The sequence below is a fragment of the Desmodus rotundus genome, chromosome 3 (genome assembly GCF_022682495.2).
Source record: "Desmodus rotundus isolate HL8 chromosome 3, HLdesRot8A.1, whole genome shotgun sequence".
Lineage (NCBI taxonomy): Eukaryota > Metazoa > Chordata > Mammalia > Chiroptera > Phyllostomidae > Desmodus > Desmodus rotundus.
In genome coordinates this window covers 195,646,630-195,787,836 of record NC_071389.1, presented here as the reverse complement: position 1 = coordinate 195,787,836, position 141,207 = coordinate 195,646,630, and the positions used below count along the sequence as shown (strand labels likewise).

Sequence of the window (141,207 nt, the reverse complement as noted above, 5' to 3'; positions counted from 1 at the left end):
TGTTGTGATGAGGGTTGGACAGTGTCCAGGTGAGATTACCTAAGTTACCACATGCTAACAAGAAGAGCCAACACCTGCGCCAGACTTGATAATGGTGTTTTGGGAAACGGAACCATCCCCTGCAGCGTTTCCTAGAGCCCATCCGGCTTGTTTACGGCTGTGAGCATGGGGACATGCCAACAGAGAAATGAATGCTGGGATAGCAGTTCCATCTACTGCGGCCTCGGCCTGTTAGTGAGGGCCCACGCCGGTTCAGAATGAGTGGTACTACAGTCAGTTCTGCCCCAGAAGGTGACACAGTGCAGAACCAAACCAGCCTGGGTTATGTCGTCGTGCATGGCTGATGCTCCCAGGAAAGCAGTTTCCTATTAGCTCGAGCAGCTTGGGGCTGCCTTCAAAACAGTTGCTATTTGTGCCCTTGACGGTGACCTCAGCAGACGCATTTCCAGTGGCCTGGTTGCTGCGGTTCTCCTGCAGTGGCGAAGCAGCAGCATCAGGAAACGAGCTGACACTTCTCCTTTTCAGCACTGGTCTTCCTCCTTTGCTTTCCTCAGCTCCACGTGAACTTCTCCTCGCTGATGCCTCTTTTCTGCACTGCCTTTCCCCTTGTTCTTGTGCCTGTGAAGGCTCGCCACAGGCAAATCAGCATTCCCCGTGGTGGACGTGGTCACGAGACAAAGGGAGGAAGCTAAGGCGGTGGCTTGGGCTGTCACAGGCCACGGCTGCGGGTCCCCTGCTCTGGAAACGCCCACCACGGATCAGCCCAAAGATGGGGTGGCCAGGTTAGACGTTTTCAAACACGCAAGTTCGCAGAAGTTTTACTTCTCCTGCATCCTTTCTCAGTGAACTACCGGAGAATGTGCTATTCCAAAATGAGAGTAAACCAAGAAAGACACGGGATATAGAAAACAGGAGAGCCAACACAGGAGGGACATGTCAGGTGACAGAACTCTGTGACCCAGACCACACAACCCATGCAGTTGAGAGTGTAGCAGTGCGACTCCAGAGGCAGACACGCAGAGGCTTTCGTCATCAGCAGGCCCGTCACCGTCACACCCTTTCCAACCCCAGCATAGACTGTCTGCAGAAGCTGACCTAGATTCTCGAGTGTGCGTGTGGCGTCTTGACCGTGTGCTGATGACGTACCCGTTTCCTGTCATACCCTGCTGCTGCTGCATCGGCTGAGTGCTCATTTCGCCCCCAAACAGTTTTGTAATTGGAATTTTTCCTGAGAACTGGAGGGCTTTGAAGCAGAAAATAGAAGCTGCCTACCCCAGCTGTAATTTTTACAGGACGTCCAGCCTAGCTTAGAGGGACCTGGATATGTAAAGGAAATAAAAGAACACAGAAAGATAAGTCACGTGTGCTGAGTGCCGAACATTCATTTCCCTGTTCTATGACTACAGGGAATAAGGGTTTTTTTCTGTACTTTTTAAAAAATTTTTATTGTTATTCAATTACAGTTGTATGCCTTTTCTCCCCATCCCTCTGCCCTACCCCAGCCGAACCCACCTCCCTCCCTACAGGGAATAAGTTTTTTAAAAAATTTAAGTAGCAAATCTAGACTTTAGAACTGGACTTAGCCAATTTATACCACCTAGTACATGAATGAATGTATATAGATATTCCAAGGAGACGAGAAAAAGTTCCGTGTCCAAAAAGGTTTGGAAAAATACTTGAATCGATTACAGTGCTGATAGACGCTATTAACCTCCCCAATGGAAGGGACAACAGGCCACAGCCCAGTCCCACGTGACCTGGAAGCAGCACTTTCCCAGACGCCTCTTTACACCGCACCGTGGGGGGCCGGTCCCCGGAGCACCGTTTGGGAGTGGTGGGTGAGAATGCCACGGGAAGGAAGAGGCTCAATATGATACTGCCTGAAAGGAAGTTAAAATGTTATTAAACCTTTCATTGTGTGGACAATAAGTTTAGAATGCTTTTTATTTTATGTATTGTTTCTTGTGGAAAAATTAACTGTATATGCGTGCTAGTACCCTGGATCTCAAAGGGACTGGACTTCAGTCTTGGCTATCTTTGACTATTGAGAGAAAAAAATTCGTTTCCCAACTTTCGGTGGCTGCCGTCGGCGGTTCGTGCTGCCGCAGTGTCTCTAGAAATAAAAAAGGAGACAGAATCTGAGCTGCAGTTTCCTCAGACTTTCTAATTTAAGTGCTGACTTAAAATGCCACCAGTGGGGCGGGGTGTAATACTTCCCTTTTCTGCTCTCTCCGATAAGTGGGGTGTAAAAACACATTCGTCAGGATCCGAGAGTGAAGATGAATATTGACCATTTTATTTTAATTTCATGTCTGTGGTATTATTGACATGTAATACCTCTTCAGATTTTCTCTGCTTCCCACTTTGGGTTTACTTAGGTGTATTATGATTATTTAGCATATAAAATTCTAAGTAGTATATTTATATTGAGACCTTTCAGATAGGGTTTTATGTTATAAAATTATTTTAGCTATTACTCTCATTTGAATGTTGCATAATCTTTCTCTCTCATTTACACATTTTAGTCTCAACCACCTCTGAGGTGACATCATCCTTCTCTACTTTATCCGTGTCATCTCCTGACTCAGTCACTCCGGAGAAGTCTGCACCTCTCTTACCCCCGGTTTCGGCTGGACCATCCTTCGGGGCTTTGTCCCGTCAACAGTGTTCTCCAGCCTCCGACACAGAAAGAGAGGCGACAGCCGGGGTCCGCCACCCCTGGGTTCCTAGGGACCCTGTGTCTTCTGATGAAGAAACCGACAACTTCAGTCCCCTGGACATGCTTTCAGATAATTCTGAGTCTGCTAAAAAGAATCTAAGTCCTATTCCCAGCAGTAACTGGGTAGAGTTTTCCACCCAAAATGTACACCACTTCGCCTGTCCTAGTGTTCAGACGACCAAAGGCCGGCCTAGGGAGCCTGAAGCAAACAATTCCGTTCCCGTTCTTCTAGGGGAGGTAAAAAGTGCCGTAGTCACACTGCACGAAGATCTGAGTCAGGTGGTACGAGAGCTCAAGGTCATCACCAGCCACCTGGTAAGCAGGGGTGGGAGCAGCCTGCAAACAAGCACGGCTTTGCAGTTTTCCCCATCTTCTGAGGACAGCTCAGAGCAAACCTAATCACCTCGCCAGCCATTCCTGGTAGAACTCACGTGGTTCCACTTCCCAAACCCTCAGTTAACCTGTCATAGATTCTCATCACTATGGCAAGATAGGGTGACAGTTCAATTTTTCTTGGTCGGGTTTATTGACAGTTCACACCAATAAATTCATTTGGGGGATTTATTTTTAAAACAGAAAAGGTATCACCTTTGATAATATTTTCAGATTTAGATATTAGTTCATTTGAAACTGAAGAGAATTTCATTCTTCCACGCTCTGTACTTCAAATCAAAATACGTTAAGCGTTAGTGAAAGTTGTGGTAAGACCTCAAATGGGAAATGACTACAGTTTGAGAACTTTGGGGTAACATGGCAATAAGAAGCCCTTTAATTTTCATCTGTTTGGAGCATCATTGTTAACAAGCCTCTGCCTGGAATCAGGAAGATTGAGTCTGGGGTACACATTTCGCATGTTCGCGTGCTAGGCTGCTGGTTCTGCACACCAAGGGCCAGAATCTTCCCCTTCTTGTGGACGTCACATTGGTCGGGAGTTAAATTGAGACGAACAGAACACGGAATGGTGTTTTTATTGTTAATATACTCATATATTGCAAAGTGGACTCAAATGCATATTTCTTTTCTCTCGTATTTTTGAAAATAAGTTTGATATTTTCATCTTGTAGTATCTGTTTAATTCATAAAGACAGCTTTTCAAACAGAAATGTCTCAGTTACTATGTTCCTGGGCAGAACGATCTACCCTGGGATTATAGGCCAATGCCTAACAACCATTTGCACGTAAGAATCACTGCTTTTATTTTCTTTTATATTTAGTTGAGAGAACAGTGTAAGGCTCTGCATGGACCCATCACTCAGTTCCAACAATTACCTACAAAAGACTAAGACGATCCCTGATAATTTTTGAGAGATACAGGACATGTAAAAAATATTCTAATGCCTGGGCGCCACTCCCAAACCGAAACTGATTTTCACCACACAAACTGGGGCAAGACCCAGAGGGAACCATGAGTGTGAAGACTAGAGAGCCGGAGGATCCTTGACGTGTTTGAGGAAAACCGAGGAGGCCAGTGCGGCGAGTGAAGTGAGGACCAGGGAGAGTGAGAGAGACTGGGGGAGAGAGCAGGGAGTAGGGCTGGATGGTACAGCCCTACTGTTGTTAGAGTTTTGTGAAACACCAGGTTCATCCAGACTTAAATTCCTCACAAGGGATAGATCATTTTCAATTCATTCTCACTGCGCAGCCACTGGGCTTGACTTTTTGCACAGAGCATCTCTTGTTAGCCTTCCTACCTTGTGTGAGGTGATTTCTGCTATCGCCTTTCAGGGTTATCAGACTGATGGTTGGAATTTGTTGAACTCCAGGAATGCCCTTGGGGAAAAGTGGTTTCCGAGATCAATTAGTGACCAGGTCTCAGGGTTTCTCAGAGCCAATTATTTCTAAGACTCTGCACCAGGCTCTGGGGCTACAGTGATGAGGACAATCAGATATAGTTCCTGACCTCCCAGAGCTTGAGTTCTGGAGAAGTCTGATAGATTAATCAAATTGTTTTTCAAAAATGTGAAGGGCCCTGGCCTAGTGGGCCAGTTGGTTGAAGCGTCATCCCGTACACCAAGGTTGTGGGTTTGGTCCCCAGTCAGGGTGCCTACAGGAAGCAACTGATCAATGTTTCTCCTCTCTCCTTCTCTCTTTCCTCCCCCCACTGCCCCCCTTTTCTCTCTCTAAAATCAATAAGCATATCTTTGGGTGAGAATTTTTGGTTTTTTAATGTCAAGGCTAATATTTCTGGGGAAGGTTATTTAGGATTTGACCTGGCAAAGGAATTTTTAAGGAAGTACTTTTGAGCTGACATATGAATTCAAAGACTTGTTAATTAGCATAATTAGCAAGCACTTATTTGAGTTTCTATTTAGCCAACTCCATTAAATGAATAGAATAAACTTGGCTTAAATTAAAAGTGGGTATATCCTGATTGACTTTGTAATTATCTCAGATTTAAAATACTTCATTAGATGTTACTGTCTTAAGTACTTAGAACTTGAGATCTTATAAGGCAGTCATAAAAATATTTTACAGTTTACTTACTGTCAAATTACTCCTGTGTTCCTTCTTTAAATATTTAAGCAGCACCCATGGTGAGCAGGCAGTTTGCTAGACACTGGGGCCACGATGGTGAACACGATGGATGCAGTCCCGTTTCCGAGTTACAGCTTAGAGGAGATACAGAGATGAATGGGGAATCAGAGTGTAACTGTAAGTCCTATGGATTTGGGAAGCACAGGACGGTGTGGGAGGGCCTGGTAAAGAGTGACAGCCAGCTCTGATCTGGGAGTCAGGGAATGCTCGCTGGAGGGAATGATGTACAAACTGAATCTGGAAGGATAAGCAGGAGTTAGTAAGCGAGGCGGGTTAGGGCAGAGAGAACAGCATGTAGGAAAAGTAGGAGCCAGAGAGAACTGGGTGAGTTTGAGGGCAGTTCGTCCAAAACCAGCGGGCCGAAACCTGAGCCCTTAGGTCTCCCTTCAGGCAGCGACATAGTCGGTGGTGGTGACATGGCATTACAGCCTGAGTCACAGAAAAAGATGGAGTGACAAGGACATGATCATGTTGCAGATAAAGTATCATGGAAGTGTAGGAGTTAAAGGGTTCCCCCAGTCCATTCGCAGACTGATTTAAACAGGCTTTAAAGAGGGTTTTTGGACACAGTGGTGACTCATGTCCCCGCTAAATGAGGTCGTTGTGACAGTGGTTTGTTCCTGGGTGTGCCAGGGTCCCTCCTTTTGTGTGCCTTCATTGTAAAGAAAAAGGGACTAGTGGGAACAAGTCGGTGGATGGGGTACACATTCCGTGTACTGGGCACTGTTTTGCTAGGTTTCACTCTGTTTTTAATAGGGCAGATGCTGAGATGTGATAAAAGGGCTTAGAGAGGTGAAACCGAGAGGTTTTTACTTCTCGCAGAACACCAAGTAATTTGAGGAGGCCAAGCACATCATTGCTATGGAGAATGCATGTGCCACCCTTTATCCTCAGGCAGGCGTAGAGAAGGATAAATTGGCTCAGAAGAAACTAGGTTTTCAAGACGATTTTGTTTGGTGATTTTGAATTCTGTTTTCTCATTCATGGTGCAGAAAGTTCTCAAAGACATGGTAATTATTGCAGAATTATGGCCTCAGGCATCTGCAGCTATTCAAGCAGTAAAATTCCTTTATAAAATACCACACTCTGTTCGGTTGTGCTGCCGCCGAGAACGCGTCTCCTATGGCGGGCGCCACACCACCCTCCTCACAACACAGCACCCAGGGCAACGTGCGAATGCGCAAGTTCCAGGACTTGGGGATTCGTTAAAAATGTGCAGTAAGAGATGGGAACGAGGGAAGGATGAACACTAACAACGTTCTAAGCACTTTTTAATTCTCTCAACAAGCCTACCAGGCAGGTCCTAGTATTGTTACATGGCACTTGAGAAAACAGAGGCTACGAAAAGCTAAGGAACTTGTCCAGGGTCACACAGGCAGTAAGTAGTAAAGGTCAAAACTCGGTCTGTCTTGGTGTGGAGCTTGTGCTTATAACCACTTGGTCCCGGTGCCTCACCATTCAAGGTGAGGGTAGCCTGCTGGGTGGCGGTGCCATTGGTGGTGACAAAGAAAGTGGAGAAGACAGGTCAGTCTACTTTCCTGGAGAGGAGCTGGAGTTCCTGCTTTCCACCCTTGCCTTTTCCATCTGCCTCCGGCTCTCCAGCTGGTCACCCTGCCCTCCCCTCACTCCTAGGACCACTCTGCAGAAGCTGCTCCCCAGACCTTCGGGGTCTTCTTCCATTGGTTCCCCGGTTTGTGAAGAGCGTCTGCCTCCACCCACCCTCCCCAGCCCTTCCTTGCCTTCTTGCACGTCTAGAGCCAAATCGGCAGAGACAGGGGCAGAGCTAGAACAGACTAAGGGCTGGTTTGGAGATGAAGAGACCATCCCACTTTCTCTTTTCCCAGCTAATTAACCCTGGGAAATGTCGTGGAGCCACACACATGCGATTTCCACTGGGGCCTGTGTTCACGGGCTCACGCCCGCAGTGGAGAAGTTCCTATCTGTGATGGGCCTCTGCCTCTGGAGTATATAATATGCCCTTGAAAACCACAAAGAGTGGCCCAGAAACAGCTGACAGAAACTAACAAAAAAATATTAGTTTTGGATTCAGTTACCTGTAACAGTAATATGTTCATACTTCATTTTTTGAAAAAAAGTGGTGGGGAACACTTAGTCGTGTCTCTTAGCGATTCGCTTCACTATCTCCCTCGGTAATGATGGGATACTTGCTTCACTTCCATCCACATCCCGCCATCCTCCCCCCCCACCAGTAAGAGAGGTTCAGGGGGTGGCCACCAACCCCAGAGGAGCTAGTGGCTATTAACCCCAAACCTGCCCGTTCCGCCTGCGTTCCTCCAAGCCCCGAAAAGCTAAGAACAGCGGAAGGACTGAACCAGAAACAGTGACACACTAGATTAAACCAAGATGAGAATAAACACAAAGCTTGAAAAGCACATTTTCCAAAGATAAAGAGAACTAGCAAAAGGGCGGGAAACGAGCCCACCGCGCTCCAGCCCTTTCACGGGGGCGGATGGCAGGTCCGTAGAGACCCACCAGACAGAGCGGCAGCTGACAATTTGAAAGCCTTTGGGGAAGGGACAGCAGGGGACAAAATTGGGAAGCTGATTTGAGGCTGAAAGAGGCAGGAGTAGGGCGGGCGGTCGGTCTGTGATGGAGGCAGGGACGCATGGCTGCCCACCTCAGCGAGAGCACAGTGGGGGCCTGCAGGCAGAGCCTGGCGGGCTCACGGCCGCCTCACACCCCCCACCGTGCCAGGATGTGAACGAGGGCACAGTCCTCTCCCGGGAAACATGAAGCCAGAACTCCTACCTTCATGAGGCGAGGAGCCCGTACAGGATATGCATGAGCTGCGTCCACCAGGCTCCACGTATGTGCCCCCCCAGATGAACAGGAGCCTCTGGACCCGGCCAGGAGGGATGGGCTTTCCCAGCCTGCAGCCGGGGCAGAGCTGGAGGCAGCCTTCTGAGCATGGCCCTCCTTTGCGGAGCACAGCTGTCCCAGGCCGCTGGCAGGTGGCTGGGCCCATCTGCCAGCTTACTCACTTGTTTGCTGGGAAACACCACTGAGCGTGGCCTCTAAATTGTCACTGCTCTGTTGAACGGGACGGCTGCATTACCAGCCTTAGCCAGTCGCAGTCCCCATTAGGGACAATAATGGCAGCGGCCTAGGAAGAAAACGTCCGAAGGCCCTTCGTTGGGGTCGGCTGACAGGCCTCGACCCGGGGCCTGGAGATTTGCTCTTTGAAAGTATTTTTGGAAGCCGCAGGGGGGAAGCAGCACCCGCTCGCTGTGCTCACCGGTTATTTGTCTCAGCTCTCTACTGTTCACAGTTCAATCCCCTCGCAACCATTCAAATCTCCTCGGCCTTCTGCTTCCTAGTGTTCGTGGAGCACTTGAATACATTGCTGTCTTGTCCCACGGCTCTCCAGAGTTGGGCAGAGGAGGGACTAGAGAGGCTGCGTCACTAGCTCAAAGTCACGCCACCAGAGCAACAGGGCTGGGATGCCACCCCCAGGTTTGCGAGGCTGGGGGCCTGGTCTCCCGCCTGCCAGGCCGCCTCCAGCTCCTCACCTGATGCACCAGGAAGTAAGTGTCCGGATTCTAATCAGCCGCCGAAAACTCACTGTGGAGTCTCTGCCCTTAAAACTGTCTGTTATAATCTCAATCTTACAGATTACCTTTGGTTAAGCCATTAACCTATTTTATCATCTCTAATATATGGGAATTAGTGTTTTCCTGTGGCTCATTCATCTCCACTTCTTCCCCTAAAAAGCTAAGGTCACCGGAAAGAATGTTACACAAAGACCAGATACCTCACATTCTTGAGAGGAGCTGCAGGGGGGATGGGCGATTATCACTCTGATTTCCTCTCGATGCCTAAATGACAGTCATTAGCAGGGTGAGTTCCAGTGACTGATGGGCTGCAGTTGTCAGCGAGACTCCTCTGCCAGTTAGCATTGGAACGTAAGCAGTGTACGCCAGCTTCCCAACCCACCACCATTACCGCATGGAAAAATAGAGAGGCTTGAATATTAATGAGCCATTCATTCATTCATTAAACTTCCAAATTGTAAAGAATGTTGAACTAATCCTGGGGGTGGGGCAGGGTTGGCAGGAGCAGGCACCTTTCTGTGATTTCTCTCTTCTGTGTGCGTGGCTTGCCCTGTGCGCGGTCGGTGGGCCAGGCGGGTGCCCAAAGCTCCAGTCTGTGAGGAGGCTGGTCTGCCCCTTGGGCGGGCGGCACAGTCAAGCTGGCAACATGATGAGAACGTTGTCTTTCCCACAGCTCCCTGGGGTCGGAGGGCGGGGGTGACTGCCAATGGCAATACTGGTGATACCAGAGATGGCACCAAAGCCCTCCTCCAGCGGAGGGGATTTGAGCTGGTTTTGCTGAGGATGTGACCTGTTCCACCTCAACTGAGCTGAATTCTCCAACAGGAGAGGGGAAGCTGGAGAACTGTCACGGTCACTGCATTTGTGTCCTGGAGTACCAGGAACTTGGCGGCTTACAGTAACAGAAATTTCATGTCTCACGGTCCTGGGGCCAGAAGTCTGGGGTCCAGGTGTCGGCAGGGCTGGTTCCTTCTGGGGCTGGGAGGGAGAGTCTGTCCCAGGCCTCTCTCCCAGCTTCTGGTTTTCAGCGGTCTCTGGTGTCCTCAGCCCATAGGTGCCGCCCTCCCGCCTTCCGCCTCCTCGCAGCCTTCGCCCTGTGTATCTTCACATGCCCCCCTCTGTGCGTGTCTCTCTCTGTGTCCAAAGTTGCCCTTTTTGTAAGGACGCCCACCATATTGGACAAGGGCCCACCCCAGGACCTTATTTTAACTTGATCACCTCCATGAAGACCCCGTTTCCAAATAAGGTCACATCCTGAGGTCCTGGGGGGGTTAAAACTCAACATATATTTTTTAGGGGACACAGTTTAGCCTATAACAGTCCCCTTTTCCCACATGTAGCCCTTCCTCTACTCATATGCGAACAAACATTTCGATAAAAGTGGTGCCCTTCCCCAGACACCCACCTGGCTCAATTCAACCCCCATCCCAACAGAAGGCAGTGTAGCTCGAGGCCAGCCCTCCTCGTATTGTTACCTTTCAACCACCGGGGTCCCTGCAGGGCCTTGGGGAACACTCAGTCTCCGGGAACCAGACAGTGCTGACTTGAGCCCAGGCTCTGACCCCCTCGGCTCTGCAGCGACTCAGGCTTCCTCAGACCCTGCTCCTTCACCTGCATAGAAAGTTAATAGCATCCACCTTGCCTGGTTATGGCGAGAATTCAATGGAAGCATGCCCACATGATGCCTTGCGCACAATAGATGCTCAATAAATGTTAGCTCCCGCCTTCCACCTCCAGGTTTCCAACATATCTCACACAGTCCTGGGATTTTCAGTTGACCTGGCATTGTTATGCAGGCAATTCTACAACAAATATGTGCTTCCCGAGCTGAATTTGTGATTCAATTAACTGACAAGGAGAAGCATTTTTCAGTGCCTGGGTTTTCAGAATCCACCGAGGGGCACTAAGCCCGCTGCTGGGCTGCCTTCTTTGAAAAGGACACAGGTCGAACGCTGTGCCTGGCATTAATTGACTGTCGCAGTGTCCCTGCAGGTCCACGTTGCGAGGGCTTTGTGTCTGCTGGGCGGAAATCGATTGCCCTGCTCCTGGGAGCCTGTGTCCTGAGGAGCAGCTTTCAGAAGAGAAGAGCCTCACCGGAGCACGCGTTTCTCCACTCAGGGCTCCAGCTGACACTCGCTGCAAAATGACCCTCGTGGGAGGGCTGCCCCTCGCCGGGGTCTCCGCCACCTTCATTTTTATAGGTTCAGAAACGCCTGCTTTATCAGCTTCTCCAGATGTGCCAGAGCCAGAGGAGACTGATTTGTAATAACCCAAATCAACTGAGACCTTTTGATAAGCCAGATCATTCTTTGGCACCAGACTTGAAGTGTTTATTCATTTGTCCATTCATTCAGCAAGCGTCTGGGAGGGTGTGGGTACTTCCCTATGTTAACTCATTTAATCCTTGAAAATACCCGGGTGGTCTCACTGTCCTCCCTCTTACAGATGGGGAAACTGAGGTTTGGAAAGGTGAAGTGATTTTCCCCAAGGCCTGCTGTTGTGGAGGGCACAGGACAGAGATGGGAAAGAACACGGGAGGCTAGAGAGAAAAGCAGTGGGGAGACACGGCTGTGGGGCAGGGTGGGGCCCGAGTAGGGGGTGTTCACTCAGGAAAACAATACACCGCCACCTTGGGGACTATAAGCTCAGAAAGGGGAAATCACGTGGGGCCAGAACACTTGCATGGGTACCCATGGGTATCTCTAGCTGAGCATAGATGCGGCCTCCCCAGAAAGCTTACCCTTCTCAGAACTCTGAGAGCCATTGTATTAATCAGCTCTTGCTAAGTTAGGCTGAGGTCACGAGCAACGCTGATTCTCGGTGGCTTACAACAATCACGGGTCATTTGTCACTCGGATTCAATATCAGCTGTTGGTCAGCCAAGGCTCTAATTTATGTTGTCTTCTTTCTGGGGTCCAAGCTGCAAGGATGGCCCCTCCTAGGGACATGCACTCATGGCAGAGGGGACAGGACGACGGTGCCGCCACAGGATGGCTCTTAGACCTCTGGCAAGGGTAGTCCCCTCGCAAGCCACATGGCCAGGCCTGCGGTCACTGGGACGGGGAGGTGGGAACTCGTTCAAGTCAAAGTAGCAAATAATTGGCAACAATATATCATGCACTATAGCAGGTTGCACTTATGGTCTCCATTTTCCAGTTTACAATATGGAAATACGGCAACAGCGGTTCCCTCTTAAGGACGCACTCCCACAGACTGAACAAAATACACTGTGTGTGGGGACACAGCCGTCCCTTCGTTTTCCAGTGTCCGGTGCTTAGCACGGTGCCTGGTACCGAGGACGTGCTCCAGTGATAGTCTCAGAGCTGTATTCGTCAGTGACTATTAACTGAGCACCTACTATGTGCCAGGTGCTATTCTGGAACAGCTTTTAGGATCTCGTGGAGAACAAGACGAGTACAATTTCTGTTCTCATGGACTTTGCATTTCAGCTACTGGGGCACAGGTAACAAGCAACTAAAGAAGAATTCCAGAGAGTGGTAAGAGCTGTAAAGAAAATAAAACAGAATAAATAAAAACAGGACAGAGAGTGAGTGAGGCTAATTAAGAGACCCCTCCAAAGAGGTACCTATATGATGAGAAGGAGCCAGTCGTGAGAAGCTACAAGGAACCAGCATCCTGGGCAGAAAGACAGACAGCACGTCCAAAGGCCCCGAGGCAGGGATGAGCTTGACTGTGTAAGAAACTGAACAAAGGTCAGTCAGGCCAGGGGCTGCGCAGGCGCACCCACACACAAGGAAGCTGTTGGAGAGGCAGGGGCCTTTATCCTCTTTCTCATGCCTTGCTCTCAGGTTGCCAGAACCTAGCACAGTGCCTGGCGCAGGAGTCTAGGAAACTGCTATTCTAGAAGTAGTGGCCATCAGGCGGGACAATGGCTCACCAGAGGCAGAGCTCCCCCTCCCCAGGAGGTGGCTGCAGAAGCTCTGCCCCGTCTTTCTTTCCGACTCTCCTTCTTGACCCCCCGTGGGCCCCTGGAAACGTCTCTCGGAGCAGCATCACTCCATGACTTACTGCAGTTCCCAAAATCACAGCTGATTTTATGTTACATTTCCTGGTGGCCGCCTTCCGATGACCTGGGGATGTGCTTCACTCTTACCAACCTGCTCTCCCCAAGTCACAGCGCAGGACAGGCTGAAACTAATCCCATCCACCGGACACTGATTGCTGCCAGCTCTGCCTTCAAACCGCGGCAGCCGCTGACCTTGGCCTGGGTTTCAGGGTGACTTTCACTTTGGGGACCTGGATGTCACTACCCACAAACGTGGAGTCCCATGGTGTGCAGTTCAACTCCACCTGCTTGAGGAAGAGAGGAAGAGGATGTCTAAGTAACAGTGAACTCATGCCTCAGGGTGAGCTGAAGCAGGAGACGAGACTCCATGGTTTCCTCAGCGCCCTGGTGCCTCTCAGGGTGGTGAGCATCTTTCCTTCCATGGTCCACGAGACCCTAGTGTTTAAAAATCTGGGATGTCTGAAGACACCTGGCTTCTGCAAACAGACAGCACTTGGTGCCAGCATAGAGGACTCCTGGGCCCGGCCAGGCTGCCCCCAGCCTGGGTGTCAGTCTCAGTGAGAGGCCTCACCAGGGGATTCTGGGAGCTGCCACTGTGGTCAAATTCACTATTCAGGCTCACAGAGCAAACCTCGTGCAAGAACAGCGCTGGAGGAGGCCTGCGTCCTTGACTGGGAGCTGGAAGTGCAGGTCCTGGCCCTGGCTGGCTGCTGGGCTCTGTGTGTTCGGGCTCAGTCCCCAGCTGTAAAACAAGGGCCTTGGGATGGAGGGCGGATGCCGGCCCAACGCTGACTTCTCTGTGATCCCGCAGGGAGGGACTGCTATGGGATGTGGAGAACTGAAGTGAGTCCTTCTGGGGACAGATAGCAGCATCAAAGGGGCCCTGGAGAGGACACCTATTAGGCCCTCCTAAGTCAGACTGGAGGAATCAGTGCCCACCTAGAAAGGAATCGGTCTGCCTGGGGGACCCCTTCAAGAAGGGCTGGGCCATGGAGCCAGGCTGGGAAGGACACTCGGCGACCTTCTGGGCCCAGGGAGTGTCATTAGCCAGGGGCCTCTTTGGTATCAGCTGTCTGGAGGTAGCAATGATCTGAGAAGGTGAGGAGCCTGGGTGAGCAGGGCCTGGGCCCAGTCGGTCTGACTAGAAAGATTCTCAAACCTTGGTAGGGATGGGGTCCAGCCCCTCTTGCCAGAGGCCTGGAGGCCATACTGGGGGGGCACTGGAAGCAGGCTGGGAAGATGAAGGAGAGGCAGGCCCACAATGGCATAAATGGCACCCTGAGGAGGCTGCAAAGGCAGTCCAAGCACCCCAAGTCCAGATTTCCGAATGAGTCACAGGAGGCTGGGGGGAATCGGGGCTTGACTGAGCAGGGTGGGCCCAGGGGGCTGTCAGAGAAAGCTGGAAGCCCTGGGGTGAAGGTGAACCCAGGACACTCCCGAGCGATGGCCACATAGAGCTGTGTCCCGGCCATAAGAGTAACTGTAGCAGGCAGGGGTATGGGAAAGAACTAGGCCTCCCAGAGTGCCCGGCACACGCAGGGCTATGGGTGAACCCGTGGCGGGAACGGAGCTGCACACGCAGACTGAACATCACCTTGAGGGTAATTCCGTGAGTCGCAGACCCACACAGCCCAGCGTCTGAGTGGAGCAAGAGCCCAACCCATCGGCCAAAAGTAATAAGAGGGATTCCCACACTGACCTTTACATCTCCTAAAGCCAATGCCGCTTGTGTCCTGAGCTGACTTTCTGGATCCCTTCTTTCCTTCTACCCCATACCTACCGCTCCTGTGCGAGAGCCTCACCACCCCCGACTCCCCACGCTCCCCACTGAGGTACTGCCTGAGGCGCTGAGGAGTGGAGATTTGGGGAGTCAGGCCCTCCCAGTGCCAGGCCGGCCAGAGCCCTGTGTGCTGAGCTGCCAGGGCAGAGGAGGGGAGGGTGGTGTGGACCTTGGGCTGGGGGGCCAGTGGGAGAGGGAGAGGGAAGACAGGAAGGCAGGAGTTTATCACAATCACACGAAAGCTCCAAGTGCTAGGCATTGCCCTGCCCGAGCTGTGGAGGGCATTAGGCTCAGAGAGGCGCAGGAATTGCCCTGGAGCACACACCCAGTAGGAGGCAGAGACGGGTGCTGAGTGCAAGTGTGTCTGAAGCCAAAGGAGTTCTTGCAGCTGCCTTACACTACACTTCCTATCGGAGAAGAAGTGCAAAGAGAAAGCCTATGGCTAAATGGGGGCGGGGGGAGGGAGGGGGGGCGATGCTGTGGGGAGAGAATAAGAAAGATAGGCAGAGAGCATCAGCTAAAGGGAGAAGGGAAAGAAAGAGCTGCGACAGGAAGGGGCATGGGCTGAGGGAGAGAATAAAGAAACACAATCGCAAGCATAAACCTCAAGGACAGACATTTAGAAACTCACAGAGGTTGTCAAAATCTTTCTCAATGAGTGTTTTCTGAAGTCCTGCTATCCATCCTGTGGCATAACTTTGGGATAGGGCCAGGAGCAGCAAAACGGGCTCAATTAAACGGGCGCCCCACCACTGAATGTTTCCCCAGAAGCCTCTTCATCGTCCCTGCAGGGCCCCGCGGCCCCAGGGAACAGTTTAAAGGCCACAGTGTCCTTGTCACAATGCAAAGACCCAGCACTTTCCATGCTGCTATCAGGCTCTGGGGCCCAAGCCTATTACAGTTCTGATGCTTCTGTGGCTTTTGTGTTTCGATGATAGAAATTTCAGCAGAGGAAGAAAAAAGCCCCAATGACAGCCAGTGCAGCAGAAGGGAAACCAAACGAGCATGCTCAGCACGCCAGGGCCGCTCAGCGCCTCTGTCCTGAGAGGATGGAACCGCCTCCCACGACCCGGTTGACGGTCATGGCTGATTCTTGGGTGGTGTGAAATACCGGAAAGGTTATTAATATCAGTAGTAACAACAATGATAATACATCCATATTTTACATTTGCAATTTACAACCGCATTTCACATGTGTAATTTCAAATGAGAGTTCTTGATATACAAAGTGCATCGCATACAGTTCCCTCGCTCCATCCTGAAAACGACCAGGCAGAGCACGCAGGGAAAAAACATCGGTAACTGATTCTGCCTGGTTTCCCTCCTCCCCAGCACAAGGCAGAACTGCACTTCCCTCACCTTGGAGGTTACGTTGTCCGTGTGACTTAAAACACGACCAAAGCCTTTACGCGACTAGTCACATTTCCCTGCCGTGGAATGGCCTGGGGCCAAGTAGGAGAAGTGGAGCTTGCCAGCTAGCTGGCCAGACTCACGTAGCATGAGTGTGTGTGGGTTGGTGCATGCGGATGCTGTCACTGCCGCAGAACCTAGCTGTGCTGACTGATAAAGGAGTTCATTCCCTAGTGAATGCACACACGCCCTGACCTAAAGCCTCCTTAGAGGCTGGGAGAACCTAGGTCAGGTTACATGGAAAGCCCCTGGGTGTAATCAGCCTCCAGAGGGCTCTGTTTACATCCCGGGCTGTATCTCAAAGGTTCCTGTGGCTGAGGAAGTTCCCCAGGTGCTCTGGATGAATTGCTCTTCTTTGTGCCCTCAGCTAAGCAGAGCTTTTATTCCCATTGGGGCTCTGGAAGGTGTCTCCTTTGTGTCCAATTAGAACATTTTTCATTTCCAAACATACTGTTGGCCAGGACAATAGTGTGAGGCAGAGCTGAGCTGCTCCTGAGGACAGAAGCAGACAGTGAAAGAGACCCGTGAATGAGAACCGTGGCACCTCCGAGGGGCCTCTCTGGGCTCCGCACTGACTGAGATGCCGCCAGGTGTCAGCAGGAGAGACCCTGTAATTAATTTTTAAATGTGCCATTATCATGCAGTTAGGCAGTGGGCTGACATTCGCTTGGTTTTGACCTTTAAAAATGTTATAAGCAATATCAGCTTTTCTCCAATGGGTGGGACACTAACCTAGAGGATATAAAATCTTCAGCCTCCTGGACTGGCAACCTTCCTTTTAAAGTTTCTCTCATTTCCCTCTATTTTACTTGTCATCTATATAAGGGAAACACACACACACACACACACACCCTTTTTTTTTCTGTAAATGAGGTTTATGTTTTTATCCCCTTATATTCCATACCCCAAAGTAGCTTTTCAAAATTATATTTTATTGTGTATGCTATTACAGTAAAAGTAACTTTTTATAATTGTGTTAAATATACATAAAATTTACCATTTCAGCCACTTTGAAGGGTACAGTTCAGTGGCACTGAGGACATTCCGGTTGGTGTGTAGCCGTCACCACCGTCTGCCTCCACAGCTGGCTCATCCTCCCGCCTGAAACCCCCGCTCCTCATCGCCTGGCCCCTGGCGACCACCTTCCTCCCCCACTCTGGGAATCTGACTCTGCTCGGCACCTCACTGAAATGGAAGCTGAAGATGTCTGTCTTTTTGTGACCGTGTAATGTCATCCAGCAGAACATCTTCACGGTTCATCTGTGCGCCCGTGTCAGAATTCCCTCCTTGCGAGGCTGAATCATACTCCATTGTAGGGATATCTCACACAGGTTTAGGTGGTACAGGATCCTCAAGGGCCAGTAGTGTACAATGTTTTTCAGCTTAGAAAGTGGTTTCTTCACACATTATTCCATTTGATTCCCCAGCAAGGTGTGGCGAGAAATCTTTAAATTTGCTGTTATCTGACATTTAGGCAGTGGGCTTAGAGACTGCCTGCCTCGCAGGCCGGGGACCCAGACTCATAGACAAGGGACTGCCTGAGGCCGCCTCCCAAGCCAGGAAGCAGGACTGGGTCACAGGGCCTCCTCTTGTCTCCACCCCCTGGTCTCCCAAGGTAAGAGAGGAAGTTCGACTTTGTTCGGGCTGATGTTCACTGTTCCGTTTTACTACACTCCACACACAGCCGTGACGCAGAGGGCTCCAGCCTGGGCTCAGACAAGTCAGGACAGCAACACAGTCTCATTTCAAAAACGCTCTGAGAAAGACGGAAAAAAACCACCGCAGTCTCAGTTCCCTCCCCCACGTGAGGCGCCGAGTGAACCCCAGCCCTTTCATAGGAGGAGGTCGTGATGCTCATGGGGAAACGGGACAGAAGGAAGCCTCGCATTTTGTTCCAAACCGCTGTGGAGAGACCGCAGCGAGACTGGAGCAAGAACACACCAGCTGGGCCGCAGAAAGCCAGCAAGGTGACAGCCTCTGGGCCCTCGGCTGGGCCTTTCCATCCAGAGCCTCCACGGGGGTGGGGTGGGGCTACTTGCTCCCATCCTGGGAGGTCGGACAGGCAGGAAACACATGAGGGAGGAGGACTGGGAAGCTCACCACTTCTTGCCGCACCATCACCGGGCTAGAGCAGGTGGGCCGGAGGGAGAAACATGAGACCAGGTCCTGGGAAGGTGTCAAGTGAAGCTGGGACCTGTGACAAAGCTCAGGCCCGGGCTCTTCCTACTGCTGCCACCATGGGAGGGTCTGGGGACCCTCTCAGAGACAGGACTCTGAAAGTCACCCCAGCCCATGCTTTCTCCTGGATCCCCTTCAGGTAAGAAGGTGCTGATAGGAACGCCCAGAGCTGAGATCCTTCTCCACTGAATTTAAATAAACCGTGGGCATTCCCTGGGAGCCTCTGCTCCATGCCAAGCTCAAGGCCAGACTCCCAGAACACCAAGATGAAAGTGACCTTGTCTGTGACCTTCAGGGACAGACTCGAGACCGTCCCCCCCATTACCATAGAATGGGCTGTTCTAGAGGCAGCTGTGCTGGGCTGGGGTGGAGGGACTAATTCTGTCAGGGATGGGGAGGTGACGTGCAGGTCCTAGCAGATGTCACAGAAGAGGTGCTGTTTGAGCTGGGTCTTCAAGGCCAGCTCAGCAGGTGGCGTGGGGTGGCACGCTTGACAGAGGGTGCAGGTATGCATCGGTGAGCAGCACGTCTGCGGGCAGGGCCAGCCTGTGAGTGACAGCAGACACCCCAGAAAGCAGGTGCGTGCACCGCCTGCAAGGCCCTGAGAGATGAGACAGGTGAGAGCCCAGGCTTTCTCTAGAAGGGGACAGCGAGCCAGGAAATGACAATAAGGGGACAATCACGAGGCGTGTCGGTGCCTGATGGACAGACACAGGGGAGTGGGCAGGGGGTGAAATCCAGGGCAGCCGCTGAGAAGGAATGGGAACACTAGATCAAGCCCCCCCCCTCCAACCAGGGCAGAGAGCAGACCGGAGATGCAAGATTGCCTCAGAGGCTTCTTGGGAACAGATGTGTCCTCGGGGCTTCCGGCCCTCAGAGCAGCCTGTTCACAGCCTCAGCGCTGGAAAGGCTCGGTGCTCCAGCCGGTTGAGGGCTGGCGTTTTACTGCCCAGAAAATACCACCCATGGCTGCACACTGGGGCTTCGGGAGGCCTGCAAATGGAGCAGAAATGGCCGGCCCAGCCTTCCAAGAGAGCTCTCTGGGGTGTCACTTAAAGGGTATGGAGCCTTTTTCTCCCAGACCAGCCTGGGAGGAGCCTGAAATGCCATCAGTGGCTCATTCTTCTGACATTAGGTATTTCCTTCCCGAGCACCAAGCTGTGGAAGCGGCATTCAGCTCGGCCCCTCTTGTCGGCTGTGACCTCAGGCGAGTCCCGCCAGCTCTCTGAGCCCTGGTCTCTATAAGGAACTCACCACTTTTCCTTAATGATAATAAGACTTAGATCCACCAAGGGCAGCAGCAAAGGGACTCTTCTGGTGAGGAGGAGAGGTGAGCTCTCCACAGCTCCCCTGGGGGACGGCTCCCCCAGGGCCACACTGACCAAGTATGTCCCTTTAATGCTCTGGCAAGACGTGGACCCTTGCCCTTTAGCCCAAAGACTGGGCCGGGGTGACAACAGAAAGTGAGCGAACGGACCCAGGTCACACAGTGCAGCGCAGACTCTGGACTCAGGCCCTGTCCTCTGGGAACGAGCTCATGAGGAAAAGCTGCCCCGTGGTATTCTAAAGCCCACTCCTGGGGACCCCAGGGGCCCCTTTGGGGCATCTCTTTCCAGCTCTGGGTGCAGTGAGTGCTCATCGGTCACTTGACGTCGGCCACAGGGGGACTATTTATGCCACAGAACTCGCCGACACCACCAATCAGGGCTCTCCTTCTCCCCAAAGAGCTGGTGGTTAAACACATGAACCATCACCACTGGTTACTGCCCTGTGCCTGCCCATGACCCGGAAATTCCCCCTCTGGGCACGCACCTAAGAGAAGAGAGCCCAGGCATTCACCAGAAGTCAAACGCAGCAACGCCCGCAGCAGCGATGTTCAGCACGGACAAAGGAGGAAGAGGCCAATGTCCACAGACAGGAGAGCGGGTAAAGCGCATCACACCTGCGGACTGGAGCACCCGTCAGAGACAGGGAGGAGCACCGAGCCGCGGCCACGGCATTGAGTGGGAGCAGCCAGACAAGAAAGGCCACCTCGTATGATTCCATGTATGTGAAGATCAAGAACGGGCAAAACTAGTGTAGATGGTGGAGGCTGGAACAGTGGCCCCCTGAGCAGGGGGTGAGTGGGAGCTGACGGGGAAGAGCAGGAAAGGCCCCCCCCCCCTCGGTGGGGGCTGTTCTGTATCTTGCTGTAGGTGACGGTCACATGTGTGAAAATTGATCCAGCTGCACGGGTAAGGTTTGTACACTCTGCGGTCCGCGCCGTACGTATTCTGTGCCTCCGTGACAAAGGCAGTGTGTGTGCGTGTCCTGAGGCGAGTCTCCTCAGCTCTCCGAGCCTCGCTTTCCTCATCTGTCAAGTGGGGTGATGAACCTCTTGTAAGTGGCATGCATGGAACACCAGGCCGAGTTTGAGGGTACAAAAGCACGGCGGGTCCTCACGAAGTACTTGTTCAATGTGTTCAAGTCGACCACGCGCTCCCAACAAAAGTAACGAACATTCAGCCTTTCTGTGGGACCCCGTCTGGGGCTGTGGGCGGGATCGGACGCCCAGTGTGCTTGTGCGGGACACTAGGGAAAGCACTGATGTACAGAAAGCAGTTGTGCTTCTTTTGCTTTGCAATCACTTCTACTAAAAATCATAAATCCACCACATTTTTCTAACAAATTCCAGTCCTGCCAGCTCATGCTCTGACCCTATTCCATAGCCATTGCCAGCTCAGGGGTGCAGCTCCCCAGCCCACCTCTGCAGCTGTGTCTGCTGGACACGCAGTGAAGTGTCCACAGTCACCTGGTGGCTGGGCTGGGGTGGGTGTGTGTTTCACAGGCAGAGAACGGCCAGGCCTTCTCCGCAGCCCCTCTCTTGCTTCCTTTGGCCCCTCCTTTCTCAAAGGCACCTAGTGGTCAAACTCATAGTGCCCCATGCCTCTGCTTGGCGAAGGCACCTTTAGAGCAAATAGCAAACCTTTCTGCAAAGCCACCGCCTCCCAGGCCGCACTCAGGCAGGGCACTGCCTTAGGGCCCAGGCCGCCAGACTGGAGCAGGATACTCACCCCCTCGAGCAGGCCCTGTGGGAGGGAGGGTCGCAGTTGCATCCCTCACCAGAGCCAGCATGCAGGTTTGGTGTGCTCTGAACTGCTCAGCCACAGAAAGCGGGGAGAGGGGGTGCCTTGCACCCCTGGGGCCCCACTGGATAAGGCAAATACAAGTTCTCCCCCCCAGCCTCCCTCAGGCCCCGTGCTGCTGGCTCTAGGGCCCCGGACCACCCAGGGCCAGAACCAGGGCTAAACAAGTTCACAGGCAGCAGCTGACTCCAGCCCCCACGGGCAACTCAAGAAGAGATGCCACCTGCGCCTGCTGACTCTGGTGAAGGCTGTGAGTCTGGGGCCCTCCTCATCGCCGCAGGCTCGCACAGACCGGGACCAGACAATCCCGGCCCACATGCCTCTTGTCGGCTGCTGCCGGTTGTCACCTAGACAAGTTGCTCCACTTGCCTGAACCTCAGCATCCTCATCTCTCGATGGGGACTCTCGGCCCGACACACAGGCCGCTGTCTGCCGCACTCCCTCCACCCCTGCCCTGCGCCAGGTGCTGCCTCACCTGCTGGCCGCTCCCCGCTGGACCCACGTGTGGGGGCCAACCCGCCTCCCCTGCAGAGTCAGCCCGGGCCCTGATCTAGACCAAGGCCACACGCCTCTGTGCTGGACGGAGGGCGATTTGTTAAAGATGCATCACATCATTAGCAAGCAACCTGCTTCTTCCTGCCAGAAAGGTGCCCATATGTTTGGTTGTTGTTATTTTTCATTTTTGATAACTGCTTTGGAAACTGAGACAGACGTAAAAAGAGTAAAAGCAAAAGGGTTTACAGTAAGGAAGCCTTCCTCCCTGGCTCCCCAAGCTCTTCCCCACAGGTGTTCCCACACCTGCGTGCGCTCCCACCCACCCCGCTTTTTTTCTTGCACCAATGATTGTGCACCGGCTGGTTTTGGGTTCACAACCATTTCGCAGCTCTTCTCACACCAGCCGTGCAGGCTGACTTCATGCTCTCCGATGGCTCCGGCGATCCCACCCTGTGAATGCTCCACGGCAAACAGTGTTTCCGTCCGATTTTCACGGAAATTCAGGTGGCTTCCATGCTGTAGAGAATACCTCTGTGTATTGGTGCAAGTAATTCTGAGGAATAAATTCCTGGAAGCGGAATTGCGGAGTCGAAGACCACAAGGCCCCCGTGGACCACACATGCTGGCTCTCTGCTCCCCGCAGGGCCAGCCCAGAGCCCGCTGGGTGTCCTGCGCTAGTCCCACCCCACTGTCCACCTCCCCCTTCCCTCCAGTCATTCGTTCATTCACTCATTCATTTAGTATCTTCTCAGCCAGGCCTTGGTGCTGGGTGCTAGGGATTCACACACGGCCTAGCCCGGCCTTCAGAAGCTCTTCTTCTGTGAAACATCCTGTGAAATCTCCTGGGACAACCCACACCCCCTACAGGGTCCCCACCCCTTCTTGGGCTCCCATGGATGAAGAGTTTGCATAGCTCTTTGTAATAGAGATACATGTATGCACCTTCCAAAGAGATCTTGTTCTACCTAGATCTCTGGGGGCAAAAGGAGACCTCCCTCCATCCCAGCAGACCAGCCCCTGTGCACCCCCGATGGGACCAGGGCTAGTCAGGTTCTGTCCTGGGACCCCAGAGTTGCTGAGAGGCGGGGTAGGAGGAGCTGGCTCTGGGAGTCTGGAGATGGAGCAAGAGACAACAGAAGGGAAGCTCACAGCAGGGCGGGCACGGTGCTGCCTGCAGCTGGAGGATGGAGCTGGCACGCTGAGGGGCAGGTGCTGAGGGCAGACGCCCCAGAGGGAGGCGGGAGACCTGCCCTCCCTCCCCATGGTGAAGACCTGGGAGATGCCCCTGGACCCTGTCAACAAGCTCACTTTATTTAAACTGCTTGAGAGAGGGTTGCAAACAAGCAACCCCAGATCCAACCGACCTCAACTAAGCCTCTCTCCTAGGCCGTGGGCTCCTAGGGTACACAGGAGCGTCCCTTTCTGCATCCTCAGCACCCAGTGTATGCTGGCAGCTACCTCGAGGGCTCTCGCCACACAGGCTGTCCCCATGCTCTACCAGGAGCTCCACCCAAACCCTGTGAAATCAGGACACTGAGGCCCAGAGGGTCCCTTCAGTTCAGGTCTTCACTGCAAGTCCACTTGTTAATCATCAGACTGCACTGCTTCCAACACTGACGGTATCGACTCAAATCCCGTGTCCCCTTCACTCGTTTCAAGTTTCCTGGAAGCTCCTGTCTGCCCCCCTGGCCGAGGTGTGCAACCCGAGCCCTGTGTCTTATCAGTGGAGAGGTTTGGAGTTGCTGGAGTAGCATTTCTGAGACATGGAAGGAACGCCAACGTGCGTGACAAAGCAAATGCACTCGCCCTAAAGGATCACGCCGTACAACACACATCGTAGCCCGATGGTCCGCGGGCCCTGGGGGCTGTGAGCACAGCGGCTGCCCCCGCAGCCCTGTGCTGGGTGCTTGAGGCCGTGGGGCAATGAGGAAGTGGCCGGGAGACCAGCCGCGCTCCAGAATGTGCACGGGCTGCCGTCTTCTGAGGCTCTGCGGTGTGGGAACAGGGAACACGGTGTGTCTCGGGGGCATGTTGTGACTAAGGTTTATATAAATTAAAAAAAAAGAGTTGTCACCCAGTGTGACCTTTCACAACCCCACAAAGTCCAGGAAGTTGGGGGTGGGGTGGGGAGGGCACACAGGCTGAGGCAAGGGACCAGCATCAGTGGGCAGGGGGCACCATGAGAAGTGTGGGGTGTGGTAGGTAGCAGGTGTGGGTTTGTGAGGCAGGAAACACAGAGAAGCCTGGGGGAGTGGGCAGAGGGTGGCTGACTGAGGGAGAGGGAGGGACAGGGAGCCTTCTTCTGAAAGCACCGGAAAGCACCGGGGCGCTGAATGCACTTAAAATAGATTTCACGGGGAGGAGGGCCAGCAGCAGGGAGGCCACAGGGTCCAGCATGATGAGGCGCATCACCACAGTGGCCTTGGAGGCAGAGGAGGCCATGTTCTCGGGCGTGAAGGTCACTTTCCTTCAGCTCAGGGCCTGATCACAGAGAACTGGAGGCCTGAGCAGGTAGGTCCCAGGGCCTAGGTGGGCTCCCTCCCGCAGGCAGTCATGGGGAAGCGACAAAATGGGGGAGGGCCAGAGGCCTGGGGGGCATCCAGGGCAGGCCACTGCACTCAGAGCCCAAAGGAGGGACAGGCCCCCAGGGCTGTTAAACCTGGTCACTGATTTAAAAGCCCATCGAAACTTCTCTAAGATCATCACAGGTTGTCCCCAGAGGCCTTGCTCTGGAAGGCGGAGTACTGCTTGTCAGCTCCAGGTAACACCAATCCCTCCGTCATGTAGCCACAGTCCCAGGAATCTGCTCTCCTGTTCCAAAGACAGAAGACAAACGGCCCTCACCATTTTCAGGCAGCGGGTGGCACCGCGAGGCTGCACTGGAGCCACCTGAGCTGCTTTTGTAGCTTGTTTATTAGGTACTTGAAGACGTTTCTCCAGGAAAAGGAGGCATCTGGGCTGAGAAATGACTCTTTGTTGAACATGGTCCAACTCCACAGGACCATGTGCAGACACGCACGCCTCCAGTTAAAACCGGAGGGCAAGTCGGAGCGCAGGGACACCCAGGTGGGGGCGGCCACACCCCTGCAGGAGAAGCTGGCAGCCTGGAGCCAGTCAGCTGCTCACAGGGTAGGGGTCCCCAGCAGCCAGCCCCTCTCACCAGATGACCAGGAGGGTGTTGCAAGGGCAGGAGGGGAAGGGCCACTGAGTGAGAGTGGATTGGGGCTACTCTGCAGGCGGGACGATGCTCACTACCCAACATTGAGGACGCTGAGGCCGGGAGAGCAGCCGTGGGCCTGACACTGGCTACAGCCCGGAGGCTGGCAGGGCGCCTCCACCGGCACCCTCCTCTCCTTTCCAGAAGCTGCAAGGGCCAGGGGCCTGGCCTTTTCCAGGTGATGCTGATGGGGGATCTTAAAGCCACCCCACATGGGGCGGACCCTCTCTGGGCTTGAGCCTGGTATATTCGGGGACCTCTGTGAAGATCAGGACCGAAGCTTCAGTGCCATTTCCAAGTTCAGGACCACGTAATCGGCATAATCCACACTTTTCACTACAGACATAGGTCCTGGTCCATCTTTCAAACTAAGGAGAACTCCTGTTTGGACAAGTGGGGCTTGCATGAGGAGTCAGCAGATTCCAGGCACATGGCCTCTGCTGGCCCACAGAAGGCAGAGCTCCTACCAAGGGCCAGGCTGGACATTTAGCTGCCTGGACCCTTGTGGGTATCAAGCCTCGCTTCCTTTTTCTGGGAGAGGCTGGGAGCGATGGAGCAATAATAGAACAAGACGTGCGACCTCGGGCAGGACGGAAATTGGGGTTCGCACCAGTGTTGGCACTTAGCAGCCACAGACCTCAGTGGGGCAGGGCGCTTCCCTCCCCTGCTTCCGCCTCTCATTTGCAAAATGGGGAGAACCAGCTTTGGCCTCCCCAAGGCTCTGGGAAAGCCATGCTCGGGGTGGGCAGTAGGAGTCCCCCCACCTCACGTTCACCGCCTGTGCCCACCTCTTCTGGGCCCTGAGTCAGAGCCTGAGTCACGGCTGCTTCCTCCAGCGAGGAAGCCACCTGGGCAGGCGCCATCCAATTACTCAGCACGCGGCCCTGCGTGGGGGCGGCACTGCCACCTGGGGACTTAAGTTACTGAGGGGCTTGGTCATAAGTTGAGGAAAGTTCAAACTCCCCACTCAGAACAGCTGAGTGAGTTCCGGGGTGCAGGGGCTTCCCCCGCTCTTGAATGCGTCTCAGAGGTCAGCCTTCCTGAGCTTCCCCATAGGCCCATCTCCAGTCATAATTTGCTTCAGGGACCTGAAACCAAAAGACGGGCTCTGAAATCTGCCTGCTTGGTGTTTGAATCCCTGCTCCGCTATGTACCCACCATGTAACCTGGGCCCCCACAGTGGGTGCTGCGTCTGCCTGGACTCCCCCCCACACACAGGCAAAGGACAGTCACCAAGAACACCCGCCCGAGGGTAGCAGAGGGCCCCAGTCACTGCGGCTCTCCTCCGTCAAACGCCTGTCCCTCTTTGAGACGCCTGCCCCCTCCTGGGTGCTCCTGGCCCCCGGTGGCCCAAAGACACCTGAGCTGTAGTTTGCCCCTGGTCTGAGGGGGATGCAGGGGCACCCACCCAGAGACTGAGTGGCCCAGGGATTGGATGGCCCAGGAGAGGAGGGCAGTGGCAATTGCAGCTTCAGAGAAGTGGCCTCCAGCTGATCCAATAGATGGGCCTGCCAGGCCCGAGGCTTCTCCCAAGGGTGCCCCCACGCCTGGTCCCTTCAGGGGCCCATGATGGACTGCAGGCCCTTCTCTCCCTGCCAGAGCCAGCTCCCAGCCCTGACAGATTTCCCAGCCACGGTATCTCCCCTGGTATTCGGCTCAGCTTCAACCCATTACTCCTCATTACTCTCCTGAACTGCTCTTGATAAAGCTTCTCCTCCTCCCTGTCCGGGCCCTCAGAGGTTTGCCACGAGACTCATTTCTTGGCTGAGGGACAGGCCATCAGTCTTCTTAATCTGGCCTCATAAATCAGCCTCCTGGGCACTCCTCGGCACCCTCCACAACCCCTGAGTGCTCTGGGAACCTCTCCGGGGCAGCACAGAACCCCCAGCCCCTCCAGGAGGGGGCCGTGTGTCCCACCTCACGTAGTATCGCCCTTCCTCCTCCTTGGAGGGCTGGGAGGGCACACAGCTGCTCCCGCAGGAGCCTCCCCAGCAGCCTGGCAGCTGCCGCTCCTGTCAGCGGGGCCTTCTCCCGGAACAGGACGTCTTAAGCTTGCTGGGACCCATTGCCCATGGTGCCCCCCTGCCTGGAGACTGACAGCTTTAGGGGAGAGGAGGAACGAGGACATTTTTAGGACCCTAAACCAATCTTTAAGGGACATGGCCTTCAGTGTGGGGGTATGGAGGAGGGAGGAGAGTTAGAAGAAGCACCCTGGGGCCAGTGACCCCATTTTTTAGAAAAAGCCCCAGGATATAGCTCCTGGGGAGGCCTACTTGTCAGCAAAGTGGCAGTAGGACCAACCAGAGTCCAGGGCCAGGCGTGGCACACAGTGGGCACCCCAGAAGGCTTGCTAGGAGGTAGAGGAGATATGCTGACTCTGGTGAAGAGAAAAGGAGGGTGTGTGTGTGGGTGTGTGCGCAAGACTTCCTGGTTGGGGGGGTGGGGGTCAGACTCCCACCCACCCCGCCCGAAGACCCATGGGCCAGATTACACCCATTCAGGCTCAGTCATTCAGCTAAAATTGATTTAGCATCTGCTGTGTCCTGAGCAGGTGATGGTGATGGTGAAGATGCAAAGATAATGATGCAAAACACAGCTCCTGCCTGATGAGGCGTGCAAGCTGGAAGGCTTGCTGGCAGGGGATGTTAACCCTGCCCCAGACTGGAGAGACTCGGGGATCGTTCGGCTAAAGCAGTGGTTCTCTCACTGTGCTTGGGGACCAGCAGAGCCTGGGAACCTGCTGGAATGCAGACTCTCAGGCTTCGTGGGACTCTGGAGGAGGGGCTTAGCCCCCCTCGCTCCCCATCTAACAAGCCCTCCAGGCAATCTGGGGGAGAACCAAGGGGCTGAGGCACTAGGGATCCCGCCACCTGGAATTCTCTCCTTTGGCCCCGGGTTTGGGAACTGAAAGCACTTTCCAGGCTCCGGGCCAGGTGTCCGGTCATGCTTCAGGTTGATAATATGCACCTGGGATATAGGTCGAGCAGAAAGCATTTCTCAAAAAATGTCGTACTTAGTAATTTTCCAAAAAGCATTAAAATAGTCATCGTGGGAAATACCAGAACCTTGCCGAGCATTTTATCGTCTCAGCCCCCCAAGTCAGACACTCCGAGAACCACTCTCTCGGGTCCACGTGTGTTCGGATTTCCCTGCACCTCCTTCCTCCGGGAGCAGCTCCCAGGGGCTGCTGACGCCTCCGTGGTGTCGGCTTGGGCTTCAGATGTCTCCATCTTGCTCGCTAAAGACACTTTTACTTGATAACGATTCTGGGTGGACAATTCATTTATTTGTGTTGTAGTATTTGATGGCCCTGCATCCAGGCTCCTGGTCTGTACCATTCGGTCCAGGAGTTTGCCTTCCATCAAATTGCTGTTCCCTGGGGGTCCTCTTGCCTCTTCCCTCTGGCTTCCCATAAAGTCTGCTCTTCACTGTTCTGTGTCACTGCAGCAGGTCCACGTGTGGGGTTTTTCTTTTTAATCCCTCACTAGGGATTGATTATGTGCCCTGAACTGAAATCCAAGTCCTCTACCAATTCTGGAAAAGCCTCGGTCGTTGCCTCTCTGAGTAGCGCTTCCCCCCACGCTCTGTTCTCCCCCCGAAACTCCAAGTCCACGTGTCTTTTCCTTCGCACTCTTACCTGCTCATCATTTAACCTCTCTTCCATATGTTCTGAGCCTTTTGCCTCGGTCCCGCATGATGCGGTGGGCTGCCTGCTTCAGCTCCACCTCCTAGTTCAGGGGCTCCCTCCCGACCTGCGGCTCGTGCTGTCGCTCATGTCCTGCCCAGCGCGCCGTTCTGAGGGCAGCCCGCAGAAACCTCCCACATGATCCCAGAGTGAAGACCAAGGAGCCTCTAACCACTGCCTCCATTTAAAGCCCCACATATAATCGTTCCACTTAGTATTTACACGTGTCATCTTCGCAGAGCTTAGAGGCTTCACCAGCATTCCATCTGGCCTGGCTCGCAGGAGGCGGGACCACTGGCCATAGAGCCAGAGGGGCTCACTGGCATTGCCGATAGGGTGGCGGTCCGAGAAAGAACCCCCTTCCCTTCCCTGCCTTGTCAGCACCCTGGGCCAGGCCCTGTGCTGGCCGCTGAGTCCCCAGGCCACTACGACGTGGTCCTGCTCTCGAGCTGCCCCTGGGTATCAAGGACACAGATACAGACACAGGTGACCCTGGGACAAGAAGATGACGGCTGCAGTGGGCTGAGGACAGGGCTGTGGTGACTCGGGCGAAGGCCCCTGTGGGCTGAGGTTCACGACCCAGCCGCACTGGAGGGAGAGAAGCAGGGAGGCCTGGCCCTGGGCCTGAGCAGGAGGGACTCCAGGGCCCTCCCTCTGTCCTTGCCTGGAGAAGCCTGTGGGGACACAGGACATGTAACAGCTAACATTATTCCAGGGGTGTGAGGGCAGTTAGGGGGCGGTCGGAGAGGGGGCTCAAGTGGTGGGCGGCATTTCAGGTCGGGGAGCAGCATGGCCTCCCTCCCTTCTCCTAACCAGGCTGCAGGTGCGCGTTCACGGGGCCGGGACCCAGGGAGGCCTCGCGGGTGTCCCACACTCACTGTCAGGGGCTCGGAGGCAGGACCGAGTGGCCTTTCTCCTCGTGGCGAGAAGGACTTGGGGGAGGCCCTGTGGAGCCTGGGGGTCTATGGGACATAGTCCCCTCTTTGCCAAGTCACTGTAGACGTGGGACCTGACTGCATGAAAGTGAGGTTGCCAGAAACCCCCGGCCGCGCATCTGCACAGCAGACCTGGAAGAGAGGAGGCCAGCCTCTGAGGAAGGTCAGGTCAAGAGGCAGTGCCTCCTGGTGGCGGGGTCGCTGCACCCACAGTGCGCCTGCCCTGGTGGGGGAGGCAGGGCCGCAGAGGGGCAGTGTGTGCACCTGAGGCTCCCCAGGCTCCTCCCTGTGACAATACAGAGCCTGTGCAGACACAGCCCTGGAGAAGCATAGCTCCTGTCACCTGATTTCACCCAGAGGACACACTGCGTCTCCGCTTCAGAGACTTGGAAGCCTAGGCACAAAAGGAAACGACCCCCCGGGGATGACACCGCTCCACCCTTCTCAGCACTCACACGTGGGAAATCCCAGCTTCGTGGCTCTCTTGCTGCCTGAGGTCGATGGACGGACTCATGCATGCCTCAGTTTCCCTGCCTGTAAATCAGGAGCCATCAGCGCTCCCTTGTGTGCTGGCACACGGACGAGTGTGGGGCCCCACGTGGGCAAGGGCCTCATCAGATGCTTCCCACGTAACAACCCCTGATGGCAATTACTGCCAATTACTGTCAGAATAATAATGCTATTATTCTAATTTTCTCCCATTAAGCACTCTGAGTATTTGCTAAATAAGTGATTTTTCCAATATTTCATTATGAAAATTTCAAACACACAGCAGAGTTGAAAGAATGTGTAGCAAACACCCGTATGCCATAACGGCAGGCGTCTGCCGCTGACATTTCATGACCCTTGTTTTACCCACATCCACCCATCGGTCCATCTTACATTTTGACATCAGTCCAATCCCCCAAAACAATTTAGCGTTTGCTGTTTTGGACATGAAATTTACATACGAAGAAAGGCACACATCCTGAAAGTCAGTTGTTGAATTTTGACAAATGCATATGCCCATGTAACACAAGCCCCTCTCAGAATAAAAGGCACTACGCTCCTTCCAGAACATTTCCTCCTGCCTCTGTCACTCAGTCCTGCCCCTACTCCCAGGAGGCAAGCACTCTTCCGATTGTTCTCCATTCTCCACTGAGGATGAATCTCACCTGTTGTAGAATTTTACATAATACAGCATGCGATTTCCTGACGCAACATAGTTTCTACTTGTATCAGTTATCTATGACTGTGTAACAAATTACTCCAAGTGTAGGCCGCTTAAAACAACAGCTCTTATGATTTCACAGTTGCTGTGGGTCAGGAACCCAGACTTGGCTTAACTGGATCCTCGGGCTTGAGGGGTCCCGAGGCTGCAGTCAGCATGTTGGCTGGGGCTGCATCTCATCTCCAGGCTCGGCCGAGGGAGACCTGCTCCCAAGCTCACTCCAGTGGTGTTGGCAGGATCAGTGCCTCGGGGGTTGCTGCACGAAGGGCCTCCCCCCACCTCACCCCCACCCCGATGTTGGAGGGAGACAGTGTTCAACCCCTGTCATGTGGGCCTGTCCATGAGGCAGCTCACAATGCGGCCGGTTTCCAGCAGAGCAGGTGAGTGGGGGGGAAGGAGAGGCCTGCACAGTGGGAGTGTCTCCGTCACCTGCTCTCAGAAGTGATATCCCATCTCGTCTGCTGTATTCTGTCCAGGAGAAGGAAGTCACTAGGTCCAGGGCACATGCAGGGGAGGGGACTCTGCAGGGGCAAGGGGACCCGGAAGCAGGACCGGCAGGAACCATCTGAGAAGCTGCAGACCAAAGCTCACAGTGAGAAACCCGTGGTCTGACCGCCCTCTCTCTACATGTGCTTCTGGCTCCAGGAGAGGACTGCAGTGACAGACCTGGGTCTGTGTCCCTCAGTGTGGCCTTGATGTGGCCTTGGTGTGGCCTCCTAGGTGGTTGTAGGTGGCCTGGGCTTGGGCCCTGGCCCGAAGCTGCCTGGGGCTCTGAGGTCATGCTGACCTTTGCTCCTCCCACCCTTCCAGGAAGAAGTGTCTTATGGGGAACTCCCCATCGGTGGGCATAAGAGTGGGGTGCCCTGGGCTTCCGGTGAGGGACTCACCCAGATCTGCTTCCGGCTGACGGGCCCCAATGGCGCTTCTCCCCCAGGGAGGCAGCTCCGCACTGTCAGTGCAGCACACGGGTTGTCATCCCCTGACTTGCCCAGAGAGGGTGACCTGGGCCATGGTCCCTCAGTGGGCTGATGGCAGGATGGGCACCCTGTCCTGAGTGGAGACACAGGAGGTGAGTGCACTGCTCCGTGTGAGGAGCATAGAATCAGGCCCCCCACCCACGTGGGGGCGACCTGCCCTCCCTCCCGGGGGCTGTGAGCACAAGACCTGGACGTGGGGCTTGGCCTGGGGGGTGCTCTCTGTGATTGTAAATATGAGGGGGCAGTAGCCAGGGAAATCAGCAGAGAAGCAGAGATGGGAGGAGACGGGGCCAGACAGAGACAGAGACAGACAGGGAGACAGACAGACAGATGCAGAAAGGGAGGGAGGGGTGGCAGGGAAGGCTGAGGTTCAAGGGCAGGAAGCTGAGAGGCTACTGTGAATGGGCTGGAGTGCGTGGACCTTCCTGCCCAGCACTGGCATCTCCTAGGGGAGCCCAGAGGTCGTCCTTGAGGTGCTTACATCTGGCCCCGATGTTAAGGGGACCCTGGAAGCTGCCAGCCTGTCCCTGTGCCCTGCTGAGGGTGGCAAATACTGGCGCGCATCCCCAGACAGCTGCGCAGAGGAGGACAGACCTGCACCTCCCGCCCCATCCCCACAGAAGAGGGCACAGCCTGTGAGCACCACACACCTACCTTCACCAAGAAGAAGCCAATGCAACAGGTGTGCAGGGGGCCTCCCCGCCCCAGAGCTCAGAGCGGCACAAGATACGCTGCTCTGTTCTCTGTGGGGCTGTCCCCACCCAGGGCTTCGCCTCAGGCGCTGTCTGGGCCTTAGAGATGGGTCCCCTGCCCGCTGAGCCTGCGGGCCCAGGCCTGGGGCCCTTCTAAACTGCTGGCCCTTGGCTTCTTCCAGGCCATGCATGGCCCTGGCAAGCTTTGGCGAGGGGCACGCACCCACCCTGGGCAGGAACCCCCACCATTCCCCCTCTCTCCTCCTACCTTCCACAAACTCTCCCAGGGAAGTTTGGGCTTCTGGAAATAAAATCACTCCGAAAAAACCACGCACCTCCCCTGAGGCTAGGAGGCAAATGTGCGCTAAAAAGAGAAGACGGGGAATGGAAAAGGGAAAAATAAGGGAGGCCAAAAAAATCTGTAATAATGTATCCAAGTTTAATCTGGCATCGTGGGAAGTGTGGAGCTGAGGTGGAAGTGGAAATGGTGCAGCCGCTCTGGAAACCGGGAAGCCAGAGGCCCTCGAAGAATGTAACAGAGAATGACCCGGTGACCCAGCAATTCCACTTCTGGGAATATCAGCCCAAAGAAAGGAAAGCCGGGGTTTGGACAGAGGCACGGCAGCATCAGTCACAGCGGCCAAAGGTGGAGACGACCAGGCACCATGAACGACTCCGAGATGTGGCCAATCCACGGATGACCTTGGAAGACATTCTGCTGGTGAAATAAGCCACTCACAAAGGGACAAACGCGGTGTGATTCCGCTCGGATGTAGCCTCTGGAGGAGTCATGGTCAAGGAGAGGGAGAACAGAAGGGCGCTGTTGGAGACGGGGTGGGGGCAGGGAGCTGGGCGGAGTGAGTGCTCCCTGGGCACAGGGTTTCCGCTTGGGAAGGTGGATGGAGGGGCTGGCAGCACAACCATGTGAACGAACTCGATGCCCCTGAACTGCACGCTTCAAAATGGTTAAAATGGTAAATTTTAGGTTATGTGTATTTTACCACATTAAAAAAATACAAGGATAATAATGTGAGAGGCTGGAGTCAGCAGAGGGCAGGGACACCCTAGAGTTGCAGGAAGCTCCTACGAGGCTCAAAGCCAAGTTGGGGCCTGAGGGACAAGCGACCACTGGAAGAAGGGCTGGAACGAGGAGAGGAGGGTGGTAGGGAACTCGCGCTTGTCAGCGGGTGGCGCCCAGAGCACCCAGGGCCTTTCAGGCTTCCATGCAGGTGCTGGGGGCCCCAGGGAGCCTCGGAGCAGGGTGGGTGGGGCAGGCAGGGCCAGGATCAGATGGTGCTTCACACCGAGGTCTCCCCGCCCAGGCGGGGTGAGAATGGATTCCAGGGGCAGGCTGGCAGGCAGACGATGAGCAGCCTTCCCGAAGGACCAGGGCAGGGTGGCCGGGCTAACGGGCAGAGTGCGTGCCCGCCTTTGCTGCCGGCGGCCAGAGCAAGTCACTGTCCTGCATAGGCTTGCCAGATTTAGCAAATAAAAATTTGAATTTCAAATGAACCAAGGGTAACTTTATAGTTTATGTCCCAAACATTGCATGAGACATACTTACACTAAAAAGTTTGTTCGTGGTTTATCTGAAATTCAAATTTAACTGTGTGTCCTATTTTCTCTGGCAGCTCTACTCTGCAGAGTCACTGGTGCCTTTGCATGGCTATCTCCCTCTTGTCCTTTAGGCCCCAGCTAAATGACTCCCCAGTGAGGCCTCCCCCACCACCCGGTGGAAGGACCTCCTCCTCCTCCCCACCCCCACCACCACTATGTCACATCCCCTGCTCCATTGCCTTCCTGGGGCTCCCTGGCCCTGATGCATCTGCTTGCTGTGTATTATTAGCTGTCTCCTGCTCTGAGATAAAGGTTGGTGGGCTCAGGGGCCTGTCGCTGCTGTGTCCTCAGCACCTGACATGAGCTAGCACATAGCAGGTGCTCAACAAATATTTACTAGAAGATGAAAGGGATGCCTCCCTGGCAACCAAGAAGGGAGGGAGAGGCTGTGGGGTCACTGCACACTTGCTGGGTGTGCCGGCCCACCTCCTCCCACCAATGACTGGCCCATCTCCAGTGAGGCTCAGGGACAGAGCTGAGCCCAGCCTGGCCCTGCTGGCCGCAGCCCCCTCCCCCAGGACCAACCAGCCTCTTGTCCACAGATTCCCTTGACAGCTTGTTACCATGGCAACAGCAATCCGAGTTCCCAGCGCTGGAAACAGGAGGACGCCTCTCTCCTGGAACGCTACCACTGAGTCAGAGTCTCATTTTCATTGCAGCCATGCTAGTGGCTTCGCACAGCCGCATGTATATTAGCGCCGAACGTCCCGCGTTCATCTGGTTAAAATTCATGAATTCAGGTCTAAATAAAAAGTGCTGATGGCTAAAGCTCTTCATTTTCTTCAAATGTTCCTGGGGGTATCTTTTTGTTGTTGTAGTTTTTTGTTTTTTTGTCTTTTTTAACTCAATCGCTCTCCTTGGCAGCAACTTGCTTTTAATCCCATTATTAAGGAGTAAGGGAGATGAAGACAAAGCAGGTCTGTCCCCCAGGGGCAGGTGACTGCAGCCTGAGAGCTGGGTGCTGGCTCCCCAGCCATGGAGGGGCCGCTGTGGGCACCGGTCACCCCAGCACCACTTCCCTGTGCGACCTGGAGCAGCCTGTCGATGTCCAGGGGACTGTCTCTGGACCTCTCTGGGCCTCTGGCCTCCCCCTGAAGGGCAGGAAGAGAGCCGCTTTTCCCAAGAACAAAGCCACAGGGAACTTAGCCCAAGGCGAGAAACGCCCGGTTTTGCAGTATGCCCTGCGCTCCTTCCCTCCTTCCAGCAGGCACACAGCAGTTTTCCTTGGCCATGTGCGGGTGGGCCACCCCCATCCCTGGACCCCAAAGTTCAAGTCTGGCCCATAAGAGTATGGCGGGTCCTGTGAACTTTGCCAGACTGTCAGGGAGAGAAGCTTTCGTTCACCTGGGGACAGGGCACAGCCCCAAAGCCTGGACTGCTGGTGGCCACTAGGAGAGGAGGAAAGCTCACATAGAAGGAAGCAGAGCCAAGAGATGAGGGGAGACAGTGTCCTGACAGCTGGAGCCCTTGATCCAGCTGCACCTGAAGCCAACCACTCCTCAGAGGTCTTTAGCTACTTAATTCCTTCTTCTTTCTTTCTTCCCTCCCTCCCTTCCTTTTCTCTCTCTGGCTTTTTTTTTTTTTTCTTTTATTCATAAGCTCCTTTGAGTTGAGTTTTTGTCCTTTGCAGCCAAGAGAGTCCTGATAAGATACATAATATGAATTCCGGAAAGAGCGCCAAAGATGAGAAGGTTATTCTTCCCATGTGACCCTTTTACCTAGGTCTAGCATCTCAGCTACAGAACCAGAGTGTATGAGCCAGGCCCTGCCTCCTCCCCAGCCCAGCACTCCCTGGCCCATATCCCGGCCAGGAGAGGACCCTTCCATGGGGTGCTGCTCCAGGTACCAGACACCCCACACCCCCAGCCTGGGCATGATGGAGAACCCCACCCCTAGGAGACCCCCCGTCCCAGCTCAACACCCACCTGCAGAAAAACCAGCACAGTCACACAGAGAAATTCCGAAATAGGCTTCTGGGTTTTTATTCAAAACAACACTGGTGGCGGCTGCCACTTGGTTTCTCTATGCCCGGGCCGTCTGGGCCAGCAGGGACCAGTGCCGTCAGCAGCTAGGAGGGAGGTTCGTTCACACCATAGAAACTGTACAGCGACTGGGAGTGCGGTAGTCACAGCGGCAGAGCCAAGCCAAGGGCTTCCCAGAGAAGGCAGCCTCTGCCTCCCCCTCAGGCCCCAGCTCACCCCGGCTCCACCAGGAACACGGATTATTGCACAAAGACGAAAAGAGTATGTGTATCTGGGCTAAACAGAAGCTTCTAAGACCCCAAGCCCTTACACAGCGCAGCGAAGGGGGCCGCAGACAACCCTGGAAACAGAAGGCTCCCCAGGGAGGGTCTGGGGGGAAAGACAGGCAGACGGGCTGGCACTGTGCACACATCATCTTTTGGGGCACCACCTGGTGCAGGAGAAGGATGGGCAGGCGACGGGAAGAGGGTTTGGCTGGGGTAGGCCACAGCCCCAGCTGGTCCTAGGTCCATCTGTGCAGATGCCATGGTGCCTGCCAACTGCCACTCTGCAGAGCCCTACAGAGAGCTTGGGGTGTTCTACACCAGGGTCCCCACTTGCCCCAGGGCCAGGCCCGTGAGGGTTAGGGCAAGGTTGTGCTTTTGTGATGGACAGGCTATAGAATCAGGAAGGGCAGAGGGGCCATTCACCCCACCTCATCCATTTCAGAGGTCCGGGCCAGCCAATCACAGCCTCGGTGTCCCCAGGGCCTTGGACCAGCACTGAGGCCCTCAGGGAACCAGACCTGCCTCTCATGACTCCCCGGGCAAAGCTTCTCTCCTCTGGGCTCAGCTGGTCCCACCCTGCTCTGTCCTGCCCTCTCCCCTTCGTGCCTTCGCACCTTCGCTCTGGTCAGCCCCTTTGCCTGGATGGCCCTGCCACGTGCCTGCTTGTTTTGGGACCACAAGGTTCAGGGTAAAGGGCTGGCTTCCTGTCAGGCACACCAGATGTTTCTACCCAGCCATATATAACCCGGTGACGGCAAGGAAATCGCCTCCCTGGTCCATGCATGCCGCTCTGGGCCACCGTGCATATTAAACAGGGTGCACCTGGGCCCAGGAAGCGGGAGCTGCTGACGGGTGCCAGACATAGTCCCCCTGAACCCAGCCAGGTGAGCCCAGTTAACTTCCTCCACATGGGCTTCCCAGGCCCCACTGCCCTCCCCCTTCCAGGCTGCTGCATACGAGGCCCTCTCTCGAGGGACATGCTGACTAATCATGCTGACTAACGTGTGTGCTGCCCCCTCTAACTCAACTGCTTGGAGCCCCCACGGTGCTGGTGGGGAGGGTGAGCCAGACAGGCCTCCCTGTGCCCGCTCCTCCCCCAGATGAGCATCCCATAGCCAACCAATTGGTAGAGCAAGGAAGGCTGGCTCAGCAGCTTCAGACCCGTGCACAGCCTCCCACCAGGTGCGGGGACTCCCGGGGCAGAAGGTGATAAGACCCCAGGTCCACCTGCTCCCTGACAGAAAGGGTCAGGCGGAGCCCTCACCCCGGAGGCTGCTGTCCTGGGAGGAAGCCCAGCGCTGGGGCCGTGCATCTGTATCCTCACTGAGGCCCACCATCCACCCTTCGGGGTGAGACAGAGGCTCTTGGGGTGCGGGGGCAAATCCAGGTCTGACTGCCACGCCAGCCCAACTCCATGGTAAGACCAGAGGCCTTTGGCGGGGCTCTGCCTCCTGAACCCACCCTCTTTGAACGCAGGCTGATTCTCACATTCCAAGTACTCAGGTGTTGGCCCCCAGGGTTGGGGGAACGGGCAGCCTCTTTGCTGCCAGGGCCCTGAGGGATCTTGGGTGGCCACTCTGCCTCTTCCCCACCTCCACCCCCAGCTATTGAGAGAAGGGCTTTCCAGGCCACTGAGCTTAAGTCACTCATTACCTCCTTCCTTTGCTACAGTGTCCAGGCCCCAAGGGTGGCTATGCCAGCCTGCGAGACACCCAGAGCCTGTCCAAGCAGCTACCCCCACTTCACACCACTTGTCAGCCTGGCCAGAAACCAAGTTCTTTTAAGGTCAGGGTTTGGGACAAGGACAGGCCCACCTAAGACTGTCTGAGATCTCAAAGGCCAAGGGCCTGGTTATTGGTGAAGTACAGTGCGCCCCCAACTCGCTGCGGTTCCCACCCCACGGCTCTGCCACCACATTCCCAGTCTACTTGACACTGACCTACTCGCTTTTAAAAACTCAGCCTTGACTTAAGCAATATGTTTGTGAAATTGTGGGTTGAATGCACTGCTTTTTTCCTAATAAATACTGAAATAAATGCATAACTCTTCAGAGAAAAAATTCCTGTTTGCAAATCTGTTTGAGTAGCATTTCTATAGGGAACCTGACCTCCAGCTCTGGGAAGGTGGGGAAAATGAGACGGGGCGGGGGTGGGGCAGCGTCTCCAGGTGACAGGGTATGAAGCAGCTGAGGAGGGGGGCTGGTCCCAAGCAGCTGCCCCACCCCTGCTCTCACTTGGAGGGTGAAAGGCCGTGGCCAGCATAGACCAGGAGGTACCCTTGACCTATGCAGGGCCTGCTCACCCTCTTCACTGTCCTCCATCTCCTGCTGCCTCAGTCCTGCCCACAACTTCCTGGGGACAAGGCCACAGCAGACCCCACCCTGGGAAGTGCCCACTGGGGCAGGGACCCGCCCCCTGCCCAGCCTTGGAGCTGCTCTCCACCCCATCCCAGCCCTAAGAAAATACAACTATCGCCCCTGATTTTTCTAAAGAAACAACTGGGTGACTAAAAGTTTGTGGACTCTGGGAGCCTACAAAAGACCGTTCACGCAGCTTGACGGTCAGGAACAAGACAGACACCCCAATACGTGGGGGGAGGGGGTGGGATCTTAGCAGCATCTCTTCTTTAAAGGAAAAAATGCACCCTGAATGACACCTCTTTTTCTGGGCCAGTCTCCTGGGCCATGGGACCCTCGGCAAACAGAAAGCCCTCTCCAAGCTACTCCAAACCCAGGGGAGATGCCAAAAAGTAGGGGTGCCCACGCCCCAGCAGGACCATCTGCCCCAGGGCAGGTCTAGCCTGGGTCCCAAGCATCAGGCAAAAAACTCTGTCTGGGCCCCGACCCGCACTCCCCAACTTTAGCACTTTCTGGAAGTCGTAAACTCTCAGTAAAAAAAATAAATATATATATATATGTCTGTCTCTCTCTATGTATATGCATACATATATATACACATGTATCTGCATGGGAAGGACCGTGGCCGGGCCACGGCTGGGCCTCAGCCCACCAGACACGGCTCCACCGCGCTCTCGGCAGCCCGGCGCTGGCTGGCCCTGCGCAGTGCCCAGGTTGTGGACCAAGTATTGCTGTCTTCCCCCTGGCTCCTGAGGTAAAGAAGGTGAGACGGGGCGGGTGGCGGTGGCGCTGGGCCCCTGCAGCCCTCATCTCTTCCTCTTGCTTGCAGCGTCTGCGGGCTGCAGCTCTCCCGGGGGCTCGGTGGGCCCGGGCGGGTCCTTGCTGCGGTCTGCAGCCCAGGAGGGGCTCCGGGCCAGGCCGTGGGGCCCGACGGTGTGGGGATGACCGGGGCCGGTGGCCAGGCTGCTGGTGCTGCTGAACCTCCTGGCTGGCGGCAGCCCAGGCGGTGCGGGTGGCGCGCAGAAGAGAGAGGTGAGGGAGAGGCTGCTGAGGGTCTCCGAGTGCTCGCTGCCTCCTCCCCCGCCGCCCGCACCGCTCCGGCCCGCGCCCTCTTCGTCCGAGGGGTCCATGGAGTCGTGGTGGGTGCATCCCGGGCTGGTGGAGCCCCCGCTGCTGTGGCTGCGCTGATGCGCGCCCAGCCCACGACGGCTGAACAGGCCTCGGCCCCGAAGGCTGAGGCGGCGGCGGGCAGTGGGAGACAGGCCAGCCCGGGGGCCAGGGGCGGGCGCTGGCGGCCCCAGGGCGCACCGGGGACTGTCGCTCAGCGTCAGGCTGTCCTCCAGCGTGGTCTGCAGGCTGCCCGCTGAGCTGCTGCGGCTGGCCTCCAGAGACGTGTCGCTCCCAGTGACCTGTGGGGAGACACAGGGGATGGGGGCCGCCTGGTGTCCCCCAACCCGCTCCTGCAGCAGCCTGCCCATCTCAGGGACATGCAGCACTCTGGCTCCTCAGGAACCACCTTCACAACACACCCAGCGCCCCACCGCTTCTCCCTGCTCCGCGCCACTGCCCACTGAGCTCTGCGTGGCTCTCACGGCCATCACTGACGTGGCCTCCACCGGGGCTCTCCCCCCACCAGCACCCCTTCTCTGGTCCTCAGGGGGGAGCCAGGGTCATCTTACTCAAAGCCAGTCAGAACCTGGCCTGAGGGCGCTGCCCCACCCCTCTGGGACCTCATTTCCTACCACAGTCCCCCCACCCCACCCCCACCCCCGCTCTGCTAGCTGCCTGGAAAGCTCTGCCCCAGAAACCCACGGTGCCCCCTCAGGCCTTCCCAGCCCCTCCACCTGAACCACCGGCTCACCCCATAGGCCCCCTTCCTATGCAGTGTTCCTCCCCACCCCCAAGTGTGTCCCCCTCAAGCAGACGATACCCCTTGTGGATTGGTTTCAGCTTTTCCTCTCTCCTCTCGCACCTCTGAAACACACACACTACTCACCACCCGGAAGCCCCAGGGGCAGGGATTCTGCATTCGTAGATGCTGCAGCCCCCAGGCCTGGCACACAGCCTGGCACATAGCTGGGGTGCACAGCTACCGAATGAACAAATGCCTGGAAGAGCCCTGGGCCCAGCCCTGCCTCCACCACACTGTGGGATCTGGGGCTCCTGCCTCTCCCGGAACCCCGAGGGTCTGCCACACACAGAATGGGGCTCTCAGCTCTGCAGGTTCCTCTGCATGCCCAGGTGGTGGCCCTAGCCGATCCAATACAGGTGGCCCTGCAGGCCGAAACCTCCCATCCCCTAGACCTGCTCTTTCACCTGGAACTCCAAGGTCCCCTCAGATGCCCCCCAGGGAGGAAGCTCTCGGAGTCAGGGAGGTGCCATACCTGCCGGAGGAGGGCGCAGTTGACACTCGGTGACCGCAGGGACGCCCAGGAGCCCTGCAGGGCGATCTTGGGGAGAGTCCTGGCACCGGCGCCCTTCTCCTGCCCCTTCTGGCTGGCGGACACAGCGGGGTGGAAGAACTCCGTGGGCATGGGCAGGAGTGGGCTCGAAGGTGCTGCTGGGGAGGGAGGAGAAGGAGCTGGGGAGCAGGCCCAGGCTGGCAGGGAGGGGGACCTAACAAGCCGGCTGTGGGACTATGGGCAAGTCTCCCTCTCTGAGCCTCGATGTCCCCACTATGAAAGCAAGAGAAATGGTGAGTCTGCCCGTGTCATTCCTGGGAGGACAGGCGCTAGACAAAGGCACAGCTTTTGGAGCCAAGCAGACCCAGCTCCAGGACCCCTGGGTTCCTGCCTCTATGAAACAGGGACCAGATGCCTCCCTTGAGAGGTGGCGAGGACGAGCAAAGCAGAAGTCATGAGTGCCACCTGCCAGGGTCCGACGCCCCATGGGGTCCAACCGGGCCCACTCAGTCTGTGCCTTCCTGGGTGAGCATGGGATGAAGGAATTGGGGAATATGTACCCAAGGTGGCCGGACAGCTTGACTATCTCCAGGTGCAAGGACTTCTATTCTATGTCATCTTATGATTTAAGGGGAAAAAAAAAAAGGTCAACTAAGGGGATGAAGTTTCATTCAATCAGAATGGCTCTTGGCCCTGGCTGGGGTGGCTCAGTGGACTGAGTACTGACCTGGGAACCAAAGGGTCGCCGGTTCGATTCCCAGTCAGAGCACATGCCTGGGTTTCAAGCCAGGTCCCCAGTTAGGGGCACACAAGAGGCGACCACACAATGATATTTCTCTCCCTCTCTTTCTCCCTCCCTTCCCCTCTAAAAAATAAATAAAATCTTAAAAATAAAAGAACGGCTTGTGGATCAGTCCTGTGCCCCTGACTTTGGGTTTGGGAAGTCTGGGGTCCTAGCACCTCGGCCACTGTGTCCAGTCCAGAGGCCACTGGTTTTAGGGGGGTCCTTGGGACAGTCACTGCACCCCCAGCTCCTGGAAGGGGCTCAACGCCAAGCCTCCCGTGAGAGTACGGAGGTGAGCTCAGCGGCCTCTCATCTGCTGAGTTCATCTCTGTTCCCTTCCTCAGCCGGTGCTGTGAAGCCAGATTCCTGTCACCCTCCAAGAGGACCCGAGGTGAAGGTGAGCCCTAGTGAGAAACAGGCCAGCTCCATCCTCTCTCCTGGTGCCACAGCTGAGCTGTGGGCCCAAGGCACAAGCACAGGATGCCAAAGGAATAGACAAAGGATAAACGTCAGGACGTTTTACTAAAGGGACGGAGCGAGCAGTGGGCATTCTGTTGTCCAGCATCACCTCGTGTGAGGATCCATGGGTGCGTGCCTCTCAAATCCAGCTCCAGAAAAACCCCTCAGTAACCTGGCAGCTTTCTCTCTGCTCAGAGCTGTGTGCACCAATCTGTTCCCCTTTTCTCCACTGCTCCCAGGAAGCTCGGCAGGAAGCCTCCCTTAGCCCAGGCTTCTGGTATAATTTTTATCTCATCTCTCTATATTGTTTGGCTCTTGATCTTTTATCATTATTACATAGAGCCTGAGATTCCTCTCTTTTATTGTCAGTTATTTATCTGTTTCTTTCCCGACTCAATATAATAGCCCGGGAAAAAATTGCTGAGGACAAAACTCAACCAGTCGCCTCTGAAGCGGCCGCCCAAGAACAGGGCTGTGGGGAGCATGTGGGGAGAGGGTGGGGGGCCGACCCCTCACCTTGGCTGCTCTCGTGTTTCAGCCAGGACCGTACTGGGCTGAACGAGATGGCCTCCATCTCGCACAGGAAGTTCTCTGGACCTGAGGACATGGCCGTGTTGGACAAGGGGAAGAAGCATTCACCCAGGTCACCCCCATGCCCGGGCTCTGGCGGGTCTGGCTCCTCCTGCAGGAAGAGGGAGGTAGATGGGTTAGGAGGGTGCAGAAGGCATAGGGGCCAAGCCCACCATAGCTGCCTGCAGGGCCCTGACCCACAGTCCTTTACTTGGGCCGTCCTCAGTGCCTGGGATGGCCTTCCCCTTACCCTCTCCACCTGGCCAACAATGGTCATCTTCTGAAACCCAGGTGACAGGGCCCCACCTCCAGGAAGCCTCCCCGACGTCCCAGGCAGGTCACCGTTTCCCACTCACTCCCTTCTTGACTCTGAGATCCTTGAGGGCGGTGAAGGGTCTTCTTATTTGGATAAAAAATATCCAAAGCGACAAGGTGTGGCCAAGGCCACTGGATGCCGTGCTTGGGGTCCTGGCTGAACGTGTTGCTGTGTGACCTCAGGTAAATCACTGCACCTCTCTAAGCCCCACTGCCCCCATTTGACCCACAGGAGATGAGGGTCTGGCACAGAGCAGATGCCGCTCACATGGTGTGCTGGGGGGATGCAGTGTCCTGGCTGGGCAGGTGGAAGCAGGCTGCAAGCGTGGGCCCGCTCGCCCCAGAACCCACTGCAGCCACTCACCTTGCTGTCCTTAGGGCGAAGTGGGCAGGCCGTGGGGTCCTCAAGACTCAGGTCGTCGCCCAGCAGGATGGATGAGGACCTGTCTGAGTTCAGGGAGAAGGCTTCCGTCTCAGCCAGCTGCACCTGTGGGGAGAGGGGGCAGCCTCGGGTCACCCGTGGAGCAGGGACTGGGCCGGCCTGGTCCTCCAGAAAGGCGCAGGGTGGTGGCCAGAGAAGTCCAGAGACCTGCAGAGCGTGGATGGTATGCCCACCCTGGGCAGGCAGCCCAGCCTAGGCAGGGGCTGGGGGCGTGAGGGAGACACAATGGCATCACGGCCACCGGAGCACCAGGCCGGAGCTGGGACAAGGGCAGCGGAATTGCATAAGCTGTGACCTCCAAAGCAGGTCCGCCTGCCCACAGGCCAAGTGTCCCTGGAGGTTGGCCAGTGTGAGCAAGTCTATGGGCAGCTCTCTGCCCAGAGTGAGGCTTTTCCCACAGGCCAGCCCACTGCCAGGCGCGGCCTTACCTCCTGCTTGTCGTGATGGCACCTCCTGCAGCCGGCCGGTGAGGAGTAGTGGTGGAAGATGGAGCCAGACAGGTTGTCGATGATGGTCAGTTCCCCCTCCAAGGAGTCCTTGATGATTAAAGAGACGCTGTCCAGCCACAGATTCTCCTAGGCGGACAGGATGGGTGGGGACAGGTGGGATTATCACTGGGTGGGGACTGCAGGGTGGGCGGGGCACAGCTCTGCACCTGTGGCCTGGGCCCGACCCATTCCTCACAGGGTCACACAGAGCTGAACGGCAGGAGTGGGGCCCAAAAGACAGAAGTCTCTGCCCAGGCCACCCGGGCCAGCTTCGCTGGCAGCCCCCAGATCCTGCCCTCAGTGACCCGGCCCCTGCCCACCTGGGCTGGAGAGTAGCAGTGCCGGCACAGGCGGCCTTCGGGGTCACCCCCGCTGCCTGGCCCTCCTGGCACCCGGCCGAGTGCACCCGGGGAGCCCACAGGCGGCCGCTGGCTGGGACCGAGGCCCTGGGCCATCTCTAGCTCGAGCTCCGCGTCCATCTCGGCGTCCTCCTGGGCCTCCTTGTTGCTGTCATCCAGGTGCTTCATGAGCACGGCCACCACCACGTTGATGAGCACGAACTGGGCCGTGAGCACAAAGCTGACGAAGTACAGCGGCGACACGAACTGCAGGCTGCTCAGGCAGCTGCGCTCGTCGTGGGTGCAGTCCCGCAGCGTGTCCTGCGCCGGGCGCCCAGGGCAGTGAGGACCGAGGGCCTCACGGCACAGACCTCACCTCCGTGAGCCCTGCTCCCACCCCTGCCGCCCCAGGTGGGAGCCAGAGGGCCTCTGCTGTGTGGCAGGCAGGGCAGGCAGTGCCAGGGCCCTGGCCCCAGGAGGAGCAGTGACTTCAGTCCCCTCTGGTCCTAGGTGGAGTCATGGCCCCTAGCACCTGAGCACCGGTGTGAGCACCGGCCAGCAATTAGGGGTGGAAGGGAGCCCATCTGGCCTCCTCTGCACCTCACTGTGATGCCTGGTCCCAGGCAGGGTCCTCTGCTCCTGGGCCCTGCCCTCCCGTCCCATGTGCGATAGGGCACCCTGACCATGGGGACTGTCACCAGCACCCTCACTGTCAGCACCCAGCCTGAGCTCTCCCTCCACAGCCTGCCCACAAGCACCTTCATGATCCCATTCCAGTTGTCGCCGGTGGAGACCTGGAAGAGCGTGAGGAAGGCCATGCCAAAGTTCTCAAAGGTGGCGTGCCGGCTCATGCCCTCACATGGGTTCTCGTCATTGCAGACTGAAAGGGAAGGAGGTCAGCTGTCCCGCAGCAGAGCCCACCATCCCCCCGCCTCCTCTCAGAATCCTCCTACAACCCTCCGAGGCGCATGTGGACTGAGCCCAGCCCACAGATGGAGAAGCTGAGGCTCAGGGAGGTGGTACCCAAGCTGGGGCTCAGGCAAGGGTGAGCCCGGCTCCTCCTCCAACCCAGGGATCAGTTCCAAAGGGAGAGGACGGGATGGGTGAGGGCCAGCCCCCAAGGGAGCCCTGCTTTCTGAAGCCAACCCTGTATTGCCCTGGCTGTTCTGCTTGTAGGGGTGGCCCTGGCACAGGATGGACACTGGCTTGTGGGGCCGAAGGGGGCATGCCCAGGGGTCAGACAGCTGAGAGGCTCCAAGTGAGGGCCCATGCATAGGCCTAGGGCAGGCACATGGGCCCAGGCTAGCATCTCTCATAAGCTCCCAGCCACACAGGAGGCGGTGGGGTATGGAAGGCAGAGGGCCCCCATCTATCCCCCCGTGGCCTGCTGTGAGGGCATGTCCCAAAGACCCTGATGGGACAGTCTGGGGCGTCCTCAGGCCTCCCCCCCAGGGCCCTCCTCCAGACCCAGCCCCCACCCCTGCCCCCAGGCCTGCTTCACTCACCCAGCTTCCCAAAGAGCTCTACCCCCAGGGCGGCATAGATGAAGAAGAGCAGCATGAAAAGGAGGCCCAGGTTGCCCACCTGTGGAGACAGCAGGTGGGGCTGGGCAGGGCAGGGGGAGGGCTGGGGCAGGGCAGGCCGCAAGCTCCTGGTGAAGGGCCAGCCTGAGGGTCAGGGCAGCTGCCACATTTCACCAGACTCTGGGTCCATGTCTGCCACTCCCCACATGGCCCCCCGGGGGGGGCAGGCTGCGCCCAGCACGTGTGCAGGATAATGATAAACCCACTTGGGACGCCTTTACTGTCAGTGGCCTGGGTCGAAGCCCATCACGCTAATGGTTCACTTACTCCACACAATGACCCAGAACTCTGTTTCACCCCCATTCTTCAGATGAAGAAAGAAACACACTGAGAGGAAAGTACCTTGCCCAGGGTCACACCACTAGCACACAGCAGGACTGAGATTCACACCCACCCACTGGCCCCTGGGTCCATGCACACAATTGCTAGTCTTGTACACTTGTGCACAGTTAGTGCCATCCCATGGGTGAATACAGAGAGGAAGGAGAGGAAGAGAGGAGCACCTCAGCTATAATGCCACCTCTTCCATGAAGTCTGCCCGGATTCCTCCAGGCAGACTGAGATGCAGTCGGACAGTGAGTATAACTGGTATGTCCCAGCCACTGTCTCTGCTGGTCTGGGAAGTCCTGGAGAGCAGGAACATGGCTAGATTAAGTCAGATCTGCTTCCTCAGACTAGCACGGAGCCTGGCCATGGAGAGGAGTGGGCACCGGAATCATGCAGGGCTGCAGGCGCCAGAGCCTCCCACAAACCTGGCCACCCCGGTCCACAGCTCCTGTGGAAGGAAAATGTCCCAGATTCCCAACCTATTTCCAATCTATCCGTATGCCAGAGACCGCCTTTAACTTGTGTTGTGGATAAGATAAGGCTCCAACACACTCGGGCCCTAGAAGTAACGGCCGTCTCCCAGACCCCACAAAAGGCCTGCAGGAACGAGTCAGGAGACACGCAATGAGTTGCTGAGAAGTAAACCACGTTTGTCACAGCCTCCTGATGTCTTCCTGCTCCAGAGGAGGGCTACCCTCCAAGCTGTTCCACAATCACACCAACAGTGTCTGGCTAATTAAATGATGCTCGTTCACTAATAAAACACACTTACCCAACACCTATGAGGCGGTGTGAGGCCCGGCAGCCGAAGGGAGCGTGCGTGAGCGGGGGACCCTCAGCCCCGCCCCGCCCTCAGCAGGCCCCAGTTGGCATTTGTTAATCAGCATCCACCTCCCCTTACTTTTTTTTTTAATTTAATTTATTTATTTTTAGAAAGAGGGGAAGGGAGGGAGACAGAGAGGGAGAGAAACATCGATGTGAGAGAAACATTGATCTGTTGCCTCCCGAATGCACTCTGACTGGGGACCGAACCCCCAATCCCGGCCTGTGCCCTGACTGTGAATCAAACCTTCAACCATTCAATCTGCAGGACAATGCCCAACCAACTGAGCCACATCGGTCGGCACATCCTATGACCCAGGTCCCGTTCAGTGCTTTATAACTTTAACTATTTTAAACCTCACAACACCCTTTTGAGATGAACACTATCATCTCCCATTTCATAGGCAAGGACACCAAGGCACAAGGCTCACAGGGAACTTGGCTTTCACCCCAGGTAGGGTGGGTTGACTCTGGGCTCCAGCCACTTCCTGTCTGCACCCCCACCCCCAAGCCCAGCACTCACCTCCATCTTCCATGTAGCAAATTCTTTTGAAAGGATTTAGTGCCAAGAAAACCCACATCTCTTTGAATGAATGCCCCTGCTTTCCATCCAGACCTGGTGAGAGTTATGCTGCTTTCCCTTTGCAACTGGGCTGCTAGGAAGCTCACACCAAACTTGAGAATGGAACTAGCATTCTAAGCCCAGATCACTGCGAGAATTAGCTTTGCTTTCACCTTCCCTGAGCTGGTAATCTTTTATCCCCGTTTTCAGTGTCTGTGCCTTTTTATTTTAAGATGCATAATGTTCCTTAACACTAGATGAGTCGTGGTGAATAAATGAATGTGCATGAGGCTGCCACACAGCAGAGGCCACCCTGAGGACAGGGAGAGGTGGAGCTGTAGCCAGGAGAGCAGGGAGGGAGACACTGGGATACAGCATTCTCAGGAGGATGAACGATGACCCCTCTGGCACCCTGGGCCTATCTCCCTTCCACTACCAATGGGATGCGGGGTGAGGGGGCTGCTTTCCTAACTTCCCAGATCTGCGCCCAGGTCAGGGTCTTGTGCTGTCCCCCCTAGAATGTCAGAACCTGTCTGTCCACACCACCACCTCCTTCTGCCAAACCACCCAACGAGGTCAAGCTCAAAGTCCCCTGACACCTTCCCTGGTTCCTCGAGTTGTGTCAGGGCCACCCCTCTCCCCTGCACAGTGCAGGTCCCTTGCCACCTTGCTCTGATGCATCTGTCTTCTCTACCAGCCTGGTGACTCCTGAGGGCAGAATGTGGGTCCCCAAGGGCCAGCTCAGGGCCCGGTACAGAGCAGGGTCGGAGAGCAGTTGGTGACATCAGGAAGGAAGAGGCAGAGGGGACCTGTTCCATCTCTCACAGCCCCAGCTCAAACTGCTTCCTGGAGACCAGACGGTGTGCTGGCTCTGGGCTGGCTTAGGGAGAAGGGAAGTCAGGGCTCGCACCCCTAGGGCCCACCCCCAGGGCCCAGTGCGACACCAGCAACAGGCCGGAGGGGCGGCCGCAGGGGCAGCTCTTACCTGGGGCAGAGCTTGCACCACTGTGTCCAGCAGGGCCCGCATTCCTGTGGCCATCTTCAACAACTTCAGCACTGCAGGGGACATGGAGCCGGCCCACTCAGCCCAGGCCCAAGGGGCAGGAATGCGTGTGTGCACAGTGTGCAAATGGCACAAGAATGGGGTGCAGCTACAAGGTGAGTGGGGTATGCATGAAAACGTGTCACACAACACGCGGACATTGGTGTAAAAAAGTCCTAGAGAGGGAGTGGGAACCGAGGGGCAGAAAGAGTGTGAATGAGCACCTAATCCACTGCGATGAGGCAAAAGTGGCCTCTCGGGGTGTGCCCACGTCCCTCCCTGTGGCTAAGGAGGGCTCCAGTGTCCTGCTGAGTTTCTGCACACCCATCCCCACCTTGGGACCTGGGGGCGACAGGCAGGTGCGGGTGGAAGAGCTACAGGCACACGGGTGAGCACTGGGACAGCAGGGTTTTGAAAGAAGTTTGGGGGGGCGGTGGCCTTGGGGGGAGAGGGTGGTCTGGGAGAAGAAAAGCGACTTTAAGAAGCGCTGAGGCCCGTGCATCCCAGCCTGTGTTGGAACCCCGTCTGCACTGGCTGCCTTTGTCCCCATAAGACTGGACTGTGTGCGGAGTGACAAGAGGCGGGGCAGTGTGCTGTTTGTCCGATGTGAGCTCCTAGGGTATCAATGCTCCTCCTGGAGGCCCAGCCCGCGGAGGCCCCGACCCGCATCCTGCGTGCTCCCCCCACTGCTGGCCGCCCTCCTGCCCTCACCCCGGGCAATGCGCAGCACCCGCATGATGCGGATGATGGTGGGGTTGATGGGCAGGGCCGCATTGATCTCGATCTCCTCCAGCGTGATGCCCATGACCGACAGCAGCACGATGGCCAGGTCCAGCTGGTTCCACCTGCTCGGGGGGCGGAGCAGTGGGAAGCAAAGTGAGTCAGTCCCTCTAGTACAGACTTGCCTCAGGCGGGGGCGGGGGGGGGGGGGGTGGGGGGGTGGGGTGGAGCTTCCCAGCTCTCCACCCTCCAGCTGTGGCTGGAGGGGACGTGTGGCCACCCTCCCTACTAGCCTGCTCCAGGCCCCTCTAGGTCCAGCTCCCTCTCTGCCCCCAGACAGCCTCCAGTTCCTCAAGCAAGGGGCTGACCAGGCTAAATAAGTATCTGTGGCCTCCTGCAGGCGAGAAGAAATGGCTCTCTCTGACTTCAAGCTCTGAATCTTGACCCTGCTATTCCTTCTGTGTGGCCTAGGGCTAGTCTGTTGGCCTCTCTGAACCTTACTTGCTCCCTGTGAAGAGGAGTGGGGCGTGCCCTGCCCTGCCTGTGGGGTCTGGAGGACCCACGGGAGGCATGCTCAGGGGACTTGGTGGAATGCCCCAAGCCCACCGGGCAGGATCGTGACCACCTCCCACTCAGGCCTGTAGGGAGTACCCAGGGGCCCCGGCCATCAGCACGTAGGCACTCTAGTCCCTGCCTCTGGCTGCCCCAGACTTCCCCAGGGGTCAGGACGGCTGCTCCATCCCACAGTGCCCTCTCTACTGCCGTGAGCCGGCCCAGCCACTCACCGGTCCTTGAAGAAGCGCCTCAGGCCAAACGCCACCAGCTTCAGCACAGCCTCCAGCACGAAGACAGTGGTGAACATGTAGTTGCAGTATTTGAGGGCGGTCTCCAGGGACTGTGGGGGGGGGTGCAAAGAGAAGCATGATCCAGGCCCCATGACCTGCCCCCCTCCTTCCTCTGGTCAGCAAGCCTCTGCCTCTGAAGAGGAGACTTTAATCCATTCCCCTTTGGTAGAGTGACTGAGTTATCTGTTTTTATTCCTTCCCTCTTACACGACGTGCACTATTTCTTTCTCAGGGCCATCCCCTTCCCCTCATTTCTGCAGGTCTGGTCCAGGGAGCCCGCTTTGGCAGCAGCGCTGGGTAACCATGAAGGGCCATGGCTAAGAACCAGACGGCCTAGACTTAAACGCTGGCTCAGCACTTAACTCCTTGTTCACCGTGACTTTGGGCGAGTCCCTTGACCTCTGTGGGACTTAGTTTTCCTACCTGTAACAGGGGTGGTACCAGGACCTTACCTCGGAAAGTGGCTCTGAGAATTAAGGGAGCTAATAGCCCCAATGAACCAGGCTGAACTATCTACGTAAACACGTGGTAGATGTGAGCTCTTATCATCCCATTTCTTCACGTTGGTTTGCAAGTTCTGCAACCACTGTTCGCTTCTGCTAAAGGTTGCCTTCCTTTCCCTGCATGTGTCACGGTCCCCTCCTATCATTAAAATGAGATTCTACCCCCTCACCTGGGGCTCTGCTCCCCTCTTCTTCCCCCAACTCCGATGAGTAGAAGCTTTTGGGGTGCACTAGCCCCTACACACCCCTCGCGTGCCCCTCATGCACCCTCCCTGCCACCAGCTGGAAGCTGGCCGCCCTCCCCCACCTCCATGTTTGCCCCACACAGTCCTGCCACCTGGGCTGCCCCTCCCCTGGCCCCACCCACCCGGGGAGCAGTGGAGGCCGGGTGGTGGTCCTTGAATGCAAATCAAAGGTCCAGCCCTGGCTCCTCTACACACGGACTGACCAGTTGGGGCAGCCCTTTTACATTTCCAAGCCTCAGTTTCTTCATCTGCAAAATCTGGAGCAAGTCCCCTCTCCCGCCTTAAGGCTGCTGCAAGGATGGGAGTTAGAGCCTGCAGGTGCCTTGCAAAAAGTCACATTAAACACACCACAGCGACTGTTACCTGTGTTCAAGGTGGGGCCCAAATGTCACCTCCCTACTCACCAGAAATGAGGGACCTTTCTCTCTGGCCTTTCTCTTTCGTTCATGTCCTGCCAGGCCGTGAGCTTCCTGGGCATAGGGCCCAGCATGGGGGAACTGCTCAGGGCCTGCTCCTGGGGCCGGGGGCCCGATGAGGCCCTGCTCCACTTGGGACCCAGGCTGGGATCAGGGCTCGGGCTCACCGTTGGCTGGTTGTAGTGCTCCAGGGACATGGTGACCACATTGAGGCAGATGATGAAAGTGATGAAGATGTCCAGGTAGTGGCTGGTGCACATGGAGTGGATGAGCAGCCGGGTGGGACAGTAGGTGGCATAGTAAGGCAGCCGCTGGGCCTCTGCCGGGGGTACACGGGGGAGTGGCACAGGCCACAGAGGGAGGCCGAGGCAGGAACAGGACACGTGGAGGGAGAAGCCGAGGGGAGGGAGGAAGCAACAGGGAGAGGTGTCAGTCCACACAGGCCCTGGGAGTCAGTTAGGTCCCCTCCACCCAGCCAGGGGCTGAAGGGGACACGGGAAAGATGTGGAGGTAGGTGGCAAAGAAGGCAGGACACGGATTCTCCCCCTCCATCCCAAAGCGCCCATGGCAGGGGCTCCAGGCCTGCTGGGGGCAGGGGACAGGGGTCCCACAGCTCAGGGTCGGCATCCAGGCTCTGCCTCTGCCTTCTGCCTGGACTGAGACACCTGGTTGGCAGTGGCGTCACCATCAGACTCCAGGTGGACATGCATTGGGCTCAGGTCACCCAGTCAGGCAGACACTGGGGAAGGAGCAGGGCCAGGGGCACAGGGGCCATACCCTTTGTCCCTTCCAACTCCAAAGGCCCAGAGGCTGGTGCCAGGCCCAGGCCCAGGCCCCGCCCCTGCACCCAGGAACATCAGCAGCAGTGGACAGAGGAGGCCCAGGGCTGCAGTGGCCCCTGCCCCCCAAGTCGCCTACTCACTCCGGCGCTTCTTTTCCAAGCGCCGCAGCCGCTTCTCCTCACGCCGCCGCGCCTCCTCGGCCTCCTGGTGCTGCCGGCACTTGTGGAAGTTCTCCACCACGACGCCCACAAACATGTTGAGCACAAAGAAGCTGACGATGAGCAGGAAGGAGATGAAGTAGAGCAGCATCCAGGGGTTGTGGTTGGGCACGGGCTGCAGGGAGCCAGATGGGGCTGAGGCAGGCTGACCGGGCCCTGCCGTGGGGTGGGGTGGGGTGGGGTGGACAGGGGCGGGGCTACCATGCTGAGCCTCAGAGCAGTGGGGATACTGAGAGATCCTGCTTCCTAGGTGGCTGAGGGGTTTGGTTTGAAGGAGGAAGCAGGTAGGAAATGCCCACCCTGGCCTGGCAGAAGTAAGGTGCTCAGCAAAGAGAGCCCCTTCCCTTCCCTTCCCTGCTGCAACCCCTGGACGCATCTCCACTTGTCTTCTTCCTCCTCACACCCACCCACCCACCCACCCACTCATTCCCCATCCATCCTCCACCTACTTATTCGTCTGCCTGCCCATCACCCATCCATTTACCCATCCGATCAACCAATTGTCCATCCATCCATCTACCCAACCACCCACTTATTCATCTGTCCATCCATCCATCCACCCACTCATCACTTACTGACCCACATCCACCCATCCACTTTCCATCCACCCAGAAATGTGGCGGCCAGCAGAGGGAAAGCACATCACCGGTGGAGTCTGGGGGGGCAGGTTGGGGGTACAGGTGGGATGGTAGGCAGGAGTGGGTAGACAGACTAAGAAGTGGAGGGAGATGCCACCGAGCATTCTCATTCCCGGCCTAGCCCCGAAGGGGCCTCTGCTCTCAGGGGAATCTTGGGAACAAGAGCTCAGGCCTCCTATTGGGCCCAACCTCCTCCCTGACCCCTCCATCCACCCCACCCTCAAATCCACGTCACTTTCCTGCCTCAGGCCTGCTCCTGTTGTCCCCCTGCCCGCTGGCTCAGCCCCTGTCCACCCACAAGGCTTTGCACCCCTCTAGGCAGGAAGCAGCTTGGAGGGCTGTCCCTACAGAGCAGGGACTTTGTTGAAGCCAACGGAACAATGACTTCGGCTACCCAAGAGGTGGCCCTGCTGGTGGAGGATTCAGGCCAGGGTGGTGAGGGGTGGGCCACGGCCACAGTGGGAGACACTGGAGCCGTGGGTATTGCTGACACCTGTTCCAGACCACTGGCCCCCAAACCACTGTGCCCCTTCCCTGCTGTCCTGCTGACCTGGCCCCAGCCACGCCCACCTGCTGGTCCACAGCGACAGCATCCAGTCCATTGTACATGATGTTCACCCAGCCATCCTTGGAGGCCAGGACAAAGAGTGACATCAGGGCCTGGAAGACATGGGGAGGGGGGACACTGAGGTGAGGGACTCAGGCAGCTCCGTCTACATATGCCCCCCCCCCCCACCGCCAATCTCTCCATTTTTCTGTGTCTGGAAGGCAGAGGGACAAGAGGCCTTCACCATGTTGAGGACAGAGTTGTGCCCTCAACTAACAAAGCTTTTCTGAGGACCTACTATGTGCCTGCCATGTACCCTGCAGGCACTGCTACGGGAGAACAAGCCCTGGACGGGAACCCTGGGATTCATTCTCAGCTCTGAAATTAACTGGCCAATGCCCTGACCATCACTCAGTTGGTTGAGCATCGTTCTGCAAAGGGAAAGGTGGCCAGTTCAATTCCCAGTCAGGGCACATGCCTGGGTTGTGGCCCGGTCCCCAGTTGGGGCACGTGTGAGAGGCAACCCATCGATGTTTCCCTCACATTTTAGTGTTTCTCTCTGTCTCTTTCTTTCTCCCTTCCCCTCTCTCTAAAAATAAATAAAACCTTTCTTTAAAAAATTAACTGGACAAGAAAATTCATGAGCTCTCGCCCCTTGCCCGCAGGATGGAGTTAATACGTGAAGGGCTGCCTGCCGGGTTTGCTGGGAGAGTCAGCTGAGACTTCGACCTGGAAGGCTCCTCAGAGACATGAGTGTCCCTGCTGCTGTCACTCCAAGCTTGAGCCTGAACACACCTGAACACGGGAGGTCACAGAGACGTCAGGAGCCCTGGGTCACAGCTCAAGCTCTGCCACTAACTGGCTGTGTGACTTGGGGCAAGTTCTTTGAAGTCTCAGCTTCCTCATCTATAAATGGCAGTAATTACTATCACTAATAGGAGATCTGGGGACAAGGTGATCCCCAGGAGACAGTCAGCCGAGGCTCCTACCCAGACAGCAGCCAAAGCACCCTCATGTCCCTTCAACGGGGCGACAGGCTGGTTCTAGAGGACCCGGTCCAGAGACTCACGTGCAGCAGGCGCTCAACAAAGCGTCTCTGAGCTAGACTGAACCAGTGCCATCCGTGCAGAGCCCAAGCATGATGGAAGTTAGTGAGCTCTCGAAGGGTCTAGACCAGCAGAGGCTGCCCCGGGGGCACACCCACTACTCCGGATACCTTCCCCTCCCGTGCTTCCACCATGCTGTTCATTTGTCGGGACCCAGGGCCCTGGGCCAGGAAGTGAGGTTCTGGGCTGGGTCTCTGCCCAGCTCTGGCTCCTCCTTCCTACCCATCCAGGGCTCAGACCCTCCCTCTTCCCTTCTAGCCGGGCGTGGTGCTAAAGGATGCCACGAAGGGGCTCAGGCGCAGGAGCAGGGCAGAGCAGCAGATGCAGGGGAAGCCCTCCTTGCCAGGGGGGCACAAGAAGCTCTCACATAGGGTGGACAAATGTCCCTGTAGACCCTTGGATAGCAGAGGCCTGAAGCGCAGGGAGCCTGAGACTGGGAATCCCAGGCCTGCTGTCCCTGTCCCTGTTTATGGACGGGGACGCTGAAGCCCAGCAAGTGATTGGACATACCTGGGGACACGCAGCAAGGAGTCAGCGGCTCCAGACCATGCTGCCGCCCCTGTTAGCTCTGCGGGGGACAGCACCCTGCTTAGGGGCCCCAGGGCATCAGCCTGGCATCAAGCACGCTCTGAGTGGAGAGAGCTGGAACGCCCCACGGGAGCTGAGACCTGGGCCAGTGCTGGGTCAGGGGTCAGGAGCAAGCTCATCAAAGGCCCCCACAGGCTTTCCCCCAGCTTCTTGGAATATCTTTTTTAAAACATCTGTTTTGCCAACCATTCAGTTAATAACTTGAAAAGGCGCTGCTTCTGGAGAATCTGCAGAAGGTGAGGCAGCCACTGTGTTCCAGTTCCTGACCCCCTGCCCCTGGCCACTCACTATCCCTCTACGGTCCTCTGGCCCACCTCCCAGGAGGCATGGGGATAGGATCTCTGGTCACGTGGGGTGCGAGCTCCTTTGGGAACCAGCTGGAGGGTCCCAGCAGAGGGGCAGGGCATGGGCCCCTAGCCACGTGGACCTGGACCCTGCTCCTTCCCCATCTGGCCATACCTAGCCACCCGGGTAGGCCTTCAAGAACTAGGAGCATTTGGTGGTGGGGGTGTGGTGAGGTTCTCTGTGGGCAGCCAGCTGGGAGCTCTCATCTGGGCTACTGCCCAGATGGCCAAGCCTGGCAGGCCCCCAGAAGAGGAGACCGACCGCGAGTCCAGAACTGGCCAGGAGTCTGCCCGTGACTGGACAGCAGAGCAGAGCAGATGGGTGATGGGAGAGGAGACCCCCCGGGCCAGGGCCTGGGCACACGTGAGCCTCTGCGGTGAGTGGCAGAGCCAGGATTCACAGCCACGCCAGGATGACTTTAAAATTCCTGTCAGCGTCCCACAGGTGGGGTGGGCACCAGGAACCAGTGTCCACTGAAGAACCTATGAGGCGCCACGGGCTTGCTTGACGCTCTGTGCTGAGTATCTCTAACCCTCACACCACCTGTGTGCGGGTGCTGCTCCTACCCACTTTGCAGAAGAAAGAACTGAGGCTTGGAAAGGGGAAATCGCGGGGACAGTCCTGGGAGGGCGGGTCTGGAGGTTGGCCTATAATCCCAGGCTGCTGGCACTGCAGAGCTGTCATTCCAGCCCCCGGGGTGATCAGGTAAGGAAGGGGCTGGCGAGCAGAGCTCACCTGGCCCAGGTTGTCGAAGTTGTACTTGTGATGGACCCAGCGGTAATTGGCGGCCATGCAGTCGGAACGGTTGGTGATGTTGCGAGTGTCCACACCGAGACAGTGGTAGAACTTGCCCTTGAAGAGCTGGGGGGAAGGGACACAGGCTGAGTGACCATCCTGCCAGAGCTCCCGGGGGTGGGGGTAGGGATGGGGTGCGAATCAGAAGAAGGACAGCCCCTCAGGAGGCCCCTCGTCCATCCAGTCCATCCGTGCGCAGCCTGGGCCAAGCACTCAACCCCAACAGCTCCCCACATCCCCCAGCAGGAGGTGGGGCTACTCTCATCCCATCTCACAGATGAGGAAACTGAGGCCGGGGCTGACAGGTAATGGTCTCCAAGTCACTTGAGGTTTAGGAAGTGCCAGAGCCAGGGTTCACGCCCTGGTCCGTCTGATTCCTGGTTTCCCACAGACCCGAGATCAGACCTGATCAGACCCTGAAGGTGTGTGCAGGGGCACCTCGGGAGAAAGATGCCTGCATATCCCCCAGGGAGAGAGAGAGTAAAGGGACCCTCCCCAGGGACCCAAGCCCTCTCCGTGTCAACTGCCTGGAAGGGGCAAGGCTACTGTCTACATGGGGTCCACTCCACTGTGAACCTCTCAGCAGCCCCAAAGGGCACCTGTGCCCAGGGCTCCCCACCAGTTACAGCCACACAGGCAGTGCCAGGTGAGGAAACTGGGGCTTTGTGGCCCAGACACTTGGGAAACAGGAGGCGTCAGAGCAGCTCAGACCCCAGAGGGCCCAGGTCACTCCAGCCACCCCCAGCCCACTCTTCCCCGCCCAGCCCCGAGGCCTGTCCTTTTCCTGGTCTGGGCTCCAAACCAACACCCAGTCAGCCCAAGGCCCTGCCTGTGTCGGAGGCCTCCCGAAGCCCCAAGCCCACAGGTGACAAACCCCGGCTCCTTAACCACCATTCCAGGCCTTTCCCCATGGCACCCAGCCCAGCACTGGGCTCGTCTCTCTGTGCCAGCTCCTGGGCTCACCTCCCCAGAAATACCTCCTCCTACCATGACCTGTCAAAATCACCTCTCCTTCAAGGCCCAGTGCAAAGGCCACCTCCTTCAGGTTGCTTCCCAAATTGTCCCCAGCCCAGCTGCATGTTCCTGCATAGCTTGGACCCCTGTAATCCCATTGACCCAGCCAACCTTGCCCTTGGCCATGTCGGCTGTGTCTGTCTCCCTCCCTGGCCCAGGAGCTCACCACCCACTGGGCCACCTGAGCCCCCATGTCAACCAGCACAGAGTCAGGGGAGCTGGGTGGGAGGGAGGAGCCTCTCCTCTGACCTTGGAGCCCTCCTCACTGCCCGCCCAGCCTGGGCACCTCTCACCTGCACCCCCAAGATGCCGAAGATGATGAAGAAGGCACAGCAGATGAGGACAATGTTGCCAATGGGCTTGAGGGAGGAGATGAGTGTCTCTACCACCAGCTTCAGGCCTGGCGCCCGGCTGATGACACTGCAGGCAGGAGAGAGCAGGGGCAGTCAGCCCTCAGCCAGGCCAGGAGTCCGCCAGCCCCCGGCGTCCCGGAGTCACCAGGACAGGACCCCGCAAGCTCAGACCTACGTGCACAGCAGGGCACTGTGCCTCCACCCCACGCCCTTGGCGTCCACATTCCTTCATGTAGAGACTGAGGCCAGAGCCAGCAGTGAGCCACCCAGGGCACACAGAGAGGGGGTAGCCATCTTAGGGGCCACCTTCAGCCCTGGTCTTCCAACACGCTCACACACCCACCCACACACACACACTCACTCCAGGCTCCTGCCCTAGGAGCAGGGCCCACAGCCCGGTGCCTGGCCATGCTAGCAGAGTTCTGAGTGGGTGGGAAGGGCAGGAGCCAGTGGTCCACTTAGACCTCAGGGACTTCCCCAAACACGGAGGCGCCCTCACCGCAGGGGCCGTAGGGTGCGCAAGAGCCTCAGGACCCGGAGGACCCCCAAGATCTTGGCTCCACCAGCCGAGGCCAAGGACACCACGATGTCGATGATTGACACGAAGACTAGAAAGCCGTCCAGCACATTCCAGCTGCTGCGCAGGTATGCCTGCTCGCCGAAGTACAGACCCAGCGAGACCACCTGGGGGCAGGGTGGTAGGCGGGGTCAGTGGGCTCAGTGGGCCAAAGAGGGCGGAGCTGAGGTCAGGTGGGCGGGATGGTGGTGTACAGGGCAGAGTCAGGCAAGTAGGGTGGGGCCCACTTGACACTTGACCCACTGCCCACTCAGAAGGTGGACGATTAGCGGGGACCCGGAAGGTCTGGGCCCGTGGGGACACTCCCTGCAACTCAGGTGCATGGCCTGTTCCAATCCACTCTCCCCATAGGTCTGGCAAACCCAATCCAAAGCTACGCCGTTACACTGTGAAGGTTTCCCAGCATCCACCTTTCTGGCAGGTCATGACCTCCTGGAGAGCAGGGATGTGGATGAACCCACCCCCTGGGTCCCAGTAGCCTAGAGCTGGTCCCAAGGGGAAGTGGGCCTCTGGGGCCCCTGTGGAATGTTGCTGACAGGCAGGTGAGTGACAAGCTAAGGGTGGGCTGGGCCAGGGCCACCCCTACCCATCCCCCAAGGGGCCCCAAGTGAGGAAAGGCTACCTTCAGGGTCATCTCGCCCACGAAGATGGCTGTGAAGATGTAGTTGGACACAGTGAGGAATATGCGTTCCTGAAAGAGCCAGGAGACACCGTGGGCCTGGGGCTCCCAGAACTGCCCGGCCACCTAGTCACATCTGCCTTCAGTCAGGGGGCATCCCGGGGAGGCTGCCCCTCCACAGTCCCAGGAGTTGTCCTCGCCCCAGAGACAAGCCCTCTGCCACGCCTTCCTATATGGCACCAACATCCACCTTGCTGAGCTCTCCTAGCCCCCTGGCCCTGTGCCCTGTCTGTCCCCAGCATCCCTAGTGGTCTGCCCCTTGGCCTGCCCATGGGCCCCAGCCACTCACAGTGCTGCCAGCCTCAATCTGGGGCCGCTCCAGGGCGATGGTGATGCAGTTGAGGAAGATGAAGGCCAGGACGACATAGTCAAAGAGCTTGTGGGCAATGATGGTCTGGCACAGGACACGGAACCTGAGCAGAGTAGGCGGGGCCATGAGTGGCGGTCTGCCCCTCACCCCAGCCCAGAGGAAGGCAATGGGCTGAAGCCCAGGGATGGCCTAGAGGAAACTGACCCTTCTCTTCTCTGGCCACACACAGGTGGCAGCTTTACATCCGCCCAGGATGCCCACCTGGAGCCACCTCCCCTGACCACAGCAACTCCTACAGCCACAGGAGGAAGGGCACCCGCCTTGCCCTGGCACTCATAGCTTTCCACTCGTGGCCCACAGCCCTGAGCCCCGCCCCAGCCATGGGACACACACTGCGTGCTGCCCAAGCGTCAGCCCCAGACTTGTGCTCAGGCTGCTCCCCCCACCTGCACCAGCCCCACACCTTACCGCCCTGCTGCGCACACAATGCTACAAAGGCCTCCTCCCACCAGAAACTGCCTAACGTCCCCTCCAGAAGGGTCAGCTTGAGGATCTGTCCAACCTGGTGCCCGGGACAGGGACAGCCTACACTACAGGAGAAGCCCAGAAAGTCCCCATTCAAACACACCCCGTCCCTGGCAGACATTCTACCACAGGGGCAGGGGGGCCTCTGAGGTATGGATGATGCCCCCCTCAATGGCCCTGCCTGGCTCTGTGGAAGTCTCTCCCTCCCCGACCTGCCCACCCTCCAGTCTAACCTCACACGACACCTGGCCCTGCCCACCTGTTCTCGGGAGAGAAGAGGTAGACAGACCAGTCCTCGCGGACCTCGCACCAGTCGGGCTTGTAGACGTCGATCATCTTGCGCACGCGGAAGCACAGCGTCTGGCAAGGAGGGCAGGGGACGCGGACCGGTCAGCATGTCCGGAGCTTCCCATGCCTGCCCACCCCGGCCACCCAGCACACGGGGGCCTCTGGGTGACCTCCGAACTCTCCCAGCAAGACCAGCACCCTCGCCCCCCACACCCCATGGCAGTGGGGAGGACTTCTCTGCAGGAGGTGGGCCCGACTCAGGTGTGGGCAGCTCCAGCAGCCTCCTCCTGCTCAGCTGTCTGAAGCCCTGTCCCCGAGGGCGGGGCCCTCCTCACCCCCCGCAGGCTGCCCCCTCCTTCTGTCCGAGCAGACCTTCTCCTGGCCCCTGGCCTGGCCCCGGAGCCAGCCCCACTCACATAGTCGACCTCCTCCTCATCCTGCGCCTGGTCCCGGCGGTCGTTCATCTTGGTGAAGACCTCCTTCGCGATGCTGGGCACCCTGCCATTGCAGTCCTCATGCCCGGGCACCAGGCCCACTGCCCTCCAGGCGGCCCGGGGGTGGGGGCCCACAGAGGGCCCCAGCTCAGCCAGGTCCACTGAGTCTCTGGTGTCGAGGGACAGCGTCCGGCGGTGGTGGCGGTGACGGTGTATCATGTGGGGACCATGATACACGTGATGGGCATGCGGGGTATGCAGGGGCGCAGCCCGTGGCAGCCCCTCATCACAGGTGCCCTCGCAGGCCCGGGCCCCACCACCCCGCTCAGCAGAGAGCAGGGACTCATGCTCTGTGGACGGCGGCTTGTGCTTGAGGCTGTTCCAGCTGGAGCGGCGGCTGGCCCAGGCCCCGCTGCGGCCCCAGGGCCCATAGTAGGAGCTCCGGGAGCTGGACTGGGAGGAAGCCAGGGCACCAGTCAGCACCAGCCACACACACCCATGGCTGTGACTGAAGGCAGCCTGTGGGCCCATGGAGGCCCTGCAAGGGCCACCGGCCTGGCCAGTGGGTGACAGAACCAGCTAGACTGCAGGGGTCCTCTCCCCACCCAGCCTCTCACTCCACCCTCACCCACGGACATGTGGGCATGTATACGGTGTGCTTCCATCTGCTCCACCTACTGCACTTCCTTTGAGGAAGCTACAGCAAGTGAGAGCCATCTTCCTTTTTACAGGTAAGGAAACTGAGGCTCAGAGAGGACTGTAACTTACTCGTGGTCACACAGCTGGGAAGTGTCAGAGGCCACATTCAAGCTCAGGTCTGCCTGACCCCCCCAGCCCAGCTGTTTGCCCTGTACATTGGCACCAAGATAAAAACCGGATTCTCCAAGCCAGATCCATGGGCCACATTCATTCCTTCCTTCATTCCTTGTCACCTGGTCCTGCCCTGACACCAGGAACCCAGAAATGCAATGGACGTGACCCCTGCCTGGTTCCTGCTGGACACTCTCGCTCCCAAAGCCTGGGTACCAGTCTGAAGCTGGGCAGGCAGGCACTTCACCCCCGGGTCCCTCACGCATACCCATCAGGGAGCAGCCACCCAGAGCACCCACAGGGACTCACCAGGGAACGCTGGTCGTAGCTCACCCTCCCCAGGGACATGACACTGCTCTTGCGGGAGCCCAGGGCCACCAGCATTGGGTCCGGCTGCAGTGACAGGCGAGCAGGTGCTGCAGCCCCAGTGGGGCCCAGATGTCCACCCAGAGGCAGATTGGGATCCAGGTGCCCATTGGGGGTCAGAGGAATTGGGCAGAGCTTGGGATCTGGAGGGGTGAGGAAGGGACAGAGGGAGGGGCAGACAGAAGGCCAGAACAAGAGCAAAAGAAGCCATGAGACAAAGAAACAGACAAGGACAATAACAGAAATGAAGAGTATTTTTCTGGGCAGGCCTCCTCCACCAGGAAGTGTTCCAGGTTGGACCCCATCACCGATGCCTCCCCTCTGCCCTGCCTGCAGGGCTCTTGGCTTTAATTTTGCGTAAGTGAATCCATTGCCTTCTGTATTCAGGACAACCACCGAGCTTCACCCGGCATGAGAACCTCATTTCTGTGGCCACGGTGGGAAGCAAGGTAGAGGCTGCCCAGCCCAGTTACCAAGGGCATGGTGTGGGTTGGGGAAGTTTGCTCCAAGCTGCCAAGGGGTGCCAAACAGGACCAAAACCCAGGCATCCTGAGGCCCAAGGCCCTTCCCAATAGGCCACACTGTGTGGAGATGGGAGGGTGGGCTGCAGCCAGCCCTGTGTCTAGAATTCAGGAAGGTCACAAAGGTCACTGACTTGTTGAGATTTGGCCCATCTTTCAATTACGAACGTAAACAACCAACCACAGAAATTAGCAGTCACAGAGCCTGGGCTGGAGGGGAAACCGGAGGCCGTGCCCCTTCCCCCCCTGGGTCTCTGGGGAAGGGTCATGGCCCCTAGGTGACAAGTGGGGGTCTGTTTACCTCCACTGCTGTCCAGGCCCTCAGGGAGCTTGTCAAACTCCTCCATGTTGGATAAACTCTGGTCGTCGTCTGAGTAGGAGCGATTGGCGTCGCCCTGGGAGACCAGCCCTCACATTGGAACACAAGTCAGCTCAGCCCTTCCCTCCCTCGTGACCTTTCCAATGGACGTTTCAACCCCCATGTTACAAATGCGGAAACTGAGGCTCAGGAAAGGGACGTGACAAGCTAACGGGGACCTAGACCCCTCATCTGCCTGACTGCAAGTTCCCCAAAGCCTCAGAGAATGGAGGAGGCAGGGTCCAGAACCCCAGGTCTTGGAGACTTGAGAATCTCACAGATGGAGAGGCCTAGCCTTACAGCCCTTCGGGAGGGGCAGGGATCCCAGGTGCTGCCTCCATTTGCATGCTTCCTATGATGGGAAGCTCACTACTTCATTGGCACCCCCCTTTCTGGAGACTCGCCTGCTAGATGTTTGAATTGCAGCCCTCCCCCATCAAGACCCCCTCCCCTCACCCAGTCTCGTGCAGGCCCCGTGGGGGTGCTTCCTCCACCAGGGCCACAGTCACCTCTGCCTGGAAGCCTTCCACCAGGATGGCCACCAGCAGGTTGAAGAGCACGTAGTTGCCAAAGGTCATGAGGGCAACGAAGTAGAGGGAGGCCCAGGGCGAGGTGGAGGCCATGCCGTTGTAGAGGACAACGTTCCAGTCCTCCTGGGTGAGGATCTGGGGGGAGGAGGGCACAGCTCAGTACCAGGGCCCCCCCAGGCCCCACCTGCAGCATCCTCTCGAAGGTGCTCGGGCACACCCAGGGACCTCGAGTATCACAGCTGTAGCGGGGGGAAGGCTCACCCGGCTCAGCCTCTTGTGCATGCGCGCGCACACACACACGCACGCACACACACAGCTCTGCCTGCTGCCCCCAGCTCGCCCGCACCTCAAACCTGCGTCGCACGCACCTGCCCTGACACTCACTCCCCACTGAGCACCACTCCCCCTGCCTGCACAACCCCATCCTTCGTCCTGCTCCTGGACCCGCCTGCACCCGCAGCACAAGCCCCCGCCCCCTCCTCCCCCTGCTCCTTCTGCCCCCACTGCACTGTGTATACACACTCATTCCACCACGTCCACATTACAGGGGACAGTCTCACAGAAGACTCCTAACATGCCCAAGGTCTCAGGGTGGGAGTGGACGGGCCAGGGACAGGCACCAGGTGGGCAGCCCACTCCCAGAGCCTGTCCTGCGCCGGCCTGGCCACACCCCCCAGACCTGCCCACTGAGCCAGAGCTGAGGGTCCCCCATCAGACATGCTCTGTGGGGTCTCTGAGGCTGGGAGCACCAACAAAAAAACCGATCCTGGGTGTCCCCGTCACATACGGATGCACACTCACCTGGAACACCGTGACGATGGCCCACAGCAGGGAATCGAAGTTCTTCCTGTCGGGGATTGTATCTCCTGTGTCTGTCCGGAGGCTGAATTTGCAGCCAAAGATGTGCATCCCAAGAATACTGGGGAGGGACAAAGGTGACTCCAGGGACTCACAAACACCAACCACTTGCCCACTCATCTTGTGTCCTTCTCGGAACAACCCAGTGAGACCAGAGGACGCCGTGTCAGCCCCATTTTACAGAAGCGAACCCTGCCGCTCTAAGGGGAAGCGCTTGCCCAGAGCCACAGGGGAGTAAGTGCCGGAGGATTCAACCAGCTACGCTCCTCCCTGCAGTCCCGTTGGGTGTGGCCCCGGGGCGGGCAGGGCTCACCTGAAGATGAAGATGAAGAGCATGAGCAGCATGCAGAAGGTGGCCACGTTGTCCATGGTCTTCATGAGCACCACCAGCTGGCGCCGCAGTGCGGGCATGAAGCGCACCAGCTTTAGCACCCGCAGAAGCCGGAACGTCCGCAGCACTGAGAGCCCGCCATCCGCCTGCCCCACAATCTCCCAGATGCTACACAGGGAGGGGGCAGGGAGGGGTGGGAGGCAGGGAGGAGAGCAAGGCAGAGGACGAGATAGAGGTCCCTCTGTTCACCCATTCATTCGCCCAACCAATAATATGTTCCACGGCTCACTGCTGCTCTGGGGCACCCTGAGGTGGGAGCTCCCAACCTGGAGCCCATGGGCCCCTCCCCCAGGATGTCTGTAGACAGAATTCAAAAGGCCCACGAAGGTCACTGAGCTCTTTTTGAAATTTAACGTTCTTTTGATTATGAATGGAAACAACAAAATAGAGAAAATTAGCAGTTCCTGTGACCTCATGGTTAATGGAAATCACTGGTTTTATATCCCATGACGGCTGATGCAGGTATTTTCGAATACAGTTTATGCTCATCCCGTCTTTGGGATGAGGGGAGTCAGAGACCTGCTGCTAGACTTCGCTGTTTAATGCGTTAATCCAGAAGCACATATATAGCTAATTTTTAAATATTTTTGTGAACTGTGTTTCCATGGAACTGGTTTCCTTTGATCTTACGCACTTCATACACCGGCCGGGTCAGCCCCCTCTTCCCTGGCTCTGCCTCTGGGTCCACCACAGCCTGGGGACGGGGTTGGGGGGCAAGGGCACCTGATGATGACGATGATGCTGTCGAAGATGTTGTAGGGGTTGCGCAGGTAGTCGAAGAGCCCGAAGGCGGCCAGCTTCAGGAGCATCTCCAGGGCAAACATGCTGGTGAAGACCACGTTGCAGATCTCCAGGACGTTGGTCAGCTCCTCGGGCTGCGGGGCATTGGGGCAGCGACAGGAGCCCAGTCAGGCAGACGGGAGCCCACCGGCTCGGCTCGGGGACCCCAGGGCGGGGGCAGGGCAGTGTCTGTGCTAGAACTCCTTTATACCATGGCCTTGAGGACCTGGTGATTCTGCTGCTCTGGGTCCTGAGACGCCCCCGAGATGGTGGGACCCCACAGGCTGACCCTCCACAAATTTGGAGCTGTGCTATTGCTGCACATGGAAGGAGGCATTACGACACCCATTTTACAGATGAAGAAGCAGGTTCAGCGAAAGCCAGTCTGCTGCCTGAGGCTGCAGAGCTAGCGAGGGGCAGAGCCAGGGTTCAAACCCAGGCAGCCTGGCTCTGAGGCTCCCCGACCCTTAACCCTCTCCTGTGCAGACCTCCCCACCCAGCCTTCCCCTCTCACCATCCAGCGAGGGCCATCTCAGGACTGAGGTGTCTGGAGACCACGAGGCCCTGGGAAGGGACACTGGAGACCACGCCCCTACTATGTGCCACATGGCTCTTCATTAACTCAAGCACCCTACTCAGTGCAGCTCACTTTGCCCACTTCCCACAGGAGGACACTGGGGCCCAGGGAAGTTAACGGTTAAAGCCACAAGCTGGGCACAAGGAGACTAGCCCCCTCTGGCTACAGATCCACCCTCTGCCCCTGAGCTGTTCACCTCCTGGTTTTTCGCATCAGGTGACACCCCTGCAAATGGGACCATCTGAGTGACCCCAGTATATGAAACAGGCTACACTGTGGGCCACTAGTGGGTGGGGGCGGAGTTCCAGGTCCACCCCACCCCTCTTTGGCCTCAGTTTCCTCATCCATAAAAGGAGGGAGTGGAACGAGAGGTATTCATTCCAAACCTCTCTGCTAATGGCTACATGCAGCTCCAGCCCCTCTGCCCCTGCCATCGTCCCTCTGGAACTGGGGAAGTGCCTGGCTTCTGCTCCCCATGGAGCCAGGCTGCTCCCACCACATCACAGACAAAGGAAGGGCCATTCAATAGGCCTGACTACCCGCCCGTGCTGGGCTCGCCACCTGGCACACACACTGATGTCTCAGACAGCCTGGGAGGCCCCGGTAGGCATCCCCTGTGTGCAGACGAGGAGGCGGAGGTTCAGTGAAGTGAACACACTTGCTCAGAGCCACCGGGCAAGGCTGTGGCAGAGCCAAGCACTGAGGGAGGTCACATTCCAAACTGCTCGCTTGCTACACACGCCGAGACCCCCCACCCCGAACTCCTCCATTTCTCCTCCACCTGTTCACCAGTGCAGGCACTGAGCCTCCACTGTGTGCTGGCTCGTGCTACCCGGGGAGGATAGAGGGAACAGTTAGGACACCCTTCCTGCCCTCAGGAAATGCAGGTTCTGGTGGCAAAGCCAACACACAGGTTAACTAACCAGTCCGTGGGTGCTAAGAACAGGAAAGTTGAAGGTGGTTTGGGGATCAGTGGAGTCGGGAGCAGTTTCCTGGAGGAAGCGAGATCTCAGCAGAGACCTCAAAGCTGAGAGGGAGCAGGTGACAGGGAGAAGAGAAGGTGACCAGGCTAAAGGCCCAGCCAGAGTCAGGGCGGGAGGGTGGGGAACGGCCCTCCATCAGCACCACCCAGCTCAGCCCAGCCCAGCTCCTCTTCCTGGGACAAGGCACCTAAGGGGCCTGACTTTGATTCCATTTGGGTTAAAAGGAGAAGAAAAAGAACCAAACCCCCGCTTCCCGTCTGGTGCCTGGGAAATCTAATAAAACTGCCAGGTCCTCTCTAGTCTTCATGAAAGGAGAAAGCCCCATTCCCATCTGTGATTACATTTGACTCACAAAGCGGTCCTGGGAGAGGCCCCTCTGTGGAAAGGGGCTGGGGCCCGCCACCCAGGGCTAGTCAGGGCCCAGATGCTGCTCAGAGCCACCAATTTCCCCGCCGCCAGCCAGCCAAATGACATTTGACACTGGGGAGATGAAAACCGTGATGCTGGCAGTCCACCAGTGCAGATCGCCCCGCTGTGAGCCACACGCCACACACCCCCTCTGCCCGTGAGTGATGGCGAGCCCGCCGCTCTCCCAGAAAGGTCACCCACTCGCATCCCTCCTCCCTCGAAACAGCTGTTTCTCTAGTCAAGTGCACACCTGTTAATCTTTTTCTAATGGATCATCCATCACTCCTGAGACCGTTTTTCTGGGAGAGAGACAGTGAGTGGGAGAGACAGACAGACAGACCAATATAGACACTGAGTGAGACCAAGGGGGGAGAGGGGCATGTGGAGAGAAGCAGAGACAGTACTGAGAGAGATGGACAGACAGACAAGTACAGACATGGGGAGTGAGAAGGAAGGCAGGGAGTACAGAGATAACACAGAGAAAAACACAGATTGGGACATAATGGACCAAGGTCACAACCCTGTGGGAGTCACAGTCAGAGCCAGAGAGTGAGAGTACAGGCAGGGCAGACGGACAGAGGCTGGGCAGAAGCGCTGGAAATGGCAAAGACCCACCCAGTGAAGGAGGAGATGCCAAAGGGCAAAAAAAACAGGTTAAACCAGAGGCAGGAGGGTGGGGTCAGGTGAGGAGGGGCTGCAACCTAGAGGTGAGTCCAGAAGTGGAGGGAGGTGGGCAGGGGCAGGGCCAGCTCCTCCCTGCCAGTGCCAGGCCTGGGAGGCACCACGCAGCCCAGCCCCTGGCCATTTCTATAGGGGCAGGTAAAAGACCAGTGGGCAGGAGCCTAAACTGCCCCCAGGAACCCTCAAGCCCAGCACCATCCCCACGATAAATGGCAGCTGGTATTAACATCCCACGTGCCAGGTGGTGCTAGCCCTTCCCACGAATTATCTCATCGAAGCCTCAAACACCTCCCTGTGGTATCCCCATTTCACAGGCAGGAAACCTGAGGCCCAGCACCATGGCCAGCTCCCAAACCTAGGTCCCCTCTTTGCGGCCCAGGCACCTGCTCCACTTTTCAACCTAAGGGTCCAGTTCAGCACAGACATGTCACTGCCCTGCTTACAAGCCTTCCCTGGCCCCACTGCCCTAAGGACAAAGCCAGCCTCAGGACCCTTCCTGGCTGGACAGCTCCCCAGCCTCCTGGGCTATCTGCCTTGCCCTGGGGCTCAGGCCGTTCAAGTGGACGCCTGTGGTCCTGGGCCCTGCTCTTGTCCCTGCTCTGTCTCACTGATGGAATCTAATCTCCTTCAGCATCCATCTCCAGTACCACCGACTCTGGGAAGCCTTCCCTGACTGTGGCCCATGTTGGTGCCTCCCTCTCCCAAGCCAGCACAGAGCTGGGATGTCGGGCACCAAGCCGCCCCAGCCTCATCTTCCCAGGCTTACCCCAGACCTGGGTCGGCCGTGACTTGGGGGCTGCTGGAGGGAGAAGAAAGCCTGCTTTGACCCGTCCACTGGTCTGGAGGCCTCCAATGCAGCCCCTGGGAGCTGGGGCCAGTGCACGTGCCCCGCCCTGGGTCATCCCTGCCCCAGGAGGCTCCCCCGTACCCCCAGGAGGCCCAGAGGGAAAACACCCTCTGTTTTTTGTTGTCCAACTTGGAGACCATCCCCCAACTCCAGGACAGCCTTGTCCAGCTCAGGAGGGGTCACTGGCCTAGATAGGGGACGGCCGGAAGAGGGAGAATTGGAGACAGACGTTGCTCCCAGTCCCTGTCCCACCTCCTGTCTGCTTTGTGGGACCTCAGAGCCCAGCTCTAACAGCGACTCACCATGGGCAAGCCCACCTGGGGCAAGCCATTCTGCCTCTCTGAGCCTCAGTTTCCCCATCTGCCCAGTGGGGTTAACACACCCATCTGCCTCCCGCACAGGGCTGCCATGACGATTGTCGGGGAAGAGATGTGATGAAACACGACTGTAGGTGCTGATGAAGGGTCTGGTGCCCAAGCTGACCCTGCCCACCTGCTTGTCTCGCAGCCTGTCACAGAAAGTTCTGGGCCCACTCTCCTCCCAGGATGGCGGGGGTTGGGGGCACACTTCAACACCCTCTGATGGCCTCGCAGGTCACAAGCAGGCCCCTGCCTGGCTGACACTCCCTTTATCCTGTCACTCTCCCAGGCCAGTACCTGAAGACACTAGCATCCGTGGCCATGAGGAAGCTGGTGACGGCCCCTCATGATTTCGCCAGCAGTGGCCACCTAAAGGCCATGGGCACCTGTGAGGTCATCTCTCACTCGAGCACCGTGACCAGAGAGGCAGGGGTGCCCCCACTTCACAGATGGAGTAAGGAAGTAGTGGCCAGGCTCTGTCCCCGCCCCCCTCACCACCTGCCACTGTAGTGGCCACACCCAGCTCCCTGCTGGCAGAGTGGGCATCCCGCCCAGGATTCCTCCCCTCAAAGTCACCATCCCTTCAGGGGAGGGGGCCGTGCTCACCTGCTTTCTCCCGCTCCTCCCCTTCCCCCCCTGCCTCCTTGAGGCCCTGGGCCCCCTCTCTCTGCAGGAGCCACTCAGGGTGGCTCAAAATAAACACGGGGAGGGCTGTTTCCCACTGAGCAGTGTCTGGGAGTCGGGGAGAGGGAGCGAAAACGCCAGCAGCCCACAGGCAGGCCCACGCAGGGCTCTGCTGGACACTGGCAGTGGCCGCCACGCAGAGCCACTTCAAAAAGAGCATTTTTAAAATCCTCCCTCCCCTCGCTTTTTCTTTAATTAATTTTTTGAGGCTCTAGATAGCAGATGGTAAACTCACCCCAAAAGTGAGGGTATAAGGCTCCAAGAAAAGATTCAAAATAATTCCTAACTAGTGAGTACCTACTATGTGACAGCTTCTTAATGAGTTTCGCCTTCCCAGTCACTCTGTGAGGAGGTTGTGAGGACTCGGTACACCGTGCAGGCTCAGGACCTGGCACTTAGTAGGTGCTCTGTTAATGGGAGCTGATCCTCCTCAGGGAAAGGGCACAAAGCTAGGACACCTGATTCATAGATAAAGAAACTGAGGCAGACCTTGTGAGGGGCAGGAGACTAGCCAGTGAGAACTGCCTCTTCCAGCCCAGTGGCGGCCCCAGGGTTGCCTGCAGTGCCAAAGAGCCAGGGCTCCGCCATACTCAAGGCTAGAAAGCTTGCTGAAGCAGGCCGTGGTGGAAGGAGTGAGGGGGACAGGCCAGGCCGGGAGACCCTGTGCAGGCTTGCAAAGAGACCATGGCCTGGCCTGAGGCTGGGGCCAGAGGACAGAGCTGCCCAGCTGCTGTGTTGCTCTGGAGGGGACAGCTGAGAAGACACAGACCAGTGGCACAATGGCAAACAGGCCTCTGAAGAATAAGCCTGACTTGTAGCATATGCCAATTTCCATGGTGTAAATACTTCCACTGTGGCCAATTTCAAGCTACCAACTGCGTTTAGCGATGTCCTTGCAAAATTCCTCAGTGTTAGAAAATTGCTCTTGCAAGCCGGTTCCAGGAAGCCCTGGCAGGGACAGCACCCAGGCTCTGGTGTTACAGGACTGTGACGGGCCTCTTGGTGCTGCCCCACTGGAGCCAGCATCCCTACAGGACAGGTCCCTGTGGGGCCTTCCCCAGGAATGCTGGCCTCCTGCAGGCCGGGACCAGGCAAAGGCCCTGAGGCTGGACCCCCAGCAAGAGGGTCCCTGCGGCCTGTCTCCCTGGCTTTTCCGTGCAGAGAGCCTTCCCCCAGCCCTCCCCAGAGACCTTTTTAATTAAGTCAGAATGGCTGGTAAACCAGCAGCTCCGAACAGAGTGTCACAGCAGCCCCAGGGGCCGCATTTAAGTAAATTGAATGGGGCCTGCGCTTGGCGAACTAATGAAGAGGGAAATGAGAGCGTGGCCTACCGCAGGGTGCAGCGGGCGGGCGGGCGGGGCTCTGCAGAGCCAGGGCTGCAGGGAGGCAAAGGGGCTTCCAAGTCCCGAACCCTGCAGTGGGGCCTTGGGCCAGCGATCTCCCCTCCCTGGGCCTCAGGGTCACCAGCTGCCAAGTGGGGTGCCCTCCCAGGGCTGGGGTCCCCTACGGGCTGGGAATACTGGGAGCCAGAAAATGGTGCTTTTCCAAATGGACCCAGGGTGGAAGTGTCATCCAGGCTGTCACCTGGGTGTGACCTATGGACTGGGGACATCTGGGTTAACCCCCTCACAGCCCTCTATCTTGTGTCCCCACACGCAGTCTCCTCCCCTCTTGTACGCAACCGCCCCAGGTTCCTGTCACCTCCAGGAAGTCATCCTCTCTCCCAGGGGCTATTCCCCCTGGGGGACCCCTTCTCTGAACTCCCCTCATCTCTGAGCCCCTGGCTGCACCCCCAGTGGCCTAAGGGGCCTGGATACACCATTCAACTCAGGCAATGCCCCCTGCACCCCCTGCAGTGGGGCTGAGGACAGAGGAACCTACAGGGTTGGCCAGGAGGGAGACAGGTGACAGCCTTTGCAGGGCGACCACAGGGCCACCCTCAGTGCCAAGGGCATGAGTGGGGGCATCAGGGACCGGAGCACCAGGATGCCGTGTGAGCTGAAGTGTGTTATGCGCAGGGCACGGGGAGACTGGGGCGCCTGTGCAAAGTGTGGTTTGAGCCTAGGGCAAGGGGAGCTGTGGAAGGCTGTGGGCAGGGGAGAGCCCAGCCTCTGGAAACCTCTCCCGCTGTCCTGGGGAGAACAGACAGGAGGCAGACATGGAGAAGCAATGAATGGAAGTTAGATTGAGCAGCAACTGAGTGGGGATGCGTGGGGAGTAGGGGAGTACCCGGGGTTCCTGCCGAGCTGCTTAGGAGGCAAGGACCTGGATCTGCCTCACTCTCACCCCAAGCAGGCCAGCCCCAGCCCTGCTGCACGCGTGCACACTCGCCCACATGGCAGACACCTGAGCTCCCCTCCTCTGTGCGTGGCCTGGGTTGGGCACTAAGGCCGCCTGGGGGAACTGGACCCAGCCCTGGCCAGCAGGGGAGACAGACACACACGGGTGTTTGACACCCTGGCTGGATGGGGCTGGCTGGCACGCCCCGGCCCTCCCCCACCGCGTCCTGCCTGGCCCCGGCGCTCCGCCCCACTGGCCTGCTCGTGGTGCTCGATGCCCATGCTGATGGTGTTGACCAGGATGGCCATCATGATGCCCCGGTTGAAGTACTTGCTGTCCACGATGCCTCGAAGCTTGGCTCGCGTCTCCCGCCACACATCCCCGCACAGCCGGGCGGCCCCATCAGCCTGCTCCTCCTCGTCCTCCTTCTCCAGCCCCGAGGAGGCCTCCTCCTCGCTGCTCCGGGCACCGTCCCCATCGGCCTCGTCCTCTCCGCCTCCAGAGCTGCCCAAGCCCGAGCCCTCCTGGCCCGAGTCGGTACTGCCCAGGCCTGAGGGCCGCCGGCCCACCTCGTGCTGGCAGCGGGGGCAGCTGGCGGGGTCGGAGGCCAACATGGCAGAGATGGGCTGCACCAGCGTGTGGGGCGTTGGGTCCAGTGGGCTGTGTCTCGGACACAGCTCTGAAAAGCAAATAGAGGCCACACTCAAGGGTCTCAGAGTCAGCAGCTCCTGTCACCACTGGCCCAGGCCTAACCCTGGCACACAGCTGGGTGTGGGTGTCAGGCCCCTGCTGCCCACAGGGTCTGCCTGGAACATGCCAGCCCCACCCGGAGGCCAAGTGGCCTGTGGTTCCTGAGGAAAGGGTTTCGACTCCTGGGCTTTGTTTGCCCCTGTGCAGAAGCGTGGACCGGAGCACCTACCATGCAGGGCTGCAGGGCTTCCTATTGGTTAATGCACACGATGTGCCTAGAAAAGTGTGTTAGCTGTGCTTCTGCACTTCCTGACCTGTGGCCCTGGGCTAGTCACTGAACAGACCCTCCCCAGACTCCAGCCCCTCCCCACCATCCTGGTTTCTGACATCATGGAGTTTGGGAAATAGCTAAAGAACTTCTCAAAGAGCCAGGCTAGCGTGGAAGTGGACGCTCCTCAGAGGAAGCCAAAGTGGCCCTGGTGGCCCTCAGTTCTCCTGCCTGCACATGGGGTCTGTGCCCCAGGGAGGTGGGGAGGGAGGCAGGAGCCCCCAGCAGGGAGTGAGTCCTGTTCAGAAGGCCCCGGGGCCAGGCCCCCAGGGCCAGATGGGGGTGAGGGTTGGGGCTGCTGCAGCCATCACCGCCTCTCCACCCAGGGAGGGCGTGAGCGCCTGGGCTAGGCCTGGCCTGAGCTGGCGTCTGCAAACAGTTTCAGAGGGGGAGGGGGTCGGAGGGGCCCTCTCTGGGTGAGCTGGTTTCCTCTTTGTGCTTGTCTACATTTACCTAATAAACACACTTTGCTTGTGTAAGCAAAAATAACGTTGTTAAAGGGAAATAAAAACATATAATGTCTCCTTTGACTCCCACACTTGCCTCCGAATAGCTCCAATGCCTTGGACAAGGTCTCTGACTCCTTCATCCCGAGAGCCGGGGTGGGGTGGTCGGAGGCCCAGGGGTGGGTCCCACCTCAGCTGAGCGACAGGGCAAAGCCCCTCCTCCTCCTCCAAATCCCCTGCCCACCCCCACCCCCACACATACTCTGGGCTGGGCTGTACTCTGGGCTGGGCTCCTGATGCAAAGGCCCAGGCTAAGAGTAATGGCTCCCTGCAGAAACTCCCCTGGGACCTGCCCCATGCAGGTTCCCAGGACAGTAACAGGAACCCTCCCCGTATCACCCAAGAATGCCAGGTGCCAGCCTCACTCAGCTCCCCCGTCCCAGTGCCGGGCCAGCCCACGAGCCACTCGGAGCCTCCCCAAGACCAAGCCTGGACAGCTTGGTACCCAGGCCGGGTATCTCCAAGCATGTGCTCTCCACTTGCCTCATGAGAATCTCAGGCTCCCAGAACAGGAGAGCTGCAGGGGCAGGGCCTGGACGGGCTGACCCCCACTGCGCATGGTCTCCCCCTCTCTCCAAGGGAGCACTGAGACCTGCAGCGGGCCCAGGGCTGTCCTGGGCCACACACCAGCACCCGCTCTGGGGCACAGTCCTGCCACCTGCTGACTTCCTTCTTGGCACCAACTTGGGCAGGACTGGGCCTGGGGTGGGGCCCCCTACTGTGGCACATTTGCCTCCTCCTGGGGCTCATTTCCTCCAGGAGGTGGCTCCACTGAGCCAAAACTCTGCCATCACCCTCTCGGGGGACAATACTGCCCACTCTGCCCCTTCTCAGGTCTGTTTGAACCGAGAGCCCTTTCTGAGCCTAAAGTGCTGACTCTCAGAAACAGCACTGTGACGGTCAGGGAAGCAAAGAAGTGGACCGGAGGCAGGAGGTCACAGAGTGGCACCAGTGTCCCCAATGTGCCACGCCTTGGCAGGGTGGCTGGCCCCTCTATTTCAGGTGGCCACTGCTCTCGTGTGCTGGCAAGCGTGTGGGGCCGACTGCAGTGGGGCAGATGTTACAGTTTCACAGGCTGTCCAGGCCCCAAATCCCAGGCCCCAAGGACAGACAGTCACTCATGTCTCTCGAGTGTGGGTCCTGGGGCGGAGCCTCAGTCCATGAGCACATGCCAGGCGGGGAGGGAGCTCCTCCAGGGCCCGGCTGGGTCCCCTGAGCCCAGAGCCAGCCCAGGCCAGGTGCTGGCAGTGGTCGAGAAACAGGGAGGGAACAAAGGGTGCGGGCTGGAGCCCTCAGGGGAGACCTGGGTTCTCAGCCTGCTGGGCTGGGCAGCTCTGCTGATGCTGGGGAGACAGGTGGACATCCTTGCAAACAGTGTCATTGGGACTCCCCAGTTGGAGGCCCACATGGGGCCCCCTGGAGGCCATGGGAGGCAAAGCCACTTACTGAAGTGCCTGGGCTCCTTGGCTTGGGGGCCAGGCTTGGTGGAGGTGGGGACCCCTGGGCCCAGGGCCTGGCGCCGGCTCTGCAGGGCCTGGTAGAGGCCCAAGGCACGGCGCTTGGCCTTGCGCAGGATGTGGCAGACGTACTGGAAGATCTCCTCATAGCAGTCGCCGGGCTCGGCATAGCTGGCCACCGTGCTGGAGGACAGGTAGCGCTGCCGCTGCTCCAGCATCAGCCGGTGCTCCCGCTGCTTGGTCTCCGAGAACTGGGTCGCTATGACAACGAGGCACAGGTTGATCATGAAGAAGGAGCCCACCTGTGACCAACGGGAGGAGAGGACAGGGACAGAGGGGACAGAGAGGTGGGGAGAGACAGAGGTGGGGGTGGGGCAAGAGGGAGACAGAGATGGAGACGAGGACACGGAGGTGGAAACGGAGTGACGAGGCAGGGTGGAAAGCAGAGGGATAAGAAGCAGGAAGGAAGATAGGAGGAGAGGCAGGGACAGATTCAAGACAAGACAGGGAAAGGACAGAGGGGGAGGCAGACAACCAGAGACAGCCAGGTGCACAGAGACACAAGGACAAGAAGAAACACCGAGAGAGAGAGTGAGACAAGCTCAGAGAGGACAGAGACAGAGGGCACGGAAGATGCAGAGTGACAGGGGGCAGGAGGGGACAGGGAGACAGAGAGGGAAAGGGGGGGAGGGGCCCGGAGAGACGGAGAGGCACGGCACAGGCAGGGACAGGAAAAGAGCGCTGAGGCCCAGCTCCAAGGGGAGCTCAGGGCCTCAGGCGGCAGTGGCCCAGGCAGCTCCCCAGGCCCCCCAGAACCTGCTTCCAAACCCGTCCCCCTTGTTCCCCCCTAGGCTCTGGCCACAACTGCCCTTCGGCTGAGGACATCGCTACTGAGGCCAGGAAGGAAGGCACAGTCCCTCTCAGGCTGTCCAGGCCCTGAGTCCCACAGCAGCCCTGCCCTCTCTCTGACCTTGCCTTTGGCCCCAGCTGGGCGTCCACACAAGAACAGAGAGGCATCCCTGAGGACGGGTTTGCCTGTGTGGCTCTGTCTGGGCTCGGGCAGGGTGGGGGAGAAGCTACCCAGTTAGTGCTGGAGTCCCGCCACATCAACCACAGGACTTGGCTCCAGGGGTCCCTCCTGCTCTGAGCCCTCCCCTGACAATGCTAAGCCTTTGAATGGGCTCGGACCCTGCCAGTGAGGGAGGAGGTGGGTGGCTTTTCCTCTCTTCCAGGCTGCCCACCCAGAGGTTCCTGCAGGCTGCAGCCCCAGTCACTGATTCACCCTTCCCTCCTCTCCCCTACAGCATGGCTGGGGAGCTGGGGCCTGCCAGGCCCAGAGGACTCTGGGAAAACTCCCAGGTAAGAACATGCCTCACTCATTCACTCTCCCAGTCATTTCCTTCACAAGCATTTCCTGGAGACCTGCTCCATTCCGGGCCTGTGTGAGGGGGACAGATCCTGCCCTGTGGGAGCTCACACCTGTCAGCCTTCCACCCAACCCGCCTCTGCCACTTCTGCTGCCGCTGCCACCACCCTGGGGACCCAGGCGGTTCCCCATGCCCTCTGGACCGCCACCTCCCCATCTGCAAAAAGGAAGGCTCAGGCAAGACCAGCTTAGAACTTCATGCACAGGGAGCACTGGGGACCTGGGGCTGAGTGCTGAGGACCCCTCCCCGGCAGGGTGTCCTGGCCAGGCACCTCACAGCTCTGGGGCACCTGCTCCCCAACTGAGGAACCAGCAGGTGACACTGCATGGCCAGGGTGGAGAGGGTAAAGGACAGCATGGTCACTCAGGCTCCGTCTGGACTGTCACTGTCCCCCATTTCACTATGAGCTCAGGAGCGAAGGGGCCTGCCGTGGTCGCACAGGTAGTTACAGACCCCAGAATCGGCCCCTGACTTCAGCGGGGGAGCAGCCAGAGCACTCTCCAGCCTGCCTCTGGACCTCTAGACTTCTCCAGCTGCCTCGGTGCTCTCTGTGCCCCCTGCTGGAGGAGTCTGTGTGCTGCAGGGTCTCTGGGAACACCCCTGCCCAGAAGGCTATTCCTCCGGCTGTCACACCGCTCCCCCCTTCCCCTACCCTTGAGCCTTTAAGGCTCAGTTCTGGTGTCACCTCCTCCAGGAAGCCTCCCACTCCCCCACGCCCCCTCTGAGCTGGGTTAGAGGCCTTCTTGGGTAACCCTCTACCACGGCTCCTAAGATGCTGTCTGGTCACTGTCTGATGTAGCCCATCTTGCCCCGGAGACAGTGAGCTCTTCGAGGGCAGGGCCCGTCTGACTCGCTGCTCAGCTGCAAGCACCCTGCCCCGGGCCTGGCACAGTGCAGGCGTCCCTGCGTGCGCCAGGGAGTGACTGAGCCAACCAGCGGATGAGTGGCAACACTGAACAGAGTCTGTGCCCACCTCCTTCACCCTGGGGGCCTCCTATGGATCCATGGCCCCAGCCTCCCTAGGAAGACACCAGAGCAAAACCAACAGCAGGTGGGTCATTGGCCAGCTTGCTCTGAACCCCCAAGTCAAGGTCCCACCAGCCAAGGATGATGTGCTTCTCCCTCTCCCACCACCAGGAAGCCAGAGAAGCCAGCTCACAGCAGCAGCTGGGAGCTGGCAGCGACTCTCCCAGGAGTGAATCACCTTGACATCTGGGGACTGTGTGGGGACTGTGGCTGCAACTACAGTCAGGTGGATGAGCTGGCTCTGGGGAGACTGTGGGGGGTAGGGCAGGGGGGGCTGGCCACAAGGGGGCCTTGTTCTGTGTGGCAGATGGAGCCCCTCCTCCAGTTCCACATCACCCCCACAAGGCAGGGCTGCCTGAGCGATGGGGTCCCTCCCAGAGTTTCAGGGAGCTCTACCAGGTCACAACAGCCTCAGTCTCCTCTCCAAACCCTGCATCTCTGTTTCAGAGCACCCCATCTTCCTGCCCCAGGAAAAGAGGGGTAAGCCGGAGCCCTGGAGAAGCTTCCACCCTGGGGCTGTATGGGGCTCAGGTCAATGAAACACATGTATCCCAGGGACTAGGAGGCAGAAAAACAGGAGCAGAGCCACAGGGTGGACTCAAACGCCAGAAATGAGAAATGAAGACAATCGAAAGTGACGGATGCTTCCAGCCACTGCCCCTGACGCGTCTTTTCAATCACCTGCTTCTGAGCTGCATTTTAAAAATTATCCCCACTCCCTGCCCCCGCACTCTCTCCCAGCAAGCTCTTCTGGCTCTGAGGAGCTCCCCGGGGACTCCCAAAGACCCCGGCCCTGTCCCCTGGCCCATGAGTCCTTGAGCTTGCCTGGAGAGGCCAGCTTCTCTGACACTTACTATGATGAGCAGGATAAAATAGATGAAGTTGTAAAAGGAGTGGGCATCCATCACGTAGTACATGATCTCCACCCAGCCTTCCAGAGTGATCACCTGCAGCGGGATGCAGCAGACAGGGAGAGAGCCTGAGCCAGGCTGAGCCTCAGGAAAGGTAGGCAGCAAAGGCAGCAAAGGACCCCTGACAGGGGCCCTACTGTGTGCCAGGATGCTTTACACACGCCGCTTCTCAGACAGGGCAGCCATCTTTACCCTCATTCTCTAGGTGAGGAAACCGAGGTTCAGGGAGGGTAGGGCACCTGCCCAAGGGCACACAGTCAAGGAGTGGAACTTGACCTGGTCCCTGTCTCACCAGAGCCCCCCCCTTTCCAGTCCGCCACACCAAGGCGGGGGGCTGGCCATAGGGGTCCCTGGGCTCCAGCTCCGGCTCACCAGCTGGGCCACCCTTGAACCTTAGCTCCTTCTCTTCAGTGTGTGGGGCTAATGGAGCCTGCCTAGCAGGACTGGGGGCAGCTCAGCCTCACCTGGGAGCGTGGCCATGATGCAGCTGGTGGGACTCTGTCCCCAAACACGCCCTCCCAGAGAGGGAGGCGGAGCAGCTTTGGGCAAGACAGACACAGGGTCCTCCCCAATGCTGCTGTCTTGTTCGCTTCTGGCAAAGAAGGAGCCCCCGGGCAGTCCACCCACCCTGTCCTGCAGGCATGTCCCAGAACGCGGCTGCTGAGCTGTGATCACATCCCTCCTGGAAGTTCTGAATCCTGTGAATCTGCCACTCCCCAGAGCAGAGTGAGCAGGGCAGCCACCCCAGTGAGGCCCAGCACCCCCACCCCAGGGGCCTCTCACCACTGCCCTCTGCTCCTGCCCCTTCTTCCCTCCAACAGCAGCGAAGTAGCCCGTACCCAGTGCTCCCTGCACGCCGGTCTGGCGGCTCTGCCGGCTCCACCCCCACTGCGGCCGGCCCGCCAGCCCCAGTGGCCTCACCTGGAAGATGACGATCCAGGCGTAGCCGATGTTGTCGAAGTTGATGGCGCCCTTGTGGGGGTTGGCACTGCCCGTGCGGCACACGTTGTAGTAGCGGTTCCAGTTGACGCACAGCCCGCTGGCGTTGAGGTCTTGGCGCCCCGGCCCCAAGTCGTGCACGTCGTCCTTAGACAGGCAGCACTCGCGGCCCCGCTCCTTCAGCGGAGGGATCTCGTGGCAGCCCATGATGCCATTGTCCCCCGAAAGGGAGCAGATGAAGGGCATCTCGTCGTCCTCCTCCGGCTGGTAGTAGGGGGGCAGGGCCACATCCCCTTGTCTGTCCACAGACCATGGTGGAAAGTGAGGAGAAGAGGAGGGGTCACTGCCTTTGCCTCCAGGCCTTGGCACATGCTGCTCCCTCCTCCTGGGACACCTTTCCCCACCTCTGCCATGGCCACAGAAATTCCCCCAGAACCACTGTGGTTAGTTCCAGGGTCACCTGCCCCAGAAGGCTTCCCCAAGGGAGCAAGCAGAGCTGATCCTGGGCCCCCTGCACACACATCCACTCCTGCTCCTGGGGTACATGCGCCCAACTCCACTGGGAGGCTGGGTGCTTTTAGGACAGGAACTGGGTCTCAGCATCCCTAGTCCCCACACTGTATGGATGGCGCAGAGTAGGCACTCAATAAACAGACGCTGAATTTTACTGACCCACCCTTCCCATCTCTGGGACCTCGGGTGGGTTGCTTCCCCTCTCCAGACCTCGATTTCCTCATCTGTAAAACAGAGATAACGCTCCTTGTCCTGCCCTCCTGAGGGGTTCATCTATGATGCGCCAGAATCCCAATCAAAATCTCAACAGGATTTTGTCTGCGGAACCTGGCCAGATGGTTCTAGGGTTTTTCTGGATGAGGGACCAGTCGAGACAATTTTTAAAACAAGAAATATGAGTGCAGTCCAGCCCAACAAGACAGCAAAATACGCTACAACTACAGCTACTAATACAGTGATACTGCCACCAGAACAGAAAGATTCACGGACCATCAGAGTGCACAGGGACAAGCCCACGTCTAAAAGAGAACGTAGTACAGACACACCTTTCAGATCCACGGGGAATGGAGGGACCAAACCATCAGTTGTGGCGTTCCAATCTTCATTGAAAAACAATGAAGACAGATTCCCTACCTCACACCATAAACACAAATAAGCTTCCTGGAGACTTGGTATCAGAAGAGAAAAAGAATGTAAATCTCTTGTTATTAATTGTTTATATTTTGGATATATTAGCTTAAGTAAAATATGTTATAAAATTTTTTGAAAAAAACAAATTTCCAGTGGATTAGAAAGCACAAATGTAATGAATCTAACCACACAAATATTATAAGAAAATACGGAATGCTTTTTGTTAACTCAAGATAGATAAGGCCAAGCTAAGAACCACATGATTTCATTCGTATGCGGGATATGTAACTGAAACTCATACACAACAGTATGGCAGTTACCACAGAGGGGAGGGGGCAAGGGGCAGTAAAGGGTACGGGGGCCAAATACACGGTAACAGATGATGATCTGGGGGTGGCATGCAGTGTGCTACGCAGACCAGGCACCACAGAAATGTATGCTGGACACCTATAGGGCCCCATCCAAACACATGTAAGCTTTAAAAAACGATAGGTAAGGCCTTCCTGGATAAGACACACAAAATCCAAATTCTACAAAGAAAAAGGTCAATATTGACTATATACAAATGTAAAATTTCTAGGAGAGAAACCATAGCTCACAAAGTAAAAAGACAAGCAACAAACTGAAGTAAAAGGGAGGCAAACTTTTTCTGTAAGGGGCCAGACAGAATAGTTTCCGCGGTCCATACGGTCTCAGTGCCAGTTACTCACCTCCGCCCCTGGAGCCTGTGAAAACAGGCATGGGAAAGGGGAATGGTGGGCGTGGCTGTTCCAATAAAACTTTATTTACAAAAACAAGGACAAAGTATTTGCAAACATAAAACAATTAAGAGATAACTATCTAGAGCATCTTAAAAATCTCCTATAAGAAAACTCAATAAGAGAGAGAATAGAGCTTCCGGCCAAGATGGAGGCATAGGTAGACACACTGTGCCTCCTCGAACAACCAAAAGAAGGACAACAACAATTTAAAAACAAAAACCAGAACTGACAGAAAATCGAACTGCATGAAGTCCGACAACCAAGGAGATAAAGAAGAAACATTCATCGAGACCAGTAGGAGGGGCAGAGATGGGCAGCCGGGCAGAGAGGACTCGGAGGAAGGCGACGACTGGCAGACCCAGCGAGGTGGCGGATTGTGGAACGGGGCACGCAGTGCGACAGCTAGCAGACCCCGTGGCCCCACATTTGCACATAGATAAATCGAGAGGAACGGCGGGGGAGCAAAACAGACCTTGCAACCCAGGGCGCCAGCGTGGGGAAATAAAGCCTCAAACCTCTGATTGAGAACACCTGTGGGGGTTGAGGCGGCAGTGGGAGAAACTCCCAGCCTCACATGAGAGTTCGTTGGAGAGACCCACGGGGGCCTAGAGTGTGCACAAGCCCACGCACTCGGGAATCAGCACCAGAGGGGCCCAATTTGATTGTGGGTGGTGAAGGGAGTGACTGCAATCCCCCAGAGAGTGGAGTAGGCGCCATTGCTCCCTCTCGGCCCCTCCCCCACGTACAGCGTCACTGCGCAGTGACCAGTGTTGCCCCGCCCTGGTGAACACCTAAGGCTCCGCCCCTTTATGTTACAGGCACACCAAGACAAAAAAAATGGCCCAAATGAAAGAACAGATCAAAGTTCCAGAAAAAATACAACTAAGTGAGGAAGAGATAGCCAACCTATCAGATGCACAATTCAAAACACTGGTAATGAGGAAGCTCACAGAATTGGTTGAATTTGATCGCAAATTAGATGGAAAAATGAAGGCTATCCTAAGAGAAACAAAGGAAAATGTACAGGGAACCAATAGTGATGGGAAGGAAACTGGAACTCAAATCAACGCTGTGGACCAGAAGGAAGAAAGAAACATCCAACCAGAAAAGAATGAAGAAACAAGAATTCCAAAAAATGAGGAGAGGCTTAGGAACATCCAGGACATCTTTAAAGATTCCAACATCAGAATTATAGGGGTGCCAGAAGGAGAAGAGGAAGAGCAAAAAATTGAAACTTATTTGAACAAATAATGAAGGAGAACTTCCCTAAGCTGACAAAGGTCTCTCTGAGTACCCAAGGAGGAACACACCAAGGCACATCATAATTACATTACCCAAGATGAAACAGAAGGAGAGAATCTTAGAAGCAGCAAGAGAAAAGGACACAGTTACCTACAAAGGAGTTCCCATAAGACTGTCAGCTGATTTCTCAAAAGAAACCTTGCAGGCAAGAAGGGGCTGGAAAGAAGTATTTGAAGTCATGAAAGCCAAGGACCTACATCCAAGATTACTCTTTCCAGCAAAGCTATCATTTAGAATGGAAGGGCAGATAAAGTGCTTCTCAGATAAGGTCAAGTTAAAGGAGTTCATCATCACCAACACCTTATTATATGAAATGTTAAAGGGATTTATCTAAGAAAAAGAAGATCAAAAATATGAACAGTAAAAATGACAGCAAACTCACAGTTATTAACAACCACACCTAAAATAAAAACAAAAGCAAACTAAGCAAACAACTAGAACAGGAACAGAACCACAGAAATGGAGACCACATGGAGGGTTATCAACAGGGGAGTGGGAGGGGAGGAGGGGGGGAAAGGTACAGAGAATAAGTAGCATAAATGATAGGTAGAAAATAGACAGGGGGAGGGTAAGAATAGTATAGGAAATGTAGAAGCCAAAGAACTTATATGTATGACCCATGGACATGAACTATAAGGGGGGAATGTGGGAGGGAGGGGGTGGGCAGGATGGAGTGGAGTGAAGGGGGGGAAATGGGACAACTGTAATAGCATAATCAATAAATATATTTTAAAAAAGAAAGAAAAACAACTCAATAAGAAAATAAAAAGAACCCAGTAGGGGGAAAAAAAGGACAAAAGAACAAAGATTCACAGAGAAAATGAGAATGGCCAATGTGCAGGAAGAGATGCTCACCTCCCACAGGAAAATGCAAACAAAAATAACACTGCGGTCACTTACATCCATCCAAATGGTGCACACATTTTAGTGTTGACATTTCTGAGTGTGCAAAAGGGTGAGTGCCAACCGACACGCTCATACATTGTTAGTGGGGGCGGAAATTGGTACAACCGTTTTAGTGGGCACTTTGGGAACCTCCATCAGCAATGAACATACACACACCCACCCAGACACCTACGGACACCCTCCTGTGACAAAGGCCCCACTGCAGCTCAGGGAGAAACCAGACAGAAAACCTGCAGAAGCAGACGTGGAGCCTGGTGCTGTAGTTACAGCACAGTTAGTCCTTCTTATCAGTGACTCTGAGTCACCCAGGAAGGGTCAACACGAGAGCGGCCCCCTTGTGTCTAAGAGTGGGGGCGCAGGCTACTCCTCAGACTCCACTGTCAGCCGCTGTTTAAACAGAAATGAAGCTTTGGCTTTTGGAGGAGTGGGATTGAGTTGTCTGGGACGTTTGACATCTACAGAATCCCAGCGGTGAGGGATCAGCCGCGGACTTCTCAACCAATGTAACGGGACAAGGGGACATTGGGGAAAAGCAGATCCCAACCCCCACCACGTACCATACTAGAAACTATTTCAGGTGGGACATATATATGGCCCTAAATGTGAACAACAAAACAAGAAAGCCTCTAAAAGCAAACGTTGGAGAATATTTTCATGACCTTGGGTGACGAAAAGGTTTCTTAAACTAGACACAAAAAGCAATACTTTAAAAATGATTGATAATCTGGACTTCATTACCACTAAGAGCCTCTGAGAGTGAAAATGGAAAACTCGGACTGGAAAAAAATACCTAATACCCACCACAGAGCTCAGATCCAGAATATAAAGAACTACTACAAATTTATGAGAAAAAGAAAGACAATCCTATTTCAAAATGGCTAAAGACCATAACAGACACTTCACAAGAAGATACGCAGATGGCTAATGAAACATAAAAGATGCATACCATCATTAGTCATCAGGGAGACACAAACCGAAACCACAGTCAGAACCAACGCTGGACGTCGCCGAGGATGTGGGGCGAGCGGCACTCTCAGGCTGCGCTAGTAGACGTTGAGTGCAACCATTTGGGAGAACAGGGTGGCAAAATCTACGGGAGCAAAATACGCACACTCTTCACCCGGCGATTCCATTCCCGGGTGTTTACCCAAAAGGAAAGGGTGTCTATATCCATCTGAAGACATGTACAAGGACATTTATGAGTCATGAGACCCAAAACACCAGAAACAACCCAAATCAACAGCAGAGTGGAAAAAGAAGTGGCACTGTTCTCACTCCGTGGAATCCTCAGCAACGACAGAGAAGGAGCTGCGGACACACGGCAGCCTGGATGAATCTCGCAGACATATTATGCTGAGCCCAAGAAGCAGCCACTAAAGGTAACATCCTAGATGATTCCATTTAAAGAAGCTTCCAAACCAGACAAGACAAATCCATGGTGATAGAGGTCAGCACAGTGACTGCTCGGGGTGAGGGGGTGGTCACGGGGCAGGCACAGGAGGGAGCCTGCCCGGGCGTGGGAGTTTCTCCGGGTAGATGGACACTGCACACCCAGGGAAAAGCTCCTCAGGCTGCACAGGTAATGGACGTGCCTGCTGCAAACTGTGATTTATATCTTAACAACAAAGTATTAAAAACTTGGTCTAGCAATTATGGGCCTAGCCACGGAGTACCTGTGTATACCAGGCGCCCTGCAGCCTTGCACAGTCAGAGCAAAAACTCCATCTTCTGCTTCACCACGGGCTTGGCGGCGGCAGCCCCTCGGGTGCGTTTGCTGCCTGAGAGGATGAATCAAAGTGCCTTCCTAATTTCTCCCCCCGGCCTGGCACACCGCAGGCATGCACAAATGCATCTGACAACGAACACACCCCCGCGTGCAGACACATCTGTACGTACACTCGAAGACGCGGCTGATCCCTCATCGCTGGGATTCTGTACATGTCAAACGTCCCAGACAACTCAAGCCCACTCCTCCAAAAGCCAAAGCTTCATTTCTGTTTAACAGCGGCTGACAGTGGAGTCTGAGGAGTAGCCTGCGCCCCCGCTCTTAGACACAAGGGGGCCACTCGCGTGTTGACCCTTCCTGGGTGACTCAGAGTCACCGATAAGAAGGACTAACTGTGCTGTAACTACAGCACCAGGCTCCATGTCTGCTTCTGCCGGTTTTCTGTCTGGTTTCTCCCTGTTACTCCACTTCTTCTGGGGTCTTCACTGCCCTTCGCCCTCCTATCCCACCTTAAACAACGCGGGGATTGTGTGGTCCAAAACCCACATGGAACTCGTGACTACTAACAGCCTACTGTTGACCAGATGCCTTACTTACAACATAAACAGTCGATTCACACATATTTTGTATTATATACTGTGGTCTTACAATAGAGTAAGCTGGAGAAAAGAGAATGTTAATACGGAAGTCCCAAGGTTCGTCTGCAAGTTTTTTCAAACTGTTGCACATCTCCACAGTTTTCCAGTATATTTGTTGGGGAAAACTGCATGTAAGCGGGCCTGCGCAGTTCAAACCCGTGCTGTTCACAGGGCAGCTACAGTTTGCTGCTTCCACTCTGTTGGCCCCGATTCCCAATGACCAAGTTAAAACTCTGTATTAAGTACGAGTCCGTAGGAGCTGAATGAGCATCTGAGGGGGTTTACTCATAGACCTGGACTTTGTGATAGTAATTTTGAGAGCTCAGAGGCCTTCTCTGCTCATTTTAGTGTCCAGCTGCTCAGGGGAGACCCACCACTAACTCACCTTGGCACATCCCTTGATCTCCCCACACCACTGGGAGTAAGGATTGGGACCAGGTACTCGATGGGGAGACCTTCCTAGCCCTCAAAGATTCAGCACAACAGGGGCCCAGGGAAGACTGGCTGGAAGCCGCCCGGGGCGGGGCAGGGCTTGACTCACATGGTGAAGTTCTCCTCCAGGAAGCAGCGGTTACGCAGCAGGCCCGCCCACAGCTGCACGCCGATGATGCCGAAAATGAAGAAGACAAAGAAGCAGAGCAGGAGGACATTCCCCAGCATGGGCAGCGTGTCCAGGAGCAGGTTCACCAGGATCCGCATACCTGGGAGGCCGAAGGGTGGAGGGTTGTCAGACAGGCCTCAGAGGGCCCAGACAGGACAGGAGGAGAGCAGGGTCAGAGAAACAGAGAGGGGGGCAGTGAGAGGAGAGGTGGGGACACATGGCCCAGGGCTCCTTACTGCTCCCGCCTGCTCAGCGGCCACCAGAGAGGCCTTCTCCTTTGTGTCTGCCCCACCACCCAGAGACCAAGGGAATGGCTCTGGGCCCCAATGCACTTCCACTGGATTGTAGATGAATAAGCACCTACGGAACTCATTATGGAGCACCTTTTACGTGCCAGGCACTCTTCTGAGTACTGCACAAGTATGACCTCCTTCAGTCTGCACGACAACTCTCTGAGGTTGGTGACATTACCCCAATTTTATAGAAGAGGTAACTGGAGGTTCATTGAACTGAAGCTACTTGCCCAGGCCACACAGCTAGAAAGGGGGTTTAAACCAGGCGTCCTGACAGCAAGCCTAGAACTCTTTCCAGGATCCAGGGCCTGGGACCTAGGCTGGCTCACCTCGCTATGCTCAGCACACACCCGGGATGGGCACAGCTGGTGCCTAATGAATGTGTCCTGAATGCCCTTCATCTCCAGGGCAGTCAGCAGTCCCCTGATCATGCCAGGATGCACCAGTACCAGTCAGAATCACCCTGGTAACCCAGCCCACTGCATGATGGAACCAGGCAGAGCCACCTACAGAAGAAACATGGCCTGAGAGGGACTCAGCTCTGGCCTGATGTCAGAAGTGGCCTTTTCCCTTCCTGAGAAATAGCAGCAATGAACCAGTCAATCCAGCAGCGAAAAAGAGGAGAAAATGGGGAAACCAGGGTGGAGAGAGGAGTCCCCAGGGGAGCAACCGGGTAACCCGAGGGGGGTTTCAAGCAGATAGGGGGAGGGAGTATAATGTGTTAGTCGCATTCTGGGCGGCTGCCGTCCTGAAACCTAGCAGGCAGGGAAAGCCGTGGGAAGCACGCAGCCTCTGACTTACAGAGATCCTGGTTCAAATCCTGCCCTGCTGCCTGTGGGACCTTGAGCCTGGCCCTTTCCCTCTTGGAGGATAAGGCCCCTCAGCAAAAGGGCCCAAGAAGACAACAGCCACCCTGCAAAGGTCCTCAGCTCAAGGGCCACACCCCGCAGAGGAAATGGAGAACATACCCAGCTTCCAACCCCACCCCACACACTTAGTCAGCCTTCACATCTGTCCCCCCATCCTTCCTTTCTGCCCTCTTGGACCCTGGGTTTCCTTTTCTCTCTCCACAGCCACAGTCCCCCCACCTCATAGCCCACCTGTGAAGGTGACCTTCTCTCCCCAGTGTGGGTGATATCCACCAGATTGACTTCAGTATGTTACCCACTCCTCCTGACTCTGTGCATGGAGGTCCAGCCCCTCTGACCACCAGAGAACCCATAGAAGCACGAGGCCCAGGCAAGTGGGTCCCCTCTGTGGTTTTGTCCAGCCACCTTTCCCAGTCCTGGGCTGACACGGAGATCACATGACCTAGTCCTGGCCAATCCACATTTTTTGGTCCCCTAGCCCTAGGGTGTTGGTCCAGGATGGGCATGTGACCCCAGCCAGGACCAATGAGAGTCAGACCCTGAGACTTCTGTTGGAACTACAGGGGGCAAGGGCTCTTTTTCTGCAGAGGTTGCAAGCCGGCAGAGTAACACTGAGGCTGCTGGGCCCATCTTGCCTCGGGAAGGCAATGCCCACCCACCCCCCCCCGAGGTTGAAGCCAGCCCAGGGAAAACAGAGCCCGTGACAGAGAGGGGGCAATTCCTGACAAGAGCCACTCTCTAGAACACAAATCTGGACACATCACCACCATGCATGAAAATCTCAGGTCCCCATCACCTATGGAAGCTGCGGGGTAGGTCCCCGGAAGGTGGCTCGTGAACCCTATGAAACTGCTGTAGACGATGCAGGTACGATGTCATGGGCTTTTCTGAGAACGTCCACACAAGTGTCTGCAGCTCCAAAGAGGGTCGAAAGCTGGTGTCGGCCTCGGTTGCACAACTCCCCAAGATCTCGTGAGATCCAACACCGCCTACCTCTCTAGATCCATCTCCCTCTCCCCACCCCCTTTCCCTCTCTCACCAATTTGCACCCTATGCAATACCAAATTACCTGAAGTTCCCTAAACATACCATGGGATTTCACACCTCCATGCTTTTACTCATGTTATTCTCTTTCTTCCATCCCTCTTGTGCCTGGAAAACCCCTGTTCGGCCACCACTGAAAGCCCAGCTGAAGCTCGACTTTCTCCCTGCGAAGCCTTCCCATACTATTTCCCATTCCATGCCCAGTAGAGCCCATCCCTCTCCCCCCGGCCCTGGCGAGCCTGGGCTGCGGCGTAGGCTGTACATGCCCGTCAATATGCAGTCTTCTTCCAGCCCCAGCGCATAGCTGCCGGTTCACCCTCCCGTCCCTTCCACTGGGCTGTGAGCTCCCAGGCCTGTGTCTGAGGCACCCCAGGCTCCCGGAACCCAGCAGGTCCTGGCCCAGAACAGAGGCCCAGCCAACGTCTATTGAGAGACGGCTTGTGAATGCCTGAAGGGGTAAGTCGTTAGCAGAGAGTGGCAGATAGGAGACGGGCGATGGAAAGACGGTGGCCCTGTCTGGATTTTTCTTCTTTCCAGGCGTGATGGTGAGGTGGTTATTAACAAGGGTCATTATTTGGGATGCATCAGGATGCATCAGGATCTCTGTGTGGAGTGGTTGCCAATCGATAATGAATGCCCACCCCCATCCTTCCTCCCCACAAAACTAGGGCAGCTCCCTCTGGGAAGGGCGTGGGGCTCACTTGCAGGCAGCTGCCTCCAGCTGAGAACAGAGCATGGTAAGTGAGGGCCCAATACCCCAACTCCCCACATCTGCCCCCTCCAAAGAGTAGCCAGGGATGTTGGGAGGAGGGAAGCAAAAAAATAGATCAAGCGCGCACTAATCCATCCGAATGCCAGCTAAGTCATCGCAGGCCTTTCTGAGGTTCCACCAACCACTCACACACCAAAAGTTCACCGATGCTGCTGTGTGCTGCGCGCAAGGCAGGCCACTGCGGTCCAAGGACAAACAAGTACCATTTTTCAGAACTAGCAACAGGGGGACAGGGGACCCCAGGGAAAAGGACCATGCCCAGGGAGGGGTAGCTCTGGGCACTTTTCCAAGGGGCTGACTGGAGCCGAACTGGACCCTCCACATGATGGGAGCTTGTGACAAAGGCACAGAGGGTGACCCTCCAGACAGTGCGCCAGGGGGACTAAGGAGTGGGGGCCCTGTGCTAGCTGGCCATCGGGGAGGCCAGCTGGCAGATTTGTAAGCAGGCCGAGCCCTTGATGGGCGGGGTCTGGGGTTGAAACAAGAAGGGGCAGTCCTGGAGGCCAGGGCAGGGGCTGGAGGCAAGCCCAGGGAGGCAAGCCCCCCTGGCCGGGCAGCGGCCAGCAGGGGCCAGACCAGAAAGGCCTCCAGGAGGCAGGAGGCAGCTCAGCACAATGGGCACCTGACTGCTCCCCAGGGCCCAGCCTTTGTTGCTCAATTAATTACATTTCCCTTGTTCTCCTGAAAACCTGCCCGCCTGACTTCCCTGAGTGGCAGCCTGATCTCTCCTTCCCTGCCCCCCTCTCCTGGGCTGGGCCCCAGCTCACTTCACGGTTCTCCTGGGGAGTCCCCCAGGCCATACTTAGCTAATCAGGGACTAAGAATGAGTCTATCACTTCCGTGCCAGGGACAGGGAGCCATGGAATTAGGGAGTCATGGAGGAGCCCCCGAGATCCTGGCTAATCCTCCTTTTATGCCCACAGTCCAGTAATCAGCCAAGGTGAGTCGGATGTTTCCACTCTGCCCCCCATTCCCCTGGCACCGGGCATTGGAGACGGAGGCAGAGAGGGGAGAGAGAGAAGGCTGAGAAGAGGGGTGGAATGTGGGGCGCAGAAGCAAGAAAAGAGATGGGACATCTCCAAGATGTGGGGCTTGAGGCCAGAGGCATGGTGGCCAGAGGCCATCAGTAGAGATGGGGCTCATTCGGATATGTGGAGTTTGGGGTGCCTGGTGTATATCCATATAAAGTCGTTCCGTAAGATCTCAGGGTCAGGGGTTCAGGAGAGAGGAGTGTGGCCTGGGGTATCACATGGGTGGCACCAGGGGAGAGACAGTCTCTGAATGGATAGCATTTCAATCAGGAGCTAGGAGGGGACAGATGACAGATGGGAGAGCGGATGGAGCCACTCAACCTCTTCACCCCCGTTCTCCACGGACTCCGAGACAGGACCCTGTGTTCTAAGGGAAGCTGGGCAGCAGCCAGGCAGGGAGACCTGTTGGTGGCAGTAGGGGACCTGGGAGGAGTGAGCAGGTGGGCTTCCTGACCAGCATCGTCCCTGGAGGCCCCGGGTCCCTCTGCAGACAGGCGCTGTCAGCCCAGATTAGCGCAACCATGCTGCCAGGCCAGCTCATGTGGAAATAGCCCAATTCACAGCAGCTTCTGCTGGGGCTGCAGCCCACAGCCAAGAGGAGGGGCCGAGGGCAAAGGGGCCTGAGGCTGCAGCCTGGACATAGGGTCCCCCTCTCTCTCTGGTCTGGCCAGGGGAGTGGAGGCTGCTGAGTGACCAGGAAAGGTCGTCTGCTGCTTCCGCCACTGCCAACGCCACCTGGTCAAGGGCACAATGGGTGCCCAGGAGGTCAGGCCAGGCAGCGTACAGCCCAGCCCTAGGATACAGCTGCTATCCCCGTCTAGACAGGGGCGCCGATGAGCTGATGAGGGGTCTCAGTGCCCACTCCTGAGATGGGAAACACACCCCAGCCCAGAAGTGGGCACCCCTGCACCCTCCATCCCAGGAGAGGCCTTGGGTCCCTTCCCAAGGGCATCATGCCCAGGGTGTGGGTCTGGCCCAGGTCCCACTGAAGGGCCCTGCACTCACTGTGGCACAAAGATCTACTCATTCTTCAAACGTCCTGACCCCACTCTTCGGTGAAACCTCCCTCAAGTACATGGAGGCCCTTCCCCTTGACCTCTGCTGCCTCTGTTACAGCACGTGTCCCACCGGCCCATAGCCCCTGGCTACCGCATCTGCCTGCAGAGAAGGGGCTGCATCTGAATCTCCTCCGAGACCCCACGCTTGACCCAGGTCCTGGCCTGGTGGCTACTTTGGATGGATGGATGGATGGATGGATGGATGGATGGATGGACACATAGTGGCCCACTCCCTTGATCTGCTGTCCCGCCCAGGAATCACTCCCCCCTCTCCAATTTATAGAGAAAATGTGACCCTGGGCAGGGGGGTCTGCCTTCACCTTGCCCCCATCTCCCAGCGTTTCTTCTCTCACAGTCCTGGCTGCTCTTTCTTGCTCCGGAGTCAGGCTCTCACCAGATGTTTTGGCCAGATGTTCTCCCACCTCCATCTCTTCAGAGAAGCCCAATCCCTGGGGAAATTGGGCCCCTCCCTTCCATCTCCCCTCCTCTCCCCCCGCCTCTATCTTTTCCTTCCTTCCTTCCTTCCTTCCTTCCTTCCTTCCTTCCTTCCTTCCTTCCCCATAGGAGCTGCCAGGCCTTTCTCCCACAGGGTGGCTTGGGGACCCTTTGTCAGTGCCAAGAACAGATAGCCCTGAAGTCCAAGGCCTGGGGTCAGAGCCTCCCTCAGCTTCCCCCCAGGTTCCAGGTAAACACACACTCCAAGTGAAAACATGGAGATTTCATGAAGGTCTGTTTCCAAGTGCGTCTCCCAGCCCCCTTTTCAATAGGTGGCCCCCAGGACCGAGTCCAAGAAGAAGTCCTGGGGCCTCCCTGCTCCATCTCAGCACGGCTGGCCGGCCCTGGCAAGGACCTGGCAGATAGGGCCAGAGCAGACCTAGGCCGCCAGGGCCAGGAGACGGCCATGGGTCCAGGGCCCCTCGGTCCAACAGGCAATCAGAAATGCTTTGCCTCCAGGACCAGATCGTTCTGAGACTTCTCCTGCTAAAACCAAGAGTCTAGGATTCCGCAGCAGGATGGATGATGCTAAGATTCTCCGCGATTCCCAGCAAGGCTAACTCCAAGCTCTCGGGAGTAGGAGACCCCACACCATTAATGTGCAGTGTCGGCACCTTCACTGGGCACTGTTTGCTGCCCCACGGTCTAGCTGGGGATGGGGAAACTGAGGCACAAGAGGTGGAGCCGAGCCACTGAACAAGTCCCAGGCACAAACCCTAGTCTACCTGCCCAGGAGGCTGCGGTCTATGGCCCTGGCACTGGGGCCCTTCCTTGTGAGGAAAGCTGGGGCAGGGCAGTTCGCTGGCACTGCGGACTCGCCACTGGGGGTGCTGTGTGCCACCCCCACTGTGCAGACAAGGGAGCAAAGCAGGACAAGATTCCCCAAGCCCTGCAGCCAGTGAGCACGGGACCAGGCTCTGTGTGCAGGCTGGGTGGCCCAGAGGCCGAGCTCTGCGCAAACCACTGCACTATCCTGCCTCCTGCCCTGGTGATGCCCCTCGGGCTGCACAGAACCCGGTGCCATGAGAACTCTGCGCCCTGACAGTACAAGGCACTCAGAGGGGCGCCTTGAGGGCATCGTTTCAGCCTGTGGGGCCCTTCTGCATTGACCCTCAATGTGGGCAGGGGGCCTCCAGGATGCCCTGCAGAGGGGCTGGGTGGCTGGATGCCTACATGCTAAATGGAGAGAAAGGAGGTCATGAAAAGGAGTGAAAAGCTCTGGGGTAGTACAAGCACAGGTTCAAATCCTAGCTCTGCCCCCAGCCAGCTGTGGCCTCAGGCAAGTTACTCTGAAGCGCTCTCTGCCTCAGTTTCCCCATCTGTAAAGTGGGCCAGTATCCTCGGGCTGTTGCAATAATATCGCCTGTGTAAAGGACTGTGATGGGTCTGTTGTAAGCACCTGACAAATTTTAACCACTTATTAAAATGAGTACTTCCGTGGAAGATTTGGAAAGTCACCTCCCCCTCTGCCCACCTGCAATCCTCTGTCCAGCCACACGGTCCCCAGGCTGGCTCCTCCTCCCCATCTTTGCATGTGGGGTTGTCTTCCGGGAACACGCTCCCGACCCTCTGTGTACTCGGTGAGCATCTTCCAAAGCCTCTGCCCAGACACCCTGAGGCTGCCCCCTCCATCCTCAATGCCCCCAGGACCTCTTTGTAACAGTGGCACCAATTGACCACTTACTGCACACGAGGCTCCCTGTTAAGCTCTTTCCACACATTGTGGTATTTCATCCTTACCAGACTGTATGGAAATGGGTATCATGAGCCCCATTTCATCATAGGAGAAATGGAGGCCCAGAGAGGAGCAGGCAAATGGAAGGACGAGACCCAGGGCCTGCCAGTGCAGAGCGAGCCTCCAGTTCCTGGTCCTGCAGCTGGGGCCTGGCAGTGGCCTTCCTGCCCTGGGAGCTCGCTCTCCACCTCTTGGCCCCACCCACCCCAGGCCCCACCCAGAGGCCCCTGCATTGAGATGAGTTCTCGCTGAACCAGGGACTGTGGATTGGCAGGGCTCTGGGGGGTGGGCAGCAGCCCAGGCCAGGCTCAGCATCTCCCCCAGCTTCCCCCGGGCTCCCCAGGCCTCTGTACCCGCCCCCTCTCCACAGCCGGGCCGGGGCGTGCTGTGCCCAGGTGCACACGTGGGCCAGCAGCTCAGACTCAGCTGGCTGAGGCCTTAGCAGTGATTGCCCTAGTTTCTCACTGGAGAGAGAGAGAAAAAAAAAAACAAAACACACTTCCACAGTTAAACAGCTTGGCCAGTAGGCTTTGGGAGGCACTGCACAGGCTTAAGGGGTATGCAGGCCCAGTGAGGCCTGGAGGCAGCTGGTGCCAGAAAGGAGCACTTGTAGAGGTAATCCAGCCCCATCTTGCCAAGACTCAGAAAGGGCTAGTGACTTAGGAAAGGCCACACAGCAAGCAACCAGAACCCAGCTTCCTGACTCAAGGTCAGGCGCTTCCTCCCTCCCTCCCCAACCTCCTCCTCCACCCTGTCTCCTTTATCCATCAGAGAGACCTGCAGGGGTGGGCCAGAGGGACACATTTTACGGGGCTTTATAAAGAGCACCATGACTTCCGGGTCCCCCACCCAATCTGGGCGAAGTTTAAAACCGTGCATCTTATCGAGCCCTTGCTCCTGCTTTGTGCAATCAGGGAAACTGAGGCCCTGAGACGCTAGGGGACCTCCCAGCTCACACAGCACATTCCTGGCACAGCCGAAAACCAGAACTCGCATTCCCAGACGACCCAACTGAGTCTTCTGGCTGGTCGTGTTTTTAAACTACTTTTTAAACGGCAGGCAGCCACCCCACTCTCCACAGCTTTGTAACTAATAACCTATAATTTCACTTTGCCTATTCCCAACTCTCCAGCCTGCCACCTAGTGGCGAGCTTGAAAGCTACGGGCTATTGTTGAATGAGTCTCTGAGAGGCAGCTCTAAATATGCAGGGGAGGATGTGGAATGTTTCAGAGAAACATGTAGAAAAAAAGGAAGTAACCAGCCAAATCTCCCCAGGGAGCATTTCAGAGAGCCTGTGTCCCCATGTCACTCATTCCCTGGTGACTCTAGGCAGAGGGCCTGGGGGCAAAGCTGGATCAATGGGCCTGCTCTGACTTCCTGAGGCTCCTGTTAGTTACTCAGGAACATGGATTTACCTTAAACCCCCTGCCCAGGGGGAGCAGCTGGAAGTGTCTAAGTCGGGGGAGTGGGCACTGGTTATATTTTGGACCTCAGAGGGTTCATGCTCTCAACACTTCCAGAGAGCGTGGTTCCTTTGCCAGCTGAGAGGCGGAGTCAGCTCAGAGCGGAAGCCCGCACTCCCCATTCACTCGTCCACTGGCTTCCCAGCACCGGCTACCAGCAGGAAGGAGGCCCCAAGGGACCCCAAACTCTCTGGGCCCTCTTGTCCCTGCAGGCCCCAAAAGTGGAGCCTCCAGGAGGGACCACAGGGCCATCCTGCCCTTCCCCATCCTGTCCTTCCCCAGAGAACCAGGCGGGCTGGAACTGGGGACTTGGAAGTGACCTCCACAGCCAGGAACCATCTAATGAGCTCCTACACAATGGGACAGGGAGGAAGGGGGGACATGTGCCTACACACCTCTTATGTGCACATGTGCCGCACGTGCACACACCCATGTGCACACCACCGCACATGTGCACACCACCTCACGTGTGCATGCCCCTCACACGTGCACACCCCGCAGATGTGTGCCCACCACACATGCATGTATGCCCTGACATGTGCACACACAAGTGCACACTCCCGTGTGTGCATGCCCTCACATGTGTGCACCCTCACATGGGCACGCCCCCTCACCTGTGCATACATGGTGTCACATGTGCGTGCCCCTCATGTGTATACACACCGTCACATGCATACACACCCTCACATGTGTACACCCCCATTTGTACACATCCTCTCACGTTCACATACAAGGCTGTCCAACCCGCGGGTTGTCTGTAGCCCAGGATGGCTATGAATGCGGCCCGACACAAAATCGTAAATCTACTTAAAACCTTTTTTTGCTCATCAGTCTTCGTTAGTGTTTGTGTATTTAATATGTGGCCCAAGACACCTCTTCTTCTTCCAGTGTGGCCGGAGACGCCAAGAGGTCGGACACCCCGGACACACCCTCATATGCACACACTCTCACATGCACACACACACTCTCACATGTGCACACACCCTCATGTGTGCACACACCCTCACTTGTACACACACCCTCACGTATGCACACACACCTTCACACGTGCACACACCCTCACTTGTGCACACACCCAACATGTGTGCGCACACCCCCACGTGTGCACACACCCCAACGTGTGCACATCCTTCACACGTGGGTAGGTAATAAAGCTCAAGTGCTAAGTCACTCAGAGCGAGGGAGGGAGGGAGCGTGGGACTCCTCCCCTTGGCAAAAAGCTGCCCAGTGTCCTCCCTCAAAGTAAACAGCTCCTTGTCACACCTTGCTCACTGTGACAGCCACCTCCCCCCAAGGAACCTTGGTCCCAAAGAGCCAGACTCCCCAGCACGCCGCAGTCCAAGTTTTGGGGGCTCGGCATCAAGGCAACCCTCCAGCATCTTCAGGCCCAAACACTGACCCATGAGCCCCGCGAGAGCAGGACCACCCTCTGTCCAGTCACTGACAGGTCCCATGGCCAGCACAGGCCTGGCACCGAAAGGTTCAGGTCAATCTTTTCTGAGTTGAACAAGTGTCTCTGTGGGCCAGGGATGGGGGAGGGGCACCAACTCACTGGGCACACGGTTGATGGCTTTGAGGGGCCTCAGGACACGCACGGTGCGGATGGCCGACAGGTTGATGTTCTGAAGGTCCAGCGAGTACTCCACCATCCTGTGGAGAACGGGGAAGAGAGTAAGGGGTGCTGCAGGGGAGAAAGGCAGAGCCACGGGCACACCACAGAGGTCTCTGGCCACCCATACCCCCCATGTGTGCCCATGCCTGCCTGGGAGGGGTAAGCAGGAAAAAGAGGTCAGAATCCAGGCTGTGCCCCAGGCCACTGCATGGCCGCTGGCTGTCTCCCCCCTGAGCGGGAGCTGTGACGCCACCCTCCTAGCCTATCCTGAGGATCAGCGCTTGTTGATGGGGGCAGAGGGAATGAGGGAGCAGAGACCCTGGGTCCCTACTGTGTGCCAGCACTGAGCCAGGTGGCCCCTGCCCCCACTTCCAGAGCAGCCTCTGGAAAAGGAAGGGTTGGCCCCATTCCTCAGAGGGAGGACGGAGAAGCCGAGATCCCTGGGCTGACCCCGGATGGCAGCTGGATGTCACCATCCTCATCTCTGTCCACTGAAACCCTATTGACGCTTTGAGACTGCGCAGTTGGTCCTGGAGTCCACACTGAACCAAGCCAGTGTCGGTGAAAATGAACCGAGAATGACTCCAGCCGGCCCCTACCCTCAGCAGCACCCGTTCGGGCCAGGAGACACCCAGAGACAAGGACAACACCGGAGCCCTCCCTACTGCCTTAGGTCTCATCCCCAGGTGGCACCAAACAGGCCTTCCCTCCACCTCTATGGTCAACAGCCCCGCACCTCCCTGGAGGCAGTCTGCCTCCTCCAGGACGGCTCCCCAGGTCTCAACAGGAGGCAGGTCTCTGAGGTCCCCTGTGTAGTTCTCTATCCTTCCACCAGATCCCACCTGCTCAGTTGCCACCTGCCCCCCTACCCCGACTGACCCAGGGCCTGCAGCCCCAGCCTGACCCCAGTGCCCCACTCACCAACCCTTCTCCCCAAAACCCCCAAACCCCCACCCCGAGGCTCCAGCACTGCTGCCAGCTCCACCTGTCCCCACCGTCAGCAGGAAATGAAGCCTTTTTCTACACACAGGCAAACCTGTCTGGCTGTTGTGCAGCTGCCACCCCCTCCCGCTGCTGGAAGAGTAATTGAGTGAGAGCTTCCTTTGCCTGAAATGCCTCATCCATCCCCCTGCTTTCTGGGGCACAGGCACTGGCTCTGTTCTCTCTCCCTCCGCCACCTTCTCCCCCTTACACACACACACAGAGCCACACACCTGAACACAACCATTGGTGCACGCACACACTCCTCGGACACCCTCATTAACATGCACTCTACCAGAGCCCAAATTCAGGTGAGGGGGTGTGCCAAAAAAAAGCGACAGAGACAGAGCCCTGGGGGAGGGAGCAAGGGAAGGGAGGAGCCGGGGTGCCGGGGGCAGCAGCCAGGCCAAGAGGGTTGGGGTGGGAAGTCGGGGGGCAGTGAGCGAGGGCAGAGGACGGTCTGAGAGGGGGCACTGGGGGAGTAGAGTGACATGAGGATTCCGTGCGTGGGTGAGCCAAACTGTCATTTTCATATTTTGTAGAAAGAGCTCTCTAGGCAGCCGAGGAGACATGTGTGACGAAGGCGGGGGTGGCACGCATGGGCACACAAACAGGCACACTCTCGCTGGTGTGCGCACACACACACAGGCTAGGAGGGCCACCACACTGCCCTATCGCCCGCTGCCAGGCTCAGCTCCAGCCAGCCCCTCCCCACTCCCATGCCCCACCCCCACGCAGGAGGGCAGCCCTCTTCCTCCTACCCAGGCTCTCGCCATCCTGCCCATGGGGGCAGGCGGCAGGAGGCCCTGGGGCGAGCTGCACTGCCCAGGCTCAGTTCTCGCTTTGCTGAGTGTGCCAAGGGTAGGGGTTCCCAGCACATGCCGGATTGAAGCCACCCTGGTACCGTGCACCCCGAGCCCCAGGGCTCACCCGCAGAGCCCCAGCAGGTGCCAGACCAGGACTGGCTCCCACCCCCATGAAGTCTCATGATAAAAACAAATAGGCGCTTCACAGAGGACGGTTAGACGGAAAAAAGCAAGTGGCTTCTGAAGACCAGCTGCCTGCCGGGCACGGTTCTCACTCTCACCCTGCATTGACCTGTTTGAGTCCCACCCCCGACCTTACCTGGGGCCCACATCCACCTATTCCTGCCCCCTGGACCAGGCAGACCACAGCCACAAGCCGCCCTAGGCACAGCTGCTATGGGGACCTCAGGACAACCCTACTGGTCTCTGACAGCCTGTCCCACACTGCTGCACAGGCTCCACGTCCCTCCTCACAGAACCCACGGCCCACAGTCTGGACTGTTAGTTCTTCCCTACATGAAGGGCACTCATGTTGGCCCCTGTCCTTCACCCTTGACCTGATCCTCCAGGTCTTCAGTGTGGGAACATACCTTGTGCAAAAATTCCCAAGACCTCATCAATTGCAGCCCTCCAGGACCCCACTGAAAAGCCCCCAGAGAGAAATCTCTTGGAGAATTTAGTGTCAAGAACTTAGCTCTGTCTGAGCTTCCTGGCAGTCAAGTCAAAAGGGGAAATGAGATGAGAGATTTATTGAGTTCTTAGAAGCATGAGAGATCTTGGCAATGTGGATCTTTCCAGGGAATCCATTTGCCTAAACATTTCTCCCAGGTCCTCACTTTCTCTTCCATATTCCGTGAACCTTTTGGGGGTGTTTGCTGCACCTGCCCCTCCTGTCTGGGGGAACAAGACTGGGTATAAATGCATCGGTGATAAAGAGCACATAGTAGGTACACAATGAAAACTCCTAAAATCCTCATTCTTCTCTGAGAGGGAGCAGATACACTGGGCAAGGAAGGGGAGAGCCGGGGAGAGCCAGGGAGAGCATGCTGCCGGGAGTGAGAACTGTGGGCTCTACTCTCCATCCCGGTGGCGACTCCACGCACCATTGAGCCCAGAGTGGGACAGCCCGCCATCAGCGCCACCACCCCCACCCGAGTCTGTAACCATCCCTCTCTCTTGGCAGCTGCAGCAGCCTCCCCGCCAGTCTCCTGCCTCCTGCCTCCTCCCACTACAGCCCATCCTCAGCAGGAGAAAACCTCCTAAAACTCAAATCTAGCTGTGTCACTCCCCAAGTTAAACCTTCAATGTGTCCCCATTGCCCTCAGATCAAAGACTGGGCGAGCCCCTGTCTTCAAGGCCCTCCTGTCTGCATCTGTCCCCTCCCACCAGCCCTGCTCCTACTCCAGGCGTCCCAGGTGCCACTCCAGGCCCGCCAAGCTCCCCAAAAGCGCCCGTCTCTATCCCCTGTCCTCCATGCCGTGCCCTTCCTCCTCACTCTCACTCTCCCTTGCAGACCACCTCCTCCATGAAGCCTTGCCCAGGCCTTCCCTGCAGCCCAGGCTGAGCTCGCCCTGCTCTGTTCTGGCCCCTTCACACCACCAGAGCAGCCCCTGAGCCTGAGCCGTGGACTTGGGAGCAGCAGGTTATCTGGGAAGTGATCCCAGGAAGCACAGTGAGGGAGGGGGAGGGAGAAAAATCAGTGAGGGGCTGTGCGTGAGCAGGTGACCGCTGTGGGCAATGGGGTGCCGTCCCAGCAGAACGCTGTGGTCTTCAGAATCAGACCAGTGAGGGCAGGGAGCTGTGGCCTTATCTACGGACTGGCTGAATACTGGCGGAGCACCTCTCTCCTCCTCAGCCACAGCACCCCCACCCTGCCCCAGCCCTGCCACACACAGTAGGCACTCAGGGAATCTAGTAGCGTGAGTAACACCTGTGACAGGTGTTATCCTACCCTCTTCTACCCCCTTCCTCCTCCGCCCACCCTGGATGACAGCTCTGGGAGTGTCCTACCCCCCCACCAAAAAAAGGAGGTGAAGAGGGGCCACTATAGGTGAAGAACCTCAGGGCTGACTTTCCTCAGGCCCCAAGTAAGACATCACTTGCAGGAGTGAGAAAATTTTAATTCCTAATTACACAGTTATTTTATCAGGCGGCTTCAGTGCTAAAAGTCTAAAAAAAATCAACAAAACCCCCACCACCTCCTGCCAGCTCCCAAGCACCTAATTAGGTAAGTAATTTTGCTGGGAAGTGAGCGCTTTTGCCCTGACATTACCCCAGGGGGAGGTGGCTGTACCCTGTCCCCAGGTGTCATCTGGGGAGAGGGACTCAGGTGTGGCCGCGCTGGCATGGGGCTGGAGGGTGGACAATTCACTCTTCAGAACACAGCCCCACTCGTTCCTGCTGAGGTGCCTCCCAGTTCCCCCTGGACCCCCCCGGGACACCATATTCCCCAGCCACCGTCACGGGCTCAGGGTGGGCACATGACCCCAGGTGGACGCAGCCCTCGAGCTGGCACCGCCTGGACACCCGGAGGTGCTAATGGCCATCTTGCCTCTGTGGTGGCCTGAGAGTTTGCCAACACGGAGGAAGGCTGAGGCCAGAGCTGGAGAGAGGCAGGATCCTGACCATATGGTCTGACCGCTCCCCCCCACCCCTGCTGAACCCGAGTCCTGGATCCGCCCTCTGCGCTCCCCAGTGCCGAGAGCCAGCCCACTCCCTCTGGGGCCTGGGACCGGCAACTCTGAGTCCTGGCTGACTCAGAGCACTGAGTGCCTGTGCGGGGCGCCTCACACCCCTCCCCACGGTGGGATTGGGGAGCCCATTGCAGATGAGGGTGCTGAGGCTCAGAAAGAGCCCGGGCCACATAGCCAGGTGGGGGGGGGGGCAGGAGCTCTGCATGACACCCCCACCTCTTCAGTCATCAGGATAGGCTGCCTTCTGGCTCCTGAGCACCCACCCCCTGCCGTTGGCCAGGCAGCACAACACGACGGCAGCACACGGAATGGGGCCAGCACGGGGCAGCGTCCCAGTGGTCAGAGCGGGGGCCTGGGTTCCAGTCCCACCCCTTGCCGCGTGACCTTGGCAAGGCACGCTGAACCGGTATCACAGGGGTGTGGGGAGGATGAAAATGTTCCTGCCCTGGCCGCCGTGGCTCAGGTGGTTGGAGCAGCACCCCGCACACCAAAAGGTTGGGGGTTCAATCCCTGGTCAGGGCACATGCCTAGTTCGCAGGTTCGGTCCCCGGTTGGGGCGTGTACAGGAGGCAACCAATCAATCTTTCTCTCTCACATGAATGTTTTTCTCTCTCTCTCTCCCTTCCTCTCTCTAAAATCAATAAACGTAGTTTAAAAAATAAAATAAGGAGTTCCTATATGGACTCCATGTTTAGAACAGAGCCTGACATAAGTCAGAACCAAATGGTGTCAGCTAGTATTACATCACAGCCTCGTCCGTGGCCTCGGGCCTCACTGCCCACGAGTCCCGTGATGCCTGCCTCAGCCCTTCGGACACCCACCTCCTGCCGGAGAAAGCCCCAGCGGAAGGCTCTGGGAGCTCTCCAGCCTCAGCACTGTCTGCCACTTGCCCTGCATTTGAGGGGCCCTCAAACCCCTCCAGCCCCCACAGTGTGCCAGGCCGTTTCTAGCCTACAGGCCTCTGCATTTGCCAGGCCTCCTACCAGGAGGGCCTTTCCTGGCTTTCCAGACCCCGCCCCCGGGGCGCGCTGAGTTCTCCTGCCTCCTGTGCCGCTGTGCCTCTACGGGGCAGCTGGGGCTCTGAGGGCCTGCTCTGTCATGCCCCTGTTCCGCAGAGCCGCTAACTCACGGTCCCAGGTGGGCCCCCAGCACCCAGCCCAGGACTCCCCTGCCAGCTTGTCAAACAAATGAAGAACGAGATCAGAACAAGAGCTTGTAGCTAACAAGGAAGAACATGGATGACTGAGATTTAACCTCTTTCCAGGAAATGCCCCTCCCAGGAGATGATTTCTGTGTGTTGCTGATAAAAATAGGGTGTTTCCTCAATCTTTTCAAGGGGCCCACGGGGGCTTTCTTAAAATGTAATTTAAGATGTAGCTAATGGAAAGGAAGCTGAGAAGCTGGAAACAGCAGATCAGCCGTCAGGAGGCAGCTGTGATGACTCAGGCTCGAGCTGGTTGGTAACCAGACCACCGGCCTACGCCGCTCTCCCTGCACCCAGCACACAGTAGGTACTCCCTGCAGGAAGGGAGGGAGGGAAGGAGGAAATAACGGAGAGTGAAAATTAGAGAATAACAACATTGACCTTTGACCTTGGCCAGCACTGACTTAGGGGTCACTTTCACCCACAGGTCCTCACATGAACCCCATGAGAACAAAGGAACAGGGTCACTCAGCCCACTTGACTGGACAGAAAACGATGCTCTGAAACCAGCTCAGGCCGAGTCCGGAGAAAAGGGGGAACTAGGGGCGACAGAGTCGAAGGAAGGAAGGCTGGCGTCAACAGATCCCTGGCAGGCGGGAACCAGGGCAGCGCGGGGCTTCAACGGCAGGAGACCCTGAAACGTCTGTCACCAAAGCTCCACTCAGGTGACAACACTCCAGTGACTTTATCTCTGATAAAATTGCCAGGTAAACACAGGATGCTCAGTTAAGTCTGAACTTCAGATAAGCGACAACATATGATTTTTTAGAATATGTTCCAAATATGCCTCGTTTCTACCTCCCATGAAATTTAGCTCCATTTTGCCACGAAGGAGTCTTGGCACCACCACCAGACAGAGACACTCTCAGCTCCACTAAAGCTTCCTGCTCCGGGGACCCTCATCCTTCTGGGGGAAGGATTCTGGCAGCTGGCCAGGCTGCCCCGGTCCTCCAGGGTCCATCACAAAGAATATTTTGGCCTTTGAAAAAGTAAAACCCCTCCCACTGGGAGGTCAGCATGGGGTCTAGAGGCAGGGGTCCCTGCGCACACCCCAGCTCTGGCTCATACAGTTGCTGTGACCAGGGCAGGCTGCTCATCAATCTGAGCCTCCATTTCTTCATCTGCAAAACGGGATCACCAACCCCAGATGCTCAGGATTGTGAGGATGTAAGAGTGCCCAGCCCAGTTAGCAAACAGAGTTCCAGCAACCCCCTAAGAGGGGCTGGTTTCTGCCTGCCGGGAGGTCCCTGCTCTGCTCTCAGACTAGCAGTCCTGGGGTTTGCCCAGTCAGTCCTGCCCACTCCCAAGCCACATGGCATGGACGCCCCAGACCTCAGACCAAGTCCTAGGGGGCAGGGGAAGCCTAGGTTGGGCCAATCAAAGTGCTGCCTCATTCTGGCCACAATGATTGGTTCAGAGATGAGCACATGACCCACACCAGCCAATCCAAGTCAAGCAGGGTCGATTCCGCACTTGCTGGAATGGCTGGGAAAGGAAAGGGGGCTTTGCGATGAACGTGAGGGAGTGGGCCGTGAACCCCCGCCCAAGAGGAAAGCTGCCAGAGATGGAAGTTGGCACAAAGGAATAAGCAGCTGTGGGATGGGAGGGAACACTGTCTGCTGACATATTTCAGGATTCTGGATCAAGCAGGCCCTGAAGCCAGAGACCCCTCGGTTTTCAGTAAAGATGACAAACTCCCTTAAACCGGGTTTGGCGGATTCCTACCCCACATAACTGAGAGCGTCCTGTCTGACTCATGACCGACTGGTGTCTGGCTTGCCAACCTGTGGCCTGAGAATCTCTGGTGACTAACCCCCAACCCCATGGCATCTAGCATCCTGTTTCCATGGAAACAGACCTGAACAGTGATCACCACTCTCCCACTCTATCCATATGCAAATGAGGAATCATCCACACCAAGGTTCCCACTTGAACCTTTACTGGTCCACAACCACCCGATGGCCAGTCTGGCTCAAAGAAAATGGCCCCAGATAGCCTCCCCTCAGCTCTGCAGTGCCTGGACACAACAGACAGGACACAGACATGTCATGGAGACGCCTTCTCCCTGCTGGCCAGGGCAAGGCTGTGGGGACCCTGGGAGGAGGACTCAGCCTCGGCCCTGCCCTCTGAGCACCCAGTCCTTGGAGCAGACAGGCCTGGAGACCCCAGGGTAAATACAGGTGTGAAGTCAGTGTCGTGGCCAGAGGGGTGCCCTGCGTCTGCTGACACATGGGGTGTCTCCCTGACCCCACAGACAGTGCACAGAGAGCCATGCAAAGGGGGGCTGGCAGCAAGGGCTTCTGGAAACAGCCCCAACGGTGCTCCTCTGATGCCTACGGCCACAGCCAGGTCTGCTGGCAGGCACAGACCTCTGTGGAGCTTGCACCGGTTGGTGTTTGACTTTAGATTTCTCAGTGGATTGTAGGCTCTGCCCAGTCAGCCCAGACAGAGCCCTGACAACTCAGCCCAGGGCTCGGAGATAAAGTAAGGCCGGAAACTCAGGCCCTGGGAGGGCCTGAGAGTAGCCCCCACAGTGTGCATTCTCTTCTTCCAATCCTGCCTAGCCCCAGGAAACAATTCTTGGTTGATTTGGCCAAATTCAATGATGTTTCCTATTTTCCTAATTTCCCTTGCAGCTAAGGATGGCCACAAGACCCAGTTATGGCCATGTGTGCTGGGGTGGGGGAAGGATCTGGGAAAGAAAATGTTATTTTCCTGGCATAGCCCTATCTCCCTATCTCCCTGCCTTCAATGCAAACATGATGCCCACAGCTTCAGCAGCCACCTTGTGACCATGAAGAAAAGCCTGAAAAATTATAAGGACATCACAGAGATATCACCAGTAACCACTGACCTCAGAACTTCATGTTACATCAGAAAAAACACTCCAGAATTTGCTTGAGCCATTATTGGTTGGATGTTTGGTTACTTGCAGCCAAATGCACCCCTGACAAATACACCCAGGAAGTTAAACAGAACCAGGACTTGATCCCAGCCTGTGGAGCCAAGCACCCCATGTTCAATTCCTGCTGTGCCCCTTACCAGCCCATGACCTGGAGCAGGTCGCTCCCTGTCCCTGGGCCTCCTGTGTGAAATGAAACTGACCACAGTCCCTCCCTCACAGAGGCAGTTGAAAGATCAGGCCAGATAATGCACAGTATCAGCCCACAGTGAGTACTCAGCAATCAGTAGATGCTCTTATTTTTATCACACCCCTGGATAATGCCTAAGAGGATTCAATTCCCTTTGCTTTTTAAAGTCCCCCTGATGGGGCATTTTGGACAAAAGGAACTCTCAGCAAGCAAGCACAGAGGGGACGTGCCTGCCTGATCTTTTTAGAAAGCTGTAGACTAGAGCTGAGGAATCATTCTTATTGACGTTTTATTTCCCTAGAGCCTGTACAAGCCAGGGTGGGAAGCTGTGCCCTTGGGAGATGTTTCCAGAGTGTGACAAATCCTGGCCCGGCCTCTGCCTCCCACTCCCTGGCCAGGTGCTGAGTGACTGACATTACTGCTATTTGTGTTAATATTATTAATAATAGAAATTCTTATGAGAAACCCCACTGTTCTGTTCACAAAGCACACCTACTTGTCATGAGCATTCATTCAGATCCCGGATGCCGGTCAGAATCAGAGCCCTCCACACGCCCCTCCCCCTCCCCTTGACAGCGCTCCCAGTGAGGGGCTCTGGAGGGTCAGGTGAAGGACAGCACGTGCAGCAGGGCCACCTACGCATGGGGCTAAAATGCAGGTTCCCAGGTGCTGCCATACCTGGTGGGTCCGGATCCCTGGGGTGAGGCCCAGGAATCTGTGTTTTAACATGTGCCCCAATAAGCCTACTGTTCCTTGCATTTTGAGGAGCGCTGAGTATGGGTTCAAGGCTACACATGTGTTTGAGGACTAGGGAGGTCGCTCTTTCCTTCCCCAGGCTGCTTACACTTGTCCCTTGGCTGCTCCATTTGATGGCTTCACAGTCTCAGCCAAAAGCTTTAAACAGTTTTCTGAGCCCTGGCTGGTGTAGCTCAGTGGATTGAGTGCAGGCTGTGAACCAAAGGGTCGCAGGTTCGATTCCCAGTCAGGGCACATGCCTGGGTTGTGGGCCAGGTCCCCAGTAGGGGGCGTGACAGAGGCAACCACACATTGATATTTCTCTCCCTCTCTTTCTCCTTCCCTTCCCCTCTCTCTAAAAATAAATAAATTAAATCTAAAAAAAAAAAAGGTTTTCTGAGACTTAGGGAGGCTCCTGTTCCCTGCACTCATCTAAGGGGGGACTCACACCAGTCCCTTGGCAAGGCTCTGCCCAAGCCTCACTCTGGAGAGGTTGCTGCCACCCAGCCCCCCAGTCCACTCTGGAGAGGTTGCTGCCACCCAGCCCCCCAGTCCAGCCCTCTGCCCGGGGCTCACCCTACAGACTCGGCAGTGGAATTCTTGGGAAGATTTCCATGTGAAGGTGCCCAAGCCCCTCCCTAGAACTAGCAATGGCCCTTCCATGTTCTGGTCTAGAGGAGGAGGTGGAATTGCCAGCATGATGCACCAAGGCAGATATGCAGATAAAGAATATCTCAAGTTCAACAAGAATGTCATTGACTATTTCATGACCTCCTCGTGGACAAAGACAGGAAAGATCTTACATAAGAGAGTGAGGTGGGGTCAACTACTACCCGATGATTGCCAGGGCCTGCCGTCCCGGCCTGATCAAGCACAGGAAGTAAAGGGAATGAGGCCGGTCTCCACGTGAGCACTGCAAGGCGAAATTAGCAATAAATGCAGAGTTTGGAACTGTGCTCGGTTCCAGGGCGGGAGAGACCTGGCTTGGAAGTTGAATCCCACCTGGGGGGTGACAGAGAGCCAGGTCACTGCAATCCTGCATGACACTGGGACAAAGGCAGCCCATTCTCCTAAGTCCTCACCAGGAGGGGGGTCCTGCTCCAAGCCAGGGACGAACACTGCCTTGGTTGCTTTAGGTGAGCCCAGCACGTGAGGTCCATCACGTGTCCTTAGACAAACGGTGAGCAGTGCTGGCAACACTTCATGTGGAGAATGGGAGACTCGGGGGTAAGGGAGCCACCATCCAAACACCAGAGGACTGTCATGGGTCTGTCTGGGACACCCTTGCCCGCTAGCTCCAGGCCCCTCTGTGGGTTCAGGTCCCTGCCTCCTCTCTGGCTTCATTGCTCAGCACCCACCTACCCCTGGGAACCCTAGGCTCCAATGTCCCTGCTGCTCTCCTGCCCTTTCCCCAAACAGCCCCCTCAGGTCCTCTGCATGTTGTCCCCTCTACCTGAGATGCCCTGGCCCCGCCCTCTGCCGCTCAGCCCCTCCTCACCCAGGCATCCCTCCTCCAGGAGCCGTAGGCTGACACCCCGGCCTCTGTCAGGTCCGTAGTCCATGCCTTCATGGCCCTCTATACGTCTTTACTACAGCATTGCCCCCAATTTAGAACTGATGTAGCATCGTATTATCAGCTTTACATCCATTTTCTAAACCACGAACTCTATGAGATCGGTCTTGTCCCCACCGCCCAGCACAAGGCCTGACCTGCTGTAGTTACTCAAGAAATGCTGGTTTGGTGAAGGAATGAGTGAACGTATGACTCCATCTGGTGGGAGCTACAGTGGAAAAAGGGACTGGTGAGCCCATTAGGCTGTCCCAGTTTGGGATCGGCTGCCTCGTGAGGCGGTTCCCTCATGGAAGCACGGATGCGGGGCCAACCGCATGTGGAGATGAAGGCTCCGACCTCTGAGGAACCTTCCAGGGTGCAGGTTCTGTCTCCTGCACAGAAGCTCAAGGAAGAAGCCAGCAATTTGGGGAAGGGGAAGAGCAGGAAAGAAGGTGACCTGTGGATGTTAGGCCAGTTACTCAGGAACCAGAACATTTATAGCACCAAGCCTGGCAGCTCTGGGGACGGGTCTTGAGTGGGAGCAGAACTGGGCGCCTGGACTCTGGAGCCTCCTCACCCACACCCAGAGGATGGAGGGCACCTCGAGGACAGGCATAGGTCTGAATCCCCTGAATCCCCAGCATCCCACACATGAATCTTCATTATATCTGCCCCCAACCAGGTCCAGCTTCATAATTTGTGGGACCCAGAGCTACATGAAAATGCAGAGCCCCTTGTTCAAATGTATAAAGAATGTTTAAATGGTGACGGCAGAGCATTAAACCAAGCATGGGACCCTAGACAGCCTCTGGGAGGATGCTGGCCTGTGGACCCCAGCCAAGGACCAAGAAAAGATATGGGACAGAGACCTCACCGCAATGCTGAAGCCGGGCTGGCTTCTCACTCTGCTCGGCAGAGGTCTTAATTTATAAATATGAACACACACAGGGGGCGGGGGGGCTAAGCAATAGAGAAGACACTTGAAGTCAAGGTGGGGCGCTCCTCGGAGGCAGGACGTGGAGCCAGCTGAACAAACGACTTCCTCAAAAAAGGAGTTAAGAAAAATTATCCTAAAACTTGGAAATAAGGCAAAGGGGGGTGGAATTTCTCACAGTGTCAGTTTGGAGCACTACCTAACAGACTCCTGCAAGGGTGATTTCATTAGGGAAATATACGTTTGATTCACCGTTTCCTGCTAATTAAAGGTCTGGCTGCCGTGAATTTACATGTTACCTTGTAGCTTTTTATTAGTGATTTCTCCCCAGTAGGAGGGAGAACTCCAAAGGGTATGGTTGTCTGACCCTGTAGTTTGTTAACCAGCTTTGATTCTGACCTAGCGCTCCCATCCCCACGTTCTCCGGTGCTCATTTTCCAAATTCCGCTAATTACCATCCTGCTGGTTCCTCATTAATGAGTTGAATAAATCCGTGATACATCTTCCTTCTAAGATTGCTGTGAGGGTCACCTTTTGAAAACTTTTTGGAACTTAACGTTTTGACTTCGGGAGCAGGAAAGGACTTCTAAGGAGCCTTATTAGGACCCACAAGGAGAGTCAAGAGAATATTGCATTCAGGAAATAAGAACAGGCCCAAGCTGCTGTGGAAAACAGGAACTCCAGAACAAGAAGCTGTCTTGGGAATTAACAAGACGCAGAGGAGTTGGACCCTCCCAATGGGGGCAGTGAGGGGAGGGGAGAACGTGGTCGATGAGTCAGAAGACCATGTCCAGGAACACTCTCCTAGCACGGAGGAAATCAGCGAGGGAAAAGAGGGAAGACCAGCAGAACAAACAGATGGAGGAGGGAGGTACCCATTCAGTGGGAACTTTAGGAGAGGCCAGAGAAGAAAGAAAAGAATTTTTTTTTCTGACCTTGAGCTCTAAAAGGCCCCACAGGGTGCCGTTTCCACCAAGACCTCCCCTTGTGAAATGTCTGAATTCTGAAGGTAAGGAGAAAACCCCATGGGCTTCTAGCAAGAAAACAGCGGGCTGCCTCCCAGGAAGGAAGAACCAGACTACTCCTGGACTCACCGGCAACACTCCGCGCAGATTTGAGCAGTATTGTGTGCCAGGTTCTGAGGGACGGGAATTATGACTCTCAAACGGTGCAGACAAAGACTACCCTTCACACACAAGGAGCAAAGAAAACAGGTTTGGAGAGGCAGGGTTGAAAAATGGCACCATGCAAACACCTCTTCTTTAAAAACAAACAAGCAAACAACTTAAAGAGATCCTCCAGCCAAACCAGAATGAGGATGAGAACGGGGAACTTGACAATGGGGTGACAAGGGTCACAATAGACCAGGTGAACCCCACGTGACTCCCAGTGAGGTCTAAATCATCGTTGGTGACATGGCTGTGAAATTGAATGCGGTTCCTAGAAAGGATGCTTAGAAGAGGTGTAACTTTTTTTTTAATCCTCAACCAAGGATGTGTTTATTGATTTTAGAGAGAGAGAGCAAAAGCGAAACATCACTCCGTTACCCCCTGTGCGAACCCTGACAGGGGATCAAAATGCAGCCTAGGCACGCGCCCTGATCAGGAATTGAACCCGCAACCTTTTGCTGTCTGGGGTGACGCTCTGACCAACTGAGCCACCAGGCAAGGACAAGAGGTGTAACATTTCTTTTTAACACTGGGGGACACATCACCTCCCTTCGGGACATATCTGTGGAATTTCACACGGAGGGAGTGGTACGGACTCCCCTCTCAGCCCTGTGCTCCTCTTAGCGGTATCGCACACGCACGCACAAACTGTCACATACACACATGTGCACCTACACCCACAGTCCTCCAGCCTTTCCCTCTCCCTGTCACTGCTGCCACAGTGACTCAGCACTGGGCCTGCTCAGCCTTCAGCTCTGTGTCACGTCCTCCAGAGAGTCCTCACGCCCCCGAGCCCGGCTCAGGGATGCTCTCAGAAAACCACGACACTTTGCCCAGAGCCCTTGTCTCATTATGTGTGACACGTTCACCCACGGGTGCGCCTCCCCGGGCGGTAGCTGGGAAGGACAGGGCCTCCGTTTGCGTCTGCTGTCCTCCACGCCCTGCTGTGCCCCACAGTCCAGCAGCGCTGACACTGAGGAGCTCACCCCACCCCTGGTGGGTGTGTGAATGCGTGACTGAGCCGCCACCCTGGCTGGACCCAGGAAAGCAGGACCAAGGCACAGGTGCTCCCAATGGGCCCAGCTGGCCTCTCTCTGATGGTAGCTGATGTCTCGGTAGAAACAGTCATAATTTGGAGTCAGAGCTTGAATCTGTGCTGATCTCTGAGCGCTGCGTGATCTAAGATAAGAATAATAATAGCAGCCAACATTTATTGGGTGCTCGTTGAGGTCGCTACTATTATCATCCCCATTTTACGTATGAGGAAACCGAGGCTTAAAGAGGATAACTGGCTTTCTCAGGGTCATAGGGTTAGTTAGTGTGAAACACACTCAGTATCAGCTGACAGCGCAGGACACACGACCCAACCGAGAGGGGAGGAAGGAATGTCTTTCCGTCCCAACATCACCTGGTAGCTTCGCCATTGTCACCAGGAATACCCGAGGATCATTGGCGTTGAGCCTGGTGAACACGAGAGGCTCAGACCTGCCCGGCGCACCACCTACCCAGCCATGACGATGAAGAAGTCCAGTCGGTTCCATGTGTCCCCAAGGTAGCACTTCTTGCCAAAAATGCCCAGGGCTACCATCTTGAGCACCATCTCCATGGCAAAGAAGACGAAGATGAAGTCGTCAAAGACCTGCAGGGCAAGAGGAAGGGGAGAAGAAGGTACAGAGAGAGGTTCCAGAGAGGAACCCAGGGGCTGGGCAGGGCATGGTGGGCGGGGCGGGGCAGCCTCACCTGCAGGATCTTGCATCGGTCCGACAGGCAGTCCATGTCGTCGCATGGCTGGTACATGCCCAGTGTCACGCAGTTCAGCAGGATCACCAGCATGCTGACACATTCAAACCACGTGCACACAGAGTCAAGGACAAAACAGTGGGGACTGAACCGTGGCCACGGGGGCAGAGTGCACCCTGGAACGTAACACCCCCACCCACCACCAATGTAGGCATACACCCCCTCTCCTGGTCCCCTGCCCCTCCAGGCTCATTCCCTGAATGGGCCAGTGCCCGAGTTCTCAAAATGCCTTGGAGCCAGCCTACCCCCCTCACAACAGACATGGCCACACATGCCAAACCCCACAGAGAACCCAAACCCCACCGAGCCCCCATGTGCCAGGACCCCCACCCTGCCTTCTTGGCCCAGCCTGAGAGTTTCCTTCAGGCTCAGGAAGGAAGACCCCCACAGGCTTGGCTGGCTGGCCATCTCTGAGCTACCCATGCCTCTCCCCCTCTGACCACCTCTCCCCTCCCCTGACCCATGCCCCCTCCATCCCTGCCCAAGGCCTGGAGCCGCACCAGCCGGTGTGGCTGAGATTGGCTGGAGAACCCTGTCCCCCTGTCGTCGCCTGTGGCTGGGTCAGAGCTCATCTCCAGACTCCAGAATGTCTGGACCAGGCCCTCCCCAGCCCCTGCACCAAGCGAGGTGGGGCCCAGCCTCCTCAGGTGCCCAGGCGGAAAGTGTCCTGTGGCCAGGGGAGGCTGAGACCATCTCTTCACCCAGCCCTGGGCAGCGCCTCTGGGGCCCATGCCTGGAGTCAAGATGAGCGGGCACCCCCGGCTCCCTCAGCCAGGCTGTTCTCCTCAAAACCGTCCTCTATGCCTTCCCTCCAGCGGCTCCTGACCAGTTTTACAACACAGCCGGCCGCAACCCAGTCCCACTGCCCTAATCCACCTGGTCTCAGAAACAGGGGCCTCAGAGAACCTGTGCCTCAGTCTAAAGTGGATGACCCCAGGAAAAGTGGACTTCTCCGTCTTGCAGAGGAGGGTGCTCATAGGACGTGCCATCCACTGCCTGCCTGCACCACCCCACTCCCGCCCCCGAAACTGAGCCACAGGGGCGAGAGGACAGCCGCTCTTGTGTTGTGAAGGCAGGAAACCTGGAGGCCTGCACTGAACTCCAGTGCCAGCGCTGACCCGGTCCGAGGCCTCAGGCAAACTCTAGAATGTCCCCATTGGAGGACCAGGAGCCTCCTCAAGGGCCCGCATGGCCTGCTCTGGCCCCTTTGGCCCACCCTCCCTGCAGCAGCAGTGAGCTGCTGAAAACGTTGGCAAGAGCTCAGAACCCAGGCATGCTTCCCACCTCAGCCAGCAGAGCCTTCACAGCCCCCCTGTGGTCTGTGAGGCCCTGCCTACCCCCCACCCCCACCCCCAGCCCGTCTCCTCCTCCTGCCCCCACCCTGGCTCTCAGACTCATTATGCCGGCTCCACCCCAGGGCCTTTGCACCTGCTGGTCCCTCTACCTGAGAGACTCTGCCCAAGGCCTTCAAGAACTGCCCTTTCTGACCTTTTAGCTTCAGTGTCCCCTCCTCTGAGAAATCCCCACCCAATCTCTCCCCCTGCAGTGGCCACCCTCTCCCACCCCGATCACCACCCTCTCCCCGTTTCATGGTCTCTGAGCCCTTATGCCCAGAGGGGGTCTTGTGGACAGGCTCCTTGTCTTTATCCACAGCTTGAACCCACATTCCAAGGGGACAGGGGTTTGCATTCACAGCTCTGACGGTGACAGGTATCTAGTAAAAGTCTGTTACATTAATAAGTAAATCTCTCTGGGCGCTGCCCACTCTGACATCTAGTGATTCTTCAGCGTCTCCAAATAGAAACCCTCCCTCCTCAACTTCACAGCCCTGCTGTGAGCTCGATGTAGCCACACCAGCCAGACCCCCAGCCAGACCCCAGCCTGCTGGGAGACTGACCTGGTTGCCCAGGCAACAGCCTCCCTCCCATCCCTGAGCCCTTGCTCACCTTGGGATGCTGCCTTCCCGCCCCCTCCCCCCAGACCCTCCTTGCCCCAGCCCTGCTCCTTCCTGCCCCCCCCACCCTGCTGCCATTCTCTCGCCACAGCCTGTAATTAATTTGAGTCGCTGCCAGGGCCCCCTTCTAGCCTGAGCATCGCTCCAGCAGCAGCTTCATCATTAATTAACTTTTTTGAAGTTCAAACGTTCTAATTACCAGTGAACCTCCCCCACGCCCCTAGCCTTTCCCCCCTGCCTGCCGTGCTCTCTCGCCTTCCAGCCTCCTCCTCTGCTCCCTCTGCCCTTCCTGCCAGTTTCAAGTTCAAAATGCACTTAACAGGGGCCTCTCAGGAGCCTGGCACCCCTACTTCTTCCTCACCAGGACCCTGAGCAGTACAGGTCAGCAGGCCCATTTTACAGATGAGAAAAACTGAGGCTCAGAGAACCTAGGGGCCTCTCCTGGATCACACAGCTGGGAAGTACAGAGCTGAGACTCACACAGGCGTGCTGGACTCCAAGGCCAGTGCTCCCCTCTGTGATGCATGGCCTGTCCCTGCCTGTCCACCCTCCCTCCCCTGAGTCTTCAGCCCATCCTCAGCAGCTCTCACCTGGACCCTCCCCTGGAGCTTCCAGCTGCTCTCTGCCCTTCTAATCCACCCACACAATCACCGGCCCAATGCGTGCCCAGCAGGATCAGAGCACTTTGCAAGTGCTACCTTGTTTAATCTTTGCAGGGCTGTTATAAGTCCCGTTTATGAAGGAGGAAATTGAAACACAAAGGGGAATGTGATTTGCCCAAGGTCACCAGCTGGAAAAAAGCAGAGCTGGGCTACAAAAAGCAGAGCTTGCTTTTCTTATTCCTGAGCCATTTTGCCACCGCCAGATTGGTCTGCCTGAAGCCCAGCTCCAAGGAGGCCTCTACCCTGTTCAACAGCCTTCCACGGTTCCCATCACCCTCCTCGGCCTGACACCCAGGGCCTCCTAGACTCTGACCTTGACGTGCGCTGAACTTCCTGCTGTCCCAAGCATACTCTGCATGCACTTTCCCTTCCCTCTACCATTTCAACCAGACAAGCTCCTACTCATCCTTCACCGCCAAGTTCATTGTTACCTCTTCTTAAAGCTTCCTTTGGAGCACCTTTCCCCACTCACAAGGTGGTGCTTTAACCCTCCTCTCTGGAAATGCTCCCTGACCACCGGGTCTAGCTGCTATCATAGTAATGAACTTGGCAGTAACCCTAACTACTATGTGGCAGGCCCCTGGGGACATGGCCCTAGCTCTTATCACAGCCCACAGGGGACAGATGAGGAAACAGGCCTGGAGAGCTGGAGTGACTTGGCCAAGGCCACGCAGGCAGTGAGCAGCCCAAACAGTGTGACGCGGTGGTGCCCGGGGCGTGGCGCTGCCTCTCCTGCTCGTCCAGCTCGCCCCTGGCACTGAGTCCCTCGAGGGGCAGGTGGATTGGCTTTCACCTCTAGATTGCTCAGCTGCAGACGGTCAGACAGGGACAGTCTCAGCCTTGCCCTGAGGCGCTCGGGGAAATCCCAGATGGCAGAGTCTGGGCCCTTTCCAAGAGCCCGTGAGGCTCAGGAGTCAGGCCAGAGCTGGCATTGCTGCCCGCAGTTCCTGACATGCTCCCCACTGGCTGGGGGATCAAAGGCACCAGCCCTCCTTGAAGTTGAACCACACAGAGGGAGTCAAGGTCTCCGGGCTGCCGGACTCCGTGGCCTGGCCCGATGCCCGATGCTTCCACTATTGCCCACTGAAGAACTCTTCGAGAGCACAACTGGACACGCTCTGGTGTTCTGGGACAGCCTGAGGAGGACGGAGGCCCCAAGGGCGCAGTACAGGGTTTCTGGGTACCAGGGAAGGTAGGGGTTTGAGTGCCCACTCCATGAGGGCAGGGCGTCTTCAATGACTCCCCACTGCCTCTCACAGCAAGGCTCAAAGCCCCCAGCCTGGCATCTGAGGCCCTGCAAGTGGGACCCTGCCACCTTCTTCCTTCATCGCTTCGACCTCCACTTCCGTCAGGGTGACCTTGTCACAAAACAATCCTACCAAGGTCCTCACAAAGCATCTGGTCCAACCGCCCATTGCACAGGTGGGGAACAGAGGCAGAGAGCCCTCCAAGACATAGCGAGCCCGAAGGGAAGTGACCTCAGACAACAGCCTCCCCACCCACGGGGGTCCTGAAACCCCACGTTTCCCCAAACGCCCAGGCTCCACAGGTGTGCCGGCTGCTCGGAATAGCCACACTTGGTCATTTGAGGCTGGTGAGACCCCTGAGGGGCAGCACAGGCGCCTCGGAGGAACGCAGGTGGGGAAACGCATCCATGGCAACCCAATCGATAGTACCCTTGGCAGCGAAGCCTTCCCAAACACCCACCTGGCTGGGGGAGAAAAACAACCACAGCGGCCCTGGGGCTGCTGTGAGCCCCCACCTCATTCCACCCCCACCCACACCCCTGGCTCAGCCCCACCTCCCGGCCTTGTGACCAAGGCCCCAACCGCATCCCCACCCAGTTCCCTCTGCTCTGCTCACGGTTCACAGGTCCTCAGAACTGGGGCCAAGGAGCCCAGCAGTGATCATGAGCATGTATTGAGCACCTGCTGTGTACCAGGCACAGGATTAACAACAGTGAAAATGGCAGCGATGGCAAACATTTCTCAAGTGGCCTTGACCGTTTTGGGCAAAGGAGCTTTCTAATCAAACTGCATGTATTATCTCATTTATACCTCACAGCACACACCTGGGGCAGGGAGCCCAGAGCCCCCAAACAGAGGGCCCTGCAGCCGCACCTGTGTGCAGAGCCAGACCCTCTCATTGCCAGCTTCCCCTGTAACAGGGTCCAGGGACTCTCGTCTTTGTCCTTTGGGGGGGAAAAGACACCTCACCAGCAGAGGACTGAGTGCTGGCATTGCCGGCTGATTACTTAACAGGACCTCGAGTAGAAATCAGAGATGCTACCCCAGCCCCTTGGACGGATGTCTGCCTCGCAGCGTGCCGAATCTTCACTCAGCCTTTCAGAAAACTCAGTCTGTTCAGGCCTGGCAATGTGGAGTCACCCCAGAACGTAAACAAAGTTCCCTAAACCTGGCAGGTGCTACTGTCACCCCCATTTTACAGATAAGGAAACTGAGGCACTGAGAGCTGGTTCCAGGGCTCCAGTCACACACAGCCGCCCAGGTTCATACAGCTGGTACGTGGCAGGGGCAGGATTTGAACTGGCCTCTTGCTGACCCCAAACCCCATGTTCCCGGCCACGTGCCTATGGACCCCAGGCACAGGGCCTAGAATATGAGGGACCCGGGACTGGCACGTGTTCAGTGGAATACTTGCTTTTCCCTCCTCGCCCACACTGTCTCCGCCCACGCAGGCCTGGGTCAGCGTGAGCTCAGGATCAGCCCATCTGTCCGGGCCTGAGGGGTCAAGAAGGGGGCTGTTCCACCCCTGCCCTTGGCTGGGAAGGAAGGGCCGGTCTGCAGGAGATAGTGGGAGGGGTGCTGCTCTCAAGATCCCCAGTAAGAAGCTGAGCTCCATGTCCAGGCTGCTGAGTCTTGAGACAGTTGGAATATGAATTGGGAGGCCACAGTCACCAGGGTAGGCACCATACCAGGGGTCCCCTCAAACCTGCCACTTCCCAGGGAGAGGAAAGACCAAATAAAGGGGCAGTGTCTGACACCCAAGCAGGTCCCCCAGGGCAGCCTCCTCTCCAGGAACCGAAGTCAGAGGCCTGCACAGTTACCATGGCAACCACTGCCCTCCATCCTGTAGGCCCAGCTGACAGCCGTGGTTTCTGTAATTGGGGGGCTCTGGAAGGGTGGGTGGGGGTGAGAGTGCTAGATTGTCTGGGACAGCCAAGTTTGTTTTTATTTTTGTTAAATCCAAAATCTAATCCATTTCCCAGGGTGGGCCTCGGTTGTCTACACAAATTAAGTGGAGAATGGAGGCTGGGGGCTGCATTCTTCTGAACCAGGGACATGGGGAAGCTGGGCCAGCCTCTCTTTGGGGGTCCCTTCCTGCTGGGCCCCCAGTGGCTCCCAGGATGGGAGCACAGTCCTTGGACCTTCACAGGTCCCCGACCCCAGTTCTTGGTCCAGCTCTGTGCTCCCCTAGGGCCAGGTCCGCAGACATCACACAGCTCCTACCACATCAGTGCACCGAGACAAACCAGGCTCGCCCTGCCCTGGAGGTTCCCGGAGCGTGCCCCGTCCCAGCTCCACTGTGATGGGAGGCTGTGCTGCCTGCACAGCAGGTAACAGTAGCTACGGCATTGAATGTCAGCTATGCTTCAGGCCCTGGGCTTTAAGAGGATATCCATTCACTCATTCATTCATTCAACTTATCTTTGGGAGCAATGACCACTGGAAAGCTTCTTGGCAACATCTGTTAAAGTAAACAGAGGCCCGTGCTGGGACCCAGCAGTGCCACTCCTGGGTCCACACCCCAGAGAAATGCTGACGAAAGTCCACCGAAAGGCACTATTATTCATAACAGCCCCAACCAGCCAACAACTGAAGCGCCAACAACAGAAGAAAGAGTTGGTGGCAGGTCTCAGCTGGGGGTGATTTGACCTCCGGGACTGCACTCCAGACATGGCCTGGGGAGGCAGGGCACTGGCACCTAACAAGCAGAAAACGAGGGTGCTGCCTAACATCCTGCAGTGCACACTCCCCCAAAGAATTACCCAGCCGCAATGTCAACAGTGCCAAGGCTGAGAAACCTTGTGGTCCACCCACCAGATGCAATAGTACGCAGCAAACTATCAATACCTGCAACCGCGTGATGGCACTGAAGAGCTAAGAGTGTAGAAACCCAAGTACAGAAAGTGAGAAATCAGCCCTGGCCAGTGTGGCTCAGTTGGTTGGGCATCCCATAAACTGAAAGGCTGTAGGTTCAATTCCCAGTCAGGGCACATGCCTAGATTGCAGATTAGGTCTCAGGGTGCATACAGGGGGGAGGAAGGGAAGGAAGGGAAGGAAGGGAAGGAAGGGAAGGAAGGGAAGGAAGGGAAGGAAGGGAAGGAAGGGAGGAAGAAACCAGGCACAGTTCAGCCACATGAAGGAGGTCTGAGCAGCGCTCTCTGTGGGGGAGTAGCCACTGGGGGTGGGGGCAGGAAGCTTCCAGGGTTAAGACCTCCTTCCTGGTCTGAGTGGGGTCACAGGAGTGTGTTTATATGAAAAGATGCCTTGAGCTGCACATTAAGATTTGAGGACTCTACCACATGCATGTTTGATCTCAATAAAAAGTGCCACAAGAAATAATGAAATGCAGCTGCTATGAGGAACAATAAAAATGGCGAAAATTTTAAAAAAACACAAGTACCTGCTGGGGCGCCCACTGTCACCAGCCCTTGCAAGGGAGGGGTGTCATCCTTGTTTCACAAATTTGCCCAAGGCCACAGCTGCTGCGGGACAGAGCCGGGATTTGAACCCCACACCTGTCTTCCATTTGTTAAAGGATGCATTCCACTCCTGCCCACAGCAGCCTTGGGAGACAGGCAGGCCGTCATTATCATACCCACTTGAGAGGTGTGAAAAATGAAGGTCCAGAGATGACCAGAGACGACAGGACTTGCCCAAGGGGACACAGTGGCCAAGTTGGGACAGAAAGTTGTTTCATAAAGTTGGGACAGAGCTGCTGGGCAGAGGATCCTAAGCCTCCCCACCTCCACTTACGTGAGCTCCCCACATGCCACACAGCCCTGCCCAGGCTGCTGGGCCTGCTTCTAAGCTGTGGAGCCTTCGTGGGCTGAGATCTCTCCAGGGAGGGGACGGGGGAGTGAGCTTTCCCTTCCTTCCTTGTCCCTGCCCCCAACTCCACTTCCTCCCGTCCCCATAACTTGAGAACTAATTGCAGTTGGCCTAAGTCTCTGATTCCCAGATGTCCAGCAGGCCACAGTGCCCAGAGCGGACAGCCGGAGTGGGGGAGGCGGGGACGAGGGAAAAAGGGCTGCCAGCATAGAAGAAAACCCGGGCAGATGGTCCCTGGGAAGGCAGCTCCAGCCAAGAAGACGCTCTAGACACCCCTGCTTCAGCCACTGCCGAAGGGAAGGGCCGGGGTCCCACTGCCTGGGGGCTCAGCTGGCCTCAGGAGCCAACCCACAGAGAAGGTGTGCCTGCAGGGAAGCCTGCTGGCATCCTAGGCAGGGGGTGCAGATGGCTCCCCTGGGCCCCCACAGCACCTTGGACGTCCCCCCTTACAGCAGCTGTAAAGCAAGAGCGGTCTATCCTGGCCTCTCACCCCCACCCAGGCTGTGCTCTCCAAGGGTGGAGTGTTTCCACCCCTTTCCGCCCGGAACCCCCTCTGGAGCAGACGCTCAGGGACATCACAGCCTCAGGAGGGAATGAGATCCCTGTCACTTGGAGGCATCGAGGAGGCTAAGGAGGGATTTCTTCAGCACCCCTCGCTGGGTGAGGCCTACAATGGCCCTGGGAACCTCAAGTGAAGAAGCCATGAGCCTGGCCTTCCGGGAACCGCGAATGCACACTCGGTGGAGACCGAGTGAGGCTGGGGGCACGGATGGAGAGCCATGACCTTCTCCCTCAGCCTCCTGAGGGCCTGTCCCCCACCCCCGGCACCCCCGGCACCCCCGGCACCCCTGGCTGCCCCTGCACTTGTGACTACGCGTGACAGCCCTCCCCCAGGGCCCACCAGGCCAGCAGCCTCGGGCCGGCCCGCCCACCCGCCCCTCCAAAGCACTTCTCAGACTTCCCTGTGCACCGTCCCCCCGCGCCCCGGGGAAGCTCACGAGCCCTCCTCAGAATAATGTTTTGAAGTATATACATTTTTTTAATGCTTAAGATTAGAAAGGGAGGAAGCCAGTTTGTTAAAATAGTTGTCAAAATATTTTATTAAAAAAGCAAATTTGTGATAGAGAACATACTTCACTGGCAACTCGGAGACTAACCAGAGCCAGTGGTGGGCCTGGCGCTGCGTGACCGCGAGGCAGTGACAACTGCGGTGACATTCGGAGAGCGTACAACCACCAGGACGTGGCACGGCAAAGTCAGGACTGCTGCTGCTGACAGTCCCGGCCACTGCCACTGACCCCTCTGTGGTTTGTCACCTCCATTCGCAATAGAAGGAAATGCCAAACTTCCGTCAGAGGTCAGTGAAAAACACCCAGGTTCACGAACCGAACCCCGACTTAAGACCTTTGTTCCAGAACCTCTCTCCCCCCTTCAGCCCCAGGGAAACTGCAAGGCCCTGGGCAGACTGTCCTACTTTGTGGGCTCCGTCCTGTTAAGTACTGGCCCTTCCCAGGCTCCCCAGTCCCCAGTCTCCGCTCACCTGTCCCTGACCCTATACCCACTCCCAACGACCACCCCTGGGCTGACTCACTGCAGGGCAGCAGGCCCCCCAGACACTGCCCTGGGACAGCCCTGAGAGCCTCAAATGCATCACGTCCAGAGTGGGTATGTCATGTTCTCCCCAGACCACCCAACTTTCCCCCCGCACTTCCCACACATGAATAAACCCCCAACCACCGGCCATCCTGGAAGCTGTCCGACTAGAACCTCCAGCCTCCCTCTCCCTTGTCCCCGCATCCACCGCAGAGACCTATCCAGCTCACCACCTAAATCTCTCCATGCATTCCTCAGCACCCCCACTGCCCCTGGCAGGCAGCGCTCTCCCACGCACAAGTCTCTCTCTACAGCCTCCACCTCCAGCCTGGCCTCCTAGGACACATCCTCCACACGGCAGCCAGAGGGCTCCTCCAAAGCCAAAAGCTTTCTGTGCCCCACCCCCCATGCCTCCCAGAGAGTTTCCAAACTCCTTGGCTTGGCACTCAAAACCTTTGTGTCAGTGTTCTTGGGCGGACGGTTGGGAAGCTGGGTGGATAAATGCATGAATGTAAGGGTTCTGTAGATGAATGGAGAAGAGCTGGAAACACAGATGATGGATGGATGGATGGATGGATGGATGGATGGATGGATGGGAGCCTTCCCTTCCTCTCTCCTGGAGGAGCCAGGCACAGCCCTTGGCACACTGCTCCGTCCACCTCCACCCCTGTCCCCTCCCCCCACCCTGGTACCCCAAGTCCCCCATTCACAATGCACCTCACAGTCAGCCAAGCCTTCTCCTCCTGTTTTCCAGTCTAGATGGAAACCAGTGCCCAGAGAGGCCAAGTCATGTGCTCAGTGTCACACAGCAGTGTGCACCAGCGTCAGGACTGAGCTTGGGGAGAGCAGAGGGAAACCAGAGGAGCCGAGCAGAGCTCCGCAGGGCAGACGGGCACGGAACGTGGAAGCCGCCCCAAGGAGAGCTGGAGGAAGGTCAGCAGGAAGACATTCTGGCTGATTAAAAAGACATATTTGATTTCCCTCCGAGGGACACAAATGAGGCAGTTTTTCTCCCAACAGGATGGTGAGGCGGTCCCAGGCAGGCAGCAGGTCAAAGCTGGCTTCTGACACGGAAGCCAGGGCCCGGCCCGATGGACAATAAAAATCCAATCATGTTTTAAATGCCTCAGGGGGGGCGAACTCCTCATTAGCCAGCCAGCCCTCTTCCTAATTCTCTGTTCTATATCAATTACGAGACTTCCTGGCAGGGTTCACGGGGCTGCGCAGGCCCGGGCTCTGGCCAAGCCTCGCTCCGTCAGCCAGTCACCACCAGGCTGGGTGGCCTGGACGAGCACTTCACCTCATCTGTCCTCAGCTGGGCCTCATCTGTCTAGCGGGTAACCTCTAGAGCTGGCATGAACTGCACCCAGCGCATCGTACGTCCTTAGCAAACGCCAGTGCCCTCCCCAGCGCAGTCCTCCCCTTTGCCTTCCAGAATCTAAATGCACTAAATGTCCTTCCACACACAGCCCACACTCCAGACCGCTATCAGAGTCCCTGGTAACTCAGCTCAGCTCAGGGACCTTGACCAGGCTGTCTCAACACAAGTCAAGAACGGCGTCCAACACGTGGCTGGCTTCCATAAACACTTGTTGAATGAATGAATGAAACAATCAATCAATAAATATCTATTGCAGGAGCCTCCTGCCTGGTCTCCAGACCTCAGTCTCTATCCCTCCAGCACCCTCCTTTCTGTCCTAGCGGCAACCATTCTAATAAATGAAGTTTTTCGGTCCCCATCCCCACTGGACACCCACCAGTGACCTCCCAGCTACCACAAAATCAAGTGCAAGCTTCACTTGGCATTCCACACCCCGCTCTCCAGCTTCCCACACTGTTCCAGCCACCCCGAACTCCTCTGTTCTCTACACTATTCCCCCTGCCTAGATACCATCCCTGCACTGGGCTCCTGGAAAACTGCTACTCACGCAGCAAGACCCAGGCCACGTGCCCCTCCTCCAGCAAAGCTTCACCGTGCCCCCAGGTGTGTCAGGGGCAGCTTCTGCACCTGCAGCTGTCCTTACACGGAACTCTGCACTCGAGGGTTCCTGAGGTCGCTCTGTGGGTCAGGCTCTCGCTGGCCCAGCCATGCTCCTCCTCTGACTGGCCGTCCGGCCACCCTGCTGACCAATGATAGTGTGGCATCCACTCTGCACCACGAGCATACCCAGCACACAGCTTGATGCTGACTTTTACTTTGGAGAAAAACAATCTTCTCTACACCAGATGGAGGGAAACGGACAATTTCCCAGGCATGTGTTGCTTCTCCCAGCCATACTTGCTGCCTGTCTGGGTGTTCCCATTAGGCCAGGGCTGAAGGAGGAGGGGACAGCCTCCCCCAAAGAACCCCCTCCCCAGCCACAGCAGTCTAGGTGGGCGCAGCACTGGCCGGGGAGTCTGGTGTCCTAGATTCCAGTCCATCCTGGCTTTTTGCTGACTACTCAACGTGTGACCTTGGGCAAGTCATGCCCCTTTCCTGGGCCTGTCTCCCCAGCTGCACAGTGGGGAGTTAGCACACTCCGGGGCCTGCCCACTTCACAGGAGATGCTGAGAGGTGTGAGAGGTCACAGCAGGTGGGAAGGTACCATGGAGACTGGAGAGTGATGCCCAAGCCGGTCTGTGCAGGGCCTGTGCTGCCTGTTAGAGACACATGGTGAGTGAGAAGGTGCTGCCCTCTGGGCCCTCCTCCCGCCTGGTGGAAGAGATCAAGCAGCAACTCCCCTGAGGCAGAAGGAAGCTTGTAGGATGGGGGAGCTGATAAAGAGCTATGGGATTCTAGAGAGAAAAAGCTGGAACCCAGGAAAACTTCCTGTAGGTGGTGGCAGGAAGCTGAGCCTGGGGGGCTGGCAGGAGTTGGAGCCCTAGAGGTACAGGGACAGGGCATGGTGGGCGAGGGCAGACTCAGCAGAAGCTAAGGCAGGGAATTGGGGGACCCCAGGACCCATCAACAGCGTGTCTGGGCTTCAGAACAGAGCACAGGAAAAAAAAAAAAAAAAGCAGAACGGCAGTTGGAGGACACCTGGCTTGCAGCCTGGAGGACCTCGGATCCCGGAGAGGGGAGACTAACCTGGGGGGGACAGAGAGCCACTGAAGGCCTCTGAGAGAAGAGAGAATAAGCAAGAAAAGAAAGCAGGCAGGAAGGCGGGGCACAGAGAGGGGCCCCCCAACCTCCTGAGGGCTAAGGCATGTCTGTCAGGAGGAAGAGGGGGTCCAGGGGAGAAGAGATCACCCAAAGTCACACAGCTTTGGGCTTCTGTCCAGGTGCTCTGTCCACGGTACAGGGGAAGGGACAGAGAGTGACGCCAGTTGTCACGTAGGGCAGGGGGAGTAAGATCCGGGAAGCGACCTGTTTATACAGGAAGAGATGGGAGAACTCAACCCAATGGCCACACCACAGGGAAAGGGCTCGGGACAGGAAGGATGGAGGTTAGACTAGGGAAGAACTTCCTGATAGTCAGGAGCCCTCAGAAAGGTCCCAGAGGCCTTTACCCAGTGGCCCAAGGCCCGTCTGGTGCCGCAGGACTGAGCGGTCGCCGGCAGAGGTTACCGGAGCAGGCCAGACCTCTCAGACCACCAGCAAGGACATGAGGCCCAGCTGGCCACTGGCCCTTCGGGACCCTTGTCCAGAGTGAGGGCACCTCCTGCAGTGCAGCCAGGGTCGCCCCAAGTGGCGCCTGCCAGCTCCACCATGAGCCCCAGTGTACATACAGCTGCCACTCAGCACTCAAGTTTGTCTGGTCAATACTTGGCCTGGATTCTCCCTTGACCCCTTGACATTCCCAACCTGGATTCTCACTATGACCCCCACTTCACAGATGAGCAAACAGAGGCTCAGCAAAGTCAAGAGACTTGTCCAAGATCCCTTGGCCAAGAAGCCAGGAGCAGGCCGTCACTCACACAGCAACCAAGTCGCAGTCGCTGGGCCACCTCTGAGTCCTCCCCTTCCCAACCTCACTGTCCACCTCTCCTGTCCCAGACAGGGAGACTGAGGGCTAGAGGGACTTGTCCAAAGTCAGTGGCAGCTGGCACCTCCTGCCCCCCTTCACCCAGGCAGGCGCCCTGCCCCTGCCCAGCAGAGATGCAACCTTCAGAGCCAACTGGCTTCCCACCGAGCGTGGATGGTTCGCCAGCAGCGGAAGTGCTGGCTCAGCCCCTGCTGGAGCTGGAGGCAGCAAGCAACCCTAAGTATGCTAGGAGAGAGGGGGCTGCAACATCCTCAAGGGAGGGGGGGCACCCAGGCAGGCCACAGTGAGGTGGCTGCCGAACATAGATGCTGGAACCCAGGGAGACCCTTACTCAGCTGCCTGGAACTTCTAGGCAAACCTCCCTGCCACATGGTAAGTGGAGGACCCAGGCTCCGCTGAGGGCAGCAGCATCCTGGATGAGAGCGGAGACTGGGGATGCAGAGAAACAGTCGCCTTCCTCCCAGCCCTGGGAAGAAGTTACTCAACCTCTCTGAGCCTCCCTCGCCTCATGTGTAAAACACGGCTACCTGCTGAGGGGCGGCTGTAAGGATGAGAGATGATGACGCAGGCAAAGAAGTCGGCACAAGGAGAGCCGGCTCTCCTGGCTATCATTCCTGAGCACCTTCTATGCACTGGACACACCACTGGGTGCTTTACAGGGGTCACCTCTAACCTCTTAAACTGTCCCATCACAGAGACAAGAACACTGGACTCAGGGAGCAGAGACCAGAGTGAGCACACACCACTGGCCTTTCTCCCACGGCAGCCGCTCACACTCAGAAAGGCTCTTGATGTCTGCTCTAGGGGGAAATAGGCTTCCACCTGATGAGTCCTGCTGCGGGCGCCCTGCTGGAGGACGCTGGGCTGGACCAGAAATGGCTGCGCAGGAGTGGGCACGGCTGCGAGCAGCCAAACCGGCACGAATTCACCTAAGTAACGGAGATCGGCTCTGCTTTCCCCGGAAGCTGCGTGCTCCAAACGCGCTATGTTCTATGTGAAAACTTGATGTCCAACGGCTCACTGAATCTCCACGAGCAGAGACTTTGCTCAGCCACACGCCAGGGCCCTGTTCACCTTTGGGACACAAGTAATACGAAGGATAACCGCAGGTGTGGCAGCTTTTCTCGTCTGCACGGCTGCATTTTCCCATGTTCCTTATGCAACGGCCTTGGTCTTCGCTGCCGTCCTGTGCAGTGGGAAAACCACCCGTCTGACAAGTGGGGGAACTGGGGCTCGGGCAGGTTAGGAACACGGCCACACACCGTGCCCGGGTCTGTCTAACTCAGGCCCACACGCCATGCACCACCTCCCATGAGTCAGACGGCGGCCAGAGCCCTCCCGGCTGAACCCCAGCTGACAGCGCATGCTCCGGGCCCAGGCCAGGCAGAAAGTACTGCTGGCGTGTGGGTGAGTGAACCTGCTCGCCCACTCAGGGAGGGTCCCAGCAGTCTCTGGGTCTCCGGTGAGTCAGGTGGTGACTCAGGGCCCAGCTCTGGGCTGGAGGAGGCGTTGAGTCAGGGAGCACCAAGCTTCAAAGCGCAGCGGGCTCTGAGCCAGGCCCCTCGGCACCAGAGACACCAGTGCTCAGGACAGCCTGTCTGGGCCAGACCTCCCACACTGCCCTGGGCCTGCCGGTCACAAGGGTGCTCCCGCGAGCCCGACCCTGACACCACCCATCCCACGCTGCTTTGGGTTCTTGATGAGGAGCGGCATTCTGCAGGGCCTGGGAAGGTGAAGGCATCGTTGGTGGTCGTCACAATGACAGGAGAACACTGCCTACTGAATTGCCCAGTGTCCTGTGACACACAAGACAGCCGGGCCACAGAGCAAGACCACCCCCAAAATGCTGCCAGGGCCCCCACTGCGGAGCGCTGGGCGAAGCACTGTCCCTTCCCTGGGCCCCCTCTCAGGGAAAAGGAGGGGAGGGGGGTTCCTTCTCAGGGAAGAACCCTAGAGCCCTAGGCTTCTGATCAGACACCCAAAACCACACACCCCAACCCCTAAAACCCAGCCTGGGCACCACACGATCAAGTCTCTGCTATAGCAGCCCCCTGTGGACACCAAGGCCTCCTGGGCCTGCGTCTGCAGAAACCCACCCTGGCCTCTCTCCTGAGACCCGACTCGGGCTCTGAAATCTTCACACTGCCGCTTCGTACTCACGGGGGCCCAGCAGCGTGGGCCCTCCCACTCCCACACACACACCACTGCGGTCAGACACATCCTGGACACAGAACTTGACCGTCTTTGAATCACAGAAGCCTGGAGTCTGAGAGTGCCAGAACTTGACACTTCAGAGGCTGCTCCATGCCGGAGTCACCGGATCTCTGGTCCAGAAGGCAGCCCGGCAGTTAGGCGGCCACTTCAAGCCGAGACCTCCGCCCCTCACTCCAGCCTCAGCAGCCTCTGGCTGTGGGGCCTGGGGAGCCTCACAGTGCTCCGGTGCTCCGAGCAGGTCCCAGTGCTGGGGCGTCCCTCCTCAAGAGGGAGCTGAATTCAGCCCCACCCCCTTCCCCGTTGGGCTGTACACACTAGGACCCAGCTCTCCCCAAGAGAGGTGAGGACCAAGCCTAGCTCCACCTGGAATCCCCATCCCTCCCCTCCCCACCGTTTTCCCCGACCCCAGGCTCTCACACGCCCTCGCCCTCGGGGTGGAAGCCAAAGGGGTGGTGAGGGGCGAGCTGGGTCAGACCCCGGGCCACAGCCATCTGGGCCACGACTCTGACCATCTAAACCTTGCAAGGCTCAGACAGGTAGAGTGTCTTTCCCAAAGTCACACAGCACCTGAGTGGCAGAGCCAGAACCACCCCTGTGGCCCACCGAGGCCAGGTCCCTGAGACGTGGTTGCACAGTTGCCCTGCCCCCAGCCAGCTTTCTCTTCCTGGAGGGCCCCCTCTCTGACCTGGCTGACCCCCAGTTCACACAACGCAGGTCCCTGTGGTTTCCCCACATCCCATACTAAAACTGCTCCCATGGGTAATGCGTGTACCCCCACCCCCAGGGGCTCCTCAGGGTAGGCCAGCTCTGCTTCCCCATCCTTCGGAGTCCCAGGGCAGGTGTCAGGCGAACCAAGTTGCTGAGGGACCCTCACACGGTGCCCAAGGCCCCCTGAGCTGTGCCCCAGAATGAACATCAAGGTTTTTGTCCCCCACCCAGCGGTTAACCCCAGCTCTGCCCTCCACCCACTCACGCAGAGACCCTGTTGTTTCCCAGATGTGGGGTCTGGGGCCCCTCGCCACCTCGAGGCCCGACACAGCAGGGAGGCCAACAGACGTGGGCTTCGCATGGGCCTCCTACCTCTCCACCCTGCCTGCATCAGGGCACCCCAGGCCTCCAAGGATGGGCTCAAGCCTTGTGCTGTGTGACCTCAAGCACTGGCAAGGTCTCTGTCCTGCTTGGTGGGCCCCAAAAACCATAAGGCTACCACACCTGGGTCCCAAAGCCTCCTCCTCAGCCGCCCCCAGCCACAGGCCCACACCTGGGATCCATGTTCACAGCGCAGCTCGGGGGTCCTCCTCAAACATGGATCTCGCCACGTCGCGCACCTACTTTATACTCTGCCAGGTCCCCATGGCCATCAGGACGCGGGCCAGCTCCTCACCTGGCCCTGGAGCCAGCCTCATCTTTCCACTCTGCTCCTCCTGCTCCATGCAAACCACACCACACTCCCCTCAGGCCCTCACTCCCCAGGCCTCTGCCCCTGCTGTGCTCCTGTCCCTGCTGCCCTCTCCACCTGACACCATTCAGTGCCAGAGACTCAGCTCAGACGTTGCCACAGAGCACCCAGCAAATACTGAAGGAGTCCCTGGTGTGCTCCGTTGCTGGGCGCTGAGGTCCAGCAGTGAACGTGACGAGGGTGGTCCACACCCTGGTCACCTGGGGGCACCTCCACAGGAGGCAAATGTTGGATTGAGAATCCCACAACTGGAGAGCGACAACAGAGTGGCTGAGCGGGGGTCCCCGAGGGCTGCCCTGAGGAGGAGACACATGGGCTGTGATTTGGAGGATGCAACCAAGAATTTGCCCCAGTGAAGAGAGAAGGGAAGAGCATTTCAGACAATGGGAAAAGCAGTGAGGGGCCTGCAGGAGCACAGAGGATGCAGAGGGGTGGGAGGTGAGCCTGGGCGCAGGCACACAGGGCCTGCTGGGCCAGGTGAGGACTTTGCTGTCCAGGGCAATCGGAGATGGTGGAGGGTCTTAAGCAGAGGGCGGCATGAGCAGACTAGAAGGAACAGGGAAGACAGAAGGGTGTGTGAGGGGCTGCTCCTCCTGCCGAGGGCCCCACACAGAGGCCCGACCAGGAGAATTGGGCGGGGGAGCCTCACCCTGTGTGGCAGGAGCAGGGGCCTCGGCCTGGGCCCACAGGTCCATGTCTCAGCTCCCATTGCCCTGTGGGCCCCACCCATCCAGTGGCTCAGTCACTGGGCGCTGGGCCATGGGCCAGGGTCTAACATGACTCTTGTCCTCAGTTCCAGCTCAGTGCTGGGGTTCGCCCCTGAGCACCCTCCTAGCCAGCCAGACACTGGACCAACCTCTGCTGACAACCTCCAGAATGTTCACATCAGCAGATCCCCAGGTCTCCATTCGTCCAACCTCCAGGCCCCCGACAGCCCCCAGACCCACCACTGAGCTCGCTCCTACCAGCAAGGCCCAGCGGCCTCGGGCCTTCTAAGCAGAGGCAGGTGCAGGAGACCAGGCGCCATCAGGGAGCACACCCCACGGGGGCCCGACCAGCCACGGCCACAGGAAGGATATGGGTTGCACACCATCTTGATGCACCAGTTCCGGGGGCTGGTGGTCTGGCGCAGACAGAAGAAGGCAACGGGTGCCAGGTCCGGGTGAGGCACGTCTGGATCGGCTCCATCCGGGGGCTCCTCCAGGCCTGGCGGGGAGGGCGGGGCGCTCCGGGGGCCCGGCTGCTCTGTGACCCCTGGCTCAGGGGCCAGGGCCGCGGCAGAAGAGGAGGGCAGAGAGGAGCTCTCAGCCATGTCAGCGGGCAGCAGAGAGCCTAGGAGAGAAGAAGAGGTGACCCATGGCGGAGGCAGGCCTGGCTCACGCTCCCCAGCCAGCTTCCCCGGAAAGGGGACAGCCCAGCCTCGGGCCTGTGGGCCTCTGGCCCTCACTCCGGCCTTGAGGATCAGGAAGGAACCGCGGGCCCAGAAACCCATGAGTTGAAGCCCACTCCCAGGCCGGGTGACCCTGGTCAGTCCAGGCTGGTCAGCCTTGCCGAACCTCAGTTTGGGGAGATAAAGAGTGGGGAGAATAAAACCTTCCTAGAGTGCAGTTGTGATATTACGTGTGTGTGTGTGTGTGTTTTTTAATAAGACTAGGCTTGTGTGTTTACTGCATCATCAAAGGTCAAGAAAATTTACAGGAAAGGAGAGAAAGTTACTGTACAGACAGACATTACTGCCAGGATGATGCGTGTTACAAGGAGAAGTTGGGGTGTTGTGGGACCAGAAGCCGGGGGACCTGGGCCAGCAGAGAGGAAATCAGGACAGGCTTCCCTGAAGACGATGGAGCGGAGACTTGCCTTGCAGCTCAGGGACCCACCACCTACGGCCTCGCCAGGCTGAGAACCCAGGGACCTTCCTCACCAACCTCTTTGCTTCACAGGTGGAGAAACGGAGGCCCAGAGAAGGGACAGAGCAACCAGGTCACGGCGGAGACAGACCTCCATCAGGGCCAGGCTCCTGGGTGTCCGGCCCTCAGAAGGGCCTGTGCTTGCATTAACGCTCTACTATCACCAACCTGAAACGGTGATTTTTGATGCGGGGGCCCCACATTTTCTTTTTGCACTTGGGCCCTGCAAGGCATGCAGCCGGTCCCGACTCGATCTCAGCGGCACATCCAATCCTGGTCTCGTCTGATGCTCCCAACAACCCCCGCAGGGTTATGCAAGCCCTTTGAGCAGATGGAGAAACTGAGGCCCAGAGAAAGGAATGGCGTGCCCAGTTCACATAGTGGGGCCTCTTTAGAGGCCAGAATCCCAGCACCAAACTTCCAGACTCAGTGACGACTGACCATGGCCTTGGTCGTCCCCCTCGACCACCGGACAATGTCGTAGAGGGAAGAACAGCACTTTTCAGGGCCTGCCCCTCACCACCTCCTCCAAGAGGCCTCCAATCCCCGAATCCTTGTACACGGGGTTCTTGTGAACTCAAGAACCCAAACAGTACCAGGCGGGGAGGTGGTAGTTGGAGGAGTGGAGGCACAAATCCCTGGCACCCCCTCCCCCTGGCTGCTACCTGCGGCTGCTAAGCTGTCTGCTGAGCTGCCCAGAGCTGATGCATTTGGACGTTTCCCCGGCTCCCGGGGGCAACAGGCGGGAGTTGGCACCTCCTGCCACTTCTCCCAGTTGGTCAGGGAGGCAGAGTTTCCTCTCAAGCCCAGGGCTTTGCTCTTGGTTCCAGAAACACAGCCACAGGCCTTACATAAGCTCCCAGGCACCTCGCCTGCCACGTGTCAAGCCCTGGGCTGAAAAACTTCCTCCCTGGGGTGGCTCTGGGTCTGCCCACCACTGTGACAGCCTCGGAGCCCACTGGGCCCTCGCTCCAGCCAAACTGGACCCTCTCAGGTCCCAGAGAGACGCCGGCTGTCTCCTCCAGGCCCATCCCTGGAGCGCTCTCTCCTTCATTGCCCACACCCTGTTCTCCCAGGCCCTGAAGATCCATTCATTTGTCCAACAATATTTCTTGAGCACCTACTATGTGCAGACACCGTGCAGGCTCTGGGGCTATGCTGATGAATGAGCCAGACTTGGCACCAGCCCTTATTCACAATGCTGACACTTCAGCAAGGGAAAAAGACACAAATCAAGGAACTTCTCTCTCTCCCTGGGTTCCCAGAGCTCTTATCACTACCAAACATGCCGTGTAATTTATGTATTTACATCTTTATGATTTAGTGTCTGTCTCCTCACCTGAAAAAGGGCTGCAAGAGAGCAGGGACGGTAGTCTGTTTTCTTCACTGCTGTACCCCCATTGCCTGGAACACACTAGGTGCTCAATAAATATTTGTTGAATAAATTAATGGCAAGTAGACCTGGCTGGTGTAGCTCAGTGGATTGAGTCACACCAGCACCTTTCCCCGTCCCTTCCTCTCCTCTAAAAATAAATAAATAAAACCTTTTTTTTTAAGTGCTGGAAAAAAAACAAGGGAGAAAGGCAGATGGGGAGAAACCACCTTGCCCTCTCTAAAGAGAGATATTTAAGGTAAAACAACAAGAATCGGAAGGCATCATCACGGGGACCTGTGGAAAGAGCGCTCCACATAGAAGGAAGAGCACATGCAAAGGCCGGGAAGCTGGAATAAGCTCCGTGCCGTGAAGGAGCAGAAACCAGGCCAGCGTGGCTGAGCCTGGATGAGAGTGGAGAGTTTGGCAGGGCCCGTGGCCAGGCCATGGAAGAAGCTTGGGTTTTAGTCCAAGTGCAACAGGAAGCCATGGAAGGGCACTTATGTAAAGAGTGGGGAGCTCAGGTCAGTGCCTTTCAGCCACCCCTCTGAGGGGTGAGGGAGAGTGGCTAGAGGCCCAGGGGTGGAGCATGAGGGCCAGAGTAGGCTGGAAATACACACTGGCCTGGCCTGGGATGCTGGTGGGGGTGGGAAGAAGAGGCAAACTCGAGATCAGTTTTAGAGGCAGAGGAGCCAGGCCTTGTATCTGTCCAAAGCCACCACACCCAGCACCGCCAAAGCCCTTCCTGCACCCACATAGTTGGGAAGAACCACTGTGGCCTCTGGGACCACACATGATCACCCCCTCTGCTCAGCCCCTGTTTAAAGCTGTCACACTGCATTGCTGTCCTCTGTCCTCTCACCTCTTCCCCCTCACTGTGGAGTTACTAGTGACCACAGCTGCCAAGGATACCATCCCCAGGCTACTCCCCAGTGACCAGCCGGCCTCCACCCTCTGACCTGTTCCCAGTGACCACACAGACCTCAATACTTTGATCTGCTCCCCATTCCCAATCCCTCTGTCCTGTGCCTATAGCCCAGCTCCTGTCCCCCGCTGCCCACATACCTATGGCTGGAAGCTTTTGGGGGGCTGGCAACTGGGCCCACCTGGGCTCCAAACTGTCTGCAGATGGAGCCTCACAGAATCCAGAGGACTTGCATTAAGTGGCAGCACTGGTGGATTCAAACTAAGGTCTTTCTGTCCCCCGAGGCAGAGCTGCCTCCACATTCCTGCATCCTTCCTCGGGATGCTCCTGGGAGAGCCCACCAGGCAATGGTATGGTGACTCGACCGGCCTCCATGCGCAGCAAGTGGGGCAGAGCAGGACCCACAGGTACTGGAACACATGCCCACCCCTGACTCCATCAGCCTCCTGGAGTCTCAGCTTTGCTCTCTGTAAAGCTCAGCTCTCCTCTTGCCTACCTCATAGGCCCTCGTGAGTACATGATGTAGGTGCGAAGGCTCTCCAGGACCCATGAAGGTGGATGTCCAAGCATTCATGGAACCAGCTCAGCCATCCCCAGGGGCCACCCAAGCCCTCTCTCTGCCATCATTACCATCATCGTCATCACCACCACCATCATCACCACCTCCACCACCACCTCCACCACTACCATCACCACCACCTCCAACACCACCATCACCACCACCACCTCCAACACTACCATCACCATCACCTCCAACACCACCACCACCACCTCCACCATCACCACCACCTCCAACACCACCATCACCACCTCCAACACCACCTCCAACACCACCATCACCAACACCATCACCACCATCACCAACACCACCATCACCACCATCACCACCATCACCACCTCCACCATCACCACCGCCTCCACCATCACCACCAACACCATCACCAACACCATCACCACCATCACCAACACCACCATCACCACCACCACCACCTCCACCACCTCCACCATCACCATCACCACCACCTCCAACACCAAAATCACCACCATCTCCAACACCACCACCATCACCACCACCTCCAACACCACCATCACCACCATCACCACCATCACCACTATCATTACAGCATCATGGAAGCTCAACACCTGACTGTGGCAGGCAAAGGACAAAGGGCTTTCCCTGCATTGTGTATGTCAATCCCCACCACAGCCCCCTAGTGCACAGACCATGCTTATCCCACTCTACAGGGAAGGAGGCTGTGGCTCAGGGAAGCACCACAGCGCTCAAAGTCACCCACACCGTATAGGGAAGAGGCTGGGTCCCTGTGTAGGTCTGCCACTTCTGAGCCCAAGCACTGAACCGTTACAGGCACCACTCTAGAACAGGAACGGGGGTCCTGGCACCAGGTCTTCCCTCCCAGCTGAGTCACCAGGCAGTGCAGTGATAGCTGCCAGTTTGCCAAGACCCCCGTGTGGGCAACAACCCCCCAAGTGGTCCAGAGTCCATGGGACGCCTGCTTCCCAGGATCTTCCATCTGGTGCTCCAAAGGCCCAGAGCGCAGTGCAGGGAGGCCTCTGTGCGCACAGCCCGGAGTCCCGGTGGGGACAGACCTGGAGCCCAGCTGGTCACCCCGGAGCCCCGTGTGTGTGTGTGTGTGTGTTCCCAGGCACACACAGGCAGGCAACTTGTTTGTCCCTTTGTCAACAGCCACACATCAGCTAACGTCACAGCTAGAAGAACAAGCAAAAAATTCATTCTGAGAATACTAGAATCCAGGAATCTCAAAATTCTTCTACCTTAGAATCACCCAGAACCTCAGAAGCCCAAGACATTAACTACAATAACCTAGACTCCACGGTGTGGTGCTTCAACCCACCATGGCACGCAACTCAGCCGGGCAGGGGCCCTTGGCGACCCTGTCTAGACAATGAGGGTAGCAACTGCTCGTCACTGGGCTGCTGGGACAATGAACTGGACAACACATGTGAAGATCTGACCACACACCAGACGCCGACCAGGCCAGTGACAGGGAGCCCCCTGAGGGTGTCCCGCATGTGAGCACCATCAGCCATGGGCTTCCAGGACCCCGGAACACAGGTGTCCCAGGAGCGCAGAGTCTTCACACAGGGAATTCTGAAAAGACAGGGCCCCAAAGTGGCCTGGCCCGTCACCACACACACTAACGTCACACGCATGGCACCCACACAACACACACTCACAATCACACAGACACACATGTACTCTATTACACACATCTCACACACTATCACACTCACAGACACCTACTCACGGAGGTACACACACAGACTCACACACTCACACACCCATCACCCACTCACACACACTCCAATGCAGGCGCTGACCTGCTGGCCTGTAGAAAAGTCTTAGGAGGCTGCAGGAAACCTGCCTCCCAGAATCCTCCAGCCAGCTTCCCGGAGCCCCTGGCACCCTCCGTCTGCTCCCTCTTCCGCATGACAGCCCCGCAGATGCCTGACGACAGCCCGCCCACCCCCGAGCCTCGTGGGCTCCAGGCCGCTTGTCACCAGCTTCCTCATCCATCCTTGGGTGACAATTTCCAGATCATTGGCTCTCTGGGACCCCATCCCCAGTCACATTCAAGTTTGCCTCTTTTCCTCCACAAGGGCTGGACCAGATTTGCACCAAGTCACCCAGAGCAGAGCCAACAAGTCACCTGCCTGATCCTGCAGGGGGGCCTCTTGATGCAGCCTGGGAGCCCCACAGCCTGGCTGGCAACCCAGTCGGACCACAGCCCCTGTGGGGCGCATGGTCCACTGGCCCCCTCAGATCTTCTTCAGAGTGCTGCAGCAAAGACAAGGCTCCTCTAGCCTACAGATGAATGACTGCAGTTTGGCCCCGAAGTGCACGACCGGACACAAAACTTGCTCTGGTCTGGCCAGCTGAGCCTGCCCCCAGCTTGCCGTTAACTTGGTCTGTCACCAAAATCAACAGCTAGCCCTCCAGGCTTTGCAGTGATCAATGAATTGGATTAGCAGCCCCTCCCACGATGGCCAAAAAGAGTCACAGACCTCCTCTGTAGAGCATTTTCTATGTGCCAGGCACCTCACTACCACCCGGTAAAGTAAGCATGTTTACTCTCTCCACTTTATAGGTGAGGAAACTGAGGCACAGAGAAGTTAAGGAACTTTCCCAAGGTCAAGAAGCACTTGGTGAAAGAACTGGGATTTGGATCTGGGAGGCCCGAAGCCAGGTCACCAGTGAGAGGGCAGGCTGTGGACAGGAGGTTACAGCCTGCCCTCCCGCCCACCGCTCGGATGGGAGAGCCGAGCTGTGTTTGCTGCCTGGGGGTGCAGGTCCGGGAGGGCTTGGAAAGCAGTAGGTGTCCAGACGCCCTTGAGGAAATGCTGGGTGCTTGTGAGGTTCCAGAACACGTGGGTACCTGTCCATGTGTCTGTCACCAGGCATTGTCATCTGTCAGCTCTCAGCCTTATGACAAGTGCCAGCCAGTGCAACTGTGTCTGAGTTCCCGTCAGTGTGTTTGAACATGTCCCAGCAGGCAACCCTGCTGATCAGTTTTACTCCCCCCGCAGTAATTTCGGCCTTGGGTCTTCCTTCAGCTAACAAATCAGGGTGAATATGGTCCCCGATTGCGGGGGAGGGTGTTCTAGAAGAAAGAGCACTGGACCAGGAGTCCCAGGGCCCAGGCTCAAGTCCCAGCTCCACCCTCACTGAGTCGCACGGTCTCACCGAGCTGTACGTCCTCTTGTACAAAGCGCACACATGGCCCTCTGTCTATCTGACGAGGAGAGCGAGCTGGAAAGGATTTGGAAAGTACCTTACAGAGAGGAAAACAGCCTTCCTGTACCGGCCCTGTGCTGGGTCCCGTAGAGACACATCTAAGCCTGACAAAAATCCTGTAAGGTAGAAGGTATTCTCCCGATTTACACGAAGCTGATGCTCCCGCAGGCTGTGCTCACGGTCATGGGCTTGCTCACGCCTCTCCAGCCAGAACAAGAGCTGAGTGATCGGGGAGGAGACCTAAGTGTTTGGACCAATTGAGAGTGGAATGTGGCCCCCGCTGCCCATCGAGGCCAGTGGTCAGCGGTGAGGAGAGGGAAAACCCTGATGCTCTTCTAGAAACACACCATCAGTGAGAGAGCCCTGGCCAGGGTACGGGGCGGTGGGAGCTGGCAGAGGTAGGGCCTCAAGGTAAAGGCAGATGGCTTGAGAGGCAGGGCCAGGTCCTTGCCAACCTCCAGCCCAAAGACTGTGGTCTCCGCCCTGGAGAAACCACTTCCTACTCGTCCTCTCCTGTTCAGGGAGTCCCAGAAGCTCCCAGCACGTGCTCAAGGGTATTCAAATACCTTGTGCTTTTGACACCTTCCATGACCTGCACCCCCACGTATCGAACACGGCCCAGGTCTCCCCTCCGAGAGCACAAGAGGACACCAGGCCCTGTGGCCACATGCCTGCAAGGCACCTGGCACAGGGAGGCCGCAGGCCCCTCTGAGAGGTACAGAAACTCCAGGCCGATGTTGTCTGTTCCTTTCTGTTCACTGCAATGTCCCCCAGTGACCATACGGGGCTTGGCACATAGTAGGTGCTTAATAAATATAAGAGAGAAAGAGAGAAATGGAAATCAGGAAATCAGATTTTTTTTCTTCCTTTCTTATACCGGCAGCTGTGAGGGGGAGAGGCTCAGCCCACATCTTCCCCAATATCAGGACCCACGGGCCCAGAGACCTGTGGGCCCGCAGATCCGTGAAACCACACTTCCACAGGTTCGCAGCTGCATAAACCCACAGACTTGCAGATCCAAGGCCTCATGGGCCTTGAAGCCGACAGACCCCACACATTCACAGAGACCCAGAGACCACAGATCCCAGAGCATGCACCCACAGACTGCACACCCACAGCTCCCTGGGCCGTCTCTGAGTCCCCAGCCCAGGCCCGAACCCCTGGGGGCATGAGGGTTGAGGGCACGTCCTGGGAATGAGTAGGAAGGAAACCTTCTGCAGAAAAGAACAGATGGGAGAGAAGGGTCAGAAAGGAGCAGAGGCGGGAGGGAAGACAAGAAAGGAAGAGGAGGGGAGGGGGAGAGAGGGAAGGAGGGGAGAGGAGGGCCCTGCAGCCCCTGGGGGTCTCCCTGGACCCCTGCATTCCCTATGCAGTACCTGGCCCATCGTTCCCTTTTCAGATGCCCTGGGGGGAGGGGCACTCAGAGAACAAAGTAGCTGAAGGAGAGACAGAGGGGATCAAAGAGCCCCACAAGGACCTGTTTCTTTCCTGGACGGGGGGGGGGGGGGGGGGGGGGGGGGGGGGGGGGGGCTCAGAAGCTGCTGGGGGTAGAGTCCCTTGAGGGTGGGGGAGGGACAGAGTGTTGGTCAGAAACACTCTCCTAAGAGGGCTGAAGCCCAGGGGAGCCCCCAGGGGTTCATGGTGGAGACTGGGAAGGGGAGTGTGAGGTGGCCCCGTGGATTCAGGGTGTGGATCTGGGTCCAGGACCACAAAGGCTGCAGCAACGCCGGTCCCTGAAACTGCTTCCAGCCTGGCTGCGAGCTCACGAGGGCCAGGCGGTCTGGAGCTAGTGACAGAAGGTAGGAGAGGAGGGGTTCTCCCCGCAACATCCACCCCCACCTCCCCACCCAAGGTCAAGGGGAGTCAGGAACAGGGAAGGGGAATGGCTGCTTGGTGCCTCCTGGTGAGCTGGAAGATGTCCTCTCAGAGGTGCGTGGAATAGGAAGATGGGGAAAGGGACAAAGGACCTCCCCCAAGCTGGCCATCATGGCCCCCAGGGGCGGGTCTGGGCAGCTCTGAGCAGCCAGGAAGGGAGCCTGTTCCCACACCCCACACCCCGTTGTGCTGTTCTCTTTTCCCTCCCTCCCCCCACTGCAGCCCCAGAACTGGTCCCCATTCAGTGTCACCCTGCCCTGTCACCCACTGGCATCCCTTCCCTCTGGCTCAGTGTGGATGGTGGAGGTGGGAAGGGGACAGGGAGGGCTCTACACCTCGTACCCAGTCCCCATCCCAGCCCCATCCTGGAGCCTGAATGGAAAGTTTGTCCTGAAGGGTGGACAGGAGCGTTCAGAGCCAGTCCTCGGGGCTGAAGGAAGACCTGGATCCAAGAGGTGACCCCAGACGTGGCCAGGGCCTGAAGATGGCGGCCCCAACTCCTCAGCCAGACCCTTTTCCACAGGGCAAAGCCTGTAGCCCCACACCTCCGTCTTCACAGCTCCCACCCCTAGTACGCCAGTGTCCCCTGTGTGCCTCTCCCAGGCGCTCGGAGACAGAAGGACAGACAGGCTCCCTGCTCAGGCCAACCTCAGTGCTCGGGCCCCTAGGACGCTCCTCACACGGCGTGTCAGACCCCATCACCCCACACAGGCACAGACGCAAGCAGCCGCTCTCTCTCTCTCTCTCTCTCTCTCTCTCATACACACACACACACACACACACACACACACACACACACGCAGACGCCCAGGGCCAGAACACAGCTCGGGGTCTCCGCACAGCCACTCTTACCCCCAGTTCAGGAGGCCCCAGGACCCTGAGGGGGAAGAAAGACACAGCAGAGCAGCTGACTGATGCTTCTGCATGGGCTCCTCCAAGAGCCCCCTCCTCCAGGTATCAGGACCACCTCCCCCCACCCAGGAGGCCTTCCCTCCCCCTGCCAAGGCCTCTTGCCCCCCCGTGTCCCCCCCACACACCACCCAGTAAACAAATAAAGCCCAATCATCATAAACACTCATTATATAACCAGTCCCAACCTTCTGAGGATTCTTTTACCCCCTGGAGTCCCAGCTTTGACCCTGGCCTGGCTTCACGCAGTGAGACCGTGGGCACCCCCTGGGGTTCCGACTAGGGAAGGGTCCACCGCCATCTGGGCCTCCGGGAAAGTTAAACGTTGCCTGGGATTCCCCCATTCAATCCCCTGCCGCCACTCTCCCTTCCCTAACGTTCCAGCTCAGCCCCCTGGTCACCGGCACCGGCACCGCTCTGGTCCGGCTGGCCGCAGAGCCGCAGCAGCCAGGGCAGCGGACAGACAGACAGCCTGGGCCCCGCCGGCATCCTGACTTGTTGAATAAATTTCTGCAGAGCTGGCTCAGCTGGCTTCAGCATTGGCATGGAGAGAACTTTCGTGGCCTTGGAGAAGAGACCGGTCAAAGTTTCCCGTCCTCCCTCCCAAGGCACCTGCCCTGAAGGCAGGGGCTGGGGGGCCGACCTGATGGGCACGCGCGGGTGGAGGGACCAGTCCCAGAAATAAATAAATGCCTCAATAAAGAAAGAACCGACGCGCCAAGAAATTGGCATCGGACCTGAGCCCTCCCTTTCCCTTCCTCCCCCCACCCCCACCTACCTGGGCATGGACTTGGGGCAGCGGGGGGTCGTCCAGGTTAGAGACGCGGGGGCGACGCGTCCCCCGAAGCCAGAAACCGAGGGGACCTCCAGCCCCGCCACTCGCCCCCGGTCAATTCAGGATCAGCTGAGACCGTGGGGCGCCAGGGGCGGCGGGCGGTGGGCGGCCGGGCCCGGGGCCCCAGCCATGGCGCGGGGAGGGCGGCGGGCTGGCGGGGGGGTCAGCGAGGCTCCGGCGGGAGGCTAGAAGCCGGCAACGCGGACGAGCCGCAGACGGAGCCGGAGTTGGAGTGCGCGGCGGGCGGCTGGCGGGCGCGCGGCGCTCCGGGATCGGAGCCGGGGACGGGGTTGCTGCGGGGACCGAGGGCGGCAAGTGCCTGGAGAAGACCCGCGGCAGCGGGCACCACGGCGGCCCGGGGCAGGGGTGTGGGGTCGGGCCGCGTCCCTAGCCCGGATCGGCTCGAGCCTCTGGCCCCAGGCTTGAGGCACGGGGTCTGCGCGGCGGGGGCTGCGGAGGAAACCGAGCGCCTGGCGTTGCGGGGACGTGCGGCGGCGGCGAGACCCAGCCGCGCCGCGTGCGAGGCAAAGCCGTCCTTATACTGACACCAAATGTCTTCGGGGAAAGCTGCAGGCGCGGGACGCTGGAGGGGGGAGGCGCCGAGGCGACAGACAGACTGACGGAGGCTGCTGAGCCCCTACCCCTCTCGGGAAGGCCACAAGCCCCCAGCCTTGCGGCCACCTCCTTAACATTCAAAGTCGTGCCTGGGGGAGT

At 57.2% G+C, this 141,207-nt stretch overlaps 1 protein-coding gene and 1 pseudogene across 1 annotated transcript; both read right to left on the bottom strand.

The window, feature by feature from the left end:
• LOC112322025 (importin subunit alpha-1 pseudogene) overlaps positions 1–1,193 on the bottom strand; it is a 2,091-nt pseudogene extending 898 nt beyond the window's left edge.
• A 38,346-nt stretch (positions 1,194–39,539) lies between these two features.
• Positions 39,540–130,207, bottom strand: CACNA1I (calcium voltage-gated channel subunit alpha1 I). Its single transcript, XM_053920584.1, has 36 exons — positions 129,975–130,207; positions 111,914–112,025; positions 111,679–111,812; positions 96,948–97,045; positions 86,575–86,734; positions 79,540–79,855; positions 78,562–78,654; positions 75,244–75,556; positions 72,531–72,952; positions 65,398–65,549; positions 64,597–64,782; positions 64,227–64,344; positions 63,405–63,560; positions 62,839–62,932; positions 61,960–62,159; positions 60,823–61,293; positions 60,378–60,478; positions 59,573–59,696; positions 59,227–59,295; positions 58,527–58,711; positions 57,968–58,094; positions 56,601–56,726; positions 53,850–53,939; positions 52,564–52,756; positions 51,809–51,960; positions 50,418–50,527; positions 49,624–49,757; positions 48,856–48,926; positions 46,082–46,160; positions 45,335–45,456; positions 44,559–44,897; positions 44,179–44,325; positions 43,673–43,795; positions 42,940–43,105; positions 41,163–41,359; positions 39,540–40,187 (listed from the first exon to the last, which is right to left on the bottom strand). The coding sequence occupies exons 1-36, from the start codon at positions 130,205–130,207 to the stop codon at positions 39,585–39,587; spliced, it is 6,516 nt and encodes a 2,171-aa protein (XP_053776559.1). The 3' UTR covers positions 39,540–39,584.
• Positions 130,208–141,207: the final 11,000 nt, after the last annotated feature.

Coding starts and splice junctions, on each gene's coding strand:
- CACNA1I (XM_053920584.1), bottom strand. CDS start 130,207: ATGGCTGAGAGCTCCTCTCTGCCCTCCTCTTCTGCCGCGGCCCTGGCC. Junction 112,026..129,974: donor ATCAAGATGGTGTGCAACCC/ATATCCTTCCTG, acceptor CTCTGTGTGCAC/GTGGTTTGAATGTGTCAGCA. Junction 44,898..45,334: donor ACTGGAATGGGATCATGAAG/GTGCTTGTGGGC, acceptor CGCCCGGCGCAG/GACACGCTGCGGGACTGCAC.